Source organism: Colius striatus, chromosome 3, assembly GCF_028858725.1.
Source record: "Colius striatus isolate bColStr4 chromosome 3, bColStr4.1.hap1, whole genome shotgun sequence".
Lineage (NCBI taxonomy): Eukaryota > Metazoa > Chordata > Aves > Coliiformes > Coliidae > Colius > Colius striatus.
Genome location: NC_084761.1, coordinates 69755544 through 69899722, shown reverse-complemented (window position 1 = coordinate 69899722; position 144179 = coordinate 69755544). Strand labels below are relative to the sequence as shown.

Genomic DNA, 144179 nt, shown 5'->3' with positions numbered 1-144179 from the left:
TAAATCGCCCAAAAGGAGCATAGACAGTGATATCCGATTGCCATATACCTAATGACCCCTGGGATTGACTCCTACTCCTAGGCCGATTTGATTCTGGCATGCAGGGCACGTGGAAACAATACCCTGAGTGTCTGATATGGTCAGGTCAAACTGCTTCGCCAACATTTTCGCACTGTGATGAAAAAAATCGTGCGATCTTCGGGCTTGAGAAAATTTGTCAATTATTGGCCTCGTAGGTATCAACAAAGGAGCTGCCACTATCCTGTCAACAATTTCATTGCCAACTGATAGGCCATCTTTTAAGCCCGAATGGCTTCAAATATGTCCAATATAATAAGCAGTTTGACGTTCATTTATCTGATGCCAGAGCCGCAGGAATAAGTTATACAAATTCTGATTAGAGATTTCTTTCAACAACGCTCTCTCTAATCGAGTGACAGCATCGACCACATAGAGGGAATCGGAGATGATGTTTAATGGGACGTCTGACCATTTCTCAAAAGTTTTAACTACAGCCATCAGTTCCAGCAGTTGAACTGAACTGCCTGGGGAGTGAACAGTTAGATTTTGCCATTTTCCATTCTCCCACCAAACCACTCCTGCTTTGGCTTGGATCTTACTTGCATTGGTAAAAACAGTCAGGCCTTTAACGGGTACTGCTGATCTCAATGGCCGGTCTTCCATTTGAAATTTAACAGAAAACAATTTATGGGCTGGATAATGATTATTTATAGCTCCTGGATATGACAATAAGGCCCACTGTAATTCATCAGATTGTTGCAGTGCCCAGTTCAAGAACTCATCTGAGAGAGGAACGAAAATGACGTCTGCCTCAATCTCTGCTATTTCCAGCAGACGTTTCCTGGCCTTAACTATTATTTTTGCAATTGCCTCAAGCCTCGTGGTAATTGTTTTTTGCAAATTATATGGCAAAAATATCCACTCCAAGATCCTCAATGGGTCTTTCACTACTGAATCCCATTGCATCAAGACTGCCATTACATTCTGGTTTTGACTTATCACAGCAATGTTAATTGACAGGTCAGGATCATATCGGTGACTGTAGTTATTGACTATCTTGTTTCCTATTTTTTCTATTGCTTGGATTTGCTGCTGAGACAGTTTTCGTGCACTGTCAGCCTCTACTGAGCCCTTTAACAAAGGCATTAGTGGGGCAAGATCCTCATTCGTGATACCACATATGGTTCGTACCCATTGGATATCACCTATTAGCTTTTGAACATCTGTTAAGTCAGCAATATCTGTTTTAATTGCCACCTTCTGAGGATAAATGCGTGCATCGGTGATGATATTACCTAAATATTTCCAAGAGGCGTGCATTTGTACCTTCTCTGGTGCGATCACCAACCCGGAGATGCTTAACTGCCGGTTCCCTTCTTGTAGAATGTGATGCTGGTCCAGGTCTTTTCCTGCAATCAAGATATCATCTATATAATGGTAAAATAAGACACGAGGGTATTTTTTGCGCAGAGGTGCCAGCGCCCAGGCAACATATGTTTGACACATAGTTGGCGAGTTCTTCATTCCCTGAGGTAAAACAGTCCATTGGTATCGTTTTGCTGGCTCTTGTTTGTTAATTGATGGTACTGTAAAAGCAAACTTCTCACTGTCATCCTCATGAAGGGGAATTGTGAAAAAACAGTCCTTTAGGTCAATCACCAACAGGGGCCATTCTTTTGGAGGCATTGAAGGAGAGGGTAATCCTGGCTGTAAAGCACCCATGTCCTGCATCACTGCATTAACAGCTCTTAAATCATGTAACAGCCTCCACTTCCCTTATTTTTTAGGGATAGTAAAAATTGGTGTATTCCATGGACTGGTGGATGGCTTAATATGACCTTTCTCTAATTGTTCATTTACTAATTCATGAATATGGGCGAGCTTTTCTTTGCTTAGCGGCCATTGATCAATCCAAACTGGTTTATCTGTTAGCCAGGTTAACTTCAGGATTGGTCGCCCATCAATGGCCGCCATTAAAAATTTTCATTTGACAAACGAAAGCCCATTTGGCTTAAGGCGTCTCTACCTAAAAGCCAAACTGAAGTATTCATTACATAGGGCCTAATTTGCACACATCTATTCTCTTCGCCCTGTATGCATACCGAAATTAGGTCTGTGCTAATTTTTGTCATCTGTATTCCTCCTACTCCAACAACAGGGATGTCTAAATTCTCTAAAGGCCAGCTTTTTGGCCAATAGGATAATGGAACAATAGTAACATCTTCTCCCGTATCCAGTAATGTGTTGTACCCAACCATGTGTTCACCATTTGGATGTTGGAATACAACTGAGTGGGCTTTCCCTGTGAAAGTAGCATTGCCAGTCTTACCTCAGGTACTCCAGTGGATCCAAAACCACCGTCTCGACGCTTACAACTTCCTGCGAAAGGAACTTTACCTCTGAAAGGAACTAATTGAGCTATTTTAGTTCCTTTAGGTATATGAACTGGTGGCTGCCAAACTTTTACCATTATTCCAATGTTTCCTTCATAATCCGCATCGATTACACCGGGGAGCACAAAAATACCCTGTCGAGAGGCCGATGACCGTCCTAAAAGTAAAGCACTTAATCCATAGCCAAGGGGTCCGTTAGCGTTAGATGAGATAACTGTTACCTCCGTGTTGTGGATGGTTACATCTACTGCTGTTTCCACATCCACTCCTGCGCTTCCTGCAGTGGCTGATCTGAGGCCATCCAGGCAGCTCTTGGTGTTGAAGGGCGTTTTTGTGTCATCGCGCTCGCCCTTTTTGCGCTCGTTAACCCGTTTCCCTTAGGCATTGTATGTCTGGCCACTCGAGAGCGGCACTCAGTGGCTCTATGGCCAAACTTGCCACATCTGTAACAATTGCCATGAAATCTGCCGTTGGACCCAGATGGCCTGGCGGAGCTGTTTGTCCATACCAATGGTCTGGACCGACATTGATTTTTCATGTGTCCTATTTTTCCACAATTAAAGCATTTTGGCCTCCAATTTCCTTTGTGAGGTTGAACTAAAGGTTTCAATGCTGTTGCCATAGCTTCAGCTAAATGGGCTGACGATCCTACCCTAGAGCAGGCTTCTATCATGTCGACCAAAGTTGCTGTCTGTGGGAGAGCCTGCAGGATCTTTTTGCAGTCATGGTTAGCATTAGCAACTGCTAAGTGTAACCCTATTTCTGCCTTTACTTCAGTTGACATGTTTGGTATACGATCCAGAGCTGCTCTGAGACGGTCTAAAAAGGTCATGAAAGGCTCATTAGGTTTCTGTATAACTGTTGTATATGAGGGAACTGGCACCCCCATGTCAGGAACAATCTTAAATGCTTGACGAGCCAGTGTCTGCGTTTGCTGCAAAATAGCTTCATGGAGTCGAGCTTGTACCTGAGGGTCAGCAAACAGTCCTTTACCCAACATCATATCTGCTGTGACGACTCGCCGTGGATCTCCCTGTTGTAAGTCCATGTTTTCCACCACTGTCAGATCAACTCTTTTTTCCCATTCAGACTCCCATAGTAATACCTGAGTGAGCTTCAGGAAGGTTTCTGCAAGCTTCCGGCAGTCAAATGGAGTCATCAATCCACTGGCGAAAATATGATCCAGTAGCATTTGAACGTCTGGTTTGGACAAGCCATATTGCATTACAGCTTTCTGGCCTTCCCTTACCAACTTCCAATCCAAAGGTGTCCATTGTCGTTTTCTTTGTGCTACTATTACTGGAAAGGCTTGTGGAATAAATTCTCCTTCGATTACCGCATCACATATGAGGCCTCTCCCTTTCTTAGCTGGATCATAGTCATCTGGCCGGGAGTCTCTGAGCACCTGTGGGGATGAAACTTTAATCTTTGGTTTGGTTAATTCATTAATTCATTCCAACAGTTGATTAGCTGTTGCTTTTGGTTTTTCCATCAGTTCCTCCAAGTGGGCCAAAGTGTGTTTCCTATCTTCTCCGTGTCATATTAATTCTTCCTTTAATAATTGTCTTTGTTGATCTTCAACTTCACTATATGTTGGGGGTGATGATGGAAGAGGAATGCACTCAGGGATTGATGAGCTCAGGGGCAATGGCATATCCACATTGTCATTTGTAAAACGTACCTTTCGTTCTCTGCCAGGTACTCCTTCAGACATAGCAGAAGGATGGGATGGGGCAGGATGGTGAAGGGTGGGTGGGAGGGGAGGAGAAGCAATGCGCACATTCGGCTCCTGGAACGGTGCTCTAGGGGGTTCTGGGGGAGGTGGGCTCACATCCATAGTCTCTTCTTCTAGAGGTGGAGTCGAGGGTATTATGACATTATCCCCTCCGAAGAGTCTCTTAGTATTTTCTTCTAGAGGTGGAGCCGATGGCACTATAAAGTCACCACCTCCAAAGAACCTTTTAGCATCTACCGGGAACGCAGATGGTACAGCAGCTTCTGCTTTCATGGCAGCAGCTGCAGCACGCTCAGCTTCTAACTGGTGTATAATGGATGATACCGATTTACACAAGCCAATAGCATCATTCAACATGTCTCCTAGGTTTTCCCAGAGTCCCTTTTCATATACTTCTTGGGCGGAAACAAAGAGACCTACTTCCTGTCCCCATCTTACAAGTCTTAGCAAATCCTCTCTTTCATAACTGAATCCTTTCTCAGCAAGGATATGCTGAAGGGTGTCAATAGGATTTTCCTCTTTGCTTATGATTTTTCCCATTATATCACTTAGATCACTTGCCTTTTCAAGCAGGAATCCAAGTGCTTTTCTGTCAAGGGTTCTTAATCCAAGCAATTCGGCATATCACGTTGGGGTCACCAAATGTTGTAGTAGTGCAGGCAATATTCACTTGAAGACGTAGAGAGTCTAAGTAATGCACGTGCAGAGACATACAGGGGCAACGTAGTACAACCACCAGAGTTGACTCACAGCCACCCTTCCTTTGCTAGCTACCTCCTTATATGCTGCTTCTGCCCATGAGATCACCCAGGGCCCAATTGATTAACTTGCAGCACCTGTTTCTGAAGTAGCATGCCAGCTGCATTAACTTATCCCTACCATCTTTATTCAAGCTGGCTGGTCCAAGCTACATCTGTGCCTACACCCACAACTTAAAAGGAGATTGTGATGGTAAAGTACAATTGTGGTCCATTACGGCGAATGTATTTGCTTCAGCATTTGTACCTGGGTTGGCTGCAGCCCAGGCCTTACGGCAGTTAGAAAAATTAGTGTGTTGGTCGGAGCAGCAAGCTAATGTTACTACTGATGTTATTGAAAAATTGTTAGCAAACCAGAAAAGCCTTAGACATGCGTTATTGCAAGATCGTGCAGCTATAGATTTTTTGCTATTGGCACAAGGGCACGGATGCCAAGACTTTGAAGGCATGTGTTGTTTTAATCTTTCTGATCATAGTGAATATATTCACAAAGATTTGGCATATTTAAAGACTCGTGCTAAGAATATTATGGTGGGTTATCACCCTTTCGATAATTGGCTTCAGTCAGCTTTTGGGGGGTTGTCACCTTGGTTGACTATGTTAATCAGAGAAGGGTTAAGATGGATATTGGTTATTTTGCTTTTGCTTGTAATGTTTAAGAATAATATATAGTTGTATTATGAAGGCAGTGCATAAATTGACTGACTCAGTCTTGATTGTGCAAAAACAAAACGGGGGATTTGTGGAGGAATGGTTAAGGATGGACATGGATCCCAGGGTATAATGTTAGGCCTGTTGGGGCAAGGCAGCCTGAGTTCTAGTTATATGAATTTAATGCACAATCAAGACCAGAGTCACAGCCATGGTTAAAGCAGTTGCTGTCATGTAGACAGCAGGCCGCTTTCTGCTCCTTCAAGGTCGGGCTGTTTTCAGCTAATGAGCTAACAGCTCAAGGTGGAAAACAACTTCGGAGAAAAACAAGATGGGAAAATGTGAGGGAGCTTGCTTATCGCAGAAACTGCAAGTAGGATGAACACAAGAATGTAATCTATTAGCTGCTGTTGCTGAGCTAGCTTTGAAGCTGCTGTGTATATAAGTTAGAGCCTGCTCTCAATAAAGAAGAAGATTTCTGCTATCACTCGCATTGAGTAGGACTGATTTTTTCCCACCCAGCTGAGAATCGGACCCTGGGTTGATCGCCACATGAAGTAGGCTTCGAGCTGGGTGTTTCAGGCTTCGAGCCTGGGTGTTTCAGGCTTCGAGCCTGGGTGTTTCAGGCTTCGAGCCTGGTTTCAGGCTTCGAGCCTGGGTTTTTCAGGCTTAGAGTCTGGTTTGCAGACTTCGAGTCTGGTTTTTCAGGCCAAGAGCCGAAAACTTCGCGGCACTTAAGATAAATATAAAATCCAGAATTCTAACTAAATGCGATCAGAGAACTGACAAGGTGCAAGAACTAACAATTTTGCAATACATATCTGTAGATAAAAAAGGTGAAATATGCTACCATTCAGAAGAATATTTTCTTCTGTTCTGAAAAGGATGTACTTATTTTGATCTTAGTGAAATCTGCAAGGATAAAGTATGCATTTACAGACAGGTTAAAGTAAAACCAAAGGAAATTATCACTCATATTCTGCACAGCTATTTTGTTATTGTGATTCGAGTAATTGATTTGGTTTGAAAAGATACGAAAAACAAAGATATTCTCCTGAACCTTCATATTTCAGGCTACATCAATTTTGCTAAACAAAATTAGGCAACATTTAAAGAGAAGTTGCTGCAGCTTCATAGAATCGTTTTGATTGAAAAAGACCTTTAAGATCATCAAGTCCAACCACTAACTTCACACTGCTAAGCCCACGTCTAAACCATGTCCCTGAGGACCTCATCTGTGCATCTTTTAAATATCTCCAGGGACAGTGACTCCACCACCTCCCTGGGCAGCTCATTCCAGTGTTCAACAATCCTCTCACTGAAAAAGTTCTTCCTGATATCCAGTTTAAATCTCATGACAGTGCTTGCTGCACCTCTGGCTGTCATGTTGCATATCCTCACATTTCAGATTTCAGGAGCTTTGTACAGTAGAAGTGTAGAGAAATCTCCTCTTAAAAACAAAAAGGCTAATACTACTGAATTCTATGTGGCTCCAAGCAAGCTGTCTGTGGTGTTTGCAGCTAGAGGCCAGAGATTGTGAATACAAATCATATCTTGAACAATTCAGAATGAAGCATCATCTGCTGATAAAGCTGGTTGCAGAATCCATGGTGTATAGATGAAGGAGTTACTACACAACTCATGCACCTCCACAACACCCTAGGCAAGTGTCTCAGTGCACTACTGTTAATTTCAGTCCTGCAGTAATTTTTTTCAATGAAAAGCCAATTGTTCAAGACATGGTACAAGCATCAACCAAACAAGGCCATGGGTTAAATTTTTACAATAGGAAAGCACACAATTTTTTGTTTATTTTGCCTGGAATATTTATTTTGGTTGGAAAGGTCTGATTGATCATATAGTATAAGCCTTGCACCAACCTGGTTTTTAGACATGTACATATAGTGTTAATAGCATAATGAACATTAATCTTGTTCACATTTTTTTGTCTCTAGTTAAAGTGATTGTTCTCCACTATTTTGTACTTACTAAGAGAAGGCATCTATTTCTAGTTTTTACCTCAGTCTTTGTACATTGAGCATATTTGTGCACGCATGTACAAACGATATGAGAGCTTACAGGTTTTCACTACTAAATGGTAATACACCAGTCTTGTCTCTTTACTTTCACACAGAGGTATAAGTCCCTGAAACACAAAGAAGTGGCCAGAGTCTCAGCTATACCAAACAGCTAGATTTCCATTTAAAGCCCCTGGGGACCATGCATAGACAACGTCTCTAAAAATCCTGTCCATCAAGCCTGTATTTGTTTTCATGAAAGCAATCATGATGACATGAAAACAAAACATTCCCTAGATTAATGAAAAGCTGAGCACTTAAAAACAAGTTTTCCATTCTGTAATGAGCAAAGAAGTTTCCAAACTAATTTGCCTAAATGCATGTTGACAAGCTTCACAGTGAAGAGCATTTTGTTATTTTACTCCTCAATAAACCAAAATTGCTTTCAAGCTAAAAATTCCACAAATTCTGTCCTACAGCAATGTTGGTAACATTCTAAAGCCTTATAAAAGGTAATGCAGTGGAATATAGAAAGCTAGTGGAGTTGAAACCACTGCTTTCAGAAACCAATGACTAAGTGTAGAAATGATCCACTTTGTAGTTCAAACTGCAGCAGCAGTTGACCTCAAATGCTCCTACAGTTCAAGCCCTAATTCTCCAGGTTACCAATGAGTTGTCTCTGCCTCCACATCTCTGTGTGAAGGAAGGCTCTCAGGAGATAAAAGTATGGCTGTATGTTACTCTTGGCTTTGAAAGCCATTTTCTTGGTTTCTCTAAAGAGCACAAGAAGACCAGCTACATCTCTGACTGTAATTGCCAGGTTTATCTAGTGAGACACAGCAAAAAGTGTCAAGCTATTTCAATTTGCCAGCAATTTCCATTCCTGAGTGATACAATACAAACAACAAAATGGCTTCAGATCCCATTCACAATTGCATTTTATCTATATCAGGATATCGTCCCTGTTGTACCATTCACCTTTTTCTAAGGCTTTACAAGGTACCACAGAATCACAGAATCTTAAGGATTGGAAGGGACCTCGAAAGATCATCCAGTCCAACCCCCCTGCCAGAGCAGGCCACCTAGAGTAGGTCACACAGGAATTAGTCCAAGTGGGTTCTGAATGTTTCCAGAGAAGAAGGCTCAACAACCCATCTGGGCAGCCTGTTCCAGTGCTCCGTCACCCTCACAGTGAAGATGTTTTTCCTTATGTTTCTTTGGAACCTCTTATGTTTCAGCTAATACCCATTGCCCCTTTTCCTATCATTGGCCATCATTGAGAAGAGCCTGGCTTCATCCTCCTAACACCCACCCTTTACATATTTGTAAACATTAATGAGATCGCCCCTCAGTCTCCTCCAAGCTAAAGAGCCTCAGCTCCCTCAGCCTTTCATCATAAGGGAGATACTGCACTCCATCATCTTGGTGGCCCTGTGCTGAACTCTCTCCAGCATCTCCCTGTCCTTCTTGAACTGAGGCGCTCAGAACTGGACACAGTATTCCAGATGGGGTCTCATGAGGGCAGAGTAGCGGGGGAGGAGAACCTCTCTCGACCTACTACCCACAGCCCTTCTAACACACTCCAGGAAGCCATTGGCCTTCTTGGCCATTAGGGTACATTGCTGGCTAATGTTCATCCTGCTATCCACCAAGACCCCTAGGTCCCTTTCCCCTACACTACTCTAACAGTTCATTCCCCAAGCTGTACTGGTACAAGGGGTTATTCTTTCCCAGGTGCAACACTCTACACTTGCCTGTGTTGAATTTCATTAGATTTCTCCCTATCCAACTTTCCAGCCTGTCCAGGTCTCATTGAACGGCAGCACAGCCTTCTGGTGTGTCAGCCACTCCCCCCAGTTTAGTATCATCAGCAAACTTGCAGATAGTACCCTCTGTTCCCTCATTAATGAATATATGGAACAGTACTGGTCCCAGCACAGACCCCTGAGGGACTCCACTAGATCCTGCCCCATTGATAACAATTCTCTGCTTTCTTCCCTTCAACCAGTTAACAATCCATCTCACTATCTGATCATCCAGCCCACACTTTCTCAGTTTTGCCATGAGGATGCTGTGGGAGATGGTGTCAAATGCTTTACTGAAATCAAGATAAAAGGTAATGGCCTAATTTTCTGTTTTTAATGTGTAACTGTTATACTAATTTGTTATTATTATCTTGATACTGAACAGACTATACTGTTCTGTTTAGTATTAGGTTGTTCTCTTAAATGTCCACTTCACTATACATTCGCACACACATACAAAATTTTATGATGAGATCTCCAGCAGCTGTAAAACATTTACAGCTGGTGTTGATGAAGACATTTGGACTAAAAGACTGAATATATCAACAAGATGGAAGGCATATGGTATAGAAATAACATCTCAGGTAATTTAGGAATATAAGATATTGTGAAGAGCCACTGCAATTTGACCACCAGGCTCAAAATAATAATAATATCCTTTTTTTTTTAAATAGTTCAGGAAGCGAGAAGTAATACATCTAAGACTGTACAGAGAGGGGTTGCATTACTATATTTTTTTTAGTTAAAAATAAGCAAAGAAGAAGAAGGATATAATAGTGGAATTTGCTTTTAAGTTACTGTAGAAGTGTAATGAAAGGAAAATGTTTTAATGATTGAGTTTTTTCTAAATGGCTACACTACAAAGCTGGATATGAGAACTCAATATTCAAATATATTTGTGTGTTTATAAAAAAGCTTAAATTCTTGTGAAAATAATTACACAGAGAGACTGTAAAAACTCCACCTACGTTGCTGTCAAAATATCTCAAAATAGACTGCAGAGTTTGACAGGTAAAATAAATATTTTCTAAGGCAATTGAAGACAATTAGGCTGGGCACAAGAAAGGTACCTGTTTCCCATCCAAAAATATGTCTGTTGAAAGTGTTGCTGGAAACATACTAAATCCTCTAACAGGAACATTTTAAACATGTAAGTGGGAACACAAGACTTACTAGTTCCACAATTTCATAATTGCATTTAAGCTAGTAGATTTATTCTTAGCCTCAGGCTTCAGCCATGTGCCAATGATGAGGAAGATCTGTCCTCGCTCAGAAGTTCTGCCTTTACCCCTCGGCTTTCCAGCAGAACTGCTGCTTCCAAGAAGGGCCGCCTGCTATTCCATCTGCCTGCAGCGCCTCATTACCGCTCCGTAACGGGTCACCGAAGGCTGCTGTGGCCGGCAGAGAATGACACAGTGCTGCTGTTGCCTATTAAACCAATTGAGGAAGATGTTAAAGGAACAAAGTGCTTAAAATATTCATTAGTTTTTAGAAGCACATATATCTTCTTAATTAGCTTTGTCATTGGATCAAATTAACAAGGTTTTAAAGACAGTTAGTAAGTGATACATTAATTCATTTAGGAAATGATTCATTTTCTCTGACTTTTTAAATTACCTTCTAATAAAATAAATTCTGGCATGAGTTTTTCAATTAGGCATGATGTCCTTATTTTGCATGGTGTAATAGTGCAGCTTGAACAGCAGCATAGGATGAGTACATTCGAGCAAAAAATTAGTGTGATTAATTCTAAATAATTGTGTGGCTTCTACAGTCAGGTTTTTCTTTTCCAGAAATTTGTGTATGTTCGGTTTTGGCTAATGAGTTATTAGCAATTTTAGCACACTTACAATTCTTCCTTACCAGCCTAAAATATGCTTCAGTGCCGCTTGAATAATATTATTTCTTAGACACTTCCACTGTCTGGTCATATACACAGCATCAGCACCACATGAATAAAGAGACTAACAGACAAAAAGTGATCAGTATAAGGGAGAGCTATCACTTCCGCAATACCTGACTGGACCAGATTCCTGTCCAAATCAATCAAACCGCCCACATTAGTACCAGGCTGGACTTTAGTCAAACATATTTGTTATTATTTTATCAGTACTTGTGCGGCAACATGTAAGAAGATCAAGCTAGAACTCTAGCAGTAATCTTGGAAACACAAAACTTTCTGATTTGTGTTTGAGTTTCCCAACTAAAAAATTACATAAGACAGTCTTCTGGGTGAGGTGTAGGAGTTCACCTGCTAATTGCAGGTGCTCATACAGCTTTGCTGTAAGGAGTATAGAGTTGGTAGGTTTTTTTCAACAAATTAAGTGAAGAAGAAAGATAGTATTAGTTACAATATTCCCATGTAAGTACCAGCAATCTATTCTGAGGCTGCTCAGACTACACAGAACATATATATTTGTAGAAAATGCTTGCCCTTTTAAACGCTCTATGCTCTTTAATCAGCTTTTAATAAAAAATACGAAATCTTAGCTAGAAGTCTTGGCTCTAGAAATCTACAGTGCTTCCCAGATGGCTCTTGATTTAATCAATCATCTTTCCAGCCTCAGAAGATTCTTCATAGATAACAAACCTCTGATGACTGATTACTGAGATATTAAATCTACTTCCAGTTTTCAGCGAGTACTTCAAGTCTAAGTAGTAAGATGTAGCCATGTGCTAACATTTTTCCTAAGTACCTGTGGTTTTGATTGTGGACAAGTGAGTGAAGACCTGCATCCTTACTGCACAAAGATATGCAGAGTCTGCCTTATATGAAAGCCCTAACATGGAAATGGGGGAGATCTTTTCAGCCTGGATCTTTAAACCTGGATCTTCTGCTGTCCAGGAGAGCATCCAGATCACAGTTCATAGTGTATTCTACATCATATGACTGCAAGGCTCACCTAGATTTTAGTTCCTTGCGATAATAACAGTGCAAGAGCTAATTATGCAGGAAAGGAGAGAAAGACAGAGGGAAAGGAGATATCCAATCACCATGGGTACAAGTACCAAGGACTATAAATATTCTTCATATTTACAGATCCAGTGTAGAGCAGAAGTCACAAATTAAGAAGTTCACCCAGGAACAGAACAGGCAAATAGATTTTGCAGTCTGTAGTGCCTTAAAATAGTGGGTAATTCATTATCAGACTCAAAAGGTGCGTAGCAAACTCACCACACTTCTCTCCCCATTCTCTGCTCCCCTGATCTCAATGCAGAGTCCTCTGTTCATGTTTAGGTACTTAGTGCAGGGGTTCAGGATTGAAAAAAAAATTTAGCACATTTTTCAGTTCATGGAGAAATTTGAAGCTCACTTGGAGCAGTGTTAGAAGCCGTGGGGTAGATATTTTAGTTACAGACAGAGTTTTTAAGAGCCTGTTCTCCAGCCACTCAGAGCAATGTAAATCAGGAACAGCTTCACTGCACTTGGAAAGCTAGAACCTGCCATATAAATCCAGGAAAATGTTAGCAATATAATGATGGCTTGTCAAGGCAGATAAATGCAATAATAATGCTACAAAACAATGGTTTTCTGAGCTATTAGAAAATAGCTATTAGAGCTATATGCAGCTGCTGGTTATGTTTGCAGGCAGTTATTAACAAATTCTCCCTACTATTTCAAGAAAAAGTATTCTTTTTAAATACTTGGTTATGTTACAGTTTACTAGTAAGAGTCTGTAATATTTCCATAAGGAGAAGTGACAAGGGAGACTTTATTTTCTGGAAAGGACACTGTGAAGCTTCTGTTGAAAAATAAAGCAGACTTTTATGCTTGTTAATAAGCCTCCTAGTCTACTACAAAGCATTTAGATGAAATTCTATTTTTATTGAAATAGAAGTGAATTACTCTTCTAAATTGGGATTTTCAGGTCTCTCCATAATACATAAAGCAAGTAACAATGAAAACCAAACTTGAAATACAGAGGCAGTACTATGCTTGTCAGTACCTTTTCAGTTTGCTTTTGCTCAGAGATGTGAGATGTGTTTGCACAGACTTCAGGATCCACCACAGCTCTTCCCAGACTCCTCTCAGACTGCTTGGGTCTCTATTTTAACTCATCTACTTTTAGCTGCAATTGTCTAACAACCAGGTAACTATAATCTACTTTAATTTAGCTTTTGCTTTAGCTTTGTGTGAGTGCGTGGTGCAGGACATATATATGTGCCCTCGTGGCCAAGAAGGCCAATGACATTCTGGGATACATCAAGAAGAGTGTGGCCAGCAGGTCAAGGGAGGTTCTTCTCCCCCTCTACTCTGCCCTGGTGAGGCCTCATCTGGAGTCCTGTGTCCAGTTCTGGGCTCCTCAGCTCAAGAGGGACAGAGAACTTCTGGAGAGAGTCCAGCACAGGGCCATCAAGATGATCAAGGGAATGGAACATCTTTCATATGAGGAAAGGCTGTGGGAACTGGGGTCTGTAGACCCCAGAGGAGGAGACTGAGGGGAGATCTTATTAACATTTACAAATATCTAAAGGGTGTCAGGATGTTGGGACATCCCTTTTTTTCTATGGTATCTAGCAATAGGACAAGGGGTACTGGGATGAAGCTGGAACACATTTAAACATATGAAAAAACTATTTCACTGTTCAGGTGAGGGAGCCCTGGCACAGGCTGCCCAGGGAAAGTGTGGAGTCCCCCTGGGGGAGGAGGTCTCTCCTTGGAGGTCTTCAACATCTATGTGGACATGTTCCTGTGTAACCTGATCTAGGTGGACCTGCTTCTATAGGGGTTTGGACTAGATGATCTCTAAAGGTCCCTTCCAACCCCTACCATGATTCTATGATTCTATGATATGTCTGTAAGTAAAACAAATAGTGACAAGAAGAGGTTATTCAGTGCATTACACACTATCTGAGGTCTGGAGGAGAGCAAGTAGTGGAGATTAAGCACAAAACTTGTAAAACACACCACATATAGCTCATTCAGGTGCAATTTATCCTTGTGAACCAATGAAGAAATAGCAAGGTGTAAAGCATGTACAGAAATGATCCCAAGTAGACCCTTAAAGTAACAAGGAAGAAACCACCATCAGCATGTTCCTCTCTGAACAGGACTTGGGATACTGATGGTTCTCTGCAGCCACCCCTGCTACAGAAACCGGTCACATTGTGACTAAGGGGGGCAGTGGGAAGACGAGAATGAGGAACGGAGAGATTACAGAAGAAAGTTTGTGTGTATAACATGATACATTCCACTATCTGCATTTGCTAACTCTATCCATTTTAATATAATTAAAGTCTGATAATGGTGTCACAATAATAATTACATCTACATCAGTATTCCATGTGGTCTACTCTTTTCCTAACAGGTGGCAGTATCTGGAAATTGTACTGTCGTATGGTAAATTTAAGGAGATCTGCAGAGGAAGGACCAATGTATTCATAAGGTGCTTGATTCAATCCAGAAACCATAAAAAATTAAATTTTTTAGGGCTTCTGTCCCACAAAGTCCAGACCATTTTTATTCTAAATTAAATTGGACCCAGGGAAAGGAAGAAAATCTCCCTGTAAAGATTAGACAGATATGGAATAATATTGAAAATTATCTGCTAAATGCTTCATGAACTCTAATTTCACGATACATCTGCTGCTTAACTAAGCAGAACTGTATTACATTGCAAAGTGATGACAACTCAATCTGATAAGTTTCCTGGTGCCATTTCTCACAAACAACTTCATCTTTGTGGCAGGATGTAAAGGCCTTTAAAACAAAAGGGAATCGGCAAAGCTTTATGCCATGGCAATCCCTCACCCATATATAGGGTAAAAAGGGAGACTCTGGAGGTCACAGTGGAGGGAAAGAGGAGTGATATTATGACTTTTTTTTAAGGAGTCCGCATCAGAAGCTTAGAAATGCTGAGTAAGAAAGGCTCCCATACCTTCCAGTCAATCATTTTTCTCCCAAAAGTGTGATAAAATCTAGGGGAGAGTGGGAAAGGACAAGAGAGCACACTTTGGCATGAAGAATGGAGAAGAATTTTCAAACAGCATGCAGAGAGAGAGTGGTCCAAGACACCCTTCGTAAGCTGTACCAACACTGGAGGAGGCCATTATGTCTGCAAGACCTCTGCACTGAAGCAATTTTGTGGTTTGACTTTCAAGGTCAGTTTGATAGTAAGTAGACCAGGCAAATTTAAAGTGCCTGCTGGGAAAAAATAGCTTGAGGCATACCTTTGCTGCAAAATTAATTTTCTTTCTCACAGACATACTCACACACCTACTCACAGTTTTCTCTGTAATACACTTTATTCAATTAGGTGCATAATTGCAACTATTTGGATGTTTGCACATCCTTGATAAGCAGCTGTGAGGTTATCCAGAAAGAGCCTCCTAACTTCCAGCAAGACAATGGTATGCTAAAAGCTGTGTTTGATCATGCAGCACAGAGTCTGTGATGTGCATTGGTGCCATTAAAAAAAGAAAGGCTTTCTTCTCACTGTGTTTGAACCCTTTGACTTTGACTAAGTCACAGAATCACAGGTCATAGGGAACAAATTCTGCAGGACAAAAGGTAAGGGACATCTTCTATTGTCACGATCAGGAAGCAATATTGTATAATACAAGTCATCAGCTCAAGTGTCGTATGAATCAGAGAGGAGTCAGATGTTCGAGGAGGCTTGGCCACATTTGCTGCTGCTGGAAGTCTGATCTGGTGCTTCCCTTCTCAGTACCATGGCGCAAATCTATCCAGATGGATACCACCATGTGTTTGTTCTGCCCACGTTTTGAGCCAGCTGTGTGCAAATGGCAGTCCAGAAGCCACCTAACAACATTAGCTCTGACTGTGCCTGCAAGGGAGATGTGAGCTCAAGCCCAGGGCTAGGCTATCACCGGCAGTTACTGTCCTTGACACACAGAACATGTGATACCAACGGGTAGGGTGTGTTGGGTTGAAAGTACAAGGTTCTACGTCGGCTCCTCTAGACAAGCTCATGTGCCACAAGTCATAATTTTTTTATAAGTATGGTTATCATGTACACCTCAAAGTGCTCCACAGTGCATTGGAGTGTTGAGGTTCTCTCCAGATAAAATGTATTCAGTGGCTGTGTGTTTATCAGAGAATAGTGCTTGGGCTTGATCATTTGTAATGCACAGGGAAAATTCTGCCTATGCATCATGAAGGGTTTTAAGCATTTCTATGCTTGAAGTTATTCCTTTAAAGTTATTAATTTAAAAAGATAAATCATTCTGTCTAAATCATTAAAAATGAATTGATACAACAGACTAGAGCAATTGTAAAATAAAAAAACAAACTTAAAGTTGCTAAATATACAATTACATGAAGCCTTTTATACTTTGATATCTATAAATAATAGAGTGGGATTAACATAAAAATCTTAGCATAAACACAGGAGAATGAATACAATGAGAAACAGGTATGTTGAGAATGGAACTTTTTGTCTACTTTTGTACTCATTGGTTGTATCTAATAAAATAATCATGCTCATTTTTTGAAAGCAAAACCTCCTTCATTTAGAAATGCATTACAGAACACGTAGTTTAAATTTTCAAATAATTATATGAAGTGTTTTTTTTGTTTTTCTAAATGAACAAAGGCTACAATAGAAAAACACCCACATGGAGAAACCAGGAGAAACTAATTCCTGCCTTCTTTAAGAAGACAAAAAGTCTACATCTGCTACAAGTATTTCCACTGGCAGAGAAGCAAGCTGAAGGAGGTGGCTTCAATGATTATCAGCACTTGATTTTTAGAAACACATCTTCTTTTTACTTGAATTTATCTAGTTTCAGATGTAGGTCACTAGGGCATTTCACGGGGCGGGTCACACCAGACTGTCACCGGTTAACCCAGGTGCAGATTAACTGCAATAGGGGTGCTGAGGAGCCAAACTTGGCTCTGCAGGAAGCCAGCCAGAGCCAGACCCCTGACTCAGACCACTGGTTTTAGTTACTCTTTGATTTTTTTTCCAATATCTTTAGACTTCAAGCATCCTAACATTTGCTTGATCAACACCAGCTGTCCAATGACCTCTAAAAAGAGGGTACAAGACCATATTCTTATTAAAATTCCTCATAATTACTCCAAGAATTAAAAATATTTCTGCATAATCACAGAGAATATTAGCTCCTTTAGCTGGACTCCTTCCCAAAACAGAACACAAATATGTAATAAGCAACTCTGTCTTTTCCAGGGTAAAATTAAGTATTCAATCAATTGCTCCTAAAGTGGTCAGATTGTCAGATAATTCAGATAATTAGAATTCCTTCTGGTCTTTCCAGGGTATTTTTTGCCTTTGCCTTTTGCCTTTCCAGAGATGTTCCTAATTTTTACGATTGTAAAATGATCTTCCACAATGCTTTCGGATTACCCTTGGGGATTTTATCACTGGATTGTGGGTTTGGCATCTTGTCAAATGTACTTGAATGGCTCCTAATTGTTATTTTCATTGTTCTGTTCAAATCCTCTCTCCACCTGAAATTACTTATGTTTGGGTTTTGTGCTTTTGGAAACCATTCCTTGTAAACCACCAAGTATGACTGTTCTTTGGTATGTTCTTAACACAAATGGTATGAATACTGTGCACATAGATAGTAGACACCAACTAACTATGCATTTGAGTTTTCTTTAAAACTTTGGTCTAATGTGTTCGAGATCATTTGCTACAGAAAAGCAGACTTAAGCTTTAGGGTCCACCAGCGAGTCCTTTTTGGGACTGAAGTTAAACAGCAGCATTTCTTTAGCTAGGAAATGTTTTAAAAATAGTCAGAGCAATGCTGATACCTACTGGTAAAGAATGAAATAGTTACAGGATGATGAAGAGAAAGCCTAAGATGCATTCTAAATAATCAAGTGGGGGGAATGTAAGAGCTTTTAGCAGAAAGATACAGCAAACAGTGTGTGCTGTGGTGGCTGGCCAAGTAGGACAACATCTCAGACAAACAAAATTAAACTAAACGGAATCTTTGGTCCCAATGTATTTAAAGCCAACAGATTTATTTGAAAAATAAATTCAGATCTGTGAGTTTTCCTCCCTGATTCTTTCTTTTACACTATTTGAAAAATTAACCTCATGAAAACCAACCTTCGGGTTTAAGTAATGACAGATTGATATGTCTTGGAATATAAATAAACAAACACTTATTTTATGACAATCTTTTTCCACATTTGTTGTTAAGTGGAGATGAAGATTTGGACAAGAGAAAATTAAGCCTGGTGAGGCAGCAGCACTGAAATATATATATATATATATATATATATTATATATATGTATATATACACTAGATGCAGGATAAACCTTGCAGCCTTTTTGTTTGGTGCTGTAGGAAGAAGGTAAGTGGTGAATTACTCAGGACAAAGGTTCTTGCTAGTATGTTGAAAAAAAATGGAAAGTCTCAATTGCCAGGAAATGTTGGTGAACATAGATAAGGATACAAAAAAAATCTGACTATGTAGCAATGGGTTTTGGGAAAAGGCCAAAGAGTGTTAATATAAAATTAAAATGTCTCTCCTCGTGAGAAAAACTAGCGAGAAGCAGATGACTTGAAAAATCACTGACAAAAAGACATGTAAATATATATGACTTTCAACAAGAGAAACTATTAAGAATAATAATAAAAAGAATTAATTCACCATAGAGTTATGTATTTCTACTAGAAAAAGGAGAAAAAAATCAAAATCAGTTTTAAAATGTTCAAGTCTAAGACTGAGTCTAAGATTCCTCCCAGATTCTTTGGAATAATAACAAAAAAGGACCCATGAGCCTACAAATTTATAGTCTCTTGACTGCCAACAGATCACAAAACCTCTTCCTATTCCTTCATGAGACCTGTATTTACAAAATTGTCATGGTGGAAAACTCAACAACCTGGCTTTTTATCGATATATAAGGCTGCCTAAGGCTGGCTTTTCTAATTGAAGCTTTGTAAAATCATTAAAACACTGTCTATTTGAAGCACAAACACACAGACAAGTGTAAGTGGAAATCTGAAAGGGACAAAAGTATAGAAATCCCCTCAGACAGCTTTCTTCTCATTTCCTTCAGGATAAAGGAATATTTTTCTAATCAGATGCTGTCCAAGGTTCATGATAAGACATTAAACAGGTTCCTCAGAGACAGTTCACCCTGGGAAGGGGCTTTTTGATCCCCCTCAGTAGCGCTGTGGGCACAGCCTCAGTGGCAGCTGCCTTCTGAAGGGTTCTCAGCTCTTAGGCAGGTAACAGGGTAATGAATGAATTAGAAGAGGTCTAGGTCTTACATTAATCAGTAAGAGTATCTCAACTAAAGTCCTTCAACAAATCCAGAACAAAATCTGTTCAACATAAGAAAGTTTGTTGGGCTAGGAAGTATAAGCAGAAGATAAGATTTTGCATGTGTGTTACGTGCGTTTGAGGTTACGTCCACTCAAAATTCTGGAGGCAGGTTTTATTTACAGCTGTTGAGTTATCATTGCACAGTCATTTCCCAATAACAACTCAAGTTATGAAGCCACAAGCCCTTTTTATTTGATTCATGTCCTTGTAAGGCAATTGCAGCACGTGCCATAGTAGTTAGCATTGTTCATCTATGAAGAGTTGAGGCAAGTACAAAATGCAACATTAAAACGTTCATGCCAGGATCATATATTACATCAGATTTCTTTCAGCAGTAACTGTGGTTTCTGCTTGTAAATATCTAAATACACAATCGTTATGATTTAATGAGAGCAAATTAGCATACTGAAATGACTAATGGCTAAATCATGTGAGAAATGTATATAAATATGTATAGGCCGAAATTTGGGAAAGAAATTTTCTCCTATGAAACTATTAGTAGATAACTGTGATTATTAGAAGTGAGATGTACTAGAGTTTCCATTTTTGTTTACAGGTACTTTCAGCAGACTTGTGACAATAGGGAAAAAAACCAGGACAATAAATTGTTTCCTTATAAAATACCATACCAATTCTAAGAGAAAAGTTGTCAGTTCAGCAATTATTTCTATTCCTGTGCCAATGATGTGACAATTTTCTCATCGGGAATCATTTTAAGAGGACCTCACAAAGAGATTTGATTTTTCTTCCCTGGCTAGCTCTGTGTCCATTAGCTGTCATGCAGCACCATCTCGTGGACGTGTTCCCTCCTTACGATACCGGATTGTCTTTTGTTCTAAACTAATTTGGCTACTAGGAGAATCACAGAATCTTAAGGGTTGGAAGGGACCTCGAAAGATCATCTAGTCCAACCTCCCTGACAGAGCAGGACCACCTAGAGCAGGTCACACAGGAACTTGTCCAGGTGGGTTTTGAATGTTTCCAGAGAGGGAGACTCAACAACCCATCTGGGGAGCCCATCCCAGCGCTCTGTCACCCTCACAGTGAAGAAATTTTTCTTGCATTTCTTGGAAGGCAGAGAAGAAAATGCAGAGGTCTGTGTGAAATCAAGGCTTCTCTAATATGGATTGATACTAATTACCAATATGTTTCTTGGATAATTACTCTTCGCCTCATTTTTTAATGCCCATTTACGATTTGCCTCAGTGTTTAAAATTCTTTAAGTAAAAGCTAACTTTTGTTCAGTTTCACAGTGTGGTTTCAAAATAATTAAGTTGCCTTAAAATAATAGGACTTGCCTCTACAAAGAGGTACTAGTAGGCAGGGTGATATTTAAATACTTTTTACTGTTACAGAGGAAATGGAAATATTTCCTTTTACAGTTTACAAGACATGCATCTCAAAGTTAGCAGAGCACTCTCCAGTAGGACACACACACGTTCTCTAACATGGAAGCATAATTCCGGTCATGAATCTTTTTCCACTCTACACCTTAAGAAACAGACATCATCTTTCTTCTGCCGCAGGAAGTCCTTTCTGTAATCTTGTCACCAGATGTCACCAGCTGCCTAATTAAAATTTGTGGCAAAAAAACACTCAACACTCCTATTCAGACACAGTAAAAAGCCTCACTCCTACTATAGATTGTTTTGCAACTTAAGAAAGAATATATTCAGTGACACCAAAACTCTTTATGATCACTTTAATATTTTCACAATGCTAAGGAGAATAAACCTCAGGTAGTCTAGAAGGGAATCAGATCGGACACATAGAAGCATAGAATCATAGAATGGTAGGGGTTGGAAGGGACCTTTAGAGATCATCTAGTCCAACCCTCCTGCAGAAGCTGGTCGACCTAGATCAGGTCACATAGGAGCATGTCCAGGCAGGGTCTTGAAGACCTCCAAGGAAGGAGACTCCACAACCCCTCTGGGCAGCCTGTGCCAGGGCTCCATCACCCTCACAGTGAAATAGTTTTTTCTTATATTTAAGTGGAACTTTTTGTGTTCCAGCTTCATCCCATTACTCCTTGTCCTGATGCTAGATACAATAGAAAAAAGGATGTCCCGACCTCCTGACACCCGGTATTTAGATATTTATAAATGTTAATGAGATCTCGCCTCAATCTCCTCTTCTCCAGACTAAACATCCCCAGTTCCCGCAGCCTTTCCTTGTATGAAAGATGTTCCATACCCTTGATCATCTTGGTGGCCCTGTGCTGGACTCTCTCCAGAAGTTCCCTGTCCCTCTTGAGCTGAGGAGCCGAGAACTGGACACAGGACTCCAGATGAGGCCTCATCAGGGCAGAGTAGAGAGGTAGAAGAACCTCCTTCGACCTGCTGGACACACTCTTCTTGATGCATCCGAGAATGCCATTGGCTTTCTTGGCCACCAGGGCACATTGCATGTTTAGTTTACTATCAATCAAAACTCCCAGGTCTCTCTCTGCAGAGCTGTTCTTCAGCAGTTCAACCCCTAGCCTGTACTGGTGCATGGCAACATATCAGAAATGGTTAGAAGTAGGAAAGCAGTAAAAGATGTAATCAACTTGCATTAATGAGAAGAAACTTAAAATGTCAGGATTTCTCTGTTGGGGGTACTTTGCAAATAGTCAAGGAAGATTTCAGCCCCAAACACACGTTTCCAGGGGCTTGATTACTCATCAGAGTTTTACTTGAAGATCAAATAAGCCGGAAGCTCTTCCACCTCACTCTGCTGCTGCTCACTCATGCACCTACACCAGCCTCTTCTGCTGGCAAAAGCAATTATGGAGCCAAATTGGTCTGAGGAGCTTACTGTTTCCTGCTGGTGTTGGATCATTTTCAACTTGGATTAAGTCCCCAGTTGAGTTACCTGCACAGCCAACACAAACTCATGCTGGCACAAAGGAGATTGCAGAGACAAGACAAGCAATTCTCTACACATGGATAACATACTAGTAACACACATGTCAACATAGGAAATTTGAACAGGATGAAATGGATCAGAAATGGCAGAAAATGAGCAACTGAGCATCCGTCTCTAGGTCTCTCCTAGTCTCCTTCATCATTTATGCCACAAAGTCTCAAAGCTATTCCAACAATGCAAGTTTAAAGCTTCTGTTGCAAAATTTTACCTATAATAGAAGATGTGAATTTTTATTATATTGCATGCATGAAACAAAATTATTATTTGATCAAATCTTCTGCCTTTAAATACATTTACATAAAAAAGTTCAATCACAAGTTGCTTCCAAAAATTCCTGGAGTATTCCAATCTTCTTAAGAAAAAGGGAAATATTTGATATTAAAAAAATAAATAGAAAAATTCTAGAGATAGGTTTCAACATATCACTTTTATAAAAATAATGCTTCCTTCAGGCAGGGTTGCTGTAAAAAGTAAGGCTACATCACACTAAGCTTCTAACTACAGATATACATTAATAATGTACTTAGATCTAAAAGCAAAACTGAACAGCAAACATGTTAATGGAACTTAAGCATTATGGATGCACATGATTTGTGCATTTGAGCCAGCAATGTGCCCTCGTGGCCAAGAAGGCCAATGGCATCCTGGGATGCATCAAGAAGAGTGTCACCAGCAGATCAAGGGAGGTTCTTCTCCCCCTCTACTCTGCCCTGGTGAGTATCTGGAATACTGTGTCCCGTTCTGGGCTCCTCAGCTCAAGAGGGACAGAGAACTTCTGGAGAGAGTCCAGCACAGGGCCACCAAGATGATCAAGGGTATGGAACATCTTTCATACAAGGAAAGGCTGCGGGAACTGGGAATGTTTAGTCTGGAGAAGAGGAGATTGAGGCGAGATCTCATTAACATTTATAAATATCCAAAGGGTGGGTGTCAGGAGGTTGGGGCATCCCTTTTTTCTATAGTAGCTAGCAACAGGACAAAGGGTAATGGGATGAAGCTGGAACACAAAAAGTTCCACTTAAACATAAGAAAAAACTCTTTCACTGTGAGGGTGATGGAGCAGTGGCACAGGCTGCCCAGAGGGGTTGTGGAGTCTCCTTCCTTGGAGGTCTTCAAGACCCACCTGGACATGTTCCTATGCGACCTGATCTAGGTGAACCTGCTTCTGCAGGAGGGTTGGACTAGATGATCTCTAAAGGTCCCTTCCAACCCCTACCATTCTGTGATTCTATGATTCTATGATTTATGCTCCTCAGCAGCCATGTTTCTATCTAAAGCTGCCAAAAGAAGACCCAGAACATATTTTGGACTTCAAGAAGCCTGAAAGGTCAGACACATAAGAAAGAGAAACTGGATTAAGAAAAGGGAAAATCATCAGGAATCAGTTCTTGAACAATGCTCTGAATGGTATCGCACCTTCAGAGATTACACAAGCCTTTTTTATTTACAGTACATGCTATAGGATATCAAAGCATCCTAAAAACTTGCTGGTACAATTCTCTATGTGAAACAAGGTGCTAGGCACCGAACTGAAGCAGCAACTACCTGTAAGAGCTGAAAGCTGGAGCAAAAAGTTGGGCCATAGAAGTTGTTCAGGAAATATTTTCATCTTAGTTTCATTAACTTGATACCTTGTTGCTAATCTGGACCATATTAATCTGCTTAAAATTAATACAGACAGTTTTCAAGACTCCTGAATGCAGATCAGTGCAGAACAGGCTGCTTTCTAATGTACACTTTGAGCTCTAAGAAAAACAATATTGGGATGTTTATCTGATAAAAAAGATGAAAAATAATGCCTTGAAAACCTCATTCAGTTTAAAACCAGTTTCCCTTTTTTGGTAACTTTAGAGGTATAAGAACATTTTTAAACAAACAAAAGTTTCTCTTGCAATAGTTTGTACCAGTTTCATCAAAGTGCAATTAAACCAAATTTTAATTCTGTTTGATGTGATCGGTATCGGTAAATTAAACTTAACACATCATTTTCATTTCTTTGTAACCAGCCAGCAGTGCAGTTTAAATTAACAGAGAACATGTCCCTGGGTGTCATGCATTAAGCCTCAGATCACGGCTGCAATGTGCTTTCATTTCTATCTGAGAGGCAACAACCAAAATGTAGGGACAAAGATATTTTACAAAATCCCAATTGATTAAAAATATAGGTATAACAGACAAATATAACATAAAATTAAGATACCTTATAAAAATCTCTACTGTTTTCCTTGTTATAGCTCTCTTTCATGTTTATGCTGTTATATTTATCATTTAATTGGTACATGCTTCACTACTTTGCCTTTTGTCTCCATTTTCCAATTCAAACATATTCTCATGAAATTAATATTGGTTTTAATGTCACAAGTGAATTTTTTCATATCATCTCTATGGAAGGGACTCAGTTACCTTAAAAGTCAACTGAAGGGCTCCAGGTAATGGAATTAGGGTTTAGTCCTGATTGTCAATGAAGCTAATTAAAATCCAAAGAAAACAAACAAAGACAAATAGATCATCACAAAAAGTTCCATTTAAACACAAGGAAAATCTTCCTGTGGAGTGTCCTTTTCTGAAGGTTTTCAGAACTTGCCTGGACGTGTTCCTGTGTGACCTGATTGAAGTGAACCTACTTTAGCAGGGGAGTTGGACTATGTGATCTCTACAGGTCCCTTCCAAACTCTATAATTTTATGATTCTGTGATCTTATCTATAATATCTGGTAGCATCATAGCCAGGTCTGACTGCCTGTTTTAAATTATCTGGTTTAAAAAAAAAAACAAAACAACTTTCCCTTAGAAAGTTAGATATTGTGAGGTATTTCTCTTGTAGAAAATCTGCAAGAAAAAAATTAAAGATTTAGCTCTGTAGAAAAGTCCAGAGCAAAAATAAAAATATCAGTAAGCCTGATGATAGAAAATCTGGTGTCGGGCTGCTGGGATGTATTAATTAGTTTTAATGTTGTTGTTCAGAGATGATGATATTGTAAAATCATAAGGTCAGCTCTCTGACTATATTTAGACACCTGATGATGTAAATGGGTACTTAGCATAATTTCCAAATGTGTATTTAAACCCAAAGTACTTTCACAAATTTTATTCCTAGGCTTCCGTGTCAAAAGCCCTCGTGACACCCAGATTACTCCAGTTAGGTCACATTTATCCGTGTGTCCATGGACCCATTCAAAGAACCTCAAGAATTCTGTGGAACTTGACTTATCTTTGTAAAAGCTACACTGATTTTTCCTCAACTATATCATATTTACCCATGAACTTGTCCATTGGCTTAAATTTTCTTCCAAAGCCCCATATTTTTAGAATTTCTTCATATTCTACACATAAGTATTGACTTCTATAATGTGTTATTCATTTTATTATTATAAGCTAATTTAGACTGTAAGATCACCAAGTCAGTGTTTGTCTCATACAACAGTCAGTGCTTAACAACTATCAAATATAAATAACATAGCATGAGAAATCACTGCATATCTCCTTTTAGTTAATTTTCTGTTTTTAACTTCTACTGGATTAAAAAAAAAACATTCAAAAGACTCAAATGCATTTTGATGATGCAGGGAGAACTGTAACTACTCGATTTTACTGAAAATGAGAGAGATATATAGTATTAAAAGCCTTGTTAAAGATAATAGCATAATGTCAGGATTAAAATTTGGAAGTTCCCGAATGTCCTGTCCCTTTTCAATTTGTTTTGCTGATTTGTCTTCCTTATTTCATTCATGATCACTGTTGTCTATATCCTTTTACCTTTAGAACAAAATTACACTGAGATCTGACTGACCTCACACAATACAATAGACACGTAATTCCATTTCTTTACAATTTTCATCAAATACACCTGAGAGAAATGGCTTATACACAAGATTTTGGTTTTGCTCACAAGGATGCTGCAATGAAAGCATGTGACTCAGTTTGATCTTTGCTTATGAATGCACAAGTGTGGTCATTGACTCTCAAATCAAAAGAGCACATATTTCAAACAGGAGGGTGCATCCATCTGATCAGGAAACCACTCTACATTGAGGAGTTAGTGATCCACCTGATAGCTAGCAGCTGAGTAGGCAATTGACATGCTGTATATCCCGTATGGTGTTCAGTTGTCTTATTGCAACACTGGAGCCAATGGGCGCCTCCCACTCCCATCATGCCAATTGCATGGCCCTGCAAGCACAGAAAAAGGTACTGTACTTTCTGTACTTTTAAGAAGTACTTTTAAGAAGTACAGAAAGTTCTCACCTCAATATCCCTTATGAATAGAGTTGTTTTCTTCTAAGAAAAGTATATAATAATTCAACTATCTAGAAGGGAAGAACGTCTCTCCATTGAGGGGATCTGTGCAGTATGGCATGGGAAAATCCATTTGGAGTCTGTGTGATGCAGAATCTGAAGAAGATTTACACACTGTCTCTACTCCTCTTTTTAGTCTGTCATATTAAACAGCTATTTTTATTAAGTCATTTGTTGTCAAGCATTTTTTATTGAAGCCAGAAAGAATGGTGCACCATCTCTTTCAAACTTCCCCATCTCTACTGTAGGTGAAGAAAGGATTTACAGATGAGTTTGCACTGATTTAAGTAAAATTGAAGATACAACTTTGGTGTCAACTTTTTCCAGGAATTCTTTAACTCAAAATTTACCTCTAAACCTGTTATCCAAGACATTACACCTTTCACTGACCATTTCTGTCATCTAACAAAAGCAACACCCAGCTACTTGCCTGAAAAAGTACTGTCTAAAAAAATGCTGAAACGTATACTGAAGATATGAGGTACTGTGAAGCACAGAACATTGTAACTGAAAATTCTTGGGGCACATATCACAGAATCACAGAATCTTAAGGGTTGGAAGGAACCTCGAAAGATCATCTAGTTCAACCCCCCTGCCAGAGCAGGGTCACCTTGAGTAGGTCACACAGGAATTCATCCAGGTGGGTTTTGAACCTGGAAACTGCTGCTCAATAATCTTATGAAATCATAAATAGGGCATCATGTTGCCTTCTGACTCAACTTCACATGTTTTGAAAGACCTCCTTAAGCTCTTCACACTTAGTTTGCTTCTCCAATTATGAACTTCTTCAAAGACAATCTAGCCTAGAGGTGAAAGCACTGCACTGAGTAATTAAAGAACAAAAACTGAGAAACAAAGCCTTAATTTGAAGAGCAAGGGGAAGCTCCACATTTACCTCTGCCAGGGGCAGTCAGTGTGCCTGGCAGCAGGGCATGCCTTTAGTAAGACAGAACCTTTACGTTAAAAATGTGCCATCAGGTCTATTAGGGAAAGTATCAATAATTAAAGTTAATGCCTGGAAATTGGCATCAGCTACAGGCATGATGACTCAACCTCTTTCAGATCCATTCATTACATTCAACTACAAAAGCTAGAAGTCATAAAAAATGTATGAATACATTCTTTAAGTATTAACACACTACTTCTTTAAATGTTTGTTCTGACCCAGGTGACACTACCCTGACTTTCTCTGCAGCTTCTTTTCACTTAAATGACCTTAGATTATTGTAGCAGTCTCTCAGGATTAAACAAATTACTCTCTTAAAAGTGTATTATTGAAGATTCCTACTTTGTAAGAGAGAAAATGGTCTCTGGCATCCTTTCTTCAAACTCATTAACAAATGTTAAATTTCACAGCAATGTTTATAACTTAAATGTAAGTATTTTGAGCTAGATATGCCACTTGCTAAATTCCCTTCTGAGCTGTGCAATATTAAGTAAAAGTTGCCTAATAACTACAGAAAAGACTCCTGTGTTGTGTCTTCAAACCCCATAAGGTAAAGCAGGTAGACACAGTTCTACAGCACATCTGTTGGTGAGAGGTGGTCGCACACAAGAGTTTTTTTCAAAATATCATAGAATCACAGAATGGTAGGGGTTGGAAGGGACCTTTAGAGATCATCTAATCCAACCCCTCTGCTCAAGCAGGTTCACCTAGATCAGGTTGCACAGGAACGTGTCCAGGCAGGTCTTGAAGACCTCCAAGGAACGAGAATCCACAAATTCCCTGGGCAGTCTGTGCCAGGGCTCCCTCACCCTCACAGTGAAATAGTTTTTTCTTATGTTTAAGTGGAACTTTTTGTGTTCCAGCTTCATCCCATTACCCCTTGTCGTGTTGCTAGATACCATAGAAAAAAGAGATACCCCAAACTCCTGACACCCACCATTTCTATACTTGTAAACATCTTATGAATATTAATGTCTTATTAATATCCCTCCACAGTCTCATCTTTTCTGGACTAAACAGCCCCAGTTCCCACAGCCTTTCCTCATAAGGAAGGTGTTCCAGTCACCTGATCATCTGGTGGCCCTGTGCTGGACTCTCTCCAACACTTCCCTGTCCCTCTTGAGCTGAGGAGCCCAGAACTGGACACAGGACTCCAGATGAGGCCTCACCAGGGCAGAGTAGAGGGGGAGAAGAACCTCCCTTGACCTACTGGCCACACTCTTCTTGATGCATCCCAGGATGCCATTGGCCTTCTTGGCCACGAGGGCACATTGCTGGCTCATGTTCAGTCTATTATCAACCAGCACTCCCAGGTCTCTCTCTGCAGAGCTGCTCTCCAGCAGGTCAGTCCCCAGCCTGTACTGGTGCATGGGGTTGTTCCTTCCCAGATGCAGGACTCTGCACTTGTCCTTGTTGAACCTCATGAGGTTCCTCTCTGCTCAACTCTCAAGTCAGTCAAGATCCCACTGAATGGCAGCACAGTCTTCTGGAGAATCAGCCAGTCCTCCCAGTTTGGTGTCATCAGGGAACCTGCTGAGGGTACCCTCAGTCCCCTTGTCCAGGTCATTGATGAAGATGTTGAACAAGACTGGCCTCAGAACCAACCCCTGTGGGAACTCTACTGGCCACAGGCCTCCAACTCGATTCTGTGCCATTGATCACCACCCTCTGGGCTCTGTCATTCAGCCAGCTGTCAATCCACCTCACTGTCCACTCATCCCAGCCACACTGCTTGAGCTTTCTGATGAGGATGCTATGGGAGACAATGTCAAAAGCCTTGCTGAAGTCAAGGTAGGTTACATCTGCTACTCTCCCCTCATCTAGCCAGCTGGTTATGCACTCATAGAAGGCTGTCAGGTTGGTCAAACAGGATTTCTCCTTGATGAATCCATGTTGACTCCCACAATAACCATCTTTTCCTTCATACGTTTAGTAACAACATTAAGGATGAGTTGTTACATCACCTTTCCAGGGATGGAGGTGAGGTTGACCAGCTTGTAGTTTCCTTCTTTCCCTTTTTGAAGACTGGCATGACATTGGCCTTTCTCCAGTCCTCAGGCACCTTGCCTGTCCTCCATGATCGTTTGAAAATGATGGAGAGGGGCTTAGCAATCACATCAGCCAGCTCCCTCAGCACTCTCAGATACATCCCATCAGGACCCATTGACTTATGAGTGTTAAGCTTGGCCAACAAGTCTTTAACCTCTTCCATGTCCACCCAGGGCAAGTCCTCTGTTGTCCAGACCATTCTACTATCCTTACTGGACTGGGCTTCCTGAGGGTTGGCCTTGGCTGTAAAGACTAAAGCAAAGAAGGCATTCAGCAGTTCAGCCTTCTCTGCATCCTCTGTTACCAGGTACTCTCTATGTTCAGCAGTGGGCCCACATTCCCCTTAATCTTCCTTCTGCTGCTGATGTACCTTAAAAAAACCTTATTGTTTTCCTTTACTTTCCTGGCCAGGTTTAATTCTTAAAGGCCTTTAGCTTTCCTAGTTGCACCAGTACATTCACAGCAGTAACAAATAAAAACAACCTCATGGAGATCTGGGCATTTCAGTGCAAACTCTTCTTATTCTGTGATATTGGGTTTTATGGCTTTACCCAGCCAGCAATGAAGCACCATGACAATCTCTTGCTCTCTGTCCCCATTCACACCCACACTCTTTAGGATGGCAGAGGCCCCAGCAAAATGGGAGGAAAAGAAGATAAGCAAAGTTGTTGTGGATTGAGACAAGAGCAGGGAGGGCTCGCTGCCAATTATGGTTCTGGGCAAAACAGACTCCAGTACTCGACTTAGAGAGGAAAGTAGGAAAGTTTATTCTACTGCCTACAAGAAACAGACCAGAACAAAAAGCAAAAAGGGAGTAGGGTGAAGAGAAAATTACAACCAGCACTTTAAGATCTCCATTCTCCATCCCTCCTTTCTTCCCAGGCCCAGTCCACTGCTCCTGATATCTCTACCTCCTCTCTCCTCAATGGCTCAGAGGGGCAGGGAATGGGGGCTGTGGTCAGTCTCTCACAGAAGGGCTCTGCCACTTCTTCCTTCTCAGATGAGGACAACTCATGGCATTCTTCCCCTGCTCCGTTACAGGGTCCCTCCCATGGGACACAGTCCTTGATGAACTTCTCTGGGGTGGGTTGTTCCCAGCAGCTATGGCTTCTGCTGATACAGGGTCCCTCACATGGGACACAGTCTCTTCAGGGCATAGTCTTAATGAACTTCTTTGCCACGGGTTCTTCCTAATGGCTACTACTTCTATGAATATGGAGTATCTCACACAGGACATGGTCTCTTCTAGGTATAGTCGCTGTCCCTGTCATGAGGTCTTTAATGAAGTGTATCGCTGCCCCTGATGCGGGGTCTTTAATGAAGTGCAAACAAATCTCAGCTTCACCAGCCCTCTCCACAGGATTCAGGGGAGTCTCTTCTCCAGCACATCTCCTCCTCTCTTACCTCACTGACCTTGGGTTCCACATGGTTGCTTCTCTCTCTCTTCCCACTCCTTGCACCACCACCAGCTGGAAAAGGAGGAAGAGCAAGAAGAAGAAAGAAGGAACGGGAAGAAGCCTCCTCTTCTGGATTCTTCTTAAAAAGTGATCATGGAGGCATCTAATTGGCTCAGCCCCAGAAGTGGGTCTGGCTCAGAGCTGGGGGGAGTTTTGGGCAACTTCTTACAGGAGCCATCTTTACAGCTCCTTCCCCATTATCAGAAATGGCTTCATGTCAAACCATGACATTGGGTTTTAAATTTCCAGATTGTATTAATGTCCTATTGTGCTTAAGTTTGGTTTTACGGTGATTTGTGTCAACGTTCCTCATTGATAGGTTATTGTTTGAGGTTTTTTTCCTCCCCAGTAGGGTTCAGCTGGAGTTTATAAATGCCTAGATTAAAGGATTATCAAGAATAATTCTCCATTTCCTTCTACACTTATCTTTACAGAAGACTCAGTAGCATTTTGCAGATAAAAAAATAGGTAGATGTTCCAAAGGGAGAGAGCCTGAATCTTGCTGTTTCTGGTTCTGCATACAAATACTGAGAAACTGCAAGCTGCTTTCTCACTCTTTCTCAGAGAAGTAATTTTTTTTTTTAAAGAACAACAAAGCACAAAACAAATTACTTCCCATCTGGGTAAAATGTGACTGAAGTAGTTACAGTTGTATTATATTACTTAATCCAAGCTGAAAAGAGAATCTGGACATTATAGGATACAAACGTCTTGACTTAGAAGTATGCCTTCTGCATATAGTGAAAATTTCACTTTTGAAAATCATTGCTGTGTCCAAATACTGCTACTAAGTTTCGAAAAGACCCAGTTACTCAGCTCATATACTGTTCCCTCTTGTCCTAGGTTTTATGGATCACCTATATCTTACACATCTCAAGTGCAGACGACCATTATTGGCCACTGGCCGTTATTCTAACGGCTAAACCCTATAGCATCTTTCTGCTATGCCTTAGTGCATCCATGAATCAATCACTGCCTGATACCCCAGTAAACACCGTGGTAAATTTTTTTTCAAGTAGGCATCCAATGGGTTGGATTTTTAAATCCCATTTGCATCCTCTCTGCAAAATTATGGGATTGAATTGTGTGATGTTTTGAGAAAAGCTTGTCAGATCCGCAAAGCGTTGAACTCAGTTCCCACTGAAATTAGTGATGGTTGAAAACTACTGAGAACATCCCTCCCTCAGATTCAGGCCTAGAAAGCAGCACAAGGGGAATTCCTTCTCTACAAAACAAGCAGCTGAGAATGTAAACAAAAGGCTTCCTATAATGACTTAATAATTCACTTCTGGTAAGAGCAGCAAGAATCTTGCATCAGAGTTAATTTTGACAAAGGCAAATGTAGTAATGTGTTGTCTAACTCACAGCACACTCACAGCCCCTTGATGGAAACACATTACTGCAGCATTTCCAGCAAGTGGGGAACTGCATAAAGCAGTGTCAGCTGCTACATAACATTTGTTTATCTTAACAGTAAAAATGCAAAGGCACCGTGTTTTGACATGGAATTAATCCAGTTATTAAAAAATGTAAAATATTCTTTTTTGAGTCAATTTTTTCATATTCTATAATAAATTCCAAACACATACCTTTCCTAATAGGGTGTGTATGTCTATGAGACACATAGCTAGATATTTATCGTAATTATAATTGATGTAACTTCATTTGGGACAGTTATAGCAGCAGAAGTCATTTCATACGCATATTTCCATGAGAACTTTCAAGACTAATAGCAAACAATAATACATTTTCATTCAGAAACTAAACTAAATGCTGATGTTTCTTATCAACACAAAAACTGAACAGCTAGAATTACTTATATAATCTATTATCTAGTTACTAATCTAAACAGTAGGTAAGTAACACCAACTCCATGTAAAGGTGACAGTGTGGCCCAGAAATGGCTTTACAATCAAAAATAAACAGATGAGAGTTACAAATAGTATGTTTGTAGTATATCTTTAAAACAGAACAACATTTTAATTCAGCATGATAGAGTTGTATTTTAATGAATATCATAAGACAGCTACAATTTTTTTTACTGAGTTCCTAAAGAATTCACATCAGCAGTCTACACAGCTGATTAACAAACTGTTACAACATTTACTTCAGTAATTGTTAATTCAGTTTAATGATACTGTATACCTTACTACTTTTAGTAAGCAGAGGGAATTATAAGCCAATTAAAGGTACAGAAGATTGGCATTTCCATTAGAGACAGACATTGTCTGAGCTTCATGCAACTAACTACAGGAGAATCCAGAGTCCAAGCTAGGCATGTAATTTCTTTAGCTGAACATTTGAAGCCAAAATAATGTTAAGAAATATCCTATTTCAGACCCAAAGTGATTTCATATTTGGTTTAAAATCCCTTTAGAGGACTGTCTGACACAGAGTGACTGCTTTGGCCAGGAGTATAAGAGCTACCTTTAGGATTTTTGCTGAAAACAGTGTTAACAACACAGTGATGTTTTAGTCATTGCTGAGCAGCATTTGCACAGCACCAAGATTTTCCTACTCCTCACCCTGTACTGCCAGTGAGTAGACTAGAGGGGTACAAGGAGCTGGGAGGGAGCATTGCCAGGACAGCTAAATCATTTAAAAGACTTCAAGGATCAGTACTTTGGCACTTAGAATCATGAAATACACAGCACTTCTGGGTATCACCCCAGAGGGCAGAATATCATGACACTATCATGATGTGGTCATTACCACAACTCCAACACCAAATTAATTGCCCCTATTGTCAGTTTTGTCTTGTACCTTATGAAAAAAAATGCAGTGAAAGTGCTTCTAAAATCCTTCCTGGGATCAAGTTCTTGGATTCACTATCTTTATAATGAGTTTTTGAAATCTAATAAAAATCTTATCACACATTCAGCTTTGTCCATTGGAGATATGACATGAAGAACAATTTCACCCTCCTCCTCTTCACAGAAAGCTTCTATACACTGACAGATTGATTCAGTCTATGAGAGGAAAATAAATGAGAAGATGAAGCAGATTTGCTCCTCAACAATCTGATTTTCTAAATCTCTGACAATAATTTTGCTGGCTCTGGAGTTTCTTCCTTCCTATTAATTCAAATGCAGATCTCAAACTAGACTGGTGCTTTAATGGGCCTTCAGGGTTTGCATATCACAGTTGAGGAAAGAGTGTTCTTGCAGTGCTTAAGGTTGAATGTGAACCAGCAATGTGCCCTTGCCACAAAGAAATCAAAGAGTATCCTGGACTGTGTTAAAAGTATTGTCAGCAGGTCCAGGGAAGTGATCCTTCCCTTCTGCTCAGCACTGGTGAGAACACAGCTGGAGTCCTGTGTCCAGTTCTGAGATCCTTAGTACAAAAGAGATATGAACCTTCATTGGAGAGAGTCCAATGAAGGGCTATGAAGGTGATTAAGAGACTGAAGCACTATCTCTTATGAGGAAAGGCTGAAGAGCTGCAACTGTTTAGCCCTGAGAGGACAAGGCTCAGAGGCCATGATCTTATCATCATGTATAAATACTTGAAGGGAAGGTGCAAATACGACAGACAGGCTCTTTTTAGTGACTGTCCACTGACAGGATCACAGGCAGTGAGCACAATTGAAACACGGGGGATTCCCTATGAACATTAGGAGATGCTTTTTCACTAAGAGAGTGACTGAGCACTGGCACAGGTTGCACAGGGGTTTGTGGAGTCTCCATCCTTAGAGATATGAAAAAACTCTTGACATATTCTGGGCAACAGGCTATCAGTGTCCCTGCTTGAGCAGGGATGTTGACAAGATGACCTCCAGAGGTGTCTTCTGGCCTCAACTGTTCTGTGATTTTGTGATAACAATCTTTATACAGATTTTATTTCATAAGGACCTAGTATAGAAGAAATAAAATTTGATCTTTGAATATTACGGAATTTTCATTGTAATTGGTCTCAGCTATTAATGGACAATGCTGACTATTACATAGCAAAATATTTTAAAAGGGGAGTTTACAGCAAATGTCACTGCTTTGAGATCTCCACTGTTAAATATATCTGTTGACTGTAATTGCCATTGCTAAAATACTGAAGTTTGTCCATGTTTTTTATTGCTATGCCACTGTTTATCCATGCAAGAGGTGAAAAAAAAATATATTTACAAGAACTACCCCCATACCAGGTCTCCAAAGGGCTGAGAAGGCTTTAAAACTTTTTTTCTATATTCCATTACCTAGTTCACCTTAAGTAAACAAACTCTTATAGAGTTGAAACTTAGATCTCTTTCTTTATAAAACAAAGAACCACAAGCCCCACTGATTGTGTGATATTAATAATGCATAAAAATGTACACAAACATCTATCATGTGAATGGGAAACATTCTCTCTGTTTTGGAGGACATATTCACCATCAAAATATGTATAGTAGAATTCATAAGGACCAAAGAAAAGCAGAAGCATCCCTTTAAAATGGCTAGACTACTACTTACTACTGTCTAACAATGGATGTATTAAACATCTGCAAATGCAAAAAAAAAAAGTTACTGTTAAAAATTGTGGTTTTCTCCAGGACACTTCAACTTTTAAAACATATCTGTCATCATAACAGGAGTTGCAAAGGAGACATAGGGCTTAGCAGTTCTGGAAGATGGTCACTGTCCCCAGATGGACCACTCAAAGCATTGATGCCTTTTAGACCCAAAAGAAGTAACTGGGTGGGTAGTAGCAGATGGAGATGTTGAGGAGAGAAGTTTGGTCCTGGATATATTTAGTGCAAACCAGAGATCTGCAGACATGAAATCACACCTATCTTCCAAATATAAAAACACCTAGTTTGTCCTTTGTGGAAAGTGACTTACGGTTCTATGTGGGCCAATATCTGGCTTTTGAGCTATTTGGCTCAAACTCACCAAGGCAGATTGCCACTGGGAGCTACAGTATTACAAGACAGGTGAAAGATCGTATTGGCCTGCAAGAGATGAGCCACTAGGCATTTTCAGTGTTGTGGTGCACTACTCAAGACTAGATGCTTACTCACCCTCTTCATCTGTAAAGGAAATCTGTGCAAGTACTGTCATTGATCGGCTTCTCCCTTACTACTCAGTCTTCCAAGGTATATGAGAAAATTCTTTTTGTGGCTGAACACACAAAGATTTTGGCATTCAGGTGACAGAATCAGAAATGTTGTCTGTGGAGGAGTGGTTAAGGGAGCATGGACATGGATCCCAGGGTATAATGTTAGGCCTGATGGGGCAAGGCAGTCTGAGTTCTAGTTATACGAATTTAATGCACAATCAAGACCAGAGTCAGAGTCATGGTTAAAGCCATTGCTGTCACATAGTCAACATAGACAGCAGGCCACTTTCTGCTCCTTCAAGGTCGGGCTGTTTTCAGCTAACGAGCTAACAGCTCAAGGTGGAAAACAACTACGGGGGAAAAAACAAGATGGGAAAATGTGAGGGAGCTTGCTTATCGCAGAAACCGCAAGTAGGATGAACATAAGAATGTAATCTATTAGCTGCTGTTGCTGAGCTAGCTTTGAAGCTGCTGTGTATATAAGTTAGAGCCTGCTCTCAATAAAGAAGAAGATTTCTGCTATCACTCACATTGAGTAAGACTGATTTTTTCCCACCCAGCTGAGAATCGGACCCTGGGTTGATCGCCGCATGAAGTAGGCTTCGAGCCTGGGTGTTTCAGGCTTTGAGCCTGGATGTTTCAGACTTAGAGTCTGGTTTCAGACTTAGAGTCTGGTTTGAGACTTAGAGTCTGGTTTCAGGCTTCGAGCCTGGGTTTCAGGCTTTGAGCCTGGTTTCAGGCTTCGAGCCTGGGTTTTTCAGGCTTCGAGCCTGGTTTGCAGACTTCGAGTCTGGTTTTTCAGGCCAAGAGCCGAAAACTTCGCGGCAGTTGTCCATCTTTGAGACAGCTAATACCAAGGGAGTGAATTATCAAAACTGTGATCCTTTGTCTCATAACACAGGACACTCTCCTGTGCTTATTCCTATGACATAATGAACTGAGGTGATTCTCATCCTCTGCTCTTTTGAGCAGCTCTGTCTCAAAGAGTCTTTTCGAATCAGAAATTAATACAACACTTTGAATCTTGGAGCAAAACACTGGAAATTTTCTTCTTGATTAATAAGTATGATATTGTCCAAAACCCAAATTCACTGATTGAAAAAAGAGGGGGAAGGAAAAAGACAGTTTGCTGGCTTTGTGTCTCAAGGTCACAACATTTCCATGATCTCTTTTGGCTTTTCCTTAAGCTCTTCTGCTCCCTGGATGCAGCTTACTTTCACGTTTCTACATCTACTTGTTTCCTTCCTTCCCATACGTATTCACAGACACATACAAGCTAACAGCGCTGAAAAATGTGAATTCTACTGCTAAGTAAGATGAAGAGTGAAAACAGAAGGAACTTTGATACATTGAGAGACTATATGAACCATTACTCTGTACAAATACTAGAAAGTCTACCACTGATAAAAAAATTGAAATCTTTATATGAGCTACTAACTCTTTGTGCCTATAAATGCTCATTCAGACTCTATGAAAATACCTTAAAGCCAAGTAATAACACTATCTGAGAAATCACACACACAGTTCACACTGCACCTTTTCATTCAATGTCTCAGCTAGAAGTTGATTATCCCTCTTTGTGAAGAAAAGTCAGTGGTTTAATTGTGCTCCCTCTCTATGCTCTTCTCTACAATATTTACATCCAAAACAATAACTTTTATGCATTGTTTCTTTAACAGAGTATTCTGCAACACAGGAGATTATTACATTCCATCTACTACTGTACCAGTTTTTGGAAGAACAAGTAGCTAGATTTCCATGTTTTGGCTAAGTTCTTTTAAAAAAAATAAACCACAAAACCATGACCATTATGAACCAATACACATTGCTAAAACACACATAATATTGCCTTTGACATTTTCAAATTGAATTGCATTATTGTAGCGTAGCTTGTCCATTATTTGGAGCTTGATTTATCTCTGCAAATATTAAATATTGACTTTTATTTGCTTTGTATTGACAAAAGAGTCTGATTAAAAACACTTAACCTTTTATACCCATCTAGAACCAGTATTTGATTCCATTATATAATTCTATGAAGCCTCTCATCACTTTCCTGTTTATGTCATTAAACACACCAGTAACCAAGAGCACTTCTGCTCTACCACTGAAGACCACAAAGTATCCTACAGATACACTGATATGTTCTAATAGGGCCGGTAAGTTCCCCCATTTCTCTGTTCTCAACAGAGACGAATCAAGTTTCCTACTTCAAAGTTCCCTACAGAGAACGTAATCAATTCACTTCAGTACCTGGCACAACATAAAGCCTACTGCTTTCAGTAGAACAGGAATACACTGAGTAAATAGCATTAGAAAACTACTTAGAGAGACTTCTAACCTCAGGGACTCCTTTGAATGAAGACCAGGTCACTTAAAAGTTGCTTTGGTAAATACTTGAGAAATAGAAAAAGAATCCTAGAATGGGCAATAAAAATGTTCCTTATTTGTGATCTTAAAAACAATTTAAAGAATCTTTGGCTTAATCACTAAAAATATCTCTAATTGTAGTGCAGTTGGCATACAAATTATAGCTTATCTACTATAACATCAGTTATTTATATACTATCTCATTCTGTCATGGGAAAAACTGAAAACTTATTCTCCATGCACAAAGTCTACCCTAGCTTGCCATTTCTTCCTGTAGAAGGAGTTCTCTCTGCAGGTCAAGAAAAAATGATACTGTCCCAGGGGCAGTAATGTTGCCTCCATGAGTTTTCCCATTTATCAATGTAATATAATCATCAGACAGTAGTCATCATTCAACAATTATCATCAATACACACTCACGTGTACAAAAGTGCAGATTTTACTGTTTTGACACTATAAATATTATCCAAGTCTCAATAAAAAGGATAGCAAATAATTGCCAAAGCACTGACTTTCCTTCTTTGCCTTTTGTTGTGGTTTGACATGAAGCCATTTCTGGTAAGGGAGAAGGGGCTGTAAAGATGGCTCCTGTAAGAAGTTGCTCAAAACTCTCCCCAGCTCTGAGCCAGACCCATTTCTGGGGCTGAGCCAATTAGACGTCTCCACGATCACTTTTAGAAAGAAGCTGGAAGGGGAGGCTTCTTCCTGTTTCTTCTTTCTTCTGTTCCTTCTGTTTTTTCCAGCTAGTGGTGGCGCAAGGAGTGGCAAGAGAGAGAGAAGCAACCATGCAAACTCCAAGGTCAGAGGAGGAGGTGTGCTGAAGCAGAGATTCCTCTGCATTCTAAGGAGAGGACTGGTGAAGCAGTGATTTGTTTGCATTTTGTTAAAGACCCCACATCAGGGGCAGAGACTCATTTTGCTAAAGACTCTATGCCAGGGGCAGTGGCTATTGCCCAGAGGAGGCCGTGTCTTGTGGGAGGGACCCAATATTCACAGAAGCTATAACTGTGGGGAGGAACCTATGTCAAAGTTAATTAAAATTATGCCCAGCAGAGGCCCTGTCCTGTGGGAGGGACCCTGTATCTGCAGAAATTGCAACTGTGGGGAGGAACCCACACCAGAGATATTCACCAAGGACTGTGTCCCATGTGAGGGACTCTCTATCAGCAGAAGCCACAGCTGCTGGGGAGAATCCACACCAGAGAAGTTTGTTAAGGACCCTGTCCCATGGGAGGGACCCCGTATCAGAGCAGCGGAAGAATGCCAGGAGTTGTTTTCATCTGAGAAGGAAGAAGTGGCAGAGCCCACCTGTGAGAGACTGACCACAGCCCCCATTCCCTACCTTCCTCCAAGCCATTGAGGGGGGAGGAGGTAGAGATATCAGGAGCAGTGAGCTGGGCCCGGGAAGAAAGGAGGGATGGGGGAGGGAGACCTTAAAGTGTTGGTTTTAATTTTCTCCTATTTCTGCTCTCGTTTTGCTTTTTGTTCTGTTCTGATTCTAGTAGGCAGTAGAATAAACTTTCCTACTTTCCTCTCTAAGTTGAGTACTGGAGTCTGTTTTGCCCGGAATCGTAAATGGCAGTGAGCCCTCCCCATCCTTGTCTCAATCGACAACAACTTTGCTTATCTTTTTTTCCTCCCATTTCACTGGGGCCTCTGCCATCCTAAGGAGGATGAGGGTGAATGAAAAATACAACCTTAAAATATTTTAAGAGCTGATGAGACCAATCTGCCTGAAAGGGTAGAATGGCCCTCGAAAGGATTTGCCTGGTAAGGGTTAATCCTTTCTAAGGAAGCCTGCCTGAAAGGGTTGGCTCCTTAAACAAAGCCCCTAACTTAAGCAAAAACATCCTGTATACACAACAATGATAAGGACACCAGATGTCTTGTAGCCACGGAACATATATCACAAAAATGTAGTAAACAGTACCATAAATTTTGTAGATAACATTTGATTGATTTGTAGCATATAGAAAATATACGTACTCATATTGTTTGTTAACCTATACTGATGACCTTTGCGATATGTATTGACTATAAAAAGAGCATAAGAAGAAGCAATAAACTGTCACTTGCCCTAAGAGCAGTGGTCCGCCTGTCCTTCATCGTCCTGGAAAGAGCTGGTCTCTGACAAATGGTGCCGAAACCCAGGATACTCGGTTGCCTTTGACCAGGGTGAGCTGCCTCCGAATCAACAGAACCGCGGTAAGGAAAAGGGGAAATAAAGGGGGGCAGAACTACTAGGAAGGTGTAAAATATAAGAAAGTAGAAATTTATCTCAGTAAAATAAAAACAAAAATCCCTTTTTTGTCTTAGATTTTCCGTTGACCAAGTCTGAGACTAAGTCTGGATCCAGCCGCACCTAAGCCCTTTCTATAAGGTGTCTTAGAAAGCAAGGGGGTCCAAACTGAACCTCGTGACTCAACGGTAGGGCTCCCTCATATTCAGCATTTACAATTTAAAATATGGGACATGTACATAGTACGGAAAGACAGCTGTTTGTAGCTATGGTTAAGACGTTGTTAAAAAGTCGAAATATATCTATAACCACCAAGCAAGTGGGTGGATTTTTAGAATTTATAGACACTGTGTGTCCTTGGTTTCCGAATAAAGGCACTATTAACTTGGAAACCTGGAATAAGGTTGGTGAAAACATTAAAAGCTATTATGCTGCTAATGGCCCTGATAAGATCCCTATAGATGCTTTTCCTTTATGGACTTTAATTAAAGAATGTTTACAAGGTGATACTGAATATGATAAATGGCAACGACAAACACGTCCTCGATCTCGTTCAGCGGATTCAGGTTTAAAACCTTCTGCTCTTACTAATCCCGATTCACAACCCTCTGCTCCACCTGAATATCCATCAATAATCAATAATGAACAAAAAGATATTCAGGAATCTAAATTTAAAAATCCCTTTCTTATGTACTCAAATACGGGAGGTAAAAAATGCCGACCGTTAAAACAAAGCAAGAGCGCCTTGAGACCTATAGAATTATCTGAAGAATTATCCTCCGATGAGGAAGCTGAATTAGAAAAAGAAGCTGCTCAGTATCATAATGAAGATGATCAAGTGTTTGTTAATACGCCTTTTAAATTGAAGAAACAGCAAACACTTTTAAAAAAGGAACCTGTTGTTTTACCAGCAATAGAAGCTGGTAGACGTCCGCCCCCTCCTGACATATACCATCAAATATCACCTCACTCACCCTTACAGTTATCATTGCTACAAGCTAAACAACAAGGTGAAGATGTGAGTGGGTTTTCAAAAATATTGCATGCTTATCCTATAACATATGCTCCTCACCCTACTCAAGCCAATGTTAGAATTGCTACATATACATCCATTACATTTAAGAATCTTAAAGAATTGAAAACAGCTGCTGCTCAATATGGTGCAACTGCACCATATACTATTGCTATTTTAGAGACCATTGCAGCTGAAGTTCTTCCCCCATGGGACTGGAAAGGCTTAGCTAAAGCTACCTTAACGGGAGGAGAATATTTGTTATGGCTTACAGATTTTATGGATTCCTGTTATGATTATTCTCAAAAACCACACTTTCGCCAACAGGGAATTACTCATGAAATGTTAGCTGGCACAGGACCGCATGTTGATCTGGCACAACAATTAACTTACCCTGCTGCGACATATGATGCCATTCGAGAAATTGGTTTGAAAGCCTGGAAAGGGCTACCTAGACATGGAACGTCTAGGGAAGAATTAACTAAAGTCCGACAGGGACCAGATGAACCTTATCATGATTTTGTATCTCGTTTGTTACAAACTTCATCTAGGCTCATACAAGACACCGATTCAGCTATGATTTTAGTTAAGGAATTAGCTTTTGAAAATGCTAATAATATCTGTCAATCCATATTAAGACCTTGGAAAAATAAATCAACATTAAATGACTATATCAGATTATGTTCTGATGTTAGCTCTGGATATATTCAAGGCATAGTCACTGCTGCAGCACAACAGGGCAAACCTGTTGAGCAAGTTTTAGCTGCAATGCAATTTAAGCAAAACAGAAGGGTTGCAGGCCCTCCTGGTAGCTGTTTTCATTGCGGACAAATGGGGCATCAAGTACGTCAATGTCCTAATAAAAAGATTCCAAGTAATAATGGAAAAAATCCAGGTTTATGCCCAAAATGCAAAAAGGGTAATCATTGGGCTAATGAATGCCGATCTAAATATGATAAGAACGGCAATTCCTTACAGTCGGGAAACTTCTCAATGGGCTTGCCCCGGGCCCACCCAAACAAACAGGGGATGTATCCTGTGCAGGTGCAAACCTCAGAGCACCAGCTAAACAATCCATTTCACAACTCCACCGAGCCACCAGTCATAGTGCCGGACTGGACCTGTGTTCCTCCTCCCACTTCGTATTAACACCTGAAATGGGGGCACAAGCTATCCCAACAGGGATATATGGCCCATTACCTGCGGGAACATGCGGTTTGGTATTGGGACGAAGTAGTCTGAGCATGAAAGGATTGCGAGTTATACCAGGACTAATTGATTGTGATTATGAAGGAGAGTTAAAAGTTATGTTACAATCTGAAACTTCTGTCTTTAATCTACCTGCAGGAACAAAGATTGCACAGTTGCTTTTAATTCCTTATGTTTCATCTATAGGAAAAGCTGATTCCCACATTCGGGGAACAGGCGGTTTTGGATCTACTGACGTTTATCTTTTACAGCCCATCAATCATCAGAGACCTGAACTTCAGTTAACAATTGATGGTAAAAATTTTACAGGACTCTTGGACACCGGAGCAGATGTATCGGTAATGACTTTAAAACAATGGCCAAAAGAATGGCCTTTACAGCATGCTTCAGCTGATCTAAAAGGAATTGGAGTTGCAAATTTGCCTCTTCAAAGCTGTAAGTTGTTAAGTTGGACAGACAAAGAGGGACACTCTGGTTCCATTCAACCATATGTACTAGAAAGCTTGCCTCTTAACCTCTGGGGCCGAGATATCTTGACACAAATGGGTGCATACCTTTATACGCCTAGCAGTTAATCTGATAAATTTATCAGTAACTATGTATGCAGATAAAATCTGTTGGAAATCAGATCATCCTGTTTGGGTTGATCAGTGGCCTCTAACTAAAGAAAAATTGCAAGCTGCTCGTCAATTAGTAGTGGAACAATTACAATTAGGTCATATAGAACCTTCCACATCACCATGGAACTCACCTATTTTTGTTATAAAAAAGAAATCGGGGAAATGGCGACTTCTCCAAGACTTGAGAGAAGTCAATAAAACAATGTGTACCATGGGAGCGTTACAACCTGGTCTACCCAGTCCTATTGCCATTCCTCAAAATTTTGAAAAAATAATTATTGACTTAAAAGATTGTTTTTACGCTATCCCCTTACATCCAGATGACAAATGTCGATTTGCTTTTAGCATTCCATCCATAAATTTTAGTGAACCTATGGAACGCTATCAATGGAAAGTATTGCCTCAAGGAATGGCTAATAGTCCTACTCTTTGTCAAAAATTTGTTCATGAAAGTATAAAAGCGACTAGACAACAATTTCCTGATGTTCTTTGTATCCATTATATGGACGATATCCTTTTAGCAGCCTCATCTATCGATAAGTTGCAACATGCTTATGCTCATATTGAACAGATGTTAACTAAACGTGGTTTGAAAATAGCACAAGAAAAGGTACAAAAATCATATCCTTTTCAATATTTGGGGTTTCAACTATATCCTAAATCTTTTATACCACAAAAAACTGCCACACGAACAAATTCTTTAACAACCTTGAATGATTTTCAAAAACTTTTGGGAGACATTAATTGGCTCAGATCTTTTCTTAAGTTAACAACAGCCGATTTGCATCCTCTTTTTAAAATACTTGAGGGAAACCCTGATCCTACCTCTCCTCGCAAGTTAACAGAAGAGGGAAAACAAGCTCTTCGATTGGTTGAAAAGGCCATAGAAAATGCTCAATTACAATATGCAGACATAACAAAGTCTTTCTTTTTATATATCTTGCCTACAGTAATGACTCCTACAGGAGTCTTGTATCAAGACGGTGTTCTGTGTTGGATACATGGATCTCACTCTGCAAAAGGAGTTCTTGTTTCATATCCTCAAAAGATAGCAGAACGAATTAAACAAGGACGAAAGTTATGTATTACTCATCTTGGGAGAGAACCGGCAGTAATTGGAATTCCATACACACCTGCTCAAATTACTTGGCTGATGGCCACTGTAGACGATTTTGCTGTAGCCTTAGCTGCTTTTCCTGGAGAAATAACACAAAAGTTCCCTTCTGATAAAATTCTTAGTTTTGCTACCTATCATTCTTTAGCTTTTCCTAGGGTCGTTAAAGGAGCTCCTATAACAGGAGCATTGACTGTTTTTACAGATGGATCATCTAATGGACAAGCAGTTTTGTATACTCCTACAGACCAATATGTTTGGAAATTAGAGAATGTTTCTGCACAAATGACTGAATTATATGCAATTTATCAAGCACTGTTGAAATTTTCTGAGCCTTTGAATATCTATTCTGACAGTCGTTACATTGTCACTTCATTACAATTTTTAGAAACAGTTCCTGTCATAGCTTCTAAAGTTTCTTTTATACAACGATATTTTGGTCTGATTCAATCTCTCTTAATAATAAGAGATGCACCTCTTTTTGTAGGACACATTCGTAGTCACTCTAAATTACCTGGACCTTTGAGTCACGGCAACAATCAGGCTGATTTGTTAACTCGTTTTACTGTTGCTACTGTTGCAGAAGCCCAGCGTTTGCACTCTCTGCATCACTTACCTGCAGCTACTCTACAACGTATGTGCCATATCTCTCGAGAACAAGCTAGAGAAATTGTTCGAACATGTTCTTCGTGTGTTTCTTTTTTACCAATTCCTCATTATGGAGTTAATCCTCGAGGTCTTTTACCTAATGATCTCTGGCAGATGGATGTTACTCATTATCCTTCTTTTGGCCGCCTCTCTTATATCCATGTAACCCTTGATACCTTTTCTCATTTTGCAGTAGCCACTCCTTTGTCTGGAGAATCAACCGCACAAGTAATTTCACATTTGTTACACTGTTTTTCAGTCTTAGGTATACCAAAGACTATCAAGACAGATAATGGCCCAGCATATACTAGTGCTAAATTTTCAAAATTTTGTGCTCATTTTTCTATAACACATAAAACAGGGATTCCTTATAATCCACAGGGTCAAGGCATGATTGAACGCTTTAACCTTACTCTGAAGACACAATTAAAGAAATTAAAAACGGGGACATGGGGGATTAAGGACACTCCTTTGTCTTTGTTAAATCATGCTCTTTTTGTTTTAAACTTTTTTACTCTCGATGCAGCTGGCCTTTCAGCTGCTGATCGTCATTGGCAATCCCCAGCTCAGCAGAAACCTGCAGTATTATGGAAAGATCCTATTGATGGATCCACGAGAGGCCCTGACCCGGTTCTATTATGGGGTAGAGGGTATGTTTGTATTTTCCCAACAGATGAGCCTGTACCTCGGTGGATTCCAGAACGCTGTGTTCGACATGCCAAAAACGAAAATAGGCAAGCTCCGAAAGAGGTTTCAACGCCTGATGCTGATACCACAACAACCTCGACCACAACAACATGATTTTAACTATTGGTCATCATTACAGATCTTTGCTTATTGGCTTAGCATAATATGGAATAATGCCAACTCTTCAATTAACTTAAAACAATTGCATGGAGAAATTCTCTCTCTACAAAATACAGAAAAATTGCAGTTGCCTCTCGCCCAACGTGCTCATGATTTTGTTAGTGTTTTAAAAGCTTCTTTTCCATCCTTATCTTCATTTTATAAAGGAATCTTTTGCCTTATAGGAGCAACTTTATGCATAATTGTCCTAGTTATAGTATTACCTTGCATATTTCGTTTAATGTATGATATGATAAAACAAACGAGTATAAAAACTAAAAAATTACAATTAATGGCTACACAACACGTTCCCGCTACAATACATACTGAATAAAAAGAAAAAAGGGTGAAATGATGAGACCAATCTGCCTGAAAGGGTAGAATGGCCCTCGAAAGGATTTGCCTGGTAAGGGTTAATCCTTTCTAAGGAAGCCTGCCTGAAAGGGTTGGCTCCTTAAACAAAGCCCCTAACTTAAGCAAAAACATCCTGTATACACAACAATGATAAGGACACCAGATGTCTTGTAGCCACGGAACATATATCACAAAAATGTAGTAAACAGTACCATAAATTTTGTAGATAACATTTGATTGATTTGTAGCATATAGAAAATATACGTACTCATATTGTTTGTTAACCTATACTGATGACCTTTGCGATATGTATTGACTATAAAAAGAGCATAAGAAGAAGCAATAAACTGTCACTTGCCCTAAGAGCAGTGGTCCGCCTGTCCTTCATCGTCCTGGAAAGAGCTGGTCTCTGACAAAGAGCTTTTAGATTTGCTTTCATTTATTTGTTTGTTCCTTCCAATTCACACAATATTTCAGAGGCAAAAGAATGAGCTTTGAAATGTTCACTGTCTCTGAATTTTCCAAATAGTATTAAAAAGCATTCATCTGCTGCATGTTCTTGCCTCATAATAATGGTTCAAACTTTACACCTAAAAGACAATGATATAAAAGCAAAAAGCTAAACATGATGTAAATCCAGTATAGGATTCCCTCACTCATACTTTATGAAGTGTTATATGGCTAGCAAGACTATTTTTATGTCATACTTGGATCAAAACAACTCAAAAAGTCCCTGTGATATGCTCCTCTCCTGTATGATTACTATCAACTCAATACCAAAACACCTCATTAGTAACTTGCATACATGTTATTTCAGTAGGTCTCCAGCACATCAATCACACTTATACATTAGACATATAAATATCAATTTTCTCAAAAAACTTTTGCACACAGCATTTTCAAAGTTGGATTTTTTTGTGTTAAAGGTATTAATCTGCAGTATATTTACAAAATCTGAAAAAGGACACAGCAAAATAATTGCAAAATTCACTTATGCTTCACGTCATACACGCAGGCTGTTCTTTCAGAAATGCCTAGAAAGGAGCTGTTTTCAGTGTAGTGGGACCCCAAACCCAGGGAGGCACTGCAGTTTTCCAAAGGAGTAGAGCACTGCAGTTCCATTTGAAGTCCTCAGAAAACTGGTATATGTGCAGTGTTTAAAAATGTATACCTATGTATTTATTTCCTGGAATGGTAGATATAGGCTGATTCACTAACATCAATTACATGACTATATGTGTTTATGATACAAGAGATATCAACAACCATCATTTATTAGCAGCTGGTGGAGTGGAGACTGCTTAGCAGTCCTAGTGGGATTGCTCTTGTCTGCATCACAAGCATTCAACAAGGCAACACCCCTGGAAGTTAGAGAAGTTTTGGAGGGAAGTGAGAAAGAGTAGCATAACCTACTTGAGGCTGCGAAATTTCTTGAACATTTTGAAGAATGTAAAATTTTAAAAATTAAACGATTGTGTTTAACATTTTAAAGAGCACCTGTCTATGCAGCATGCTGGTTTTGCTATGTTGCATAACACCAATATTGCTATAGTGGACATTTACTACTTTGGATATAGTTTGATAGTACTGTGACTTAAACTGCAAAATTACAGAAAGATGTCTTCTTTTGCAAGGTCAAGAACTTGAGATACGTTCAACCTTCTTTTACAAGACTTTGGGTTTGGTTTAATTTGAAACTACCACTTCTTTGAAGAATAGTACAACTTTTTTTCCTCTAACTTTTGATAAATTAGATCCTGGCAAACTTGGAGGTGTGTTTTACTAGACAAATACTAAGAAGTTCTGTTCTTCAGGTTTATTTGTGTCTTTAAAAAAAAGAAAAAAAAGAAAAAAAATCAAATTTTTTATTAATAAAGGGCTCATGGAAGCTGACAAGATCCAAGGTCCATCTGAAGGTGCACTGTAGTAGAATCATAGAATCATATCATGGTAGGGGTTGGAAGGGACCTTTAGAGATTATGTAGTCCAACCCCCCTGCAGAAGCAGGTTCACCTAGATCAGGTCACATAGGAACATGTACAGGCGGGTCTTGAAGACCTCCAAGGAAGGAGACTCCACAACCCCTCTGGGCAGCCTGTGCCAGGGCTCCCTCACCCTCACAGTGAAATAGTTTTTTCTTATATTTACGTGGAACTTTTTGTGTTCCAGCTTCATCCCATTACCCCTTGTCCTGTTGCTAGCTACTATATAAAAAAGGGATGTCCCAACCTCCTGACATCCACCCTTTAGATATTTATAAATGTCAATAAAATATCCCCTCAATCTCCTCTTCTCCAGACTAAACAGCCCCAGTTCCTGCAGCCTTTCCTCATATGAAAAGTGTTTCAGTCACCTGATCATCTTGGTGGCCCTGTGCTGGACTCTCTCCAACACTTCCCTGTCCCTCTTGAGCTGAGGAGCCCAGAACTGGACACAGGACTCCAGATGAGGCCTCACCAGGGCAGAGTAGAAAGGGAGAAGAACCTCCCTTGACCTACTGGCCACACTCCTTGATGCATCCCAGGATGCCATTGGCATTCTTGGCCATGAGGGCACATTGCTGGCTCATGGTTAGCTTATTATCAATCAGGACTCCCAGGTCTCTCTCCGTAGAGCTGCTCTTCAGCAGTTCAATCGCCAGCCTGTACTGGTGCATGGGGTTGTTCCTTCCCAGATGCAGGACTCTGCACTTGTCCTTGTTGAATCTCATGAGGTTCCTCTCTGCCCAACTCTCAAGCCAGTCGAGATCCCACTGAATGGCAGCACAGCCTTCTGGGGAATCAGCCAGTCCTCCCAGTTTGGTGTCATCAGCCAACTTGCTGAGGGTACCCTCAGTCCCCTTGTCCAGGTCATTGATGAAGATGTTGAACAAGACTGGCCTCAGAACTGATCCCTGTGGATCTCCACTGGCCACAGGCCTCCAACTCGATTCTGTGCCATTGATCACCACCCTCTGGGCTCTGTCATTCAGCTCTTGATCCACCTCAATGTCCACTCATCCAAGCCACGCTGCTTGAGCTTTCTGATGAAGATGTTATGGGAGACAATGTCAAAAGCCTTGCTGAAGCCAAGGTAGATGACATCCACTGCTCTCCCCTCATCTAGCCAGCCAGTTATGCACTCACAGAAGGCTGTCAGGTTGGTCAAACAGGATTTCCCCTTGGTGATGCCATGTTGACTCCCTCTGTTAACCATCTTATCCTTCATATATTTAGTGATAACATTCAGGATGAGTTGTTCCATCACCTTTCCAGGGATGAAGGTGAGACTGACGGGCCTGTAGTTTCCTGGGTCGTCCTTCTTGCCCTTTTTGAAGACTGGCCTGACATTGGCCTTTCTCCAGTCCTAGTAACGGTGAAGTTGAAACCTGCTGGAAATTACTCACTGGCAAAAAAGTTTTGCAAACAATGCTTTCATTGTCTCAGTCGCAGCAGCACTTGACCTCCATTGTAAGTTAGTACTAGTTTGATTTGTCCAGTTTGCATTAGGTCTTTCAGTGAAATTATTCACATTTGACCATCCTTGATTCAGGCCCCCATCGGAGGGCTTCTCTCACATGTGAAATTAAAGGGGACCAGGGAACAAGTTTTACCAGTTGTTGCCAAGCTCACTTCACTCCTATGTGGCCTACAATTTGCCCTCCCCCACCAAAGTGCATGCAGGACTAAGCTATATCACTAAGCTTCAGGAAAAGAATGGAGGGGGTGCTACAGAAGAGTGTTTGTGGGTCCGAAGTCCTAAATGCTCCCTAAAGCAACCTGCCACTAACACTCAAGAGCTGAGCTGGAAGTTATCTCATTAGGGTGAGGTAAGTCATGAGACTATACCTCATTAACACATTTGCCAAATTAAGAGATGTTTGGTAGACTGGAACACTGATTGTACTATCAATTCTGTGAACCGATGAAAAAAATAGTTTGACAAAATTTTAAACTGGTAGCATTACAGAAGCAGTATCTAGTTCATCAGTCACCTTCTCAAGGAATGAGAGCGCCATAACTCTCAAAGGAGTTAATATTTGTCAATATGTGACAAATGCTGTAGACTGAGACTCGTGCTTACATAAAGTTATTCACTCTAAAAAGCTCATTTATTTTGTATCTGCTAAAAAAATTGAATCTAAATTTTTTGCTCACTATTGTATATAAGAGGATTACTCTACTTACATAGGGATAATAAAACTGAAAGTGCAGAAAAACATCTTTCCTCTACCTCCTTATCCTGCTTAATTGTGAGAAAAAAACTCAATAATCCTATACAGATTGGCTTTGAACTAGTTTGAAAGTCTGAATAAACCCTCATGTATTAATAAATAAATCTTCTATCTTGAATATTCATTGCCCTGGTACCAAAGAATTGTTTTCATGCATCCTTAATTAGGTTATTTTGCCTTGTTCTTTCTCTTTTCCCTCTGCAGAGTGCTTTCCCCTGTAAAATAACAGCAAAGACTCAACCCAAATTGATGTTTCAATATGAAAAATAGTCACAGTTCTCCCAATGTACCGGCATATTTTAGAACTCTAGTGTTTATGCCTAATAATTTATATTGATGGGCCAAGTTTCCCCAGAGTATATACATTGCCAGTGTTTGATATTGTCATTTGCTCTTCTTTCATACCAGAGCAAAGACTGCCAAGTGCAGGTCCCTCAAGATCAGGAAACTGATAACAGCTAGGTTAGCACTCTTATACTCAAGGCAGAAATGACAGCTTGAAGAATAAACTGTCAGAACCATCAATAATGTTGCACACTCCAAGCAAATGTTCTTTCTTCTTCTAAATGACATTTGCATAAATGCTACCGTTATGTATATAGGGCACCAAGATTACTGGATTAATTATTTATCAGCAGAAATCTATTTTACTTACCTGCCTGCAGTCTTTCTGGCTTCTTTGCCTGAAGCAGCTATTCAGTAAATACTTAAGCTTTTCAAATTCTGTGTTCTGGAACAAGGGAAATATGCGATTATTGATTTCTGCAATTATGTGGATTGTATCCCACCTTTCTCAACGGAAGTTTAACATGTTTAAATTATAAAAGTTTCTACATTAGCCATGGGGAAACATCTGAGATATTAATTTATTTTTCTTCAGAAAAAATACTGAAGTAATCTATACAACAGATTCTTTACAAAATACAGTAATGTACAGGTTATGAAATACTTAATAGAAAATAGTTTTGAATGCTTTCTACTACAGCCAGTCAATAGCTACAACCTTCCATTCTGAGTTTCAGTTTTGTACAGTAGCTAATTTGCTACCTGATTGGTTTACTACAGAGTCCATATCTGAAAGGTGTCGAGCTTCCGAGTGGGATTTATTTTCTTAATGCTGTTTCAAGAACACAGGAAAAGGTGTAAAGAATGCATTGCAATCTGCCCAGTCAGATCATTACATCCAGTCAAATTTCCTATAAGTGAAGAAGGCTGTACACCCATGCAGGAGCACACATAGGCACACTACAGCAAAGCTGAGGATTGAATGGGTAAACTGAAGACTAAGCCTCCAAAAGCAGACAACATCCTGACAACACTGATATTGCATACCAAGAAAAAAATTGTAGGAATTGTAGTATTTAATGGGACGAAAAGTAACACAGGTGAAACAACTTGTTAGGGAAAAAACACATGCTTTGCAGAGGAAAGTCATGGTTGTACATGTATTAAAGTATCCCAAAGAGTTGACAATCACGTCAATACATTGCCTAGCTGATGGAATACATATGGATTTCCAAGAGATTTCTACAAGCTCTCACTAAAGTCTCTGAAAGGAACTACAAATAGACTGACATAGCTAATAGTGACACAGAGTGAAAAGGAAACACCTCCCATGATCCCATAAGTAGGGAAAAGAGAGGAAACAAAAGGCAGAAAACAGATGGTTAGTTTTCACAATGAAAAGAGTTACTCCAGGTCCTTCAGGGATCTGCATTGGGACCTAAACTGTCCAATATATGGACAAGCAAATTGGAAAGAAAAACAACAAAAAAAGAGTAAATACTGATGTAACAAGGTTTACTGAGAATACAACGTTTTTGGTCAAATCTAGAGATGACAGTGAGTTACAAATAGGTGGCATTTTCATAGAACTGTTTCAGCTGGAAGAGGCCTTTAAGATCATCAAGTCCAACATTTTTCCCAGTCCTATCAACCACTAGATCATTTCCCTAAGTGCAACATCCAACTGTCTCTTAAACATCTCCAGGCATGGTGACTCCACCACCACCCTGGGCAGCCCATTCCAACGCTTGACAACCCTTTCAGTAAAGAAATTCCTTCTCATATCCATCCTGAACCTCCCCTGGCACAACTTGAGGCTGTTTCCTCTTGTTCTGTTGGTGAGAACAGACAGACCACTAAGGAGAACAGACAGACCTCTGCCTCGCTACAACTTCTCTTCAGTGAGCAACAAACAGGTAGCATTTTGATGTACTAATACATACAGATGAGAGATCCTCTCCAAATGTAGAAGAGAAAAAAAACTTCAGGCAAATGTAGCAAGACCGATCAGAGATGTAAGGAGAGTGTAAGCAGGTTATGGTCTTTCAATTTAGAGTGTAAGTAGGTTATGGTCTTTCAATTTACAAATTAAATGATTAAGCTTTTAAAATCACAAATAGTTTGGAGACAGAAAATAACCATTCACTATTTCTTACTACACAACCACTAGGAAACATTCAAAGATATTACCAGATAGCTGGTTTAAAAACAAAACAGAATACTTTTATATCCAACATGTTAACTGAATTGTAGATCGTACTGCTACAGGATGCGAAGGAGGACAAAAGTATAAATCACTTAAAAAATAAAGTAGATCATGTCATAGAAGATATGGCTACTAAACATAATGAACTGAACACAGCCTCAGGCTTAGAAAGTTCCCAAGACAGTGGGATGGGAGAACTGCCAGGATCCAGATGGGTTTAGGAAAGACCACTCCGGTCTTTCATGGGTCTGATATTCTGGATCAGAGTCAAAGCAGATATTGAGAAGCAGAGGAAATCTCCCTTTTAGCCTAATATGACTAATTTATTTTCTTTGTATCAGAGCTGTTCTTGCTATGTAATCTTACTATGGAGAAAACACACAAAAAACAGGTTATCTGTAAAATAGTCACTGATTTTGAATAATACATCTCTTCCAACATGAAACAGCCTAAGCTGCATATTGCCCACTGCACTGCTGTACTCCTGCCAGTGTATCTAGGAAAGAAAAAGTGTACAAAAAGTTACCACTTGAATGAAATAAAAATACTTCAAAATGGCTTAAACATTTTTGTATGTATTTTGTTTTATATGAGAACAGTTAATCCAATGAGATTGTTTGTTTGCTTCAAGGGCAAGCAGCTGGAGAGGAGCAAAGCAAAGCAATGAAAAAATAGCACACACTAAGGAAACAGACACATGTGTTGCTACGTGTACATTATTTAAAATATACATTTATAATTTAAACCATCATAAACATCTGCAACACTCCAGCCTAGAAAACATGGCGTCCACAATTGTACAAATGCATGTGTGAGTATGTGCAGTCACTATTGCCACACATCAATTTTTTCCATCTCTTCGTTAATGTTACTAATAGATATTTGAAAGCCTACTCATGAGAGAGCACACCCAGACCAGTATGTGCTTCAGCTACAGTTCATGCCCAACCAAGCAACCACTCCAGAGGATATTCAAACTAAGGTTATATGGATTCTCTGGTGTCCAATAAGACATCAATTACAATCAAAACTTTTCCTATGGCTAGGATATTCACAGCAGCTCTCATCAACTTGGTCTCATGTATAAGCAGTGAAGAGCTCCTACACAGTTGTCGTGCAACTTTGCTACAAAATCAACTAGCCAAAAGGCAGAAGTTCTTTGGAAAGCAAGTTTAATAAGGACTTGATTTTGAAATGCTTTTAAATTTGGCAGACACAATGAAACTTCATTGTCCTGTTGCAATATGCTTAACTCATGGGGAGGTGGGGCAAGGAGGCGGAATACATTTGTTACTTTTATTCAGTTTTGTTTCCAATGTATTGAAAAGATTTACCAAAAAAGTGAAAAAAAATTTACAGTCTCCACTTTGAATTGAATAAATAATGAAAATTAATGAACCTTCCCATCAAAATTACAAATTTGTGAGTATTTCTTACTTTATTTTAAACTATTTTATGACCAATATGAGCAATGGTTTTTTTTCATAAAGACTGCAAAAACCAAAAAGTACTGTGTTGGCATGAAACATATAATTCCTCTTTTCATTCAGTTATCCTTTGGTGAAAACACTTTTAAAGGTGACAAATTTGAACAGTTTTGAGAGGTATAGTAGCTGAAACATTTTATTTATATGCATAATGCACTGTGAATATAAGTTTTGTCAGGCTCTGCATCAATCGCTCACATGGTCATGGTGTGTTGATTTCACACTGTGTCCTCATGCTTCAATCAGGGCTTTTTAAACAATAAAATATTAGACACTTATTTAAAGTTTTCATATGTTTTGCTGTGCCATTTTGCACTGCGTATTTTCAACTTCAGTGACCCATAGTAATATTCTCTACCATTTTTTAGATAATAATGAATTTTAAAAGTCTATGTGTACTAGTTTTGCCTGGGACGGTTTTGGTAGCAGGTAGGCTACAGGGGATGGCTTCTTTAAACCAAGGGCTGTCAGAAGCTTCCCCTGTAGTTGATAGGGCCAATGCCTGTTAAATTTAAGATGAACCCACAGCTGATCCAAGCCTGGCCAATTAGTAATTGAAGTAACGCCTCTGTGAGTAACATATCTGAGAAGCAGAAGAAGTTGCTGCACAGTTGCTAAACTGCAGCAGCAACAGGGAGTGAGAATGTGAAAACACCTCTATAGACACCCAGGCCAGCGGAGAAGGAGGGGAAGGAGATGCTTAGCCCCTGGAAGAAAGACTCCCCTGTGACCTGTGGTGAAGACCATGGTGAGGTCGCTGTGCCCCTGCAGTCCACGGAGGACCCCGCGCTGGAGTGGGTAGATGCCTGAAGGAGGCTGTTAGTCCACGGGAAGTCCACCCTGGAAGGACCTGGGAACCCGTGGAGAGAGAAGCCCACACCAGAGCAGGTCTGCTGTCAGGACTTGTGGTCATATAAGGGACCCATACTGGAGCAGTCTGTTCCTGAAGGACTGTTCTCCTGGTGGATGACCCACGTTGGGGCAGGGTGTGACCATTCCTGAAGAACTGTAGCCCATGGGAAGGACCCACGTTGAAAAAGTACGTGGAGGACTATAACCTGTTCATAGAGGACAGTGTGGGAGGGACCCCACACTGTAGCAGTGGGAAGTGTGAGGAGGCCTCCCTCTGAGAAGCAGTAGCAGCACAGTCTGTCTGTAATGAACTGACCATAACCCCCGTCCCCCATCCCCTGTACTGCAGGAGGGGAAGGAAGGAGAGTCCTGAGAGGAGGGAGGCATAGGGTGAGATGTTTTAAGATTTGGGTTTTTTTTCTCATTTCCCTGCTCTGTTTTGATTGTTCATTAGCAAATAAAATCTTTTCTCCTCAAGTTGAGTCTGTTTCGCCCATGGTGCTAATTGCTGAGTGATATCTCTGTCCTTATCTCAACTCTTGAACCTCTTGTTACATTTCCCTCTCCCCCATCCAGTTTAGGAGGAGAAGTGATAGAACAGCATATACTGCTAGTGATAGAAGTAGAGGTGTCATTGCCCCATTGCAGTACAGCACCTGAATTACCCACTGCCAATGCAATCAAAATAAGCCTATGCTTATTCCAGTATTTAGTGTATAAGTGAATGAGTGGAAAAGCACAGAGGCTTTTCAAGTTTTCTTTCTCCAGTAGCTGAATGGGAAGCACTTGAGTTCATCAAACATGGAACGTGTGCAACTCAAGAAGGATTTTACAGGTGTTATTCTGCATGATTGGCTTTAGACAACAAACAAGATGGACAATAACCAGACAAATGAGCTAGATTGTGTTGATCCTGCCTTGAGAAGAGTGAATGACCTACTAGCCTTGAAAGTAGTTTCAGCTTTGAGTAGATTCTTCCATGTCCAGAACTTCAACTAAACTGAGCAATGCAAAACGGCCATTTCTCATTACTGCAACAAACCCTTCTGGATCCATGCAGAAGAAGCTTGAAACTAGTTTAAGATCAGATCACATAATCTGCAAACGCTGGGTCATTACATTTCAGTTAATTATCCATATACTGAACCCTTTACTTTATAATTGACTAAAGCTGCTCTTTGACAATGCCAGCCACCTTTGAACGCATTTGGAGATGTGTTCACCATTCCCTTATTACCTTTTTCCCATGACGAATTAAATTTTCTCTCAATATTTTTGCATTTTATTTCTTCTCTAAATGTATTTGACATTAAACTTTTTGAATAACTGACAGAATAAGAACTTATAAAGATCTGTATAGACTCAAACATATTTTAAGCCACACAACTGTCAACAATGTGCTCATCTCCTAAACACAATATCCATACAAATTATGCAGTTGTATAGATTCCCGACTCTTTATGAATTTTTAAAAAATGGATTAGATACCCAGCAGAAGTTTATAGTGTTTTAAGAGTGCTTTGCATCACGTTGATGTATTGATTTTAAATATAAATCCACATTAATCTGAAGTAATTGACTATCTACATTAATAATAATGTTCAATTTTCATGAGAGAAGAGAATGGTTCTTGTGCCAAGACAAATGAAATTTATTACTAGAGACTACGGAGGTAGAGATGAAAATCATTATTAAAAAGCACGAAGAAGCTTTTGTCAGAATATCTGTTAAAGTTACTCTAGGTAACTCCTGAAGAAAAATTGCATTTATTAAAAAAATTTACAAGCAATGGAGAAGGTAAAAAGGCAGTTTGGTTGGCATCACAAACTCACTGACTTCAAATGTAATTGCCAAGGTACTTTTTGATTTCTTGGTCAACATAAATCTCTACTGTGCTTTCTCCCCTGTGCTTTTATAAAACACACCACCAAGAGTTAAATACAGCTGTCAAAATCACAGAACCACAGAATCAGAGAACAGTAGGGGCTGGAAGGGATGTTACAGAAAAAAGTGCTGCCTCATCATCTTGACATGCACCTTTTAAATACTTCTAAGTATTAACAAGATCCCCTCTCAGTCTCCTCTTCTCCAGGCTGAACAGTTCCAGGTCCCACAGCCTTTCCTTGCAAGAAAGATGCTCAAGTTCCCTGATCATCTTCTCCAGTTCCCTGATCATCTTCTCTCTCCAGAAGTTCCCTGTCCCTCTTGGGCTGGGGAGCCCAGAACTGGACACATTACTCCAGATGAGGAGTAGAGGAAGACAAGAACGTCTCTCAACCTGCTGGACAAATTCTTCTTGATAAATCCCAGGACATCATTGGCCTTCTTGGCCAATGAGCTAAGCTTTCAAAAGCTTCCACCTGTCATTTGTATACCTAAAAACTCACTGGACTTTTAAAAAAAACGTTCACTGCGTTTTTAAACTTTACTACTGTCTTTAGGGTTTTACCTCCATAAAGAAAACTTCATGACATTGAATGGATTATATTTGAATAACAAAGTGATTAATCCATTATGCCAGGATTTTATTATCTAAATTAAACATCTCAAATTCATCAATGTGTCATTATGTGCTTTGCCGAACAGGAATCTAAACTCTTACTTTCTCAAGGCTCTAATTTTTAGCTCATACATGTGTGAAATTCAACACATGTAAATTCTCCATGGAAGAATTGGATGCTTCTTATGTGTTATGTTTCAAAACACGCTTCTAAATTTCACCCATAAAACAGTGTATAGTTGCTATTATATGAAGAACAAGTATGTATTTTCTGATGAAAGGAAAGCTTTGGATGAGATGTTGGCGTAGTGTGTCATTGCTATTCCCAATGCTGGTGATAAACTAGAATAACCTCAACATAAACTTGACAAATTGAAGCTTTGGTTAAATAAAATCATAAGTGAAGCCTTTTATCACCTTTCTTCCAAGAAAAGAAACCAGTACTATTTTTTTTTAATTGAGTAATTACATCATACAATTAGAGAAACCAATCATATTTGGCTTTTAGTGTTCTTTACCAGAACTGATGAGATCTTGAGTCATCCTCTGTTTGAGCACCCATATATCCTTAGGCTAGTACAAGACCTTTTCAATGGGATCCCAAAAGGCATGTATAAGAGTACTTTCACAAAAACATTTTACCCAGCTGATGTCTTCTCCAGCATGCATTTCTATGCTTCTATTTTAGAACTGACTCAAGTGACACCTCACTGCACAGCACTTCTGCTTGAAACATCGTTATCTCTGCTGCTTCAAAGAGATTTCAGTACAACTTAACTACATTTATGCTTCCTTGCACAGGGATTTAATTTTATTGGCATAGCTATCAAAATGTGAATAACTAGTCATAAATAGGAGTGACATCATTTATATATGTCAGTGGGAAAAGAGACCTGAGGAAAGTAAATCTTTATTAACAAGAGGGAGAAAAACAAGTGATGATCATTCAGAATTAGTTTTCCGAAGCGACCTTTGGAAATCAATCTATACAGCCAGCTCATTGTAGAAAGATTTCCATTATTTCTAGCTTGTAATCTAAAATCTCATCTATGACATTAATAAAGTATTCTGGAGCCCTAAAACTGTCAAGAATACTTACAGACAATAAACTAAGTGTTAACAGAGAAAGCCATGCCTGGCTGAAATCTCAAACAGAAACAACAGCTATAGGAAAGTAAAGCCTAATTTAAATAAAATGTTAAATCAGGTTTTTCAGCCTACAAGGATCCTTTGGAGCTCTGAGAGATTACTCTGTATGTTGCATTTTCCTTCCTTTTGTTTCATAACATTGTCAAGCAATGAGCAAGATGCTTCCAACGAACACTGCCTTGTAAGTGTATGCTTCTTGTCAGGAATTTCAGAGAAAAATCAAATGTACATCCTCTGGAGGGCTTCAACATGCAGAACACAGTGAAGTCTCACTTAAACATGGTGAGTGTTCTACTGTGCCAGTAATGACTACTCTGAAGCCCAACAAAATAAAAAGAAATTTTGTTACAGACTTAATGGGGTTTGGATCAAGCCCCAGGTCACCAGTTACATGTGTGTGCTAACTTACGTTCATAGATTCAAAGGAGTATAGGGCCCATCATAAATATTGCTTCTAAAGATGGTGTATTGATTTTTACCAGAACAGTGTGACTGAGAAATAATAATGATTAGAGAGATATATCTCTTTAGGACCTGCTACTACATCTATTACAGTTAATGTTATGGCTACAGTGAGGAAAACTGCATTTGTATATGGGCAAAGTTTCCAAGGAAAAAGACAGGGCTGAAAAAATAAACAGAAGTAATTAATATTTAGCAGAAAAGCCTAAGTCACCTAACTGGTAACTACTTTCTGTTGTAGATCTTTGGTCTTTGTACACCACTGGGAACCCGGGCTAGAGGTTGTACAGCTTCCACAATCATTTGTAATTCACTTCCCTGAACAGTTACAGGTAAATCCCAGCTCAATTTGGATTTAGATGTGTTTGTGACTCTGGTAGCCATGAGTTTAGTTTGTTCTGGTTTATATCTATACGATCCACATTCATGGGCGGGATTAGTGAGGTAGGGACAGCTAGCCTTGGTGTTGAACGCCAGAATAAGAAGCTGATGCTGTCTGGCCCATGATTAGTGTGTCCTTGCTAGCTAGGTAACTTACTGCCCAACCACTGGCTTTCAGTCATAAACTGTTAGGATCCAGGCTCACAGTATTGTAGCTAAGGTGGATCTGAAATCTCATCACTCAGAACATTCACTCAGCTGCTAGGAAATAATTTCTTTCTGTTTCTTATTCAACATTAAAATCACTCTTGTAGCTTTCTTCATATATACTCAGAGTGTTGTTTAACGTAGGTTTTGAGAACACATTAAAGGATATTGCAGAAGTAATTTAATCTCTAGAACAGTTTTTGAAACACAATTTGATTTAAGAGGAAGTATGAAGTAAATAGTTACATCACAGGACAGGATCTTCTGAGCACTATTTGAATACACAATAGTTCTGAAATAAATCCAGAGGAATTTTTTACCAAAGTCTATATAGCAGGTTCTGGTTGGTTGGTTTTGGTTTGAGGTTTTGTTAGGTTTGAGGGGTTTTTTTTTCACATCTCCATCAAACAGGTAAAGTTTTTGAAAACTCTTGCTCCTTTTTCAAAGATTTCTAAATATGAAAACAGTGATTTACCTCTATCTGTATTTTAAGAGTACAAGGCTTAGGACACAATACATATATATTTATAAATGTGTTTGTAATGAGCATCTCACTTGCCCAGCATGTACAACAGATGCTCAAGTCAGTATGCATGCAATGCTCTTTCCATGCAGTGAAATCTAAGTAGGTATGGACAGAAGAAGGTAGCAGGAGCACTTGAACACTGATCAGCACTGCTCTCGTGGCTGCCACACAGCCCTAAACCCCACCTAAAGCCCAGCCATGACTTTTAATGTAAAGCTCCGTTAATATACAAATTTCTACTAGCTATGTACTACTGACTAGATTGGCATAGCAGTAGTAAGTAATAATATCCAAAAAGACAAAAAGTTTAAGAGTATTAACATACCAAACATTAAAATAATCTTGTGAAAACAGAGGCAGAATAACTTCTAGCTTGATCAAACCATGAAAAAAATAAAAGCCTAACTAAAGAAAGGCCAGACCTACACACCACTCTTGTCTCAGCTCCATCGCTGCCAAGATGCCACTGGTGATTTCCTCACCATCAAGGCAGTTTCTCCAGTACTGGCTGAATCTTTCACAAGGAAAAACTGATGCAAAAATCATAGAATCATAGAATGGTAGGGTTGGAAGGGACCTTTAAAGATCATCTTAAAAAAATCTTCCAGAGATGAAGGTATTTTTTCTGAGCATAATTTTTGTCTGTACATCTGTTGTTTCACAATCACCACCAAAAAAAACAAAACAAAACAAAACAAAAAAAATCAATCTCAAGCATCTGAGATGCAAGGTGAGCTATGGACCTTCTGAGCCAGAATCAGTTTCCTAGTGAGCACTCTAGCACTGAGTACCAACACTGAAACATCCAATCATAATGCTGTTAATACTCATGGCAATAAACTGAAGTCTGAGGCATGGACCTTGACAATTCAGCCAAAGTCTGGCAGAAGAAAAGGAGACCACAAATTGCAAGCAAATTTGTATCTCAGTTCCATGTTCAAGGAGTGGGCAGCTCATCAATGTTGAGGGTTCGCACCTAGGCATCCCTGAGCCTCAGCTATCCAGTGGAAGGTCTTTGTACCAAGGCACTTTCTTGATGTGCAGTCACCTCGGTTTGGAAGTGGGTATTGTGCTCTTTGCCTAAAATAAATCTTTAAAGGTGAGAGATGAAATTTGACCTTAAGCCCTGTACTAAGAAAATCTATCTAAAACCTAAAGCTTAAGAGCAACTTTACTCTCCCAAAGCAGGAATGAAAATTAATAGATTTAAGAATCACAGCTGTTTCCAAACACATTGGACCAAAAGGAACCGAATAAATCAAAACCTTCTGGATTCTTTTCAATCCCTTCCCAATCAACCAGCCAATATGTTTAGTATCTATAGCAGACAAAGATTCTCCCTTGTTTTACATCGACATCATTTCACTTGATTCCATTTTTCTTCATATCAGTAAAGTACCACGTAGACCTATGGCAGTAAATGATTCTAATAATATGGTAAAAAAGCTTTAAAAAAAATCCTCAGACTTTTAACCTCACCTTCTAAATCTTCACTTTAGCACTCAGTTTTGTTCTAAGGTTAGATTCCTTTCTAAGTGCCACTGAGACTGTAAGAATGAAAAAAACAATAAGGTATTTAGACATAAGTTTGAACTTAATAATTAGAAGAGAATGTACAAGTTATGTAAGCAACCAGAAGTGAGTCCAAAGGGAAAGCTCTAACATAGGCTACAGCAGATACTGCAATCAGAAGGGTACATGACCCTAGGTAACCACACACCTGCAGAGTGGCAGGAACAACCCAAATTTCTGTAAACAGGCTCCTGCCCAATGTAAAAGTCCCCTCACACATATAAGCATACTGGTGGTATTTGTTTCCTTTGGTCCCCAGGGTGTGCCTGCCCTCTGAGGACTCTTGTTGCATGCAGGCGAGTTCATTTTCTGTTCATAAGGAGTGGTAGAAGATAATTTTCTCCTTCACTCTATTACAGCCATAAAGCTGTTAGTGTAGCAGCTGTTGCAACAGCCATAAGTCTACCTAATTTCTTTATAAATTCTGCCAACTCTTTTATCTACTGATAAAATGGGTCGCACTGATAGACAATTCGTTTTCTGCCTTTAATGTGACTACTTTGCACGTTTTCTCGCTCCCTTCCTTTCCTCCGGCCGAGAGCCGGCCCGGGAGAGCGCCCCGATGGAACCTCTCCCCCGCCGCGAACGCCGGGTCCTCCCTCGAGCCCCGCGCCAGCCCGGCCCCGGCCCCGCAGAGGAGGAGGCCCCGCGCTCCGCCGGCCGGCCGGGTACGCGTGGGGCGGGGAGATCCGCGGCCCGGCCTCGCCCCGCGTGGGCGGCCGGAGCCTTGACGGCGGCTGGCCCCGGCGGCGCAGGGGGCTGGCCGGGAGGGAGTGTGGCCCCGCCGGGGGCCGCTGCCAGCGATGCCTCCCCCGAGCATCTCGGCGAAGGGCGGGGGGGGCGATGTCCTCGCTGGTGAAGGAGGACTTGGCGAAGAGGCTGTTTGGTCCCCGGCGGCAGAGGCTGCACGAGTTCATCGAGGTGGAGGGCTCGGGCGCCGGGCGCTGCTACCTGTGCGCCGCAGGTACCGGGACAGCTCGCCGGACCAGCGCCGCAGCGTGCACGGGGAGGCGAGCCTGGGCACCCGAGGGTGGCAGCTCCTGGGCGCACGAGAGAGCGCGTAGCCGGGTGTGCAAGGGAGCGGGGCCGGCGCCGGAGCGGGGAGCGGGCGGTGGGGAGCGGACAGCGAGGAGCGGGAGACGGGGAACGAGGCCGGGGCCGGGCGGCAGTGAGCGTCTGAGCGCAGGGCGGCTGCAGCCCCACCGCCCGCGGCTCCCAGCGCGGCACGGACCGCAGCGCGCTGTCCCCGCACTGCCAGCAACCCCCCGCACTGCCAGCAACCTTCAGAAAACGCATTTTCTCCCATTTCTGATGCGCGCGGGCTTGAGCTTTGCTCTCAGCGCGGAAAGGTGAGGCTTCCACCACAGGCGCTGAAAGTGTTCGGGACCGGCCAGTCCTGCGAGTGCCTCATCATTCTAATTAGGTTTTCCATGAGAAAGCCTAAAAGCAGGAAACCTTTGTAATTGTTTAGAGGTTTTGCACTATCCCATGTCTTGGTCTGGTTTCCTATATATAGTCCCACTTACTTTGGGTACAATTGACTAGACTTGTGCTTTAAATAAAAACACATTTGAGTTTGTAATTAGCATGATCTCTGAGTAAAACAAAATTGCTGTGAGTGGTAAAATTTAATTATCTGGCTTTTTACTAAATATTATTTCAAATGTTTCTGTTTCATAACGTTTTTAGAACAAGGTTTCAGAAAAATGGCTGGTTTGGGTTTGGTTTGTTGTTTTAATTTTATTTTACAACACCGAAAGGTACTCAGGAATGCTGTCATCCATAAAGAGTCGGGTTAAAATGAATGCTTCTTCCAGTCTGCTTCCTCTTCAGGTCCAAAATACATATAACAGGTAGAAATAATCTGTACTGGAGATACAGATTGGGTTTAACATCCAGTATGGGATGATGTCAACTGTATTCTGTGATCATTATCTTCCTAAACATGTGGAGTATTTAAAATATTTGAATTGTTTCACAGATTACTGGAAATACTGAGCAAGCTGTGTTCCCTATGCTCATGTAATTTTAGTAGAACAGGCTTTTTGTTTTAGAACTGTAAAAATGGTTTTAAGGAATGGATTCTGAATGTCATAGTGCTTCTAAATGTACTGAAGTACTAATCTGATGCATAGATTACACAACTATCTAATAGAAGTATGTTCAGTTGGATATGGTAGATCAAACCAGTTCACTGTTAGGAAACATCCTCAGAGCAGAAATAACACTATGCACCTGTAAAGCCTTTACTAAAAGTTTCTTTTTAAGGTAGAGGTAGACAAGCCTCTAATCAGATTAACTGACTGGAAGTCTCTGAAGACATAAAGGAAAATTTATGTAGAATGTTATGAGTGGGATCATTCTAATATCCAGCATTAAACTCTCTTAATATGTTCAGGCGTAGTCAACTAAGTGGTGAGTAGAGTGGAAACCCAATTCTGTTAGATGGCTTGCATCTGGCTGCCAGCAGATACTGTAGTCTGCTGTAATTCTGTAGGAGCGAAACACATTATCTAAAGTCTTATCCCTGCAGTGCAACCTTGATTTATTTCAAATGACCATAACAACAACCAAAAAACCCTGTCAAACTGTAGGCAAATCTTTAGAAGTCTGTGCCTTTTGAAATTACAACAAAATCTTGGTGTGAATTAACTGAGTGATCTTATTTTTGTGCCATATGCCCAACATTATTTCTCTTCCTTTCTCCAAGTCTCAGTTCTTGCGTGAAGGAAATAATATCCTTTCACTGAATGATTTATAAACCCTGGAAGAACGTGAAGCTGAAATGTAACCACATTCACAACCCAGTATTGGCATGCTTGAGAAGAACAGTAAGGATAACACTGTATTATCCAACAGAGACTTTGAAAAAGGTGTTCAATCCATAGAAGACCTTAAGAAAAAGTTTGAGCTCAATAAAGACATTGCCATAGCTATGCCCTCCCTGAGAGAAGCTTTTAGAGTTTAATAGAGTGGCACAGTAGATATGAGCTCATGTTCTGTATAAAAAAAAGTAATTTTCTTTAAGTGCCAACTGAGTGCAAGAACAAACAATATCTAAAATGCAGGAAAAGAAAGATTTTTTTTTCAGTTGAAATTTTCTGCTGCTAGATTTGCTTGAGAATGCAAACCACTGTAACTTCTCCATAGAAGATAATACAATGGTGGTCCTTTGGTTAAAAATCATTCAACAACTATGATTGATATGACCAGAAGAAAAAAACAACAGTGATTTGTATTTCCCAGGCAGGGAAGCTATAGTCTGAGAGAAATGATAATCAGTTTCTATATTTTTCCACTGTTTTCCTTTGAAATTGAATTTCCTTTCCTTTGAATTTCCTTTTAACAGGAATAAGATAAGATTAGTCAAGTTTCCAAATGGGTTTTCACATATTCTATCAGAATTCAGAAATAGAGTAATTTTGCTTCTGTATCTGTAGCCTTGTGTTACAATGTCAAAAGGCTCCTGCCAGAGGTAGGTGACATCTCATCCTTATCTTATGCTACCAGATGGCTTAGGGAAGTAGCCTGCCTTGCAATAGTCATGCTGGATGTGCAGGAGACTGTTCAGGCTCTTTTTCTCTTCACACTCCTTTATTGTGCATTACAGAAATCCAGTCTCCCACACAGCACTCAATGTAATCAATTAATAATGGTAGTTATTACAAAGAATGTCTTCATATTCTTTTTACTCTTATTCCCTGCCTAAGTTGGAAAATAGTAATTTCTATAAAGATAGCCCCAGACAACTTGAAACTTTAAGAGATATTTTCAATGTTATTTTAGTTCAGTGGCCTACTTACATATTTGATGGGAAAATAAGAGTTTGCTTTTAAAAAAATGCATGGCTTTGTGAAAGAATTTCATCCACAGAATGGAAAGCATAGCACAAGTCATGTAAATACAAGGCCTTGGTAGCAGTTTTGTAATATTCTGACACCAGCACTCCAAAAGATTCCCCCCTCAAAGTAAGTAGGGTAAGTGAACTGCCCATACAGTTCCAGTGCCAAAATTAGGCTTTCATTGCACTGCTAGTGAGTTCAGATGAGAGGCTTTTGCACAGACAAGATTCTCTTTTCACAGGATGAGTAAGGTAAATCCTAAATCTACTAAAAGCTGACAGGTTTCATAGACTGAAACATGGTTCTATTCTTACTACCTGGGCAAAATGTAAGTATTAAGCCCAGTACAGCCCTATATATAATAATTTATTATCTAATATGTAGTTTGATTAAGTCTCTTGCTATTTTAACTTTTGGGAAGTACTTGGTTGCATATCTAAACTATTTTTTTCTTGCAGTGACTAGAAGTGAAGAAGTAGAAATATGTATGGTTAAACACTTGCGAGTGGATCGAGAGGAGCAATATGAAATAGTTGAAAAGTGGTTTTTGAAAGATCTGGAGATGATTGATGGAAAAGAAGCAGATACTGTAAGTGTTATGTATTATTAAATACATATATAGAGTATACACCTCTTGTGTTGCAGTTTGGGATACAAGTGTTAAAATGCAACTAAAAGGCATTATCTGAAAAAAAATATGCTATGTGAAAAATAAAATAAAGCAAACCTCTGGGGAATTTTGGTTTTATTGTATGGGTGAGGCTCCATATTGTATTTGCACTGTTGAGAAGTGGAGACTAGGAAGAAGAGATTTTTCTTGTTTGTTCTAATCTTCATCTCTCTGGTTGAGATCTGAGGGTCAAACTGGATGTTTTCTAATTTGTTCATCATAACCAGAAATAAAAGTTCTCCACCTGTAGATCCCAGTGTAAAATAGAGTTAATTCCATAGATTTTAATGTGTATTTGAAAACAGAACTTTGTTCAATATTTTGTAATGGAGAATGTGACCCAGTCATTTGAATGTATGAGCCTGATCTCCATGTGGCAAGTGCATTGTTTCGTGTACCAGCTCATAAAGCTGTGCCTCTTTCACATAGATTAATCTCACATGACTTGTGAGATCAATTCAATATTTGTGTATATGTTTGTAAATATGAAACAGTTTTGGCTAGGTCTGTCTGCCTTACTCTTGAAACAGTCAGAATCTCTCAGATGCAACTTCAGAAGGCTAAAATAAGGCTGCAGTAATACAATACAGAACAACACTAAAAGTATAATTAAGTCCTATTTTACAAAAGCTAGAAGAATATGCCAAGGAGAGCAATTTCCTCCATGTATGTGGAGATATTTAACAGTTGTCCATGCATAATAAATGTAGTCCAGGAAAAAGTGACTATTTTTCCCTTTGAAAGTGCTTTCAAATTAATACAAAATAGAATGCAGATTACATTATCCTGGTGAAAGAGAAATCAAGAGCCCACAAGAAAGGTTTCAGAGCCCTGCTCCAAAGAAAGTAGCAAACTGTGTTTTTTCCCCTTCCATCATGTGCTTATTGCCCTCAAATATAAAACTAGGAACCTGGGAGATGGAGGAGGTAAGCTCAGATTCAGAGTATCACTGCACCCTATGAATTCTTTGTAGTTTAGGCCAGAAGGGAAAGAAAGCCAGAACCAATAGTACTTCATGTCTCTTCTCCAAGTTATCTTGCTTCTGGAAATGTTCCCAACCTTTCCCCAGCTAAGGCAGCCAGAGGATTTCCTTATCGCTTGCCTGCATGAATTTACTTTAGCTTTTTTTCTGAAATGTTGTGCTAAAATGTCCTTCTAGACATGATTCAGCCTTTCATAACTGGGCTGATCAAAATCTGGCTCATTTTTTTGTTAAAGAAAAGCCGAAATTAATCTCATAATTAGAGGGTGATTAACACTGCTATAAACGTTCCTAATAGTTATTAATATCCCTAGAATTCAACAGAATTTCTCTTCTGCCAGGATTAATTGTACAGAGAGCCAGGAAGTGCAGAGAATTACAATTTAGGCAGGAAGGGCAATCAATATTCTTCTTCTGACAGACATATATAGTTATAGTCCAAGGCAAGTGCTTTTCATATATTGTGTTTTAGGCAACATGACAAATGGATTCTTTTCAAAACAAGATTGTATAATCCAAGTGCAGCATATAACTTGGGCAAACTCTGAAAGTTTTACTCGGGCAAAACTCCTAATGGCAACCAATAACAGATAATTATAAACCACTGCTTTGTAAAGTTTTTCAGGACCCTTTAGTTTGACTAGCAGAAATAAGCAAAGTCTTCTAGAGTCCATCAAAATGAGAAAAGGCCCTGAAGGTATCTGGGCAGAAAACAGTATATCACCGTTCTAACATCTGTAATGCATGTAATAATTTTATTTTCTGCTTTTTTAGGATAACCCCTATTTTGATATGCATTTCCACAAAGTCTACAACCTGGAAGCATACAGTTGTGCATCTAAATATACCTTTGCTCGAACGCTAAACAAACTAAATGAAATGTACCTTAAGAAGGACTTGAAGATTGTGAACTTTGATGACACCTACCTAAATGATGATTCAATCTGGTCATCCAACAATAGGGATTGCTTAGTACTTATGAGGATATGCTTCTATGCTTCCAACCTTTTATGTCTCTCCCTGTGTCCTTTGTCCTAAAGATGCATTTTCTAATGTTCAGGTGACTGGTTGACTTTCACTGACCAGCATTTCATAAACCATCTGATCAAAAAGATAAGAAGTGATATGCAGTATCTGCTTTTTAATTTTACAGATAAGTAAAAAATGTGATATACATTTTACATAAGCAGTTGACTATTCATTTATATATATTAGGAGGACCTCACTCTGGCAAATATTTACAAATATGTGAGACTTTCAACATAGGACCAGTAATTGTCAAGGTCCATGGTGATTAGAGCACAGCATTTGCTCATAATTCACAGAGGTGTAAATTATCTTTCATGAATAGCTGGAAATATTTTTAAAGCATTAAGAGCATTAACAGTTTTCTATCCTGGATGCAGAAAAAAAGAAAGCAACCAAGTGAGTTCTGTATGAGTGTGATGAACGTTTTCATTTTAACTCCATTAAAGATCACACCCACATCAAGACAAGAATCAAACCCTCATTCTGTTCTTTCAGAACTTCTAACATTTTCTATTGTTATCATCTTATGTCTTGCACTTTATTGTTTATGTATATGAACAGGCCCAGCTCATAAATTGTCTGTTTATTTCTCTTCTCCACCTCTGGACCAAGACTTAACAAAATACCATGTCAACAGCAGTTGTTAGCTGCTGCAATTACTTTGTAGGCAAGTGATAGACTTTTCAAACTTCACAGAACTGTGAAAATAATTTTCACCAGTTTCTAGTTAAGTGTTACCATATTCAGTGCACTACGTAAATGTGTATTAGTACTTAAGAGTTATATTTAACATGGGATGGAATCTATTGGTTTGGAAGATCTCACCCATAACAAAAAATAACATCTGGACTCATTGCAGCATTACATTATAGTAGAAACAGAGGATGAACTAAAACTGTATTGACCAAGAGCTGAAGAGGAACAAGGGTGATAATAAGAAACATAGTGATATTGCCTAGGATCAGTTAGCTAATATAGCTGTCTGCTCTTCCCGTAGTCACTATATTGAGGAAGAAATGGCAACCCAAAAGGTGGTTAAGGAGAAACTTCTGGTCAGAACATCCTACAGGAAAAAAATTTGCTTTCCCTTTTGGCAGCCAAGAGAGTACAGAGACACTGGTTGTGGACTAAACCAGCTCTCAGGAAATCACTAGCTGGTTACTGTCCTCTCTCAGTAATCACTGCCTGTAAAATGTGATAAGTTATGCAAGGGTACTGTGACTCATACTTCACTGTTGTCTTTTTCATGGAGTCCCACCTTTGTGAGAAAATATTTGAAAAAATTCATAAAACGTACAGCTTTCTACTTTACTTTTAAAATGTTATCAAATTGCTTGTATCTAGGAAAGGGTACACCTTCGATTAGCTAAACTTCAGAAGCTATATATGTATTCTAGATATATCTTTTAACTTAGATTCATTCTAACCCAAATCTTAGTAAGGATATGTCTCTTGACAGTTGTGAAGGCCATTTCTGTGAGTATTGCAAATCTCCAGAAATTTGTAAGGATTTAAGTCTTACATTTGACACCTGAAACTGTATCTACAGTAGTTATGAAATGCAGTCATTCTTTTCATAATGTCTTTGGGATAATCCAGTGTAAGTATATATGTAGTAACATTTGATCTATAGCTACAAGAAGTATTTGCCCAACATCCAGCTTTCACAAAAAACGTCTTCAGTAGCCAGTATAATTCAGACTACTGTTATCTATGGTGCATTGTCTTGTTTGGACTATGTATTAATTGTAGAGGTCATAATGTTTTCTATAATGTTTACAAAGGAAGTATTTTCTGTGTGGAAAAGCTCCCATAATTCATCTTGTAATAAAAACACAGAACCTCTGATAATAAGCACTTCAGAGCACTCTTTTGAAATAAAGTACTGGTATAGTGAATTCCACACCAGTAACTGTATTGTGTTAGAAACCGGTAAGCTAAATGTGACTATAATGTTTAACCATGTTTAATGGACTTGCATCAGTAGTTCATATCGTTCCATTCTTGTACTGTATAAACATTAAATCATCTATATTAGAAGACAAATAAGCCTGTGTTTCATGTGGAATAATATGCAATCAAAATCTGTTTGGCATTTCCTCTGTCTGGTAACATAATATTATAGATGTTCTCCACTAAGCAATCAGACTAAACAAAAGGAAGGCAGGGGCATTGTCCATGTAAATTATTTCAGTTACCATCAAAATGAAAAGTACTTTAAAATATATTTGTGGACTTAATCTAGGGACGTTTTAATATTTACACAGTTCTTTATCAGATGTCATATACCAAGACACTGTGAAGTAGTGAGACCCACCTGATGGCACTATGGAAAGTGTGTGTCTTGAGGTGTGGGAGACTGTTGCTTTGCAGATACTATAGTACAGCTACACCACAGGAGACAGAAAATATGCTATATTATAAATGGAAAAGACCTGTCAGGCTAAATAGACCATTTTCCAATTAATGTAGAGGTGTTTCCTACATCACATTTGCTGACATTGCATATATAGAATTGAGTTTGAAAAACGATGTCTGGGGATTTGCTGCTTTTTGTGGCAGAGTTCTTCAAAATTGCATGGAACAAAACTTAAAGCAGTAAAGGATTATGACAAATTGACTTGTAGCTTTCTTTTAAAAGGCTTTAACTAAATGATGGAGTGCATTAATACATGGGATTGTCAATATAATGTGGATTTTCTTCAGAACAGATGAATTGTTGTCAGCCAGATCTGTTTCAGATAAAATAAAAATATGGCAGCCTGAAAATGAAGACAAGTGATCATGAGCAAACAGAATATGCTCATTTGTTTAGGAGGCAGAGAGAGAATAGAGGCTGTAATAAAAGACAAATGATGGGATTTTTTTCCCTAAGTGTATATTTTTAAAATTCTTTAACTGACAGCAAAATTAAGAATATGTGGAAACTTATGACAAAAAATTTTGAGAATGTTTTTTATGTAGCATGTATCAATACCGTATGTCTTATTCCATACTATAAAAAGATATACCCGTTTCCTGCAGCTCCATGCTATAAAAAGCATTTAAGAACATCATTCAGATAAGATAGTTCCATGTCACCAAAGAAAATACACTAGTGAAGTCCCACTAGAGTTCATGGATTTAAAATAATTTTCACCATCTAAGACTCATGACTGTATGTTTAAAACAGAAAGACTCCCTGTGTGTATCTTTCACAGATAAGTAATCTTTCCCCAAATCTCAAATTAAGCAAATACAAATCAATGCAGAATTTAAAAAAAAAAAAAAAAGAAGTGAAGCAGAGCAGGGAGGGGAGTCTGTTCTGGACTGTGCCTTCTGGGTTACTTCTTTGTATATTGGAGTCATACATCCAGTAACTCCCCCAGCTCTGCCCATGGAAAGCTTATACTTCTTTCTGTCATCTACCTATCCTCCAATACTTTCAGTTGCTTTCAGCATCTAAATCGATCTTCTTGCAGTAAAATGAGGGATTGTATTACAGAATTTGTGATATATACTTTATATTTTGTCATGAGTTGAAGTCAATATTGGGCAATCAAAGCTCTTTTCTAAAGAGTAACTGTGGGAAGCTGAAGGAGGAGAGGAGAGAATGGCACTGTGCATCCTGTGAGATCCTGTCATGTCAGTTTTAACATGTATAACCATGTTTTAGGATTAACAAACTACGTTTTGGTTCTTTGCCTTGAGGAAAAATTATAGTAGCTAAAGGCAGGAATCTAAAAGGGTTTTGAGCATCACCACCAAAAGCTTTATGAAACCCTGTTCAGTCTTTTATGGCTGCCTTGTCCAGTCTTTATGGATCTAGGCAGAGACCGTTACATTTTGTGGCTAAATTGAGAAATTACCAAACAGTAAGTTCTCCTTCAACCTTGGCCCTCATTAATGTTGTAGTATAGAAGTACACAGCAGGACATTTTAAGAGTCAGAAAAAGAAGTATATTTTGCAAGACTACTGGTCAGTCACGTTTAATGCTTTCAAACATGTGGAAAATGGTACAGGAATTATGAAATCAATTTTACATGTTAAAAGTCCATTTTTTGACAATTTATAACAATAACTTTGAAAAGATATTTTCTGTTGTTATTTATTGGTTATAGCCTGGCTAATTAATTTTATCAACGCTATCTTAAAGGCACATTGAGATATTAATGGAATAAATTACACAGTTCAAGTAATCTGTAATGATTTCAGCCTTCCTTTAATTCTGCATGCAAACCTCGAAGAAGTAATATATTACTTTAAATGAATAATGCCAAAAAGAAATTAGGTGTATTGATCATGTGGAGAATCTTTATCAGGGCAAAGTTTGAACTGGAAGGCAGTTCTAGTTCTCACTAAAATCTGCAATAGCTATTTCTATTAAGTATCGTGATCACTAGTCACAGGGTAACATTTCCCTCTCAATTGCCACTGACATAGAAGACTGTCAGTTACTCAGGGTGCTTCTGCTTAAGGGTAAAGCCAAAATCTAAGTGATTTGCATTGGGGTTCTATTAATCCTGAACCTGTGGCCAAATTATATTACAGCTGTTTCCTCGCAGCTGCTGTTGGAGATGGACTTGGTAATTCAAAATCTAAGATGTTGTTGGATTGCAATGTGTGTATCTTTCAATCCCAAGTATACCTGCATTTCCTTTTGTGAAGGTGCTTGTCTCCTAAAAGACATAAAACTTAGTAACTCTGCCATGAGCTCAGATTTGGACACAGACACTGGAAGCAACTTGATACAACATTGGCTTTGGATTTCTCCCACGGCATTTCATTACTCTGTTACACACACTGGTGGCAAGAGCTCTCCCATCATACCAGCACTTAAAACGCCTCTTGGAGGTTGCAATACGGAGAGATTTTATTTGCATTACTTTTCTTGGTGCTTTGTACCTTGTAATTACACAGCAGGGTTTTACCAAACAGCCGAATAGAGGTAGCCGCTCACAGCTACTGGAGGGAGCTTCGTCCCCCCTTAGAGCTTGGCGAGATGTTTGAGGCCCTTTTTTTTTCTTTCACCATCTGAAGCAACCTCCTTATCTTGACCCAGAGACATTTGACAGGCTTTCCGCTATCGCCGTATTTGACTCCTATACATTCAAGGCGCAATCCTCCTTTTCTTCCGTGGCTCCCCTGACGGTCGCGCAGGAGCCGCCTCAGGCCGGCGCACCCAGACACAACGGAAAGGAGCGGAATCCCTCTTTACCAAAGCACTGCTAAACAACCGCCGCGCTCCCTTCGGCACCGCAGAACGCCTGGGGCCTCTCGGGGCGCTACCAGCCGTGTCGCCGGCCGGCGTGGCGATGCCCGGCGTGACCCGGCCGCTAACAGGCCCTCACGGACGGCGCCCGGCCCGGCGCACACTGGCAGCGCCATGGGCACTGCGCTCGCGGCCACAGCGCGAGGCCCGCCCTGAGGGCGGACAGGCAGCGCGAGGCCCCGCCCCTCCCACGCCGCGCCCCGGCGCTCCGCGGGCGGGAGGCCGTCACGGTTGTAACGCCCACCTCCTCCGCGCGGGGGCGCTGCGCGGGCTGCCTGGGCTTGCTAGCCTTGCGTCTCGCTGCTGGCGTCACGTGAGCGGAAGCGGCTGCTGTGGGCGGCGGGGGGTCGCGGCTGGAGGTAGAGGCGTCCCGCTTCGTCGCTTCTCAGCTTCTCCGCCCCAGTGCGGCTGGAGCGGCGGGTCTCTCCTGTGTCCTGGCGCAGCCGGCCCAGGCGAGGCGGTGAGAGCGAGAGGTAGAGACCTGGCATCTTCCTGACGCCCTTTCTTCGGCGGGCCGGGCCCCAGCGGTCGCTCCGAGCCGCGCCTGGGCCGCCAGGCTCGCGGTGGCAGGAGTGGGACGCCGCGGCTGCGGGTGTCCGCCGCCGGCGGTTGCGCGGGGGATTGTCTTTGGGGCGGTTTCTTCAGCACTCGCAGGTGAGAGGTGGTGAAGCAGGTGTCAGGGGCCCGTGGGAGGCTGCCGGTGCTTTAAGCAACTCGTCTGAGTTACTGTTTTAAAGGATGGAGCTTTTGATCGACCTCTGGCTAGGAGCGACGTTCCCGGGGATGGCAGAGTTATGTTTTCACCTGAAGGGGTGCAGAAATCGCATGTTTTCCTGTTGGCATGCTTAGTGAGGCTAAGCAGTGTTCACTGAGTAGCCTGACCAAATTGCTGTGTTGAATCCTTCCTGTGTGTTTCCTGGACAGGCTATGTCTGACATGATGTCTTTGAGAGATTACAGGTAGCCAAGGCTTTGTGTGTAACATTGCTGGAAAAAAAACCCTAAGGCAGGAAGGGATTTATTAGATACTGATGTGATCGCAGCTGTCTTGAAGTGTTTTTCTGAGGAAGCACTTTTATACAGTCACTGAGTGGCAGGGATTTAAAGGCATCTCTAAAGATCATCTAGTCCAACCCCTTGCTAAAGCAGGTTCACCTCAGTAAAGTCACCCAGGAACGCATCCAGGTGGGTTTTGAAAACCTCCAGAAAACAAGACTCCACACCCTCCCTGGGCAGCCTCTGCCAGGGCTCTGTCACCTTTACAGTAAAGAGGTTTTCCCTTGTGTTTAAATACAACTTTTTATGTTCCATCTTATGTCCATTACCCTTAATCCTGTTGCTGGACCCTAGAGAAGTGTCACCTCATCCTCCTGACATCCATGCTTTAGGTACTTGTGTTGATGAGGTACCCCCTCAGTCTTCTCTTATCTAAGCTAAGCCCTAGATTCCACAGCCTTTCGTTATAAAGATGGTCCAGTTCCTTGATCATCTTGGTGGCCTTATCTCTAGCTCCTTGTGATTAATTCTGTGTTCCTTTGGGACAGCAGGATTCATATGTGAAGAACTTCATGATGTGCTTGGACCTGGCATGTTGTGAAGGTTTTGGTGGCTGTGACTAAGGAGGCTGAGTTTGTAACAGAAGTTGGACTATATGTCAGAGCAAGCCTTTGATCTCTGGTTTTATGTGTTCTCTTTTATGGGAAAGGTGTATTCTGCACAACCTGGACAACTTGTGTTACCATGGAACCTGCTTAAGGTCAGGAAGGCTCTTCACAGGGACCTGGACAGTCAAAATCGTTGGGCTGAGGCCAATTTATGAGGTTCAAAAAGGCCAAGTGCTGGGTCCTGCACTTGGACGACAACAACCCCATGCAGTGCTGCAGGCTTGAGGCAGAGTGACTGGAAAGCTGTCCTGCAGAAAAAGACCTGGGGGCCAGCTGAATGTGAGCCAGCCGTGTACCCAGATGGCCAAGGCCAATGCCATCTTGCTTGTATCAGAAATAGTGTGAGCAACAGGGCCAGGGAAGTGATTGTCCCCTTGAACTCATTGCTGATGAGGCTGCACCTTGAATACTGTGTTTGTTTCTGGGCCCCTCACTACAAGAGGGACATTGAAGTGCTGGAGCGTGTCCAGAGACAGACAACAAAGCTGGTGAGGGGTCCAGAGAACAAGTCTTAAGAGAACTGGCTGAGGGGGCTGTAGGTGTTTAGCCTGGAGAATAGGAGGCTGAAAGGAAATACAATCGCTCTGTACAACTGCTGAAAGGGGAGTTCTAGTGAGGTGGGGGTTGATCTCTCTAGTAATGAATGATAGAACACAAGGAAATGGGCTCAAGTTGTGCTAGAAGAGGTTTAAATTGGACATTAGGAAGAACTTTTTCACTTTTCACTTTTCACTTTTTCCAATGCTTTTTATTAAGCATTGGAACAGGCTGCCCAGGGAGATGGTGGAGTCACCATCCCCAGAGGTATTTGAAAGATGTGTAGATGAAGGGCTGAGAGATATGGTTTGGTTTAGTGGTGGGCCTGGCAGTGTTAAGTTAGTGGTGGGACTCAATGACCTTAAAGATCTTTGCCAACTGTAATGATTCTATGATTCTAGGAAATGGGAGAGTTAGCAAGTGTCAGCAGTCTGAATGTGACTTAGAGCAGAAAGAAAATCCAAAATTCAGATGGAAAGAGGATATTTCTGAAATGCAGTAGGTTGTCAGTGTTTTGTGTGTTCATCTTATGCACATGCTGAAGAGTAACAGGAATGACAATTTGATGCAATTTGGGAAACAAAAGATGGACCCAGTAGCTGATGAAAGGAGAAGAAAATTGTTACATATCAGGTATGGAGTGTTGCATTGCCATAGGGGTGTCCTATTAAAAACATTTCCTTGGAAGCCATGAGCTCTGTACATTTGACAATACTGATTCCAGCTTGTTATGTTGGCCTTTGATTTCCCAAAGCCCTTGGGTTACTAATTTTTAAAACTACCAGATTGCTTAAGATGAGAGAAATGATGGTGACTGACTGAGCTGAGGCATAATGGGACATAAAAGGCTAAAAGATAAGTTAGCGTCTTTTCTGTTTCAAGTGTCAATGGAACCTTTTTGTCTTTGCTGCATGTTTGTCAGAGAAAGTATCTCCAAGAGAAAAATCCAACTGAAAACTTCATGTATCATCTCAGCATCAGCTGAGCATGTGATGTGTATGAATCATGTTTTTAACCCACAGTAAAACTTTCAGACACAAGCTCAAAGAAACAGTGGAGCTTCTGTATTTAAATAAAAATATTGAAATGTGATGTCTAAGTGTTGCTCTTTTCAGTCAACCTAGAATTTCTACATAGTGTCAGGAACTATTCTGAATCAGGTGAATATTGCTAATTCCTCTGTGTTGTGGAGCCTGGTTGCTGGGTAAAGTTATATTATAAACACAATGGCCCATATGTTGCTAATAAGTTTTTAGTAACTCTCCACGAATTGAGAATGATGAATTTGACCACAAAAGACCATCACAAATGTTCTTTACAGAGGTATCAAACCTGGGAGAACTCTAGCATGCTGGTGGTGTTTTGATTGGGTTAGAGGTTTTTTTTGGCCGCCAACTACAATATTATGTATTTGTTCTGCTTTAAGAAAACTGTTTGAGCAGGATACTTGAGAATGTTCTTATAACATGGGATAAAGTACCAATTGAGAATTCTCTTAAAGGGAGGCAGGAGTGAGGAAGCATGCAGAGACACTGTTCCCGAGTCAGTGATTTTTCCTTATACCATAAGATAACTAGGATGTGTATGTGGTCCACCAAGACTCAAAACTAGTAATTTGTTAGACTTGAAATTGTGACGTCTGAATGGTGGACTGAAGGACTGCTGTGACATACCATATCCAGAATATATACCAGAAATCTTCCTTCAAAACAGGGAGACAGAGACACTTTTTCTTCCTCTAAATGGAACATTATTTTCCATTTGGTCTGCTCAACCTATAACCTTGATTTGGTGAAAGTACTGAAAGTTTAATTAAATACTTCAGATTTATTTGAAATCTTCTGTAGTTTTAAGTTCCGTTTAAAGTCAACACTGTAGTGACTTCATTTTCACATTCTCTATCCTGTCAAATTTTATGGATGTTTTTTATTCATGGAATCATAGAATGGTAGGGGTTGTCTTCATACAGATTCTTATTGGACCCACAGCATTCTAAAATTCTACTACTTGGGGAGTGCTTCCTCAGATGACCATTTCAACTTTTTTATTGTTAATGCCTGACATTCCACTTTACTACGAAGAAGCTTTTTGTTCTTTAATAAATTAAGCAGAAGGATCATCCTAGTGTTGATAAATTACAGTTGTCTAACTGAAGCAAGATCTTGAAGATCCTAAGCTGAAGCTTTATTTTGGACTCTTTCATAAAGTGGGCTGTTCTTCTACCAAAAGCTGTATTTGCTATTAAATGCCTGGTTTTGTTGGGGTTTTTTTGGTGTTAAGTATGCATGAATGTATTTTGACTTCTTAAAATCTTTCAGCTGAGAGAAAATGACTGCAATCAAGCATGCTTTACAGAGGGATATTTTCACTCCCAATGATGAACGCTTATTGAGCATTGTGAACGTGTGCAAAGCAGGCAAGAAGAAGAGAAACTGCTTTTTGTGTGCCACAGGTACACAGTCATATCACATCTTACTTCTTCTCTTCACATTTGTTTTTTTATTCAATTGCATTTGTCTTGGCTTTATTTACAATGTTTATTCTTGTCCCATATAAAACAAGTGCTGTCTGTTTCTAATGGAGAAAATCAGTTGTAGCTTATACTTCCATTATTACTTCTACTAAAAAAAGAAACAAAATGCTATACAAAACCAACATTCACAGATCTCATTGCAATTTTAAATTAAAGAATCAAAATTATTTGTGTGGGACTGGTGAACTTTTGAAGCAGACTGTAGATAGTGCTTAAAAGGGGATTTAGTAGGTATCTAGGCTGATCTGCCTAAATAAAATGCAATAAGGAGTACTGGTTAGAGTCTACAGTATGGCAGAGGACTCTAGAAAGTAGCACAATAACTGACCTTAGTTCTAATGTTCTTTGAGTGTATGTGTGTTCATAAAACTAGGTGATTTGAATTGATCTGCCAATAAATTAGCTTGCTAGATTTTTTTAACTGAGAAATCTCAAAAAAAAAATGTTTTTAGTCTATTATCTCTAATTACCTTTGTGCTTTATTAGTTATGTGGCCATGGTCTGAGATCTGCTGTATCAAAGAAATATGTATAAATATTGGAATCTTGACTTCACAAGCTGTATCGAGACATCTATCTTGTTGACTGAGACTTAAACTCAGCTGTAGGTATTGTGGATGAAAACATTTCAAAGGATGTCCTTTAATGAAATAAATACTATGAAATCTCCTCCATGGATAACTCATGTCAGAAACTGAAGTACAACAGGAATAGGTGTTAAACTAATTTGTGCATTTTGAGTTTCTCTGTTACTTCATTTGACAGTGACAACAGAACGACCAGTGCAAGTAAATGTGGTAAAAGTGAAAAAATCTGACAAGGGAGATTTCTACAAAAGGCAGACTGCATGGGCACTTCGAGATCTTGCTGTTGTTGATGCCAAAGATGCTGTTAAAGTATGTATAACTTTTTTTAGTTTAGTGCTCTGCTCAGAACATCCTTGTGGTTCCAACTTAGAGTTAGCTTCCTTGATACTGATTGCTTTAAAGCTTAGATCAATAACGTATTAATTAGGAATTAGGATGATGCATTCCTGTGCTGCTTATGCCTGCATTTTTCTTCTTTCCAAAAATACAGCCTTGATAAACTGAGTAAGAGTAACTTAGATATTCAGAATGTTTCTATTCGAGCATATCTGCCCTGTTTATTGTAGCAATCCCCCTGACTGTAGAGGGCTTGTTTTAAGAACCAGTACTTTTTCGTTTGTTTCAAGTCCTAGGGAAATTTTTATTCCAAGTTTAGTTTCCCCTTAACATTTATGGTCATCCTACCAATGCCATTGAGCTACATGTAAGGTTTTTCTCTAGGACACATGAAACATCCTTAATGAGCAGTATATAAGCTTGAGGGTGAGCTCTTATAATGAGTTCTCTTAATCATGACGTTAGCCATTTGTTAGAAAGCATACAGTCCTGAGGTGGTGATGTTCTCTATAGAATGACAACAGCAGCCTATTTTTGACCACTTAAATTAACTGGTTGTCACAAACTAAGATTTTTTAAAAATTTATTTGGATTTGTCACTCAAGTATAAGTTAAATATGTTTGGTTATTTCAGTTGTCAACAAACTTGTTGGCTAGACTTTAGATTTTCCATGCTGTTCCTAAATACAATGTTGGAGAATTGCTTCCTTCAGGTTGAAGTCCAATTTAAAATGATGCTGTCTTTCAGGCCTTTTTCTTGCAAAACAATTTGGTAACTGTTTTCAGAAATATGCTGTAATGTATATACCATTCTAATGAGAAATTTTTATGTTTTATTTCAAAAAACAACTGTTGCATGCGAAATTCTCTCATTAAAAATCATCATAATTAAAGTTTATAGGTACTTCATGTTTTGGTTTCCAAATGTGATTTAACGCTGGCCTTTCCTATACTGGTTGTGAGACAATTTTTTTTTGCATGATACTTTTTGGTTAGAAATATATCATTCTTTATCAATATAAACTACAGGAAAAAAACACAACTACTTTTATTGTGCTGTACAGGAAATACCATTTCTCACTTTGCTTGGTTTCATGTGCATACTGCTTCTACGGATAAGTAGCAGCAATACTAGTTTTTACAAACTATATATGAGTAAGAATTTAATTTGTATCTCAGGCTATAACATTTTTCATCAGGAGGAGACTGGACCTCATTGAAATTATTATAATACGATCTCTGAAACTACCAGAAAAACTAAGTTCATAAGTGGCTGTAGAAAGTACTCTATTCCATTGTTTTCAAAGCGATGCCTTCATCAGGTGATAAATCTAGTTGAAAATACCTCTCTAGTAGTTTTCTACCAAATATTCTTTTTCTATCCTGTTCAGTGCTATCAAATACTGTTGAATCTATAAAATACATAAAGTGCCCATTTTCTTTCCCTTGCCTGTTCCCCTAAGTCTCCTTGATTTGTGTTGTATATGTTGTCAATAATTCCAGTAGTTTCAGAAGGACAGTTTTCAATCCAAGGACAGTGTTTCAGGACAGACAACGCTGTGAACTGCTTGTTGAAACAGACCTCTATTATGTGTTATTGTTGTCTTATCTGACTTGACAAAATGCTGTCTTCACAGCATGGATTCCAGTTTTTCACTTTCAGTCTTTTAGCACCTTCATTAAAGTACATCAGGGTGCCAGAGTTCATGTATCACCTTAAGGTTGGCATTCTGTAATTTCATTTTTATCCTGTCATCTCAATAATTAAACGTGTAAACAGTTTGTGCTGCTCAGAGAATCATTTGACTGTTGACCCTGTAACATCTCATCTTTTGCAGGAAAATCCCGAATTTGACTTGCATTTTGACAAAGTGTACAAATGGGTTGCAAGCAGCACAGTGGAAAAGAACACCTTCATTTCATGTATCTGGAAACTCAATCAGAGATATCTTAGAAAGAAAATTGACTTTATTAATGTTAGTTCACAGCTTTTGGAAGGTAAATTTGTGCACCTGTTATGTTAAGTATAAAGCTGAATTATTATTGGTGTAAAACAGATACACTAAAAAAATAAATCCCAATCCTGATAGGTTTTTTTCTCTATTCTGTTGTATTCTTTTATATTATCTAAGTCTTCAGATAAGCAAAGTAATTAGATAAAAAATCTTCTGTTATAAAACCAAGGACCAAGACAAAATACTTCATTAATGAAATTCTAAATATTGATAAGCTTATTGTATTTCTAAGACATTCTGTTTCTTGAACAAAATTAAATCTACCTGCAAGGTCTGGTAGGACTATATGTGTAATGAATCTTCTTTTATTCCCATTCTCATTTCCCTTGAATTAGAAAAATACTTTAAAAAGCGACACTTCAGTAACATGCTAAAGGTTATATGAGTTTTTTTTATGAGATTTGTAGTTTATAATCTGCGAAGCGTGTTAAATTCTGCTGAACCATATTACAGTTTACAGGACTGGTTGCTAAGAAGGCTCTGGGTCTTGTGTTTGCTCATTCTTTATTATTTTTACAGTCGTGTTGTCTTCTAATAGTTTTTTTTTTTTCTTTGTAAAGCCTAATGAGTGAGCATATCTCATGTTAAATCTGTCAGATGTAGTTAAACTGCTAATATTAAATACTAGATGGGCTTGTGCAGAAGAATTTCAGTTAGAAATGTAGAAGAGGGAGGATGGCATTTCTGTATTTTTATTTGAACAATGTTTTTAACCACCCTCTAACTTTTCGAGTTCTTACAATATTAATACATTCAAACTTACTGACACTTCAAAATAGACACAATGTTCCTGCTTTATCTAGCTAACATTCTCTGCTTCCTTTCCTCTGCTTTTCCACACTTTTCTTCAGAACTGCCTAAAGTTGCAGAAGGTGCGTAACACCTTTTTCTTTTATTTTGCTTTGTAAGAATTCTTTCTTAAATAATATTGGATTTTTTTGTCATTTAAAAATACTGGTTTGGATAGCTGATTTAAGCTTCTAGAGATGAGAGGTGTTTCAAATGTTCTACTTTCTGTCTGGACTGTGGTAATGCTCTGTGAAGTTTGTTTGCCCTTGAATGGCTTGCTTAAGTAAATAAGCACTGCTGTGAGAAATCACAGTTCATGAAAACATTGTTATATAATTTTCACTTACCCTAGCACTGATCTTCCTGCTCTGAAACTTATCTTGAGGATCAAGATAGTGATTTGGTTTTTTTATTCAGCGATGTATTTTTTAATACACTTTAATATGTTTCCCTTATGTGCTATCTTCCAAAAGAGAGAATCTAACTGCTACTCATTCTCTGCTAACAAGTTTAGTGTAATACTGTAATATATTCCGATGTTGATGTATGTCCCTTTGCACAATCAGTAAAGGCAGGTGGCTGTTTGTATTTTGCTAATGTTGGATAATTTGAAAAACATCACTGTTGGGAATCAGCTCTGGTAATCTTAATGAATCCCATGGAAGATTGAGAATTGAAAAAAGTGTACATAGATAGCAGGTACTTGTTATGCAGGTTGTTGAATGGATTCATTTCCTTAAAGATAGTTAAACATACTTAAGTGTTCTTAAAATGCTTGTGACTTTCTGCACTTCATAATGTATTTTATTTCCCTTCTCTATGTAAGAATCTGTTCCAAGTGGAGAGAATCAAAGTGTCGCAGGAGGTGATGAAGAAGCTGTGGATGAATACCAGGAGTTAAATGCAAGAGAAGAACAGGACATTGAAATAATGATGGAAGGGTGTGAATATGCTATTTCTAATGCTGAAGCCTTTGCAGAGAAGTTGTCAAGAGAGCTACAAGTGCTAGATGGGGTAAGCATTTCTTCGTACGTACAGTGTATTAACATCTTGAACTGGTTTCACTGATACTATGGAGTGTTCTTTGAAAAAGCATCTAACGTGTTCTGTGGTATATTTAAAGGTAAATATATATCTTCTCCCAAGGAGAGCTGCATCCTGTCACCAGATTTTTTTAAATCTTCAACTTTACTTTTTACCTTCCAGACCTTCCGGGGTGAGTCGCAGGCTTTCAGATGAGAAGCTGTGAAGGAAAAAAAAGGGAGACATTCTGCATATACCTTTCTTGAAGGCAGAGTTGCAGGAAGAGGGAACAGACATTCATGTTTGTGTCCACGGATGTGAACTCTTGAGCCTAAAATTCTACTCTTAGTGTAATTAAGAAATGGATTTGTTCTAGTAACATTGAAGTATCGGATCATCTGTCTGTAACAGTACCATATTGTTTGCTACTTTGCTTTTTAACCAACTCAACATTGTAGAGGTCACTTAGGAAGCTTAAGAAGATGCAAGTGATACAGAATTGAAGGAACAGTTAATGACCTCCTCAAATTGTCGAGTTTTATGTGTGTCATATTTTGAAAACAGCTGCTGTCATAAATAGCTGATCTTGCAACAGGGGATGTGACAGCTAAGCTGTTTCTCTGGACTAGATGAGGGTTGGACTAGATGATCTCTAAAGGTCCCTTTCAACCCCTACTATTCTTGGATTCTGTAACTAAAGATGTTCCAGTGTAGTTGAGATTTTGCTTTTTACTTTTGTGTGGATCAATACTTTGATTCTAAGAACTTGAGCAAAGTTCTGGTTTTATATCTTTTCTTTATGAAATAAAAAATTAATAGGCTGAAAAACTGCTGTGTTCAATAACACTTGAAATTAGAAGGAATACAATCTAATATTATTGCTTTCAGCAAGGGTTTTGGAATTCGACAGTAGCAGATGGAGAAGGAAATATTGGAATGCTTTTGATGTCTCTTAAAATGTTCTGGCTTAATTTTCTGCACAGGCAAATATCCAGTCAATTATGGCCTCGGAGAAACAGGTGAATATCTTGATGAAATTGCTAGATGAAGCTCTAAAGGAAGTTGACCAAATTGAGCTAAAGCTCAGCAGTTACGAAGAAATGCTTCAGAGTGTAAAAGAGCAAATGGATCAAATTTCAGAAAGCAACCACCTAATCCATCTCAGCAACACAAATAATGTGAAACTGCTGTCAGAGATAGAGTTCTTAGTGGTACGTACTTTCATTGTGTTTACTATGGTTGTATAAAATTCTTTTAGATTGCTACCCTCTTTAGCAACCATATATGAATGAGACATAGAATATAACAGAATGAGTTTACTTATACGTTTTATTATTGCACTAACTTCAGAAAGTCTTTATAATGATGGAAATGTATTTCTCATTCTTGGTTCAGCAGCATAGCCCACTAACCTGCTTCTGGCTTATGGACAGTACTATCCATTATTTTGTAGAATCACATGGATTTGGCTAAAGGTCATATAAAGGCCCTTCAGGAGGGAGATCTGACATCTTCTCGAGGCATTGAGGCCTGTACTAATGCAGCAGATGCCCTTCTGCAGTGTATGAATGTAGCTCTTCGTCCAGGTAATGTTTCTGTTAGGCTACAGCATAGCATACAAAACTTACTATGTAAGCCTTTACATGCTTTTCCTCGGATTTTGTTTGTAGACTGAGGGAATCGTGACTTCTAATATTACTATGTATTTTGTACGCTATGAAGTTGTTCTTGGTTTTAGGACATGATATGCTTCATGCAGTGAAACAGCAACAGCAGCGGTTTAGCGACTTGCGTGAGCAATTTGCACGGAGACTGGCCAGTCATTTGAACAGTGTGTTTGTTCAACAGGTATTATTTCTTACTACTTTATTTGAAATTGTCAGTCACAAACTTTTACTTAGAAGAAGAACAATCCACCTTTGGAGCATCTTTCTTAGGAGGAAAGGTTGTGGGATGTGGGACTGTTCAGCCTGGAGAAGACTGAGGGGGAGATCTCCTTATACTTACAAGTATTTACTTACAAGTATGTCAAGAGAATGGGGCAATGCTTTTTTCCATAGTTTCCAGTGATAGGACTAGGGGTAATGAACAAAATCTGCAACACATAAAGTTCCACTTTAACTTAAGGAAAAACTTGTTTACTGTAAGGGTGAGGGAACCTTGCACAAGCTGCTTGGGGAGGTTGTGGAGTCTTCTCCTTTGAAGGTTTTCAACACCTGCCTGGATGCATTCTTGTGTGACATGACCTAGGTGGACCTGCTTAAGCAGGGAGATTAGAGCAGATGATCTCTAGAGGTCCCTTCCCATTCTCACCATTCTATGATTCTGTAAAAACAGGACATGTTCTATACTGTAATGAGTAAATGAATGGACTGCTAGAGTCACTTCAGGCTGACATATTATTAAGCACACCAAACTGTAGTTGTCTACAGAAATCTCTTACCTTTAAAAAAAAACCCACACCACTTTTTAGTGGGTTTGCTACTGAGTTAAATGCAATGTAATATATAAGGATTTACTTTAATTGTAAAGCTTGATGGATTGAGGAGAAAAAGCACTGATGGGTTTTTTTCAAGGGTGTCAGAGGCTAAGAGCATTGGACTTCTGAACTTCAAGGGTCATTAAAAAAAAAAAAAGTAAAATGTCTAAACCTTGATTTTTTTTTTTTTTTTTGTGTCTTAATTTGAAATACTCAGAAATCACTGTCCTGAGACTTGTTTCCTAAAGGCTGGATGTCATTTTTCAGCATAATTTTTAAAATCTCTGTATTGTTTTTATTTCCAATTAGTTTACTCAGACCTTCCTTCAACTTTATAACAGGTCCTTCTATCTGTCAGTTCCTGTGAGTACATTGGGTTTGATACAGGCTTTTTTAACTAATGTTTTTGAGCTTGACTCACCTAACTAGCAGCTGCATCTTTGGCTTTACAAAAATAAATTTGTCCTGACTGACTGCAGAGCTTCAGACTCGTGTCCTTTCTCACTTCCTTTAGTTGTATTAGCCCTCAAGCTTTGTTTATCTCTTTGAGCTAACACTCCTCTGATCTGATCTCCAGAAATTGCTAAGAGACAGACTGAGATGTATGGAGGAAAGATATTTTCAGGAAACTGTAATAGATGTGCAACTTGCAGATACTGCAATTGTGGCAACCTGTGATATTTGTATTTTTATACTTATTAGCACAATCAAAGCTTCAGCTTTTATGTATTAGACTGAGTACAGAAAATGGAATAAAGATAATTGTATAGAAAATTTCATTCAAGAATATAAGCCTATTGTCTTATGGCAAAGGTAAGTGCTTCCTACATTTTCTTCACTCTGCAGAAGAATTCTAGTTCTACAGTACATTATTTTTTTGCCTTTAGTTCTTAAGAAGGTATGTTTCTCCCGTTCCTTTTCATATTAAGAAAAACTGAGCACAGACTATGTGTCTTGGCCTCTAAATGAGCAAGTAGAAGCTATGCTATATAAGCCCCGTAAAAATGCATTCACAAAGACTGAATATTGGACTTGTGTGTGAAAGAGACTGTTAAACAGAATGCCTTTTCTGATATTCCTAAGGATTTTTTTTTTAAATAAGAGATTACTATTGCTATGTAATACTATGTGTATGAGATGAAGTACGTCTGAGGAGATTTTTCAGTGCTGTTGAAAATGCTGTTACCAATTTGCAATTTAAAAAAGAATTAATATCAGAATTTTTAAAAATAACTAATAGGAGCCTCACGTTGTTCTTAATCTAGATTTACCCTCTGCAAAGTTTTGGCCTGCTATTAGCTGTGAGGTATTAGTCAGATAAAAAATATGACCTTACTGTAAGGTTAAACAAGAAGAGTTCATTAACTGTAAGAGATGTGTCTCTGCAAAGTCCTTCTGCTTGTTGTAAAAGAAAACTAAACGTTTATATACTTCATTTTGAGGCAAGAGTTCGCGTGTTAAAAGTATAATACACTTTTGTGTTACCTTATTTAAAATGACCTTGTTTTGTCACTCTGAACAGAATATAGCAATTTCTCAGTCCCATGTTTTTTATAAGTCTAACTAGAGTACTTTGCTACCTTTTAGCATGTGAAGAGTTGCATTATTTGTTTGGAATGATTATTTAAAAAATAAGTTGAAGCACTTCAGAAGAAAACAAGTCAGATAAAAATTTCTAAATTAAAATGACCAATGAAAACCTGATGTCTAGGCAGCCGCTAATGCAAGTAAGGTGTCTTTTGATTCACAGCTCGTTAGATGGAAAACAAAAGTGTTGACATTTCATATTAAATATATTATCTTGGAAGTATGACATTGTTCTCTTTAAAAAAACAAAAACAAAACAAACAAACCCAATGCTGTGATTCAAACTACAGTTGTAGAATGAGAAAAATGAGAATAAATCTTAAAAGTTTTAAACAGAAATGCAACTTTGGATTGCTATTCACTGCAGTGTTAAAAACTGTTTGGAGTAACTAACAGTTAATCTAGTTGTCTTTATTGTTTCTAAATAATATTTTATTAACTTTACTGTGCATCTGTAACTTTAAAAGTTTATTCTTTTTTTCTAAACAGTGTTCAGCATTTAATTAAAGGCAACTCTGGACTTTTGTGCATTTGAAATTTGAAATAGTTGGAAGCTTTGAAGCTCCAAAATAGTTGAATAACGAACTTATGGTATCATTTGATAATGGTATAAATGTATGTTCAGTGAGAAGGAAGCCTGTTAATTAGATACAGAAGGTATACCTAGAAACTCTGTAATATTTTGGAACAGACTTGAACAGGGCATAATTCAGGACAACCACAATGATTAGTCCTGTGGAAAAGTTGTCTCAGAGAGAGAAATTTATCTTGGGGGTGGTATTTGTTATCTAGCTTTAGCAACTACTAAGCAAAAATAAGAAGTTATATCTAATAAAGGGACATGAATAAAACTGTTAGATGGAAGAAGCAATAAAAATTTGGGTATCTGAGTATTTTGCAACAGTAATATGAACTAGCCTTTGGACTGACTTAGTTAAATAAAACTGTCAAAGCAACCAGATAATTGTCTTGAACTATAATGAGCTTGAACATTAAAGTATATGCTGTAGGAATGTTACACACCAGGAAAAAAAACATAAATGGTTTTCCATATCTAGTTTTTATAAAAGCATAGCAAAAAGCTATTGAAAATATTTGCTATATGCCCAGAAGTACATGCAGTATCAGGTATGACATATCAGTAGCTGTGTTGCTAGTCCTGGCTAGATTCCAATTCCAAATTATATGTTGCAGTAATTACACTTTATAAAGTTAGTGTTTTGTTGGAGTCAGACTATAAGATTTGTTTTTAGAAGGGAGATTTATAGTGTGACCCCTCCTCATTGTCTGAGAGAATAAATTGAAGTGTGTAGGACTTGTTCCTTTGGGTCCATTTGTGTCTCAGTTTATGTAGTTAAAAGAACAGGACTCAAATTAGGTGAGTATTCATGCTGGATACAAAAAAGTAGTTTAGTGTTACCCGTAATCTGGCATGTTCACATTGCACTACTTAGTAAAGGTTAGTCTGTTAAAAATACTATTAAGACTTATGTGTTCAGTTTGTAAAACAAAAAAATCTGTAAATATGTCATGGAAGCTTGTAGAGCTTCTTTAACCAAAGTCTTGAACTGATTAGAGAAAGATGAGCCAAAGTTGCTTTAGTTTTTGACTTTGTGATCCAAAGTTGTGTCTGTTTCAACTTAAAGACCTGCCCAGACAATTTTTAACTGAGCAACTTATTTTCTTCCAACTTGTCATATCCAAGATGGAACTGTCCAGGAATGCTTCCTGTGTTAAGGACTGATGTTAACTGACCTGCACGAACCACCACATGTTATGCTACAGAAACTGGAGACTGAATAGGACAATGTTTTGTGCTGCTGTGGCACAAACTATGCTTAAGATCAAGTTCTGTTGCTGTATTTTGGTAAAAAATACTTTACATGAAGTATTGAAGACAATTTGAAATTAAGTCACATCCTCCCCTCCATTAACCCAGGGCTAATGATTGTGTGTTCTGCTACATGGCTGAACCATGTTAGTTGGCTTGCTTCCTGAATTTCCCAGGAAGCTTTTGAGTTAAAACAAATGAAAGCTTATGTGTTGTTCAAGCAATATGATGCTATCTTCATTTAAATGAGATTAGTAGCTTGCTGTTATGTGTCTTGGTTTATGCTGCATGTTGTAAGGTGTTTAACTCTAGTAAATGTTTACTGAAAGTATGTATATGTCTACAGTTGTGTGGAGGGAGAGAGAATTTGTGAGAACTAATGAGTTTAAGACTTGACCAAGGCTTCGCCAAAGCAGGCTAAAGTAGGTTGAATTGCAGCAGGCTTTCAGAGATGTAGTATAAAGCTCATAATTAGCATCTAGGCTACCCATTGACTGGAGACCTGAAATGTCTTATGGTATATGGGAACATCAGCTTTAAAAAGAAGCAGCTATGGATTTTTTTTTTCTTTTAGAGAAATAATCTCTTAGAATTTTTCAGAAACAATTGGATACTTGTTAAATCTCCAGTGAGGTGTACCTTGCCTTCTTGTGGAAAAAATGACTAATTTGACTCGTCCCTGAAGGCAGTGGTGAACTTCAAGAACCTTAGCGTGAACAAGTTTACTAAGATGCATTACCTGCCACACCTATAATATCTCAATGTCATATTATGTTAGATATCTTTTCAGTGTGTGTCTCTAGGCTTTGTTTCCATGCAAAGTATTTTGTTGCTTTTGTGTTTGTCTGAATGGGATACTGGCTTCATTTTGAGTTTTTCAGGAAAGTTCTAGTATATTTGTGTAATGCTTCCAGATTTACTTTAATGCTTTCTCTTACCAAGGGTCACGATCAGAGTTCTACTCTTGCCCAGCATTCTGTTGAGTTGACATTACCCAATCACCATCCATTTCACAGAGATTTACTTCGATATGCTAAACTCATGGAGTGGCTCAAGAACACAGATTTTGCAAAATACGAAGGACTTACTAAGGTATGTGGAGCACTCAAATGATGCTTGAGTCAAAAGAATTAGCTGTGTGTATGTTCACATCCTTTTAATATTCCTTTATATTAAACATAAATCACCGCTCCTCTTTTCTTATTCCTCTTTGAAATAAGAGGCTTCATTTTTTGATATTGTATGATGTGTATTTATTTTTTTTCCTCCAAGATTCTATGTCTCTATTTTGAAGTATCATAAGATATTAAGATTAATATTAATGTAAAACAACTTGGCATTTTACAATCTGGTAGTAAAGTAAAACAAGAGTTTGCACCTCTAAAAGTTTTCTGGTCTTTTGTTTTTCTTCTGAGAATAGTGGTAAAGGAAGTGACATAGGAAGATGTGTAGGGAATGATATCCTATTTGCTTTTTTTGGGGCATAGTCTAGTAAAAGACACTACAGAGAATGATGCTGAATTCTTGTCACTCTAGTCTTGAAGTGAATTCTATATTGCTCTACCACAAGAAATCCTGTTTATTTGTAAAACATTGGATATCTTTCCTTATGGAGAAGTACCGCTTTCTGATGCTCAGTTAACTCACTAGGAAAATGAGTAGAACCTGCTTAAATATCACTAATATGTTTTTGTGCATGCTACATAAATATATATGCATGTGTAGTCCAAACCAGTTAGTTATTTAGTAGAACTTGTATACTTGCTGATTTTAAAAAACTATTTAACTGTAATACAGCAAAGTCAGTATATCCACCTGTTAACTAACTTTGCATTCCTCCTTTAAGAATTATATGGATTATTTATCACGACTATATGAAAGGGAAATAAAAGATTTCTTTGAAGTTGCCAAGATCAAGATGACAGGCACAACCAGAGAAGGAAAAAAGTTTGGTAAGCTTCTGGGGGTCACATACCTTGATTTGAATCTTGTTATTTCCTTCTATAGTACTCACTACAACACCTAGGGTCAATTTTATAATGGTGCAAAATTGTTTACTTTTGGCAAGGTAGAGAAGTTGGATGAAAAATATGATTCATAAAATTTCTGTGAAATTGGTCAAGATAGAAGAATAAAATAGGAGTTTTCTCTGATTTTTTTTCGAACTTACACTCACTTTTAAACTAACCATCAACCATATTTTATGACTTGAACTGTCCCATTTTATTACTGGGACAAATTTGTAATTAAAGGAAGCTTGTACAGCACTTGTGTGTGTTCTTTCTGCTATCATTTCTGCTTTTGATAAGTTTTGGGTGAATTTTGAAGAAACTAGTTTTAATGCTAATTCTGCCTAAGGAAATGTGTTTCATTGTGGTTGTAGTAGCATTTAGCTAGGTAGTCTGAGACTAGAAAACATATTTTATTGACTTGTAGGTCTTCACGTTTAAGGAAGTATATCTTCCTGCTAGGATTTAATAGCCCAGTGTGAGTAGGGAAGTGAAGCTTAAAAAGAAAAATCCGAAATACTTTGAAAGCAACGGTGATCTATGTGTATTTATATATTGGCTAGTCTATATTTTAAAATTCACTGTTTCAAAAGTTATTAAAAAAATTACATTTGCCACAGTTCACTAATTTCAAAATTCAGAAATTATGTGCAGCTTCAACTATATCTGTCAAGCCTACTTTGGATCTTGAACTTCTGCTTTAAAGTGTGGTAATAGAGAACAGAAAAAAGTAATGAAAGGAAGAAAGCAGGAGCTTCTTGAGGCTTGATTGAGGGAGGAGGAAGCTGGAAAGACAAGTCTTGGCAAGCTGTGGAACACGGAGAGCAAGTGGTGCCATAATCTGTCATTGTCAGAACAGTTAAATTCATCGGTCTTGAAAAGCTGTCTTATTGCAAGAAAAAAACTCCACTTTATCCTAATAGAAATTGATTTCTAAAACATTCTAAACACTTTATGTTGGCACTTCTGTAGTTATTTGCTTTTGTGAGGAGACAGTTTTTTGTAGCAATTTTGTAACTGTTGCAGAGTAGATGTTATGGAATCATCAGGCATTTTGGAGGAAGTGGTTGTTAATTCATCAGCATAAGAGCTGCAGTTTGAGAAGGCTTCTGTCCTGTATTTGTGCAAATGTATTTATTTTGTAACAGCTTACAGCAGTGTGCAATTTCAAAGGCTTCTATGTTGAAGGTAGTGTCTGTGCTGTTAGCAGTTGCACATTAATTCAAGATACATCACTACTTAATAGTAGACTTTTTAAAGGAGTAGTGTAGGTGCATAATGCTCCAGTTGTACTTTGACACTAAAGATGACCTGTTTACAAGCTGTGTTGGTGTGTGTTCTTGCCTTTTTTTTTTTTTTGTGCTTTGGGAATAGCACTGCTATTTGAATGCCTCAAACGCAGAGGGGATGCTGGAAGAATTCTGGCATTCTGTGCTAGTGCAAAGTTTTCTGTCTGCATTTTTATGGCAAAAAAATATGGATTGTGAGCATTCACACTTGTCTTAAAGAGTCTCTTTTTCTTTTTTTTTTTTTTTTCTTTTTTCTTTTCTGATGAAGCCAAGACTGTGATACTTAAATACCATAAAGGCAATGTGGAAATAGTAGTACTACTGTCATATGTTTTTAAGATGTGGCTTCTCAAAAGCTACTATGGCTCCCCAATTGTCCAGGGCCTGATCTCCACCTGTAGTTCTTCCTATTCTATAATATTGTCCCGTGCATTTGGAAATTGAGTATGATAAATGGGACCAATGCATGATGGAAGTATATACTAAATACATCAGACCTAAACATCTTTATTCAAAAACTGCTAAAACCACCAAGATCTAAAAATTAGTCTGGAATTAAATTTGAGTTTGTTTTTGTAATTGTCAGTAGTGTTGCCTACTTAAGAACATCTGGTATTTAAGACATGTTTGTGGCATTTGGAAGTATTTACTCATTCTATTACAGTAGGCTCTGCTTGCCTGCTCCATTCTGGGGGGCTTGTAGCATTCATCTTCATCGAGATCTTCTTAATACCACATATTGCTTTTAGTGTATGTATGCAAATGCCTTTTACTGGTTAGGGATTCTGTTTTTACTACAAATGCCCATTTAGTCTAAATTTCGTGTTGAAGTCCATTTGAGGAAACTGGTTTATCCTCCAAAACCAGGAAAAAATTAAAAATCCACCTTTTACATTTTTTAACTATATATTTATTATTTTCATTGATGACTGCAAGTTCTGAGACAATTTTTGGTGCAGCAATAGTCAATATCAGTGACTTTGCAGTATTGGTATGTGGATTTTAAATTCAAGAGGTGGACAGTCTCTGTGACTCAGTCCAGAATGGCATAAGTATATCTTAATTTCTTCATGGCTATTATCAATATGATGATTGATCTTTGAAACTGAGTCATTCGCAACATTAACACTGACAAATAAAACCATAATTTAATGGACTTTTCAATTTGGGGAACTTAAATGTATTACCAAAAATGTTCTTTGAACATACTATGTAAGAAAACACCAAGTTTTATACTCAGAACCTTACTGTTTTCCATGTAGCTTAGATACTGAATTTCTAGAATAGCACCTCTCCAACTAAATGTGTTTGCAATGGAGTTACCTGCTGCTTATAGTTCTCTGCATGTTTCTTTCCAATTAGAGCTTAACTTGCATCTGGTGCATGGTTTGTGCAAACTGCATTTTAACTTGTCTTTGTCTTTGATGCTTGCAACCTAATCCATCCCAGCTACACTGCCTCGAAAAGAAAGTGCTGTCAAACAGGAAACTGAGAGTGAGTATAACTAGTTGCATTAGTTGGTGTTGTCAATGCATGCGTGTCGATGTAAAGATGTAGTGCTGCATCATGGAAAATCTACCTAACACTGACGCACTCTGTTCAGAGTGAAACAAGCATTAAGCAGAACCATCATTTTTGCAAGGCAAAAATGAAGTGTGGCTAAAATGGCCTGACATAGAGAAGGTTCACAGGTAAAGGCAACATCCTTTGGCTTTCCCATCCTGCTAGTTGACCTAAATAATGTTTGTGCTTGAAAGCGTGTCTTAGTTTTCCAACTCTTCCAATAAGATTGAGTTAACAACTTTAATTAGATCTGTAGATTTTTGTCTTGTCCCTGGACTAGATATCAACATAGCAGTCGTGTGAAGTTTGCAAGATTGTTGTTTGTGGTTGAGATTTGAGAAGTTTACATGGGGGTGAAATATTGATGATTTCTTGGTGTTTTTTTGTTACTGGCTTTCTCCATCCTGTTCCAACATTTCTTAAAGTTTGGGAGGAGAAAAATAAAAAGATATGCTCCTCACCTAGGAGAAGGGCTCACAATATCAGGAACAGATGTCTAAATGTTAATTATGATGTAAAGGAGAAGGGGAGCATAAACAGTAGAGTTCTATGGGATTGCAGAGCCAGCAAAATACCTGGAGCAAACTATGTAGACAAAAGGATGCTAACAGCAGAAAGATCAAGATCAAAAAGTGCCTATGTGTATATAAAGCCTTTTATTTTTTTTCCTTCTTGTGGATTAATTCTGCTCATGTCAGCCTTTGCCCAGAGTCCATTCACAAAGATCATAACTGGTCTTTGCTTTCAAGTTTTCAAGGAGATTATCTCTCCCAGTGTTCTTGTATTTCACAGTTTTGTTCCTTGTATACCTTTTTCCCATAGTTTACAATGAGAGCTGATATAGCTACCTTTTACTTTGAAACTTAGTGAAGTATTTCAGTTACAGTCTAATGAATAAAGAATGTGTTTATGGAAAAAGCATTTTCAGCTTAGACAAAAATAGATTTGGCTGATTTTAATGTAAGACTATTAGCAGCTCTTGATCTTGTATGTTCTGTAATGGACCTGTTGTTTTGACTATTTTATTCTGCCTTCGCTTCCCTCATTCATAGTGTCTTTACTTCACAGGTCTTCATGGAAGCTCAGGAAAACTGACTGGGTCTACTTCTAGCCTAAATAAACTCTCTGTTCAGAGTTCGGGAAACCGTAGGTCTCAGTCATCTTCGCTGCTGGATATGGGAAACATGTCTGCCTCTGACCTTGATGTGGCTGACAGAACAAAATTTGATAAGGTAAAGCCAAAACATTGCATAGGATTCCCTCATTTTTGTATTAGAAGCATCTTGCATATCCTTTTCGTATAGTTTAAAAATCTGTACTGTGTAAATGTTAAAACACACCAATTTCAAATCCTTTATACACCGAACTTCTAATAACAGCAGTATCTAAGGTATGTTCTCTGATTTTAAGATTCAGTTTAGTTCCTGAGTGTGCTGTGTATGATCTTCAGAGAGTACCAAGCATAAAAACATGGCCTATTAAGCCAAATACACATTTTATAGCAAATAGGAATTGAACTGATGGATTCTTCAACAGATTTTGTCTCAATACAAACGTTCATGTGTTCTGTCAGATTTTGCCAGTATGTAAGCATAAGTGAAAGATAAAGCAGTCTTCTTTTAGCCAGGACCTGAGTATGGCCCTACAATTTTATTTATAGTTATCATCAGTTTTCAGCTTTAACCAATGGCACTAAGTTATTACTGGATTGTCCTCAGCATCTGGAGTTTTTCAGATGAACCTTTAAAAGTGACGGTACTCATCACTTCTTGTGGAATTAACTTCTCAGTACTGTGAAGGGAAAAGGAGCTTTTATCAGAGTGAGAGAGAAAAATAATTTGCGCGTTCTCTATTGAATTAATTTGTGAAGATGGATATTTTTATTCTAACTTCAAATCCTTGCTCAATCACTTTTGTGAGCAAATATTATTTGCCTGAAACAGTATTAACTTTAGTTATATTACACACCTGTCGCAGCACCTTCTCTGGAATTAAAATGATCACTTTTTAAAAGAATTTTATACAACTACAAGTATAGTGCTAATTTTTTCAACTCCTCCTGGCTTTTATCCCACATCTGTTGGGGACATGTGAGTGTGACTAATATATACACAGTTTTAAGTTTTCAGTAGTGTGGATTTACTATGCAGCTAGCTTTATTTCATTTATGTAAATTATTGCATGTCCTAATCCTTAAATACTTGCAGTACTTCTATTGTGTAAAGTTGATAGATTAGAATTACGTCTAACACCTGATTGACCATTTCAGTAGGTGCTTTTAATTACATTCTTTTAATGAATTCTTGACAAAACAGTGGTTTATTTTGGATTAAAACTAAAAGTTGTGATGAATACTTCTACAAAACCTGCTGTTGGTTTCAGTGGCAGCTATGTAGAAACTTTTCCATGAAGCAGTTATCTTCTACATACATAGATTAGTTGTTTTTCTTCCCTGGGCTTTTAATTTTGTTATCTTCTTCTCGGCAAATCCAGGCAGAAAAGAGGGTGGCACAACTTATGACTTAATATTAAAATGTGAATGTTTCATTATGGTACAAAAGTCCTTCCTCACGCTGCGACTAGACAAGTTCTAGTTGTGGAAAAACATAGATAGTTCTTTTCCTGTTGTTATTTGCATGAGAAGGAACTATGTTGAAGATGCAGATACCACTTTTAAGGATCTAAATACAAGCTGTTTCTATTAAGTAGAAATAAACCTTGTAAAGCTTACTGAAGACAGAAAGTAATAAAATCCTATTCAACAGCCAACTATAATCAGTATTATTAACTGTTCCTAGTATTTGTTGTGTTAATAAAATTTTTGGCTTTCTTTAGATTTTTGAGCAAGTATTAAGTGAATTAGAGCCTCTGTGTCTGGCAGAACAGGACTTCATTAGTAAATTTTTCAAACTACAGCAACATCAGAGCATCTCGGGAGCAACAACGGTATGATTCTTCATTCTGTCTGTCACTGAAGTAAAAAATAATGAACAGGCCTCATTAGACTCCTGTTTAAAAGATAACTTCTGAATCTGTCTGGCAGTTATGTGATCCAAGTGACTGATAATTTGTTTTTCTCCATTAGCTGGCAGAAGCTTTTCTTTGTCTAAGCAATACAAAATCTAGTAAGCACTGACATGTTTCTCTTGCCATGCCTTTGTTTCCTCGTAAGATCATAATTAATATCAATCTGTGTAGGAAGGCAATGGGGAGTAATTGTAGATACTGTTGTATTTGTTGGAAAGTGACCAGAAAAGTACCAGAACCATGCAAAATGTTCTATTCGCTACTCCTGGGAGGCAGGGGAAGCTGATACTTCCTGTGGGTTTTGTCAGATATATTTATCAATTCAATACAGAATTGGAGGCAAGCTTTCAGCTCTCTTTATATACATTCTTTGCTCTTACAGAATGAAGCGGAAGAAATGGATGGAGGAACTTTATCTCGTTCATTCACTTCTGGTGTTCCCCAAACAGTATCATCTGAGTATGTGCTGCTGGTGTTGCTTATTGATTCTTAAGTCTACATGTGAATTTGATTGGCATATTAAACTTTTTTCCTCTATTGTCAGAAATTGTTCCTTTCTAGTGAAGGTGAATAGTGAACTCTTAATTTGTACCTAAACACTGAATGTGTCCATAAATATAAGAATTATTGTATAAAGATGGATGTTTCTGTCTATAGTAGTATAAAAAAAGATGCTTAATTCTCTTAATATCTTGCAAAGTAGAACTAGACACTGTAATATGCAAAATATGCTTTGAAAAATATGCTTAGCCAAGTTCTGAATTTGAGTGTGAGAGAGCTTACACACAGAGTACTTCTTGGAATATTTTACTCCTGTGATTATTGATTTTTACTGTGTGGCATTGGCTTTTTTTCCCTTAGCAATTTTCTGAAAATCATGAGACTTGCTGAATGCAAATAAGACTACTATAGGCAACAAATTTATCCTAAAAATGTTACAAAAGAACGTGTGCAATAGCCTAGTAAGCTGTCAGAGTAATATTTTTCTTGTGCATTTTTAATAGGAAGGACATGATCCGACAAATGATGACAAAAATATTTCGTTGTATTGAACCTGAGCTGAACAATCTTATAGCGCTGGGGGACAAGATTGATAGCTTTAATTCCCTTTATATGTTAGTTAAGATGAGTCATCATGTATGGACAGCACAAAATGTGGACCCAGCTTCATTTCTCAGCACAACACTTGGAAATGTTTTGGTGACTGTCAAAAGGAACTTTGATAAATGCATTGTAAGTTCTTTAGTTATTTTGATTAAGCTAACCATCGTATTATAGGAAGCCCACTCCTACTCAGTTTGATTTTGTATTTTTTTTATAGTTAAATTCTTACTTTAAATTTGAATTGAAAATGAATAACTTTACAGCTCTTCTACTGGCCGGCTATTTGTAACAAATATGACCACTTGTTCACGGCTCTGAGCTAGTTGGCATTTTTAGTTGCTTATTTAAACTTACACTCTTACTGAGATGGAAGAAAACTGTAGTGCTCTGCCTTTTTTGCTTAGCGAAACAAAACATAATGGATTTCAGAGGATTTTGCTTTTCCTCTTTGAGTATAACATGTCAAAGAAATATCTCTTCTATATGTTCAGTTATTTCTGTCTTGTATCTAACAAAAACTCGGTTTAGACAAAATGGCAAACCTTTTGGCAGTAGCAGAGGCAGTTTTGAATGTCAGAAACTTCCTTTGCTAGTATAGTTTGACCATTTATTTTTCCCTTTTTTTTTTTTGTCAATACTAAATAAACAAACAAAGGGGAGTAAAAGCTGGAAAATTTTATTTGCTCATCTTCCTTTTTTATTTCCATTTAATTCTTTCGTAACAAATTTCTGAGAGTAAAAAGGGAGGAAGGCTAAGTAGATATACTATTTGGAAGATAAAATTATTTCTGTGTTTGAATAAATGTCAGTTTTTCAGTATGTCTGCATTTTTCTTTTCTTTCGGTACTCATTGCATGGCCAGGATTTGCATTTTAGAGGCTAACATGTGTTGTTTTAAATTTTAAGAGTAATCAAATGAAACAGATGGATGAAGTAAAAATCTCAAAGAAGAGTAAAGTTGGGATCCTTCCATTTGTTGCTGAATTTGAAGAGTTTGCAGCTCTCGCGGAATCAATTTTCAAGAATGCAGAACGACGAGGAGACCTAGACAAAGCCTACATAAAACTTATTAGAGCTGTCTTTGTCAGTGGTAGGTCTTTGAGATTGTCAGTTATTAAAAGGATTATTTCCTCCTATTTACATATAGTTCTGCTCCAATTAACAGGTTTTTAATTTTGTTTTAAACTATTGCAAGCCATGTGACTGAAAATCTTGCTGAAATTTTGGTTATATCTTTTACTGGTACAGGAGCAAGTGTAAACCTTTTGACTGTAATACACTTTTAAAAAGCTAACTGTAGATATTTCCCTGTAGATATTTGTATATAGCTGTAAAGTAACTTTGGGTTATGACAGAGCGAAGTGGTTAGGACTTAGAGAGGGAGAGAGGAGACAGCAATACAACATGCCCAATCTGAAGCAGTTTCCTGTCTTTTTTCTCCCCTTGTAGCTTACATGAGGTGATGAAACTGGATGGACTCCCTGGCATTTGGCCCTAATACTGTTCATATTCACAGCCCTGTCTAAAATAAAATCACTTGAGTTCTGGCTATGAATTTGACCCTTTCTTGGCATATTAGATCCTTTGTGTCCTGGCTTTGACACATCAGAATGTCTCTCCAGACCTCCCTATTTTCCCAGCCATAGTCTGGAAAAAAAGCAGCATTGATGCCCTTGTTCTACTCATTTTATTTAACATAAAAAAAATGGGAGGAGGAGGGGTATGTAAGCCAATGAATTCTGAAAAGAAATTGTCCTTCTCTTTTAAAATGGGGAGAGGGGCACAAAGGGACAGACCTCTGGATGCTGATTTTTCCTACAGATTTTCAAAGAGCTCCACATATAGTAGTTCCCAACCACTTTTAAGGGAAGATTGAGCAAGAGGAGACAACAGAGGCAATAAAGCTAGTTTGAGGAAATTAGAGCATAGTGATTCTGAACAAATTAGAAAATCATGAAGAGACATCACTTCTTAGTACAGTAGACTCGAGTCCATGTGTAGTCAGCAGGAGCATCCCAGCTGACAGGACAGTAAATTTTGAAACTTTCATTTGATTGCGTCCCACTTTTCTATCCCTCAGATAAAAGTGATATAATTAAGAAAACACTAATAGATAGCAAAACTGTACAATGATAAAATAACTAGAGTAGGAAGAATTTAGAAAAGTATGTTTTTAAAGGGGTTTGGAATTACACCAGCCAAACACCAAAGAAGAAACAAAGCCAGTTTCAGACCAGTACAGACAAAACTTTAAGAAAATGAATTATGAGAGAGGATAAGGGATACAAGTAAAGAATTAAGATGAAACAAAGATAATATTATGTAAAAAACCAGTGTAAGCAGTATGCTTAATGCAGTGGGATATTTAATTTACAAGTAATGTTTTAATTTACAAGTAATTTACAAACTCAGAAAGATGTAGCACTTCGGGTAGAACTGCGAAGGGGGATACACTAGAAAATTATATGGGAAGAACAAAATTAGCTGTAGGTGATGTTTCCTGGTTGGCAATTCAATGTTATGACTGAAAAGAATTTGTGATTTTTGTTCATACTCCAGTGCCCAGGATCACTTTCATGGTGAGCATCTTGGTTGTTTCAGCAAACCAATTGATGCATGAATGGGCTTAGAGAACTTAGGTGCCCTCTTGGTTGAAGCTATCCTATTTCAGCCTGCTTTTAGATGCAATAAGGGAATAATGGGTAGAATTTCTTTTCTCTCCCCTGGGTTTTTTTGGCAGGCATGGAAGTAACAAACCTGTGTGCAAGGTTATCAATTTTTATTATTAAATTTGGGGATTGACAGTAACTTTGACCATAAAACTAATAAGCAAAAATTGAAAGACTGAGAAGTAATTTTAAAACAACCCGCCACCTTATTGAAGTTAGGGTTTTTTTCATCTAGCAAAGAGGGGAATCAATTTTATTTGATTTTTTCTTAAGTAGTTTAAGAAATAGACTTTTCCTAAATAGTTCTGTCATGTGAAACATATTAGGGATAATGGAAGCCTGCTTGTAAGCCTCCACACAATGTCACTTGTTTCTCACTTCTGTAAGTGAAACTGTATGTAGTCACTATTTTGTATCTTTTTTATAAGTTACATTTTGGAATACAAATTTAATTGTCTTGGAGCCTCTAAATATCTGTTACTTCTTTTGAAGGCTCTCAGATACTGATTTATTTAGTGGCAATTGTGACAGTCCCTCATACAAATTATTGTCATTGACAAAAAATCCAAAATTTCTTTTCTGACACTTATTATGGTTATTGGTTCTGTTTTCTGAATTGGGTTGTCCTTTTGGTATTTTAAGTATTTTGCTTCCTCTTCCTTTCAGTTGAAAAAGTAGCTAATGAAAGTCAGAAAACACCCAGAGATGTGGTCATGATGGAGAACTTCCATCATATATTTGCAACACTTTCTCGCTTGAAAATTTCTTGTCTTGAGGCTGAGAAAAAGGAAGCCAAACAGAAATACACTGATCATCTTCAGTCTTATGTAATATACTCACTCGGACAGCCTCTTGAGAAATTAAATGTAAGTATATTTGAGTTTGACTACTCTGTGCCATTTAAATGTCTATATTATCAAGTGTTTAGTTAGCACTATTTGATCTCTTTACCACTGCTTCTATCATAATCTTTATTCTGTTTTAGACTTGAGCATGCCTGGCAAGAGCACTCTACTCAAGAGAGGAACATTTTTCATGGCAATTAATAGTATTGACTAAACATCAGTTGTGTCTTAAACAAGTGGTTTTGAGGAATGAAAAAGAGAGGGGAAAAGTAATCGGGAATAATTAGTCTATTTTTCCCAACTTTTCAACAATAAGAAAAGGTTTAGGACAGTTCTCTGTGTCCAAAGTTGAACTGTTAAACTAAATGCTGAGTTGGGTTCAGACTTAGTTCTGACTCCTGAATTTTTACCAGATTTCATTGCTTTTTATATAAGCAGTATTTCATCCATTCATTTTCTGAAAACTCTTTAAGATATGTTGTCTTTTTGGAAATGAAAATGCTTTCTTGCTGCCTTCCACTTGCTGTGGCTTGACTCTTGCAAGCTCCGACATAACCAACTTCTTGCTCTCTCCCCAGGCAGGACAGGGGAGAGTAGGAAGAACAAAAGTGAGAAAATTTGAGCTTAAAGACAGTTTAATCAGCAGAGGAGAGAAAGAAGAGGAAACAGAAGTGATGCAAAGGCAGTTACTCACTAGTTCCCACAAGCAGACTGATGCTGAGCCAGTTTATGGGCAGCAGCCACTTTGAAGAAAAAACACCATGCCCACCTCCTCTCCTAACCCTGATTTTTGTAGCTGAGCATATTACTTGTTATGAAATACCCTTTGTCCAAGGCTGACCTATTCAGCACTAACCAAAACATCAGTGTGTTAGCCACTCTGTTCTAGCCATAAATCCAAAGCACAGCACCCAGTTGGGCTGCTATGAATAACATTAACTCTGTCCTGGCCAGACCCACTACACTGTTTCAAATGATGTTGTGTCACAGTTATACTTCCATAAGTTATATTATGTTGAGCCAGCTGGTGTGGGGCAGTGAGAAGAGACGGCAGTTATTAACAAGTACTGCTGTTGTGTAATTATGGTTTAAGTAGAGAAGTTCCTATTGAGATGCCTACTCATTTTACCCACAAGATCCTCTATTTTCCTAGGCTATGGCCTCATTAACTGAGGATTCTGAGGCTTATTCAGTATTAGTTATAAGGTTCCAATAAAAGCACTACTTCATGCCCAACGGAAGTAAAAACGGGGGGAAACACACAACAGTCATCAAGCAGAATCAAGACAATACACGGATGCTTGTCAAACTGAGTTAGTATAGATTTGTGATAATTGTTAATGCTCTTCTTTTTCGTTAGCATTTTTTTGAAGGTGTTGAAGCTCGCGTGGCACAGGGTATACGAGAAGAAGAAGTAAGCTATCAACTGGCTTTTAATAAACAAGAGCTTCGTAAAGTTATAAAGGAATATCCTGGTAAGGAAGTAAAGAAGGGATTGGATAATCTCTATAAGAAAGTAGATAAACATCTCTGTGAAGAGGAAAACTTACTTCAGGTAAGCAAAATCGTGGCATAATGTTTACACAAAGGCTTTTGCATATGTATTCTGTAAGAAGAAAAGTTCCTTTATGATTCCCTGGGTGACCATTAGTAGGTGAGCTCTATTCTGCAAAACATACTGGAAGTAAAGAGAAATAGATGTAGATGAACTGTTAACCTGTTATGAAGTGTTTGTACAGTATAACAGAATATACTTTAAATGACATCTTTTCTGATAGTATTTTTCTTATACTCTGTAAACTTTCTCACTGGAGTAAATGATAATTAGATTTAAGAGTTTGAAAAGCTATTAATACTTTTGTTAAGTCTGAAACGTGAATTAGCAGCACTATTCTGGTTTGGAGTTTTGAAAAACAAAAGCAGAACCTCTTTCACAACAACTATTTTCTGCTTTGCAGATTTGGTAGGAGTTAGGTAAACACTAAAGATCATAATGATATTTTTTTAATATAGCAACTCAGTTTACTGAACTTTTTTGTTAACAAGCTTTAGTTTTAAAATTACACCCTACCTGAGAAATCAAATAATGAGTCAATGTTTTCTATTTCACATATAATGTATTGTGGCAGTTGACATTCCCTAAAGTTTGCTTTCTTTGGCAGGTTGTGTGGCATTCCATGCAAGATGAGTTTATACGACAATACAAGCACTTTGAGGGGCTGATAGCTCGCTGCTATCCTGGATCAGGAATTACTATGGAATTCACTATACAGGATATTTTAGACTACTGCTCCAGTATTGCACAGTCTCATTAAGCAAGGGAAAAAGAAGCTAGCAAAGATTATGTCTCTGTGTGAGGGAATCAAACACTATAAGTGCTATGTGTTTTTGAAAGGTGGAGTTCCATGTGTATGTGTTAGTTAGCTGCTGTATATCTCAAGTTACACTCCTGCTTCAAGTGTCTTTCAGGGCAGAATGAAACCTTCGGGGATCTGTTGCTCTTCTGCTGGATTGAAGTACTTTTTGAAAGCATTAATTCTGTGAAACACTTTGGAAATACTTTTTTCCCTTTCCCTAATGTTCAGATATTTTTATTTATAATCCCTTTTTTTGCTAAAAGCAGTAAGCACTACTGTTTTCACTAATATTTTGCATCTTGGAAATTATGTAAGCATTAAAGACTATCACGTCTTTTCCCCTTATTCTAAAAAGTATGGATGTGGAACTTAATGTAGTGGAGATACTGAATTAATCTTCTGAGATGTAACATGACTATAGCTAATTAACTCTTAATTAAACTTCATTTGTCATTCTTTATGTAGTGTTATTTCAAAAAGGTGAAAATGCAACACTATTTCTGTTGGTTTGTCTCTGGGCATTGTACAATTGCTCTTTCTCAAAGCATATTTTGTTTCTTCCTTTTAGTAATCAGGGTATAGCATCAGTCTACTTCTCACCACATGTAACCCCTTCCTCCTCCTGGAGCTTCAGCTGCCTGTGATACAGAACCTCATTTTTTTGTACAGCCTGAGGAAATTGCTAAATTGTTGGGTAGAGCTGGGGTGTTTATAGAATAGAAACAGTTACTACAAAGGTAAGCATGCAGACCAAGGTAAGGTTTTGGTTTGTGAGATGCAGATGCAAGAATGAAACCCCAAAACTGTTACTATGAATAACAGTTTTATAAAACTCAGGAGCAAGAATTTCAGCTTCCTTTGATGGCAACATTGGGGCACTTGGATTGGAGAGAGCATACCAATATTTAGGTCTTTTAGCTCATTAAACCCTAGTTGTCTTTCATTTACTAATAAAATACTTGATTAATACGTATTTGCTTATAGTGTCTACATGTGACAAAAATGTAGCAAAGAAGGGAGGGAAGGGTTAAGAGAGGGGAGAAATTCCCTTGAATTAGTCGAGGCAGCTTATAAAAGAAGACTGCCTGGCACTTTTCCACTACACACTGAAATCCCAGGAGTCTGGCCCCAGCAACTATGCGAACAGGCAACTCTACCATAGGTTCAAATACAGCCCTAGCAAAGGATCCCATGCACAGGTAACCCGTGTCTCTGCTTTGGCTTCGCTGGCTGCCTGCACCAGCAGCTTAGAGCAGCAACCCGCTCCTGCGGCAGGTCGACCTTAAGCTCTGGGAGTTTAGCTGTGGCTCGGCCCGGCCCACCGCGCCTACTACCCTCTCAAGCACTGACGGGGGCAAAGCCCCGCGTGCCCCGCTTCCCGCTGAGGTGATCGCGCCGAAGCATCCTCTGCGCATGCGCAGTACCTCCCTCCGTCCCACCCCTCCGCGCGAGGGCTGCTGGGAAGGGGCGGGGCGGCCTGCCGCGGCTGAGGGCGCGGGCGCGTGCCCTGTTGCTGAGGTGATTCTCGAACCGCCATTTTCAAACGGCCGGGGCGGCCTGGCTGCTTGCGCGGGGGCTGCGGCGCGGAAGCATCAGCCCCGAGAGCGCGGCAGTGCAGGACAGTGTGCCCTGTAGGAGAAGAAGGAAGGTGCTGTAGCCAAGGCTGGGGCTCTTCGCAGGCGAGCGGCGACACTCGGCGGCTGACTGGGGCTTCCGCATTGCCGGCATCCGCCCGTGTGGCAGCCCTGATGACTGCGTGGCGCTGGGCCGCTCCGTCACTGGAGATCGCAGATTAGTCAGGGCGGACTACCAGAGCATCTGACCTACACGCTGGTCTCTCCTTCCCTCGAGGTTCTGCAGTCCCACTTCCCCGCCGGAGCTGCGTTACCGCCGAAGCCTCACTGAAACATGCTGGCTACATCCTAGTGGCTCATCCTGCAAAAACTTGCCTTTAACTGGTGTTTCTGGTAAGACCGACTTGGACGGAGGGTAGAAAAAATAAAATAAACCCTTTTGAAAAGGGCTTGTCTGCCCTTCTGTAAGTATAGATTGGGGTTGCTGAAGGGTCTGTAACGCTGCCGGTTTGGGGAGATAGGTGACGAGACTTGTAATCCGTAGGGTTTTCTTGTACTGTGGCGTAAACTTACAGGTTGGGGGGACGCTAAAAGAAGAAATCTGTTTTTCTGAAGCAATAATTTTCTTTTAATTGGTTAAGAGATAATGCTTCATAGCAAACGTGTTGTATGAATACCTAGTCAGAAGTGAATCTGAGCAAATCAACTTGGAAACAGAGTTTGCCCAAACAAATGCAAGCTCAATGTGTCTTGAAAATCATACTGCAGTAATAGCATTTCACAATGCAGCCTTCGGTGTCTATGGACCATATACAGATGTACTAGAGCAGTCAATGGCTGGTCCAATAGCTGCCTTTTTTACCTGGGTGAAAAAAGCTTTCTCATATTATTATTCACAAATAATTTTATGTTCAAATACCTGCTTATATTTGTTTACTATCCTTTTAGAAGCTGGAGGATTGTGATACACCATGATTATATTCTGTCTCCTTTATAAAAGATGCAAACAGTGCTTCCTTGGGTTGGTAGTTTGGCTGCTGAGATCTTTGTAGCCAGTAGATTAATACTGAAGCTTCTGAGCAACTCAGCTCAAGAGGGACAGAGAACTTCCGGAGAGAGTCTAGCACAGGGCCACCAAGATATCAAGGGACTGGAACAACTTTCATATGAGGAAAGACTGCGGGAACTGAGGCTGTTTAGTCTAGAAAAGAGGAGACTGAGGGGGGGATCTCATTAATATTTACAAATACCTAAATGGTGGATGTCTGGAGGTTGGGACATCCCTTTTTTCTGTTGTATCTAGCAACAGGACAAGGGGTCATGGGATGAAACTGGAACACAAAAAGTCCCATTTAAACATAAGAAAAAACATTATTTCACTGTAAGGGTGACGGAGCAGTGGCACAGGCTGCCCAGGGAGGTTGTGGAGTCTCCTTCCTTGGTGGTCTTCAAGACCTGCCTGGCCATGTTCCTATGCGACCTGATCTAGGTTGACCTACTTTGCCAGTGGAGTTGGACTAGATGATCTCTAAAGGTCCCTTCCAACCCCTACTATTCTGTGACTCTATGAAGAAAGGTGAGGGAAACTGTTTTACAAAAATAACTAGTTTAAAAAAAAATATTTCTACCTATTGAAGAAATATTTTTCATATTTTGAGAAGCATTATCGGTAGTATTCCATCTCTTTTCTCATTCTATCTCTAAATTCAGAAGGACTTAACAATGTAAAAACTCTTCCTCCCTCAAATGTACATGCAAAACAAAAAATCTCATCTGGATTCAAGTATGGTAGTGCTGATTCAGCCCCTTTTAGAACATGTTAGTAATAAAAAGATAACAAATCAGTCAAAAGACAAAATCTCTGTGATTCTTTAACTATATTTTCCAGAAAACAGTGCAGGTAGGACTATAGTATACCGGTGTATTTTTTTTTTCTTTCCTATTCTCATAGAAAAATAGTGTTCAAATTTAATCTGCCTATAAAATTTTGTGCATTTTTATACAATTTTACAAGTAGTTGGCATGAGTTGCTTGGAAATATGATTTTCATATATGAAAGAAAAATAAAAGTATATGGAGTTTTTGAGAATGATCTGTCAGTTTGCATTGTGGAAGATACCATGATAGTCACACTTCAAAGAAACCAGAATCTACTTATTTTTCTCACAGAAGGATCTTCTCAGAGTTCAGTTCTTGCATACTGGAAAGACAAATTTATGCTCGTACTCTAAGGTATTAAGAAAGAGAAAACTAATTGCTAAGACAAATGTTTCTTTTTAAATAAATAAATAAATATGTTTAAAACTTCACTTGCTCTATGATTCTCTTTTGGTTTCCTGAAATTTAAAGGGTATGCTTATGTACTGTTTCCCACACAAAAAACAAATGGTTTTTCCACTACATTTTTTCTGTGTTATTCTGTAAAGGACAAATGCTCTAACAGACAGTCTTTTGCAGGTGTCTTGTTTTTCTTGACTGTGACAAAAGCTGCTTTGGAGGTGTGTTCACAATGACAAGTGCAGAGCAAAGGTTCATTCATCTCAGAAAACGTCTAGATCAACTGGGCTATCGGCAACCTTTGGGAGTGGAAAGTTTACCTTTGGTGGAAAAGCTTTTTAGGTATTCAGAAGGAGATTAATTAAGAAATATAGTAATTATTCAGTAGGTATTATTTGGGTTTTGACTGGAAGAAGCTTAGCCTGATGATTCTTTTCAAGCACTAGTACTTCAGAGGTAACATTCTGTTCCTGTGTCACATGGATTTGCTTAAGTGATGAGAACATCTGAAGATTTCATTTAATTCAGAATAGTTGTTTCTAAGGGTCTATGATCTGGGAAAATTAAACTTTTCCAGCCAAGAAAGAGCCAAGAACAGTCACTGTTGAGATATGCTTAAAGGGCATGCTCTTAAAACTAGTATAAAGAAGAATCCCTTTTGTCTGTATGGTGGCTTAAAATAAAACATTCACAGTTCTGTGTTTTAAGATCTAATTTGGAGAAGTTTAAATTTTCTACTTCTGCAGTTTTTACAGGACACATAACAGAAGACAGACAAATTTTCAGGTGGCTTCCTTAAAGTATCTATCGTTTTATGGCTTTGATGTGATTACAAATGTAGTAATTAACAAAATAATCCAGTTAGATTTGACTAAACGTGCAAATGTAGGTCTCCTGGTTCTGTTGCTCTGTAGTATCTAGTACAGATGGAAGAACCACAGAGAGGCAAATGTGGAGTAATCTGACTTCTACATTAAGTATCATTCTGGTTCTTAACAGATAGATTTAACCTCCCAGTCACTTAGATTCCCCCCACCCCCCCCCAAAAAAAAAAAAAAAAAAAATTGTAGCTATTTACTATTGTCTTTCTTATGGAAATTCTGATCTCCATATAAATTCTAGGAATTTTCTGGGCTTTTCGATTCTTTATGTTAGATTTCATTGAGATAAACCATCTTGACAATTTTGAAAATCTCACTTTATTTAGAAAAGAGAGTTTATTGAATTATCAGATGCAAATTCCTGATACACTTTATTTTTTCATATTTGTCCTGTCCTTTGCTATTTACATTTTGTTTTTAATTATAGGATTCCTGTCTTTCCATGTTGCTTACATGACTGTTTTCTTTGCATTTCTTTAAACTCATTTTTTCTTCAGTTATCATGGTCTTAGGAAAAGGGTTTTATTTCTCAGATCATAATAAAGAAATGTTTGCATCTGCACTGTAAAGGCTGATAATATTTCTAACTTGTCTGATGCTCCTTTTTTCTAGTGACTTAGTTCGTACAACTGAGAGTTTGCGCAGTGCAAAGTTATCTGCTGGAAAAAGTAAAAAAGAATGCAATAATTATGATGCTATTTTGGAACCTTATAAAACAGAGAATGCTAAACTTACCAGGGAAAATAATGAACTACATTTAGAAATACTAAAACTGAAAGAGCAATCTGATCGTCATGTTAAAGGTAAAATAAAGAATATTATGCTTTTTGTTAATCCTTTGGTGCCAAAATAAAATTGCAGTGAAATCCTTGATCTGCAGATTCATTTGTCTGTACTTATGAGTGTGAGTGATCATTGACTTTGGCGCCTTTAATGAGTTAAGGCTTATGCACAGATGAAATTTCTTTTGTAGCTGAAAAACTTCTGAGGTCCTGCAAGTCATAGGTTTAATCAAACATGAAAATGTTAGGATTTTTAAGCATATATTTTCATGCCTTGAAATGCTACTTTTTAATTTAAAATGAAATACTGCTGCTAAATATGCCTTAATAAAGGGATTTTATTTGTATAACATATAAATACATATTTTTGTGCATTTCTATGTGTGTGTGCATATATATATATACACACACACATATGTATGTGTGTTCGAATATTTCGTGTAATGGAAAAGGAATATATGATTGACTTTCTGTCCATTTAGTGTTACTAGGAAGAAGAAAGATAATGTTTTTTTCTCTCCTTTGAAGATTTGAAAGCCTCCTTACGAAGGGCTGAACATGAAACAACTGACTTGAAATTTCTGAATAACCAATATGTACATAAAATTAAAATGCTGGAAAAAGAGAACAAAATCAAGACTGAAAAAATTCAGCAGCTTCAGGAGAAGAATCTGCAAGCAGTAGTGCAAACACCTGGTAAGCATAAACAATCATAGATATTTTAACTTTTCTCTGAGTTTATTTGTTTCTTCAGAACATAATATATTTTTCCTCTAGGAAGAGAAGTCACTATAGTAAAATACTTACACAGTAGAATAACAGTACCTTTTGAACATTTTGGCTCTGAATTTCACTCAGGGAAGAGTTTCATGAACACTTCTCTTGTGTTAGGGTTAAATTTGAACACATCTTAAGTTCAATAGAGGACTATCAAGTTAAAATGTGATTAAACAGCAACTTTAATTTTTTTAATACTCTACCTAATTTAGCTGGAGGCAGGTTAAAACAGTGTCAAGACACTTGAACCTTGTTGACAGTGAGTTGGTGATGTCTGACTAAGATTTTTGTTACCAAGATCTAATAGTAGCAAGATACAAAATATTTCTACAAATACTCCAACCCTCTGAAAGCTTAAAGTGTTTAAAAGGTCTTTTGATAACTTAAAATGTTTTGGACATAGCTTTAAAAAAAGTGAAGAAAAAGAAACTAGTCTGAAAGCAAAGTGAAATAGTGAGTAGTATTTTGTGAAACTTTGAAACTGTGCTTTCTTTTTAAATCTTTGAATTACCTATTTACTTTTTGCATAATATGCATATACTTTTTGAGGTATGTTAATAGGTAGCTAGGTGAAATTCAAATTCCTCTGTATTTCAACACCTTTCTGCCTTTAACGTCCTTTGGTTCAAAAATGTCATTGTTACTCTTTTGCCCATCTTTCTAGTTACTTGCCCCTTGATCACCAATTTCCTGGGATTTTTCCATATTGCATCATCAAATATTGACTATTCTTATTTAATTGTGTGATTAACTGTTCTCTCTAGAAATACTATGCTTTGCTTTGTTTGGAATGTTGCTTTGTTTTAGATATTACCATTTAAATGTTTCAATGTTTTATAATGTTGCCATGTAAACAAATAACCTGCTTTGCTTCTTGTGATTATGATATCCTATCACTGAAATGATGATAGAAGTAAAACCAAAAAACCACTAAAGAATGCAGAGGTTCAGTCATAAAATAGCTCTTAAATGCCGAAAAGGTTTTTTTTAATATTTTTAATTTAGTTGGTTTAGTAAGGTAAATCACTAACAAATTCAACAAGTTTGACTTGTAGAATATTTAAGATCTTAAATACTGGGGAAAAAATACTGAACTTTGCATCTTTCCTTATAAATCTGAACTTTGACAAAGCACATGCTAATCAGCAAGAGTGGTGTCATCTGGAACACAAAATCGTTATCAGTAAGATTAAAGTGTTTAAACATGGCAGTTCAGAAGCAGTGGAATAAATAGGAAATTTCCTTTTATATTAAAGGAGACAACTCCCTTACTTTAATTCCAATTGATAGGCCTTTGGGTTTGGACTTTTAGGTGGCAGAAAAAGAAGCATTCCCTTCAGGCGTCAGCGCATGCAGATAGACCAGCCTGTGCCTCCGTCAGGTGTTAGTGCCTATCCAGTTCCTCAGCCAGAGGACCCGTATATCGCAGACCTTCTTCAGGTGGCTGACAATCGGTAATCTAAAGAACTTCTGAGGTTTGAAGTATAGGTATTAAAATATCCGTAATGATTTTCCAATTCTTTTTGCCTTTCAAATTTGTCTTAAACAAACTGATGGTTCATAATGTTTTAACAGCACTGTAGTTCTTAGGCAGGATTTTGCTCAGTGATCAACAGTGCTGCCTGTCACAGAGTTGCAATGGATAATTAATAAGATGCTTATTTCCTTAAAGGGCTTCTCTTAAGAATTCCATACTGGTTTTATGGCTATACTTGATTTTAGACTGGCTATTCTGGAAAAAAAGCTAGGCATGTTTTGCAAAGGAGTAACATGATTTTTCATATTTATTTTTGGAGACTAATTTGTAGTACTATTTTTTGCTTGGGAACCTGTATTATGAAAGATTCAAGTAAATTCTTTTTTTCTTACTTCAAATATATCTGTAGAGAGTTTACATGGAAAATGTTGGCAGCGGGAGACTGCAGGGGTGGTCTCCCTGAGAAGATACCAGTGGCTACGCTGTGCTGGACACAGCCAATTCCACTTGGCTTTAAAACAGACCAACCATCTGTCACAGCTGAGCCCATCAGCCAAGGTGGTGGTCCTCCTGTGAAAATTTATTTAAGAAAGAATGAAAAACAATGCTACACAGCAGCAGTGAGAGGGAGAAGTAAGAATAATGCAGCCTGTGGACAGCACCACATCAGACCATGTTGCAGCAGGTGTCCACACTGTAGTCCATGGAGAACCTCATGCCGGATATGCCCTGAAGGAAGCTGAAGCTGATGAAGTGGGCTCTTGGAAAAAGAGTTTGTGGAAGGGACCTCCGCAGCTCCCATTGTCCATCCTTGCTGCACCACCTAGGGTAGGGCAGAGATACAAAAATCGGAAGTCAAGCTTTGAAGTTGAGCTTGGAAAAAAGCTGAGAGTGGGAGGAAGTTGGTTTTACTTTGTCTTTGTTTCTTACCATCCTACTCTGTTTTTAATTGTCAAGACTGTTTTACTCATGATAGTAATTGGTAAATGATATCCCTGTCTTTATCTTGGCCCATGAACTTTTTTCATCTCTTGACTCCCTTATCCTGTTGAGAAGGGGGATTGAGAGAGCAGCTGGCTGGAGGACTGTCAGCCAGCCAAGGTCAACATGTATCAAACCATGGCTTCTGCATTAATATTTTTCATGAACAAAACTCTGGGATTTTTTGAAATACTTACATAAAGGAGCAAAGAGGATATACTAATGTTGAACTGTTTTGTACATATAATTCTTCTGTGAAACTACATAAACATTATATTGCTACCTTCAGAATTCATGAACTTCAGTCAGAAGTAATAGAACTACAGGAAAAACTGGAGATATCTGAATGTGGGAGGAAAAATTATAGCAAACAGGTATGTTTTCAGATTGGGTTTTTTTATTATTTTACTGTAATAGCCATTGCAATGGCATAATTTATAATTTGTATTTTGACCTCATTGTGAAAACACTGTAGGGCTTGTGAAGTACAGTTATTCTAACTTGCCTACGTTGAACTATTTCTCTTCTCTGCTTTTGTTGACAGCAGTAATGATAAAATACTTACCTGCTGCTTTTGCTGATTTATTTTGTGTGTTAAAGTTACATTAAATAAGTGAAACTTGATGATCATAAGTGCAATTTTTGTGTGCTTAGGGTTTTTTACTGCAGAAGCATCAACTGGTCCAAAATATTAATTTGATTTACAGATATCTTACGATAATTTTTTTTCACATTTGGACTGGTCATATTTCTTTAATTTCTAATTTTTATAGTTAATTTATGAACAACCAATTTTACAATACTTTAATTAGAATGAATTGATAAGATGTGTAAGTGAGGGAATTTGGTCAGTTGTATATTTTAATATCTTTCAATATCTCTGAATTGATGGATACTGCTCATTTTATTTTTTTTGTTCACATCTTGGTTTTCCTCTTTCATTATTCCCTTTTTCAGTGACTGAAGTAGTTAACTCCATTAGTTGATTTAAAATCTTCTTCCCTTAAGTTAAGTGCTAGTCTTAGACAGTTCATTTGAAACATTCATTAACTTTACTTTGAATTTAAATAATTTGTTTCTTTTCAAGAAAATAATCCAGTAGGAATTGTTTCAGGGTTGAGTTTTTTCCCTACAAATTCTATTTGTGTAATTTAGTTTTCTTTTTCAGAAACATCCAGAATTTAAAAACAGGATATTAAAGATAAAAATTACAGTTGGTGCAAAGCTTTGTTCTGAATGTTATGTAGATGTTTATTTGAACAAATGTTCTGTGAAAGGGTACAAAGCACACTAAAGAACTTTTCTTTTCCCTCAAAGGTTGAGTTGAGAGACAAAGAAATAGAGCGCCTAGTGCTAGCACTGGATGGTGGACGTTCTCATGAGGTTCTCTCTCTGGAATCGAAAAATAAAAGTAATGAGAAGCTTATTGCCCATTTGAATTTGCAGGTAATGGCTTTATTATGTTGTTTAGTCAACACTAAAATACTAGTAATAGAAAAAAGCCCACAAAACTTCTAGCTGTTTAAAACTGTCACTATTAGATACAAAAATCAATCATTTTATCTTGCTTTGCTTTTTAGGTGGCAATGTTTCTTGTCTAACAAAATTTTGTTTCTTGTTTTAAAACTCTATTAGAATGGGTTTTATAAAAAAGTCTATGAACTCACATCTGTACATAGTACTGTTAATCTGAGAGTATTCAGAAAATTTAATGATATACAGTTTTTCTCTATGATACATTGTTTTCACCAAGATTGGACTGGAGGAGGTGTTCTGTTTTGTTGTTCTCATACATACCGTTTCTATTTTAGGAACTAACAATGGTATATGTACTTAGAGTAAGTAGCTGCAGCTAATCTTGTCAGATAGTGAAGAATCTTCCTCACTGAATTAAGATGGTCTCCACCTTTACTCCAACATAGAATCGCAAGGAAAGAATAAACTTAGGATAAAGATGTTTGTGCTTATTGTACATATTAGCATGCATTCAATATTAATCACAGAATGGGATTTTAAAACTATTAATACAAGACAGACTGGAGTACAGATCAAGTCAAGTCTGGCTCTGGATTTATGCTATCAATTATCTTGTTTTCCAGCTGCATTAGACTTTTTGTGTACTGATTATGCGTAAAGTCCAGTGACATTAGAGACATGTTGCAGAGGGTTTTTTAGCTTAGATTCAGTGCTGCAAAGATACAGAATTACTTGGAAGCAATAGATCTGTATATTAGTAAGTCATGCTGAACACAGATTGTATAGAGGATGAGCCCCCAGAAACTCATAAAACTGGTTTTGGGTCCTCTTTCTACTTTTTCAGGCTCAGTACTAACATGCTATTTTTATTCTCTGACAATAGATGGATGGATATTTCTATGTAGTAGTATTCATGATTATGAGAGGGCTCAGACTTTCTTCTGTATCTACAAGTAATGGTTCTGGAGCTCTGAGGAAAGTTGTATGGAGATGGAAGTGGAGTGCCTCTTTTTTCTTGAATTGTTCAAGATATGCCAGGCTCCCATTTTCCCTGGTAGTGTAATGTGCTGTTATTTTCTATACGGGTTTCTGCATTTCATATTTTGTTTTTAGAATAAACCTGAGGTTTTGGAGACTAGATAAAGAAGTGTAGTAATTAATTCCTTCCCCTTATACCTTTGTAAAATATTTTTTCATGTTGACAAGCATTAAATTCTTAAAATAGAAAATTTTGCCATTTTTAACAGGATGTCTCATTTTTACTCTGGTTTTAGAGACACTAGATTTTGCTACCTAGTTAAAAATACATATTAATATTTTAATTAAAAATATATTTCAGATTGAATATCTTCAGCAAACGAAGAAAGAACTCGAAAATCGCATTCAAGACCTCTTGGATAGTAAACAAAATGTGACTAGTGAGGTAGAACAGTTAAGCAATAAAAATGAAGAACTCTGTCAAGAACTGAATGAAATAGACCACTTGGCCCAACAATTGGAAAGACATAAAGAAATTGTACTTGAGACTGCAGATAAGGAAATAGGAGAAGCAAAGGTAATTGCTACTGTGTTACAGTGTGAAGAATCTGCTCAACTCTTGGGTGACTTCATGTCTTTCATTTGCAACAAATGACCAATCAGCTTGTAAAGGAAGATGAATGTGTTTTTTCCAGTTTGCTTACTATTATACAGAATTTCTCACTAAAAGATAATTAATCACGGCAATTTTGTCTCTTAACGGTGTTAGGTGAGATGAGTTTAGTTAAGAAGCAGTCTGTCTTCCCCTTTCTGTTAGTTTACTATGAAATAGAATTATGAGGTACTTAAAACTGTTGATAGGTAGTAGATATTAGCAACAGTGATGCCTGTGTTTAGAAGGGTTTTTTTTTCTGTGAGGAGATCTTCAATAATTTAATTATTGTACTCTAAAAGAGTATGGGTGTATATACCACAATTTTTTTGATCTTTCAGTTCATTTTTGAGCTTTACTACTGAAATTTTAGCAGATTATAACGAACTAATTATACCTGATTTCTTACAAAATAGTCTATTTTCTTAATTTTTTTTCAAAAAGGGAATTGTCATTTTGAATTTGTAACTTTTAACATATAGCTTAATTTTGATCAATAGAAAGAAATTGAAAGAAAACACACGGAAATACAGGACCTTGAAGAAACAATAACAAAGCTTAAATCGGTAAGTAAAAGTACTTTCAGTTGTGTTTGTAGCATTTTTATCATACTGTCATCTGCATGATTCTTTCGTTTATTATAAAAAATAACAATTTAACAACAAGGGAATTTTATAGTCCCTCAAAACTCTATTGTAATAAATTACTAACTAATAAATGAAATAGCTAAAGTAGTGTGGTAGTTTAGGCCCACCCAGGGACAAAAGGCCACGGTTAGACTTAAGTACCACAGACTTCCAAAGGACAGGAAGGACTTAACTGCCACTTATCGTCCCAGGCAAAACAGACAAGGCTACTCAGCTGGGGAAGAAAATGAAACTTTAATTTAATCTGCCTCCAACTAAAACATGACAAACAGAAATGTCCAAAGGAAAAATAATAGAGTAAGGCGAATGATGGAAGTGCAAGCAGCTCTTCAAGATCACCTTTCCCCACCTTTTCTTTCTTCTTGGTCTCAGAACCCTGAGCCCAATATCATTACCTCCTCCCCCTGTAAGCACCGCTGGGGGCAGGGAATGGGGGCTGCCCTCAGTGTTTTCCTGATGTCTCTTGCTGCTTATTGTGCTCCTGCTGAGAAGTGCTCCTTGCCAGTCCTTCCTTGCTCCAGCTTGGGGTCTCTCACACACTGGATAGCCCTGCATGGGCCACTCTGACGGGCAGCTGCAACCCCAGTTCATTTTCTCCAGGTTGGGGTCTAAACTGCTTGCTCCCTTTGACCCAGTGTCTCAAGCTCTCACCCCCTCTGTCACAGGGTCTTGCAGCCTGCAAGGATGTCTCTGGTCCAGCATTGCTCCTTCTGTCTTTTTCTGGCTGCAGAGTCTGCATGGTTGCCCCACCTTGCTCTTCCCTTCCTTCTCTTTCCACGCATTTCAAATTCCTATCCTTAAATAGTGATAGTAGAGGTGCCAGATTGGCCCAGCCAGGCCAGGGATGGGTCTGAACCTCAGTCTGGAGAAAGTCTGAGAACTCGTCACCTGGTCTGCACTGCAACCTCCTCCCCCTGTTACCAAACAAAAGTGACTCCTTGCAAAACCACGACAAGAAGCTACATCATATTGTTGCTTAAATAAACTGAAAGAAACCTCTGTAAATTATATGGTTGACTGAGTCCTTATTGTACGTTTATTTCTGCTATCTGAACTTGTAGTTTCTGTACCACAATCATTTTTGTCACAAATGAGTTATAACATCCTAGAGGATTTTTGTCATTTGGAACTGTTTTGTCTCTTAATCAGCGTGTGAATAATTATGCAATACTTAGCTCACTCAGAAACAGTTTTCATCCCAGATGAAAACCATCAGTTTTATCAGTTCCTTGAAGACCAAACTTTTTCCAGCATATAGCGAGTTATGTATTAGTTGAGTGCAGCATTTTGTTTTAGTATGTCTAGTGAACTCAGAAATACAATCATATTTTCAGGGCACCATAATATAGGAAGGACATGCCAAATAGCACTGATTAGCTGCAGGGTCTGATTGAGATGCCATATAGTGATGTACTTTAACACCAACAATGTTACTAAATGCCATTAAAAATTATTTCTTGCTTTAGTTATTACTTCTTCCCGTATTTGTACCTCACTGGCCTTCTGTCTGGTTTCTTGAATTGCTTGATTTGTTACTGCTTGCAAACTGTCAAAAGTAATGCTTGCACTGATGTAATAAATCGTATAAAAATAGTAATGTCCCTTAAAAAATGTTAAAGCAGTAAACATCCAGAAATAAACAGTGTTGAATACTCAAAGTTAAGCAACATTTTTTTTTTTTTCCCCAAATGTCTCTATGGTCACTACTGACTTTTGCAATAACACTTATTACTTCAGGAGTTGCACTCATCTCATAGAGAGAACAAGAGACTGATCGAGGAACTCTTTGGCAAAGCAGATGATAAAGAGAATCTTGAACTTCTGTTAAACCAGCTTGAACAAGAGAAAGAGAGGCTGGCAGAAAAAGCAGAGAACTTGGAAATAAAAGGTAAATTGTGAAATGGAGGTTACTGAAAGTTATCTTCCTATGATTATTGAAATAGAAAACTTTACCTAGTTAAGATACAGTAAATACTAATAAAAGACTTGAAATATGTAAATTAAAAGAAGATCATAGGTCTTCAGTCAAATCTGAAGTGAGAACTTTTGTCATGGAAACGTGTTTTCAATCTATACGGGAGAAGTTAAAGTTGAACTTTTTACTGTGATCCCCCAGGACATCCTAATACTAATACTGTGACAGTTTAATACAAATTAATTTCTTTTGTCCAATACTGTTTTTATTCTGTGTTTTTCTGAGTGACTGAATTCAGACTGTTTCCTGAGAGCTTTATCCAGTGGATCTTAAAAACCTCCAGGGACAGAGATTGGACAATATCTTTAAGCAACCCATTCCAAAATAATTTTTTTTTCTCTCCGTACTGCTTGCAATTGCCTGTAGCAATTAATCACCATTGTTCCTTTTTTACTTGCTGTGCTCATCTGTGAAGAAACTAGCTTCATGTTATCTGTAACTCCCTTCTTGATATTTTCAATCTTGTTTCTCCATCTCTTCTCCAGGCTAAACAAGCTCAACCATTCCTCACAGGGCAAGTATTCTGCTCCCTGACCATCCTGGAGAGCCTTGCCTGGCCTCACTCAAGTTTATCATCAGCTTTCTTCTGCTGGGGAGGCAGAACTGAATACAGCATAGTAAATGCTATCTAACAGGTGCCAAGGGGAATAATTGCATCCCTCACTGTCTCCATTGATACAGTCCAACATACTGTACCGACAGGCCTCTATCGGTTCCAAATCACACTACTCATGTTTAGCCTACTGTCAACCAGGACTCCTACATCCTTTTCATCAGATTTACTGCCAAGATGGTTGTTGTTTGTCCATCCCAAATCCAAATGTCTTTGTGAAAATTCACGAGGTTCCTATACCTTTGTTTTTTTGTCTTTTTCTACAGAACGAGAACTTGTACTAGAAGTAGAAAGAATGAGACTAGAATATGGCATAGCACTAGGAGACAAATCCCCGTCTCGTCTAGATGCATTTGTAAAGACTTTAGAAGATGACAGAGATTATTATAAGAGGGAATTAGAATATCTCCAGAAAATGATAAAGCGAAGGCCTAGCCCAAGCCGTAGGACTCCAGAGAAGGTAAAATTTCTGCTGTCCAGACAAGTTGAAAAAATTATGGAAATACTGAAGAACTGTTCTAGGAGCTATCAAACTTATTTTCAGATTTACTATCAGTTAAAGAACTGTTGTAGTTTTTTAAGTTATCTGAGAGAAACTCCAGTGAACTTGCTCTTTATTTTCCAATTTGCAATTTACAGAAACATATTATTGATCAGTTTGAAATAAATAGAACTGGATAATAAACAAAAAGGTTGAAATTTTATTATTAGCTGTTTTGCCTTGTCTCTTTAACAGTTAGTTCTTATTGTTTAAATGATACCAGCAGTACCAGACTTTTTCTAGTAATTAAAATTTATTGTTTATGTAATTTTCATGTATTGCTGCTAGTGTGAGTTTTCTCGTTTTTGTAGTAATTATCCAGGTATTTTAATTAGTATATTTTTAAAGAAATGTTATTAATTACTTTGCAGAGTGAAGATCTTAGATTGATCACCAGAGAAAGAGATGAGCTACAGTCCATGTTAGACAGATTTGAAAAACACATGACAGAAATTCAATGCAATGTCAAGTTACTGACTGCAGAAAGAGATAAGTTAAAAGTTCTTTATGAGCAGGTAAGAATGGGCATTGAAAGAATTGATTAAGACTGTTGTGTTGTTGTACTATTGCTTATATAGAATGAAAAACCTTCTCTCCATAATAAAACTTGAAGACTACAGACCTACTAGAATACAACCAAGAACAATAAAATCCACACCTGTTCTTATTACTTGTAAATATAGTAACTGTGGAACACATTTTTTTATTAACTTCAAAGCCATAATATACAAGGGCAAGTGCAGAGTCCTACAGCTTGGGAGGAACAACCCCATAGACCACTACAGGCTGAGAGTGACCTGCTGGAGAGCAGCTCCGTGGAGAGGGACCTGGGAGTTCTGGTGGACAGCAAACTAAACGTGCGCCAGCAATGTGCCCTCACAGCCAAGAAGCACAATGGCATTGAAGTGTGTGTCTGGAAGGTCGAGGGAGGTTCTCCTCCTCCTCCCACTCTGCCCTGGTGAGGCCTTATCTGGAGTACTGTGTCCAGTTCTGGGCTCCCCAGCTCAAGAGAGACAGGGAACTTCTTAGAGAGAGTCTAGCACAGGGCCACCAAGGTGATCAGGGGACTGGAGCATCTTTCTTATGAGGAAATGCTGCAGGATCTGGGATTGTTCAGCCTGGAGAAGAGGAGACTGAGAGGAGATCTTATAAGCACTTATAAATTCTTAAAGGATGAGTGCCCAAAGGATGGGGTGAGTCTCTTTTTCTGTAGCACCTGATGACAGGATGAGGATTAACAGACACGAACTCTAACACAGGAAGTTCCTCTTGAACATGAGGAATAACTTCTTATGAGGGTAGGGAAGTCCTGGCACAGGCATCCTAGGGAGGTAGTGGAGTCTTCTTGTCTGGAGGTTTTCAAAAGCCTCCTGGATGCATTGCGGTGTGATCTGATAGAGGTGAACCTGCTTTAGCAGGGAGGTTGGACTAGATGATCTCTAGATTCCAACCTCATCATTCTATGATCCTGTGGCATTCAGAAATTGGAAAGTTCAGGGAAAAAAAGTGAATAGAATGCATTAGAAACGTGAGTAAGGATACAGACTAGAAAGCAAGAAAGATGTAGTAAACTTCTAAGAAGAGTGAAGGTAAGCTGTACTTGGAACAGTAAAAGGATGGTGAGTATATTGGCAGCATAAGTTTCCTTTGTCTGATTTAGGAAATAAATTTTGTTTATCTAGGGAAAAAGAAGACTATAATAACACTTGTATTGTGAAAATATTTAAGCATTGAAGCTTATTTTTTGTTTGTGTATATGTTGTATTAATTTCAATCCGTGTATCCTAACAAACGATAACCTTTTAAAGTCTCAGAGTGAATTGAACAGGATGAGAACAGAAGCAAAACATAGCTTAGTTTCTCAAAATCTTGTGGAAGAAGAGAGAGACATTGAACTGAATGACTTCAGAAGACTCATAGCAGAAAAACAAAGCCTGAGAGAAAACTTAAAGGTGAGCTTTTATGACTTCATTACTTGCAGTGAGGTGGCATATAGGAGAAACTTACTCAATGATGCCATGTTTATGTCTGGCTGTCTGTCAGTTTGTTTTTTCAATAACTTTTGAGTTTACCCGATTTAAGAGTCACTTGAATGAGCTTGACAAACTGTCTGAATTACCCTTGTAAGCTCAATTTCTAGGTGAGGATAGGGGGAGAGGGAGTGTCTTGAAGGCAAGCATGGCATTACATTGTGTGAAGAACCTAGATACGAAGCCCCAACCACAGAATATTTTTGTGTGTATACTTCACTTCAAAGATACTTCTGTGTTACATGCAGTTCTTACTGCTCAAACAGGAGACTTTATGGGACTTTTCCTGTTGTTCTTGACCTTTTGATATCTGGTATTAATGGCATTAATTGAGTCGTTAATATAATGTATTTAGGTTTTTAGAGTGTCCTGAAAATTCAGAAAATTAAAAATCTTAATAGACCGATCCAAAGAGAGCAAATGTCAAGACTGACTGAATGATGGATGTTTCCACAGTTTGATTTACTACCACAAAAACAGAGAACTGTAGTGTCAGTAACTGACCTCTTTGCTTAAAATGTGTGCATATAGTAGGAGAGATCACTTCTCGTAGGTGACTACCAACGTTTTTTATGTGTACCACTTTGAAATATGTGCACAAAAACAATTGTCTCAGGAACTGAGAGATTGTTTAATAATTTCACTGCACTTATGCATAGAAGCCAGAGAACAAACAATTTTTTAAAAAATCTCTTCATAGACTTGGAGAAAGACTAGTTAGCTTTGTAACGTCTTACATTTCATATTGATGTTGTTTTCATAAATGAATTTCCAAACAGCCTAGGACACTAAGCCAGACATGCTTGCAACTTCTCCTATGGCTCTGTAGCTCAGTAATGTTTCTACAACTCACCGATGTTAATTGGTTGGGACTAAACATAAATACACTTTTTTCCTCTAAAAAACCCACACTAGCATCCAAAACCAACTCAACAATGTTATGTTGAACTACAGTGCGATATTTTCAGCTATTGCTCTGTAGTTTAATAGAGGGAACGTTGCATTTGGTCATTCATCTAAGTGTAGAACAATATTTTCCTTAAACATTAAGCTTAAATTTCTATGGTTGGATCTAAAAATATGTATCTTATTACATATAATTCTATATTTCTATCTTAGATTCAGCAAGTATCAGCTAACCTTGAAAAATCAAAGATGCAGCATGATATTTCAGAACTGGAGAGTAATATTAAAGGAGTAAGTGGATTTTTAAGAAGTAAGCTTTTATTTCTTCTAAAATAGGATAGGCTGTTCAACAAGTAATTTTGTTAGCTCTTTTTTCAATCTAGAGTTCTTAGAAAGCTATCACAACCTAGCTTTTAACAACTGTAACATGTTTGGTTATTTTTTTTTTTAATTACAGTTGGAGATAGAAAAGTGTGAATTAAGGACTACAGTCTCTATCCTGAAAGAAAGAGTAAATTCTTTGGAAAATGAATTAAAATTGAAGTCCACTAAACTTGCCCAGACATCTGATGATTCTTCTCAATTTAAAGTTGAGATTTGCTCACTTCAGTAAGTCTAATACAAAATGTAGTGGTCTTTCACAGAGATTAACAAAATTTTGCTTGTTCTATGACTGTTTAGCAGAGTTGAGTTCCCAAGGAAGACCATAAAGTATTTTCAGAATCCCTTGGTACTGTTTTTGCTTTATGGAAAAGTAAATATGTGTAAGGAAAATGCTGTGGTGGCTTTTCACAGCAGGCTCCTCCTGGACCTACTTGATGAGCAGATATACTAATAATTTTTATGGCTAATTGTGGATGAAATTTTTCTCCTTCTTCTAAAATTGTTTCCTCTAACAGCCATGTTCTGTGCTTATAAATGTAGTAGAACAGAAAATTTCTGAAAGGCTTTACAATACTTATTTAAAGGGATGATGGATGCCTTTGCAAACTGCAGCAGTAAGATCAAATTGAGACAGTTGATAGAGTTGTCAGTAAAAACTTTGTCAAGCATTAGCCACTGATATTCCACAACTGAGTAGTTCACGGAGAGCCATTCTCTAATTGCATTTGTACTTGAGCCATTCTTCTGTGTCACTCTCATAATAGCATATGACCACTACACATACACACTACGGTTTTGAGAGCTGACATCCTAAAATCCATAGCCACAGTCTGTGGGATGTCCAACTTGCTCACAACTAGAGTATTTTTAAGGCCTATTTAAACTTGCAGGATCATTGAGGCATTCTTTTAAAGTTTTTTTAGAAAAGAGCTCCCATCGGCTATTTAAATGTGATGGACTGAGAAGTCTTGAGAGAAGGTGGAAATGGAGTATTGAATAAATCTGGGCAGAAATTTGGAAATGTGTTATTTGGTTTAGGTTGAAATGAGAGGCTTTGATGTAAAAGATCACCACTGATAGGTAATGCCGTAGATGAGGTCTTTTGGGATGTTTTACAAGAGAAACTAGGATTGGCTCTCACCCCTCTCCCCTGCCCCCACCAGAACAGGACTGTAGTGCACTGTGTAACAGCACAATGGCAAGGTGGATAACTGTGAAGAACTGAAGCTGAGAAGCAGGCCTTGGAGTTCCTCTGATGCTCTCAATTGCACAAAAATGATTGTTAGTAAAACAGTGTATTTGTTGGTAACATTCTGACACCATTCATAAAAGTGAAATATTTTTTTAGGTTTCTTATAATTTTTGTGGAAAACATTTGTATTATAAAAAGGAGGAGATAATGACTAGGGCTACAGTCATTTCAGCATTTGGTTCTACTTTGTGCATGTTGGCAGTTTGTTACAGCTGTGTAGGTAGATGATTTTTGTATATATTTCAAGCTCTGTATTTCTTAAAAGTAGGATCAGAACTGTAGCTGTCAATTTGGTTACTGTTTAAAATATTTTGTGGCTAATCATCACTGCTATGAGCTACATATCAAAATCTTTATGAAAGTCAAAAGACATGAGGAACAAGAATTATATAATGAGGAGCAACAGAAATCAAAGGAAGTCAATGCTTCAGATTATCATGGGGATTCCACTGATGTTCCATTGCTCCATTTTGGAATGATGTTGAGGTGGACTTCCTGCAGGAGTCCAGAACAACCAAGTCATGTTGGCCTCAGTAATCCTTAATCAATCCTCAGTCTGTCTCCGAGAGGGAGAGAAAGGACTGGTTAACATAACCCCATGGTGCTGATTGATCTGACACAGCCCTGTCATGAGATTATGCTGGAACTGTTCCGTCACTTCAAGAACCTTAAGAGCCATAAGTTGATGACCCTGAGTAGGTCCCAAACTTCTTTCAACTGCATACTGATTTTCCAGGCTCTTAAATGACCAGCTGCAGAGGTCTGCTGAAGATTTACAACACCAGTTGTCCCTCAAAAAGGATGAACTGCAGTCAGCTCAAGAAGAAATTGTAAAGCTAGAGGAGAAAATAGGTAATTACTAGTTATTTTTGTGCTTATTTCCCAATTTTAAAACAGAAAGTATTTATTCTTTTATTTATAGATAGGTTAAACCAGAAGAGCACTTCACATGATGAAGCAGTCAATGTGCTTAGAAGTACTATCACCATTTTGGACAAGGAAAAGGACAGGCTTCAAGAAACCGTAGATGAAAAAACAGAAAGAATTGCATGCTTAGATGACAACTTAGCTAACAAGGTATGTGCAGTAGAAGTAGTATTTGCAGTCTATCAAGGGATGTTTCAAGCTGTATCTTTTTAGCCTTGATGCCTAAGCCTGTGCAAGAGCTCTAGACGTCACATTAGCACTGTGTTTAGATGTAGCCAATACAAAGAGTCATTTGCCAACTCAGTATCAGTTGAATCATGGTTCTTAGTATTCCATGAACACTCCAAGACAATAGAAAAGTATTTTTTGCATTTGGAAATATTTATTGAGATATAAGGTTCTAGCCTGAGGTGACAGAATCCATAGCTGACTTCCATCTTTTTGGACAAGACAATCCTTTCTCAGTAAAGAAGCTTGGAAATTTGAATATGTAAAGATGCAATTACTTATTGGTGAAGGGTGAAAATAAAGATTTAAATGTAAAGTTCTTTAATTTCAATGTTATGTTGCAATATAGTAACACCTAATGCAACTTTTGCTTTTTTATTTTTGTAGGAAAAAACAATTACTCATTTACGTGTGACTCTCTCTGAGCTGGAGTCCTCAACAACGTAAGTAAAGACTAGGATGCCTTCTTCAGTGGTTTTTATTTTATCTAATATTGTTTAAAGGGAAAGTAAATGACTAGTTTAATTATTTTTGTGGAATTAATTCTGTTGAAGTCAAGTAAAAGAGTGTAATGTGTTAAGAAAACTTTTTAAGAGACTTGCCCTGTAATTACATTGCAGGCTGCTAAGATACTGTTAAAGACAGCCATCAACAATTGTTTGGCTATAGTTTTTTAAATTAGTAACATTTCTTGATTCTTAGGTAAGAAGTAGCTTTATAGTACTCTAAATACACCACTAGATATTATTAGATTGCCCCAGTAAAACTTAGAGCTGAACTCTTAATTGGCAAGCCAGTTCTTTCAGCTTAAGTTACCAATACAATCTTAATTACAATATTTTTATGTAGCTTTTAAGTGGGCTTCATCTGATCCTGATCCTTCTTGCCTCTTTTTAAGCCTGACTTTTAAAACTATAGCTTTTTTGAAAGAAAATATTTACACATCTGAAGACCGGTGAAACTGAATATTTGGTACATTGATGCATGATGAATCTGGCCAGAAAATACTCTAAAATACTTAAATTCACACATTTTTAGGTTTCTACTTTTTTGTTCAATCTCTTCCTTACTCTTTTGATTGTTGTCTTTCAGGTTCAAACTGTCATCTTCCTATGTGGTTTATAAAATATGCAATGGCTAACAGGCCGTAACCACTATCAAACACAGAAAAAACATAAGTATCTGTGATTCTGTTTGCATAAAATGATATCTTACCAGATAAAACTTCAAAGATTGGTTCCATTTCATTTCTCCATATTGACATTTTACTTACTTAGCTTATGTTTATGCTTAGACCCAGTTTGTCAGCCTTCAGAGAGCAAGAATTTTAGCTTTTTAGGGAAAAAAAAAACAAGAAAAAAAACCCCAAACACATTTTGTATCCAAAGTCCATGTCTGATCATTTTCAGCAGTGTGTGGTATAGTGTAAGAAGGGACAACTTAAATAAGATTTTCATTTGATAGACAGATGAAGGACATGCTGAGCAACAGAGACCATGAGATATCTAGCTTACATCAGCAGCTTGATATATCTCATGTAGAGCTTGCAGAAGCAGGAAGAGTAAAGGAAATGGCTCTGAATGAAAACAGACGATTGCAAGATGACCTAGCGACAATGGCCAGAGAAAACCAGGTATGAAGGCAGTACATAATCCTGAAGTACTAAATTTATTTATTACTTGCTTACATATGGTAGTACATCAAAATTGCTATATCCTCAGTTTTGATATTGTGTCTTTAATTATTGGTATTTCTTGAACAGTGGGATATTAAAAATGACTGGGCAGAAATTGTAAAAGCAATTACTTTAGATACTTAAGTGTAGTCAATACAGTGGGGGAGACATAAAATAAATCTAGGACATAATTGTTTATACTCAAATGAGATTATATTAATTAAATGACTTGGTACTTGGTATTTAATTGGCAAAAAAAGTGGTCTATTATCTCTGGAAAAGGGATTATCAAGAGAGGGCAAGAAACTGCAAAAGCAGATACCAGGTTATTAGGTGAAAGTGGGAGGGAGGAGGACATTGCTAGCAGGTCTGAATTTGTTCTGGTACATAGTGATTCATTAGCTTCATTCATCTATTTTCGTTTGAAGCACTGGATGTATTGGGTGATGTGCACCACATTTTGAGAGAAGAATGTTTTGGAATGTACATCTTAATGTTTGTGTCCTACAAGATTTGGTGATGGTGGCTGTAAAGAGGTATTGGCAGGTTTCCAATTTCCAGTTCTGGCAAGGTTAGTTGTCATTCATGTATGTTGTTCTACAGGAACTTTGCTTTTCCTGATGAAACGAAAAAGACTGGGGAGAAAATACAGGAAGGTTTAAAATCTTCAAGACAGAGGGGTTGAAGAAAACTTATTTTTAAGGTCTGATAGCCCTGAGTAGTCTGAATTTGTTTCCTGATTTCAGGAATGGATAAGGCTGCACAGTTGATATGAATAGGAGGGCTTCCCTTTCCATTGGGTTGAGATATTGTGGGATTTTAGGTGATGAATTCAAAGGTGCCATCTGTTTCCCTGGAGAGTTGTTGTTACTGAATTGTCTTTGTATTGATAAGGCAGGTGTCATGGTGAGGTAGTGTCTTAGCATTCAGCTGTACATTGCAGCATTTTTTTGTGTGTGGGTTTTGGTTTTTGTGGAGATTCCATCCAGATACTTTGCCTGCAGAGTTCTATGTTATATGTATTAATTTGATAGGATATAATCTTTCCTTAACTCTAGTAGCTAAGAGTCATAATGTAGTTCCTTGCTAACAGCCATCCAGTCAGTAGCTTTAGACCAAAACCAGGTGGGAAGTAGATTATGATTGCCCAGTGGACTCTGAATTGGTCATGTGTATTCATGGTCAGCTTTCCACTTGAAACGTACACAGTTCCTCTTGGATTCTGATGGCTAAACACATTTCCTTGTAGACCGCATGTTATAAAAGCTAAAATTTAAATCAGTTACAGAATCAAAGTTGAAATAAATGACTTGAGGAATTACCTATTTCTGCAGGATATCATTAAATGTTTTCTTAAAAGATGAACAATCTCAAGTTGATGGTGTAGGTTAAATAAAAATATTGCAAGACAGAAAGTGTTGATAGATTTGGTGAATTAAACTGTTTGATTATAATCATTATTATCCTTATGACATCTTCATCTTGAGGTGTTCTCCAGGGGTCTGCAAGTTAAACCAATCACAGGTATGTAAGGCTTATTCTTTCAAGAGCATAAGGTATTTATATGTCCATTTGCCCTCTCCTCAACCACCATTGGTCCATCTCTTCTTCCTTGGAATTCTCTGGGTCTGTGATCTGTGGCTGGTAGAGCTTGAAGTTCATTCCATCTTTTTAATCCCTGACATAGTTTGAGGAATAATAAGTTGATTTTGTGCACCAGCTGGCTACTGCTGACCAAAAGCTTTGCAGCTCTCATGTGCGTGACATGAATGTCCCTGTACAATAGAGTGTGCGTATGGACAATCTGTAACAAAAATGTTCAATGTTTTATAGAGTAACACTTTTTTTGTTGGGCTAAATGTTAGGAAGGGTTCCATGGAAAAGAGGTGATTGTGATTTAAATAACTAGTCCAGAACTTTCTTGCAATTCATTACATTCAATTTGTATAGCAAATACAACTATTGCAGCATGTTAGGAAACTCAAATGCCTTGTAAAATTTTGCTGAGATACGAATATTTGTTTGAATTCACTGCATTGTACATGCCTACACTAAAGACAATCTAGGCCTTGTTAGTGAAACCATTTATTTCAGTTCCTCTTGGTCAAACCAGCTGAGCCTGAAGCTAGAATATACAACATAACAAGATATTTTAAGTCAGTGATGTAGTACTCTGAATAGTTCTTGCAAAACCTATAGTTCAATACATACATATGTGCGTGTATTTGAAATTAGAGATGCCATTCACTAGTATTTAATAAGATAAAATTTTAAATATTATCAAAATGTGATGACTAAGGCTTTCTCTGTGTGCTTCGGAAGGCTACCACAGAGACAAGCACACTATTTCAGCATATGCTAAGTACAGCACACATTAATAAGACTGCTGCTACTAATGAATGTTCATCTACCACAAAAAGAAGATGGGAAAGCAATAAGTAAATATCCTCTATTTCTCCCACATTTGATAGTGGGGATAGATGAAGACACTCGTCTTTTTTGCTCTCTGCGCTAGAGGCATCAGAGAAAGGTGAGAGCTGAACCTGAGAGCGTAAAAGTGTTAACAGTTCTAATATCTCAAATTCCATGGTGCATTTTTGATGTCTAAATAGATTCTTAATAATGCATTTAGTTATTTTATCTTGCAATTCTACTTTAAAATACATGTTCTTTTTTTATAAAGTTGATTTTTTAGTGACACAAATCTTGCCTTCAGTTGGGGTTAGTGTATCTTAAGACTTGAAAAATTCCAGTTCCCAAATGTCTGGTTGTTGGTTTTGCCGAAAATCAGTAGGATGTGTGTTCTTAGGGAAGCTGCAAAGTTTAGGAACTGATTTGATACTTGTTATTTTCTATAAGTATTCTTACCTGGAAAACTCCCTAGTATATCTAAAGTAATAGGGGATATTTCTGAACCTAACAAATTCCAAAGGGCTTTGACTAATATACTTAAAATTAGAAAAGAAAAAAATCTCCAGCGTGTACAATTACTTTTACTTAGTCTGATACTGTAATACATAGTGATGAATTCAGTCTGATGCGTGATTTTTCCTTTATGCAATCTGTTTAGGCTGTCACTACTGAGCTTGAAGATGCAATACGTGAAAAAGAAGAAATGAAAACCAGGGTTCATAATTATATAACTGAAGTTTCCAAATTTCAGACCTTGATAGCTTTGAAGGTAAAAGTATTAATCTGTAGGCAGTTGTGACTGTTTTCAGGAAATCCATTGGGTTTAGAGTATAACACATTCTCATTGGGACACAATAAACAAATTAAGAAATGTATGGTTTGAATCCCATTCTCCCTATCTGCCCCATTTCCTCCTTTGGGGTCTTTTTTTCCCTTCTTTGTAGTGTTTCAAGTTACTAGTGGATTCAGATAAAACATTGTTAAATATAAAGTGCTGATAAATTCTGGCACGTGACAATTACGTTTCAGTTGGCTGTAACACTGGAGAATGCCAAGAAAATCATGTTTGAATGTTGTTTTCCTCTGAATTTTGACGGGCCAACTAGTGAAATATCTGTTACTATTTCACAGTTGAAAGCAACAAGCAACTTATAACATAGTTTTTAATGTTTTACACTTTTAAAAGATAAATTTTGTGTGTAAACCTGCAGGAAAGTGTAAAAATACCACGTTGGAATGTTTTCTGTATGAATGTGTTTGTACTGACAAAACAGTGCTCTTGTAAAATGTGTTTTATTTGGATTCTCAAGTGTGATATGTGTTAATTAAAACTTAGGATCATTTAAAATAAATAGAATTTATGTCAAGACAACACAACTTAGCAAATTTATGATGTAACTTGAAAAGAGTGAGTTTTGCTCTGACTTTTGACTTGCATAGCTACATGACTGCATGTGAATTCATCCATTTTTTACAAGTAGAAACTGAAGCATAGAGAACAAATTAAGATTCATAGCATGTTAGCTTAGAACTCTCCATTTAAAACACTTGAAATTTATTTTTTAAGAATTTTAAGATATGTCATATACCCAAAGTGCTTCAGCTGTAGTTATGGCTGCATCTTTGGCAAAGGAGAGTCCAGTTTTCAAGTTGGTTACCAAAAAGCTGTAGAATATAGAGCCAGTGATCCGTTCTGAAAGGATGGTTTCAGGAATTTGTCTGGGATTATATCTGCATTCTGCCTGTGCAGTCAAAGATTTACTTTTCTGCAGTGTTCCCTTTCTTGTCACATATTTGTTTCCTAATGCCGCACCTCATTCTGTCTGCATCTTCCAAGTTCTGCAGGAAACACAGAAGGAGTTTCAAAAATGGTGGTTTTCCTCGAGATAAATCTGATTCATGCTAGCAACATGCTTATCCCTCTGTGCATTTTGTGAACTGGGGACCAAGGGAATTAAGTGGAGCTAGATAAAGAAGCAAAATTAGCTGCTGCTTTGCAAGAGGCATTTGCAGTTGTGCCAAATTGAAGTTCTCAAGTAACATATTTGCTTTATTGCTGCATGACTTGTAAGCATAAGAACTTACAGTTTGGTACGTGTACAATAGCCTGCTTAGCTGTATATGCCTGAAGAGGTGATCAGGCTTTCAGACACTGCCATAATATAAATATTTGTAAGAGCACAGTAAGTAAAAGAGCTGAAAAAGGACTCCTACTGGAATTTCTTGGCAAGGGCAGCACTAGGATCAGTACACCTCAGTGTGTATGCAGTGACAATGCAGAGATCCGAAACAACCCCTCACCTTGGAGCCTTGAAATTCATTATCAATGGCTTAAATATAAATGCTTCCATTCTAAAAAACTGAATGTGCTTGCCAGTGCACTTATTTACTATTTGGATTTGCAAAATGGATGAAGGTCTTTAGTCATTTCCAGATAATGGGATAGGGAGTCAGCATGTAATAAGTTCTAGCAGCTTGAAGGTGATCATTGCAGAATGATTTACTGTTTCATCTAGGAAAAAGAAAACCAAGAATTGTTAGAGAAGTTCCGAATGCTCCATTCACAAGCTGAAGACTGGGAAGTGAAGGCTCATCAAGCTGAAGGAGAAAGTGGCTCAATACGACTTGAACTCCTTTCTGTGGATACAGATCGGAGACATCTTCGAGAGAAAGTAGAACTTCTGGAAAAAGAGATTGAAGGGGTAATAACTTGTGCAATGAAATTCTGTCAAGCAAAGTGGGATACAATCAAGTGTATTTTCGTCAAGTCAACTTACTGTTTTTAATGCTTTAATGTAAAATAATTCCAACATGTGAACATTTCAAATGTGGACACACAACTGCTTTGAAACAGTAACTGATTTTGGTTAGATGTTAGCTTTCCTTCTCCCTTCCCTGATTTTCCAAAATTAGTCACTGTTCAGATTTTAATACTTCTAGATCTCTTCTGTTGTGTGGTCACTGCTGTTACGTTGTCATACAAGATTTTTCTTAGTTGCTTCAAAATATTTACATATCTCATTGTGAGTATTTAGGCAACCAGTTTTATGAGTATCTTCTAAGCTTAGTTCTTACATGTCTTTGAAGCTTTGAATTAAGCATGTGAAGTATTGGTGGCTTGAGTAAAGGTGAGTATATGATAGTAGTAGTCCAAATCCAGAGCCAGGAGTCCATAATACCAAAACCTAGAATAACTGTAGCAAATAAGGAGGTTTAAAAGCAATAACTTCATGGAGATCAAGGAAGTTTTAGAATAGAATAGTTGTGGATTGACCATATTTTGTCACATGCTTTTAATTAGCCAAAAAGAGTTTAAAACTCTAAAGTCTCTAAAGAAAAAGTAAGTAATAAAAACACCCCTAGTTTTTCAGCAGAGAACTGTTCACTTGACATTTGACACTGAGGAGGTATCCATCTTTGTTTAGCATATCGCTGCACATCAAGCATATGAATCTCAGATCTCCTTCTTTACAAAAAATGTGTCCAAATTGGAAGAGGATATTAAACGTGAAAACCAGCACAAGTCTTCTGTGTTGGCGGACCTGGCTTCTGTGAGGGAGCTCTGTGTGAAACTTGAGTCCAGCAAAGAAGCTTTATCTCGTCAGCTGACATCCAAAAGCATGGATCATGAAAGGGTAAGCAGCAAAGGCAAACTTAAATTTGCTGTAGTAAAATACTTTGCTTTTAGTAGTTTTGAAGAAAATAATAAATTCCTTCTGAGAGCAAGATAAGCTAATTTACATCACCAGTTTTACATTTATATACAAATTATCAATTTTGCAGTACAAAGATCTGTATCTGTGGGTTTTGTACGAAAAAGAGGGATTTTCATTCATTGTCGCTACAAGGTACGACAGCATACAAAGTATGGTTTTTTCGCTATGCCCCAGAGACAAATGACATTTAGATATCAAGGTTTTATGTCCTGTTTTTAAATTTACTCAAATTTTCAACTTTTTCTAAAAAGTGAATAGTGCACTCTTATTTAGATATTAAGGATTTTTCCTTAAAGGATTTTTTCAGTTAAAGTGAAATTTAGATTTGGCTGAAGTTCATTAAATATTTTGAAATAATGTAAATCTTTCAAAGTATCCATAGTTTCTGAACTTTCTTCTTTACAGCCAATGATTGTATATTTGCTTAGGGAATTGGTGAGGCTTTCTGTTCCTGTAATATTCCAAGTCTTAAGAACAGCACTTCTCATCCACACAGAATTTGTTTCTATTCTTAGAACTGATGAGGAAAACAAGTATTCCTACATTTTCAGCGAAAGCTAATAAGCTAATTGTGAGCTAACCTAGTCAAATAGAATGTAGTATACAACAGCACTTCACAAAAGAGAACTCTATATATTTGGTGTACAAACAGTGTATTAATAATGTCTAAAATTTGTGCCCTAGATTCTAGGTGAATTAGAAGATAAAAAAGCAGAAGCAGAGCTGCTGAAAAAGCAGTTATCCAGTGAAAGACTTACAGTTCAGAATCTTGAAACATTGCTGGCTGCTAGTAGAGACAAAGAATTTCAGAACCATTTAACAGCCACGGGGAAAGATTCCGAAATTCAGTTGTTGAAAGACAAGCTAACACTTGCTGAGAGCAAACTGTAAGTTTTAACAAGGGTATGTATGTGTGATGTGGTTGACAAAGAAACTTCTTCTGTGTGAAAGCACTTATTCACAAAGTCAAGTTCTTGATGTTCAGTATGGCTGAGCAGATGTTTTACAGCCATGTCTTTTTGCCCTTTCATGGCATCATTTGCTTAAAGTTTCTTTACAGACCTTTTGTCTTGTTTTCGTTAATAGTGCTCTGGTGGATGTCAGTTTAGTACAAGCAGTAAACTTGCTCATGATTCCCATTGGTCAGTCAAGGAGGTGATGCCTTTCCTCATGTTTACTTGTCTGACGTAAATGTCATCTTTTCAGTGCAATCACTAAAATAATTTCCTTCTGAGCCTCTTACTGACCTAACTGTCTAATAGCAAGGTAGCTGATTTGTTCCTGACATTATTTCCACTACAGAACCAGCCAACCCATGATAATTTGTACATTTCTTTAGCTGTTGAGTACATACCTCAATGTATGTATGCATTGGATATTTAACCTTTGCATCAGAATGTATTAATCCTCAAAATATATAACCACCTGTCTCACAGTTTCTGATTTTCTTCTTTGTTTCAGGAAGCAATGTAATTAAACTCTACTTTTTAAGTAGAAGTCATATCTTCAGCTTTGAAGAGTTTAACTATGAGTTTAATTATTAAAGACCACACAAATTTTCTTAATCTTGAACTATTTTGTGTTTTTATATTGGAGATTATTCTGAAGTCCTAACTCCTTTAGAACAATGTGGATTCATCAAGTATCTCAAAGCAGATTGAAAGGAAAATTTCAACATACAAAAAAATAAGTAGATTAAATCCATGGTAAATGTGAATTGCTTACATACTGAAGATGCCTGTTGTCCTTTGCTTAAAGTAAGAATCACTTAGGTAATAAATAATGAAGTTACAGTGACAGTGCTTCAAAAAAGCAAAAGTACTTTTGCTGCTGTTAACTGTTAAGGAAGGAGTCCTATATTGTTTATTGATCCTTTGAAACAGAAATGGAACCAAAGCTGACACCCACACTAAATGTGGCCAGTACTTTCTGTTACAGCTAACTGCAACTTCTTACGCTGTGCATCTGCCTAGAATACAGAGAACTTTTTAGTACTCTTGTAAAAGAAAGACTAGTCTGTTTGGAACAATAAAGCTGGACAGGGTGAGGTGGGATCTATTTTGTGTGTATAAAATTAATGTGTGAGGGAAGTGGGAGATTTAAGAACTTTTCTTCATGATATGGAGCAGGGAATTGGAAGTTTCCGTGATATGTGTTATCATGACATAATTTGCCAGTGACTGTAATGGTATTTCTACATTAAATAGCAAGGAGGAGTAGCTGCTGAATGTAGATGGTGGCAAAGAGTAAAGTCAAATTGAATTTCAGAGGAAGAGAAACAGATGTGCCCACTTAGTAAACAGTGAGGTAGGGAGAGAAATGTTTGGAAGGTAATGGGACAGATAATGCTTCTTTGAGATACAGAAGATAGCATGCCTAAAAACTATCTAACTTATGATGCAAATGTGCAAGAATAAGGCTTTTGGTTGATTTATATAAAGGCTACAATGTTCCATTTGACAGTGGTCGACCTCAAGTAGCAGTGACCTCAATGAATCTGTAGATGATGGACACTATTAACTGTCCCTGTGCAACTCACCTTACTTTGTGTTTTAGAATTGCAGTTTTGTTTACTTAGGGGAAAAAAGTCAGTTGCATATGTGAAAGTTAAAAAACCCCACAACAACAAAACCAGTGACTTTTTCCAAAGTTTTTTTCTGCACACATTGTAGGGTTCCTTTCTTGTTCATTGTAAATGTCAGCACTTGGATTATTAATAGAATAGGATAATGTAGGAAGAAGGAAAACGTTCTCTTTGAGGAAAAGTGGCTACTCTGCTGAGTTGTTGTGGTGGTTCAAGACAAGCTGGCAGCAAAGCCCCACACAGCTGCTCACTCTCCTCCCTGGGATGGGGGGGGGGGACTCATAGTAACTAAAATATAATAACAGTAAGAAAAATAAAGTATTATGATGGTAATTAAGATAAAATCCAAGAAAATGACAAGTGATGCACAATGCAGTTGCTCACCACCTGCTGACCAATGCCCAACTGGCAATCCACCCCTTCTGGCTAACTCCAGTTTATGTGCTGGACATGATGTTCAATGGAATGGAATAGCCCCTTGGCTAGTTCAGATCAGCTATGTTGGCCGTGTTGCTTCCCAGCTTCTTGCGTGCACACCATCCTCCCCACCTGCAGTCCTCTTCACTGGGAGGGCAGAAATGGCCTTGGTGCTTGCAAGCACTGCTTAGCAATAACCAAAACATTGCTGTGTTATCAACATTCTCTTCATCCTAAACCCAAAATATATCCCTGTGGCAGCTACTAGGGAGAAAATTAACTATCCCAGCCAAAACCAGGGCAGTTATTTTCCTCTGTTTATCTCAGAGTTTCTGCATGTTGCTAGACAAATGTTCAGGTGTGAAAACTAGTTGTACATACACCTTATTTTCTGTTACTTGGTTTGTAGTAGATGCAGTCTAAAGAAAATGAACTTAAAATGCTCACAGCTGTGACTGAAATGTGTGACAATTATGTCTATGTCTTGCAAAATATAAAAATTCATTTGACTTCCCAAAATTTTAGTTCCGAGTGGCAAAAATCATGTGACTATTTTCTGAACTTTATATACAGTTTTGGTCTTATTGTGCCATTGCTTCCACTCTAATTGTGAAAGCACTGGGACAATAAGGTACAGGTACAACTACTAATGTCAGAAGGATTCTCAAAGATTAATTTGTGAAGTTCTCCAGTGCTGTCAAGAGTGAGTAGTTGTGTTATTCAAGAATGCTGTTTGGGAGACAGTACAGTAAACGAGATCTTGAAGCTCTATAGCGATTAAGTATTAAATAAACAGAAAATACTGAATAGCTAAACTACTTGTTGAGAGCTATCTGTATCTACTCTGAAAGAGACGGATGTCCTGTGAAAAAAAAGTGTCATCATGTAATCTTATTATATGATGATTACTGTGCATAGGGATTTCAAAATAAAATATTTCTTAATTTTTGAGCAATTTACTTCATGATCTTAATTTTCTTTAAATATCATTGATATAGAATAACCTCAGAACTCACAAACCTGTTTGCTTTCTTTCTTTATTTTACAATAATGATATTGGGCCCAAGAGTATGCCTGTCTCTGAAGGACTTAGTCTAAGATATCATCAAGACCTCTTGTCTTCTGCGTCTATTCTCAACACACTGGATCAAGATACCATTCTAGGAATTTAACTGATGAATAGGGAAGACAGGAAAAACTATTCTGCGGTTCATTTTGGATCAAATCTCTTGAGTAGTTTGCATCTTCCTGGAGTCAGAGACCAGCGAGTGCCAGACAGGAAGTATGTGACTGAGATAGAAGTGGATCTCGTTTTTCAGAATTCACATCCAGTGCTTTGGTAATAAACTAGTACATCTCTGCTTCACCAGAAGTGACTTCTGAGCACTGCATCTCATATTGGCTTTGAAGACTCTATGGAGTAACATGGCTGTCTATCTAGACTCTGGTTTAGACAATTTATTTTACACTTTTTTTGCTTGTTTCATAAAGCAATTAATGGTGTTTTAAAGCCAAGCATCGAGTTGTCCAAGCTAATGACTTGCTAAGAAGTATATTTAGTTATGCTACTTAAAATTTTCAAGGCTGCTTTTCATTTTGATTCTTGCAGTTGGGCCCCAACAGCAAGGGTGTAGTTGACAAGCTTTCAGACCCTATTTTTTGCTGGTCTGAGCTTGCATTAATACAGTTTTTACTTAGATTTGATTCCATTTTCTTCACTAATGGCCAGATAGTTACAGCCTACTTGATATAATTTTTACTGAAGCCATATCTCTCATGTTTGTATTTTTGTGAATAGTTACTGCTTTTTTTCTTCAAGTGTACACATCTCACATTGCAACAGAGGACAGTAAATTAATTAATGACTCTTTTCTCTGTTTTAATAAAACATGTTTATGTTCACCTTGTCTGGAAAAGAACATGATGTATTGTAGTAAGGATGTAGTGAGGCTTGCCAGCTTCTCACCTCTTTGTTACCTTCAGTTCTTCCAGAAATGTTCTGTTACATTAATTTTATTCTCACTGCTTCTGATTTGTCTTTGACTTGGTCTTTGTGAAACAACATAGCCAGTGTCTGTTTTTGTTTCATTTTACTTTAATGCCTCTAAGCTTCTGGCTGACAATGTTCAAAGAAAACTTTGTTGCTTCTCATGATTTTTGTTTTAGAAGCAGCTGTAATAGAGAGGTTTCCTTGCTTCGAAGCAAACTTGCACAGCTGCAGACTGACCGTGATGTTTTAAAAAGGCAACTCACAACTGAGCAATTTGAACGGTAAGATGCTAGTTTTTTCAATGAGGTGACTCTTCTTGTTTCTTCTTTCTCATTTTAAAACTGTTGCTTTTTTTAATAGTGAGGAACTGTTATGGAAAATTGTGTTCCTATTGTGCAAAAATTTAATACTCTCCTCTTGAAAAACACTTTTTTAATTAGAAAAACTCTAACACACTGTCTGAATTCCCTCATAAACTTCTTGAGTTTACCATTACATCTAAAAAAAATTTCTTCTCATGAAAACAAGAAGAATGTTCAGTGACATGATAAGAAAACAAGACTCTTTGCAAAGTATTCTGAAAATCAGCATCCTGGAGTAGCAAAGCGTGCAACTGAAATTGCTATCTGTTGGTAGAGAGCGTGCAATTCAGGAAATGCGTCGACATGGTCTCTCCACATCCTTGTTACGTGCCTCACCTCCTCTCAGTTCAACATTAAGGTCTCCCTCACACTCTCCAGAACGTACCACTGTAAAGACACCTGACCAAGCAGCAGCTGAAAAGTAAGCAAGTTGATTTTAGCAGATTGTTTCTGTTGAAGCCTTAAGTTTAAACTGTTTCTAAATAATACCTTTTGAATTCTGTGAAATTCTTTTATATTTCAAGTGGTTCTAAGTTCTTCTGTTGATTCTTCTGCTATAAAATATTGATTGGAAATGATACATGCAAAGTGCATATAATGTAATGGATCCCTGTTCTTGTTAATTGTCTTGTAGCACCCAACAACTTCCAAATATGTATCGCCTGCTTAGTATTGCCATTAATCATTTACAAATATATATTGCCAATTTCTTATCCTTAGAAGTTATCTCCAAATAGCAGATAGTTTACATTAAGAGAAATGCCATGAAATTCTCTTCAAATGCATTTGAACCCTACACATCAGATGAAACTGTCTCCAAAATAAGTGCATAAAAGTAACGAATGCATCTTTCGTTGTTAGTGCTTAACTGCTATGCATGTCTAAGACCATGTTCACTATAGTCCATGAAAAAGGAAAATCAACCTCTCGCCCGTCCGTTTTCACTGACATTTTTGTTCTTCTACAGATTGTTATTGTTTTATACATGTTAACAGGCGTTATTGACTTTGTATCGCATCTGTCCTATACCGCATAATAACTTCCAGTGATGACAGGAAGAGATAAACAGCAGTTTTTTAGGAAACGTATGCTATAATAATTACACAGTATACTGTAAAAACTCATGTTTCTAATTGCAAAACTCCAGGAAACAGAATTCCAAGATCATATGATTTTAATCTTTATTTTTGTTGATAAATACATACGGTTTATTCCTCAGCTTACATTTTTTAACAAACCACAAATGTCCTAAGAACCGAGATTGGCATGGCATGATCCACATTGTCAGCAATTTTTTTTCTTTTGAGAGTTTTTAGACAAAGCCAAAAAAAACCCCAAACTAGGAAACTTTTGCAAATGAGACCTTGGTAGTAGGGATGCAACAGCAGTTAGGACTTTTACTTTACTGCTGAGCCATTAGGCAAACTCTGATGTACTGCAAATCAACATTTAGACTGAGATAATGATAGATAATATATTTCTAAGAATGGGTATCATCATTAGAGAATTGTCATTAGCCTTCCTTGCTTTATAGTGAGTCCCAAGAGCAATAAAAATTGTCCATTTGATACACTTGAAGAATACCATATAGTGAACTATTTTTGTCCTACCATTTGCATACTCAGTTTTAACAATGAGAGCTCTCTACAATATCTTATGAGAAAAGATCCCATTCTCATTATGTATTTTTAAAGAAAGTGGATTTTAATAACTGAATTAATGTACAGTTTAATTTTTTGCTACCTTGCCTTTTAAACCTGTCAATAGATTAATACATTAGAATGATCTCAGTAGTACTATCACTATCTTAAACTATTCTTATTTATTCCTTCTGGGAGCTTACCACAGTAAAGCGTACTGTGTAATTACTGTTCTGTAGTGTTTCAGCTGTTTCTTTCTCTAATCTGATTTAATCTTCTCAAACAATTTTCTCTTCTTTCTTGTCTCTCATTTACTTTGTTGAGCATTTGAGCAATAAGTCAACGAACTGAAAGTAGAGTTGTAGATCACATGCTGTAATAGCTGATATTCAGGAGTAGCGAAGAGAACATGAGGAGGCTAAGTCTAATTATTGCTTTTTATCCTGATATTCATTAGTAAAATTATAGTACCTGGCTTCATTTTCAAACTTTTCTTTCTCCACCAGAAATGTGAACTTCAAGGAATGACCACTCCTTTAGCAACTGAAACATTTCTTCAAAGCAACAATTACCAGCAATTTCTGAGAACTGGTGAAGCACTCAACTTTGCAAAATGTTTATTTCCCAACTGGCTGGGGTCACTGTGTTTTGCTGGCTGATGGATGGGTTTTGTATCAAGGCTAAGTTTTGCTACTATTTTGCAAACATCAAAATAATAAGAAGGAAATGACTACTTGATATGACAATCTCGTGTTTTCATTTTACTGTTATACTTCTATTTTCTTACGTGGTTGCAGAAGTTTGTTCATCTTTGTGTGCGCTAACAGAATAACAGACGTGATTGTCTTACTGCTGAGCCAGTGTATATTTTACACTCATGACAATATTCTCTGTTTGGGCTTTTAACAAGTGTGTTCTGTTTACATGTTGTTCTTTGCGCTATTTAAAGATATTATCTATTTTGTGAATGCATTTTGTGTACTGTACCTTTTCTTAATTAAAAAACAGATTTTTTTTATTAATGTTATAATAATGTAACAACTAGTCATCTTCATTTGTTTAAACTTTGTGTGAAACTACATTTTAAGTATTATCTCAATATTAAATAAAAAGGGCGGAGGAAGGTTATTTTTTAAGGTATATTGAAATCCCTTAAACATAATAAAATTAATGGTAATGTCATTTATATTACATTTTTAAATCATATCTGGAGATATTTTCAATATTTTGGTTTTAAAAGGTCAGAACAAAATATGGAATCCTTCACTCAGTTAAGCTCAAGCTGTTGGAGAAGCCTTCATGTTGTGACAAACTTAACAGGTAAATGCAATGAGAACTAATGTCCGGTGTATGTAGCAGAGGAGCGTTTCATGTTTAGACAATGAAGTACGCAGCACTGAGAGTCCTATGTGATGTGGATTAAAAAAGGTTAAGATTAGGGCTTCAGTCTTTCAATTTAAAAGATTTTATTCAGAAATTGGTGCATGTGTGGCAAGCCTGACCTATTTAAATACTGTTATTCCTAAGTGAAAGCACATGACCACAGATTTCTTGGGTTTTTTAAAAACCATTCTTTGGGGCAAGAGCGTAAGAAACCTTTTGTGTGCAGTTGTGGTACCTTGGTCTTTAGCTTTATGTATACAGACATTCCAGTTTCATTTCATCTCCTGCCCCTTCTTAGGTACTGTAAAGATTGTAACAGCTGCAGCAGTGTGAGCTCCCAGAGCTCATCTTACCATTCATCCTCCACTGTCACTGTCACTATCAGCCAAACGAGGGAAGAGAGAAGGCCTGGCTGCGGTGCATGCACTGTTCAGCAAGAGCTGAAGCACGGGGCTGTTAGCAGCACACTTTTGGCTACAGAGGCAACCACAGCTCCCTGCCTGGGCAGCACATATGGCTTGCCTGAGGTAACCAACTCCTCAGGCATGTCCTCTTTCCACGGCTCTCCATGCCACAGCAACAGCAACATTCTGGGCAAGTCCAGCAAAGGGCCCTGAACACAAGGAAGGGATGGGAGCATCTTGGCTGAGGCTTGGCTCGGCTCAACAAGCTGAGGGCATGCAGCCTGCAGACAAGAGAAGGCTCAGGCGTAACATATCTGTGTACCCTCAGCAAGTTCACTGGATGGGACAAGGGGTAGTGGGATGAAGTTGGAGCTCAAAAAGTTCCATTCAAACATATGAAAAACTATTTCACTGTCCAGGTGAGGGAGCCCTGGCACAGACTGCCCAGGGAGGGTGTGGAGTCTCCTTTGGAGGTTTTCAAAACTCACTTGGACATGTTTCTGTGTGACCTGATTGAGGTGAACCAGGGTTGGGCTAGATGATCTCTAGAGGTCCCTTCTACCCCCTACTAGTCTGTGATAAATACCTGATGAGTGGGAGTAAAAATGTTGAGATGGTTGGTTGTCAGTGGCATCCAGTAAAAAAGACAATGGGCACAAATTGAAATACAGGGAATTGCATTTAAACATAAGATTTTTTTTTTTTTCCCTTGAGGGTGGTCAAAGAGGGGAATAGGCTGTCCAGAAAGGCTGTGTAGTCCCTATCCATGAAGGTAACTAAATCCCAGTGAGGCACAGTCCTGGACAGTCTGCTGTAGATAGCCCTACTTTGAACTGGGAGTGAGACTTTATGATGGTCACCAGAGGGGTAACTGTGACTCTGTGATGTGCCAATCCAGCTGTAGTGGAATTGTTCCTTATTATCTATACAATGATCACTGACTTTTTAAAATGATGAGTATAAAAATAGTTGCATTGCCATTGTTTTGTCTCAATATTAGACTTGTCTACATTATAGCTCAGTGAAGGTGAGTGTTGGAATTTATCCTGTGATGGATGCTCACCCCAGCTGCGTGTGCAGCTAGCTCAGCAGCATCCTAGCAGAGCTACTCCGACAGCTTTGCAGTAGTATCGTTTCAAGGTGATGGTGCAGGAATTACTGTTTGCTTAAAACTAACCAGAATGGCATGATGGCAAATGGAAGAAAGTGGGCTAAATTAGAGTGTCAGTGGCTGCTTCTCCTTGATGTTAATACTACAGAGCAGGGACAGACATATTTGCCTGAATGCAAACATAGAAATGAGTTGCAGAGTGGTCAGTCAGCCGTAAATCCAGGTCTGCAGGAGATCCCTCACTTTGATGGGATTTTTTTCTTGAGCCTCCAAGTCCAAAGGAGCTTCTCTTTATTTGAGAAGAGAGGTGTGGGTTACGGGACCACAGCTGTGTGCAGTCTTTATCTGTACCCTTTTGCTTTGCATAAATGCTTAAATCAAACGTCTTGAGCAGGAGACGAGCACCCTGGCTAGCTCCTGGCTTTTAAAGGTCCAGTTGTGCCACCTAGCGGGCCAGTGTCTCTCCTAGCAACCATGGCACGTACTTCACAGATGCGGCTTTCTCCATAGAAAGTCTAG

The 144179-nt window shown here is 38.3% G+C and overlaps 3 protein-coding genes across 17 annotated transcripts; all 3 read left to right on the top strand.

Moving 5' to 3' along the window:
• The first annotated feature begins 63434 nt into the window (after window positions 1-63434).
• Window positions 63435-69123, top strand: EXOC1L (exocyst complex component 1 like). Its single transcript, XM_061994372.1, has 3 exons — window positions 63435-63555; window positions 66892-67022; window positions 68860-69123. The coding sequence occupies exons 1-3, from the start codon at window positions 63435-63437 to the stop codon at window positions 69121-69123; spliced, it is 516 nt and encodes a 171-aa protein (XP_061850356.1).
• Window positions 69124-74683: 5560 nt separating this feature from the next.
• EXOC1 (exocyst complex component 1) lies at window positions 74684-105064 on the top strand. 6 transcript variants are annotated; one of them, XM_061993715.1, is made up of 20 exons: window positions 74684-74839; window positions 78885-79018; window positions 79864-79994; window positions 81860-82019; window positions 83652-83839; window positions 84832-85059; window positions 85302-85434; window positions 85587-85696; window positions 86637-86690; window positions 90688-90837; window positions 91592-91697; window positions 94493-94537; window positions 95675-95838; window positions 97442-97552; window positions 98016-98092; window positions 98638-98866; window positions 99644-99827; window positions 102073-102272; window positions 103612-103806; window positions 104414-105064. In XM_061993715.1, exons 2-20 carry the CDS (start codon window positions 78895-78897, stop codon window positions 104564-104566), a joined length of 2742 nt encoding a protein of 913 aa, XP_061849699.1. In that variant the 5' UTR covers window positions 74684-74839; window positions 78885-78894; the 3' UTR covers window positions 104567-105064. The 6 variants fall into 6 exon arrangements, with proteins under 6 accessions (XP_061849699.1, XP_061849698.1, XP_061849703.1 ...); XM_061993714.1 differs by having other exon boundaries at window positions 74684-75020; XM_061993717.1 differs by lacking the exon at window positions 74684-74839 and adding an exon at window positions 76142-77199.
• A 72-nt stretch (window positions 105065-105136) lies between these two features.
• Window positions 105137-141743, top strand: CEP135 (centrosomal protein 135). 10 transcript variants are annotated; one of them, XM_061993705.1, is made up of 26 exons: window positions 105137-106575; window positions 108640-108801; window positions 109953-110143; window positions 110651-110818; window positions 112212-112353; window positions 113647-113731; window positions 114675-114803; window positions 116173-116388; window positions 116964-117029; window positions 118848-118998; window positions 119965-120158; window positions 120611-120754; window positions 122048-122191; window positions 123389-123466; window positions 123633-123784; window positions 125548-125663; window positions 125734-125888; window positions 126354-126409; window positions 127431-127599; window positions 130712-130822; window positions 132570-132755; window positions 133479-133688; window positions 134454-134656; window positions 138937-139041; window positions 139397-139543; window positions 141269-141743. In XM_061993705.1, exons 2-26 carry the CDS (start codon window positions 108692-108694, stop codon window positions 141288-141290), a joined length of 3450 nt encoding a protein of 1149 aa, XP_061849689.1. In that variant the 5' UTR covers window positions 105137-106575; window positions 108640-108691; the 3' UTR covers window positions 141291-141743. The 10 variants fall into 10 exon arrangements, 8 of the variants coding, with proteins under 8 accessions (XP_061849689.1, XP_061849691.1, XP_061849694.1 ...); XR_009818498.1 differs by lacking the exons at window positions 139397-139543; window positions 141269-141743 and adding an exon at window positions 137838-138109 and having other exon boundaries at window positions 138937-139015; XR_009818499.1 differs by lacking the exons at window positions 139397-139543; window positions 141269-141743 and adding an exon at window positions 137838-138052 and having other exon boundaries at window positions 138937-139009.
• Window positions 141744-144179: the final 2436 nt, after the last annotated feature.

Coding starts and splice junctions, on each gene's coding strand:
- EXOC1 (XM_061993715.1), top strand. CDS start 78,895: ATGACTGCAATCAAGCATGCTTTACAGAGGGATATTTTCACTCCCAAT. Junction 85,060..85,301: donor CAGAGATAGAGTTCTTAGTG/GTACGTACTTTC, acceptor ATTATTTTGTAG/AATCACATGGATTTGGCTAA. Junction 98,093..98,637: donor CCCCAAACAGTATCATCTGA/GTATGTGCTGCT, acceptor CATTTTTAATAG/GAAGGACATGATCCGACAAA.
- EXOC1L (XM_061994372.1), top strand. CDS start 63,435: ATGTCCTCGCTGGTGAAGGAGGACTTGGCGAAGAGGCTGTTTGGTCCC. Junction 63,556..66,891: donor CTGCTACCTGTGCGCCGCAG/GTACCGGGACAG, acceptor TTTTTCTTGCAG/TGACTAGAAGTGAAGAAGTA. Junction 67,023..68,859: donor ATGGAAAAGAAGCAGATACT/GTAAGTGTTATG, acceptor CTGCTTTTTTAG/GATAACCCCTATTTTGATAT.
- CEP135 (XM_061993705.1), top strand. CDS start 108,692: ATGACAAGTGCAGAGCAAAGGTTCATTCATCTCAGAAAACGTCTAGAT. Junction 108,802..109,952: donor TTGGTGGAAAAGCTTTTTAG/GTATTCAGAAGG, acceptor CCTTTTTTCTAG/TGACTTAGTTCGTACAACTG. Junction 116,389..116,963: donor AGGAAATAGGAGAAGCAAAG/GTAATTGCTACT, acceptor TTTGATCAATAG/AAAGAAATTGAAAGAAAACA.